This window comes from Eublepharis macularius, chromosome 19 (assembly GCF_028583425.1).
Source record: "Eublepharis macularius isolate TG4126 chromosome 19, MPM_Emac_v1.0, whole genome shotgun sequence".
NCBI classification, from domain to species: domain Eukaryota; kingdom Metazoa; phylum Chordata; class Lepidosauria; order Squamata; family Eublepharidae; genus Eublepharis; species Eublepharis macularius.
The window spans coordinates 13,701,120-13,844,962 of NC_072808.1; the positions used below are offsets into that span (position 1 = coordinate 13,701,120).

Here is a 143,843-nt window from a genome sequence, read left to right on the forward strand (position 1 = left end):
GGTAATGCAGCAAAATGGTCCCAAGATGCACCCCAGTAGGTCTACTTAGATGTAAGTCTCATGTTAGTCAATAGTGCTTACTTTCAGGGAAGTCTCTTTCAAATATAAGTGTATGATTGAAGTCTTCCCCTACTAAATGTTTCCAAAGCTGTTAGGTAGGGAAGCATTTCCCCTTGTGAGGACTTAACCAATTGGCAGGGAGATAATGCCATTGCCTGGGAAAAAAAGATGCACTCATGCACATTGCACTCATTCCCTCTTCCTGCAAACAGAATTAATTAATAACATAAGGGCTCTTTCCTTGTGCTCCGATTGGTGGATGTTGTTCTGGAAAACAAGATACTATCTTGCCAGCCCAGCTCCTAATTCTGCTGCTTCTGTGAGACGCAAACTGTAATGAAACACACAAACTTTTGGGTGAGAGTGTGCCATTATAACCTTTTTTAAAAAAAAAAATTGGTTCATCGTGAAACCACAATTCCTAGGTGTAATTCTGGCTTGTTTTTCTGTTTTGCACACCCCTATTGGCCAGTTTGTGCCTGAAAGCTCCTCCTCTTCTTCTTCCTCCTCCTCCTTTTAGAAAACTACATGCAACTCTGACCTGTCTGCCAGAAGTCCAGTTGTGAACCAGATAGTGCAGTATTTGTTCTTTCTGTGTGAGGAAGGAAGGGGAAAGTGTACCTTTACAGGAAAAAAAACATTATATTTATGAAGCACTATTAGTCCTTGGACTGAAGTGGGACAGACAGCTGAGACACAAGAGATCTGGGAACTTGTAGTAAGCCAAGGAAGTGGGTAGAAAGAGGTCTTCCCTTCGACCAAAGAAACAGGGTTATAGGTTTGGTATAACTATAACTCCTGTCTAGTATCTGAAAAGGATTTTGATTCAATGGAGTATCCTGAGATCTGCAGTATAAGGGAAGACATGCTGGGTGTGTGCAAAATTGAAGCACCTAACTTGTGAAGGAGTGTCAAACAAATTTAGAACTTTAAAGAATTTACGTCTGATAACATCAACCTCTATCATCCAAGTCAGGAACCTAAGAAGTCCCTACCACGTGTTTTGTGCCTCACACCAGTGAAGTAATCTGTGCAAAAACCTCTTAGTTACTTCCGTTTTTAAATACTTGCCTACATTCCTACCTATTCAACCTACCTGTTAATAAACTTGCTGTTTCCTTTAAAAACTTGTACATCTCGTGTGCCAGTTTCTTTTTAAAGGAAACACAACCCCTTGATCTTCCCTCTAATTAGACTTGGCTGGATAACATCACAACGTATACGTTCCTTAAGGGCGGGGCAATGAAGAAGTTGAAACTACAAACACAACCACGCTACTAAAGGTTCCCAGTCCTGTAAACAGGGAGGCTTACGGTTGGTTAAAAAGTTGTGGGTTTTGGTAATCATGAATAAAGCCTCATTTCTTATTCTCTATGTTTATTGTTTACAGTTATAGTTATTATGTCATGGTTTATAATGTATAGTTTAAATAAAAAAATTCTACCCCATTAAATAAAGGCTCATTTCCCCACACCTCCATGAAAAGAACAGTGTGTGCATGTGCAGCAGCCCACCGCTCGCCTTGACACCTTTCCCCAAGCATTCTTTGGGGCCCATAAATGCGGAACCCTTCAAACTTGGAGGGTGGATGGTTTGGAGGGAGAATTGAGTTCCCCATGTATTTTTGGTGCTGTTAAAAGTAACAACAGCTTCCTCAGAGCCCCCTTTCCCCAACCCCCTTGAAAAGAACATTGTGTGATTGGATTTGTGTCCAATGACACCTTAGAGAGGTGTAAGCTTTTGAGAGTCAGAGCTCCTATCTTCAGAACCTGCTCAGACAACACCTGCCTTGTGGAAGCACAATGGGCTAAAACTCATGAAAATGGAGAAAAAGCCCCAGATTAGATCTGAACTAGGACGGACTCAACCAGAACAAACCAAGAACAGAACAGAGTTTGTTTGCAGGCTCTGGATATGAAACTGAAACTTTCTCAGTGGACACATCTAAACAAGAATTCTCTTTGATTTCTCATTAAAAGATCTTCAGGTTTTTTTAAAACCATGTAATAGTGTAATTCCTGTTTATACCAGATTATGGTACACTATGCACCCTTTTGTAACATACACACTGGTTTTTGTGTCTGCCAAGAAAACGTCATGATGTGACATCCCCCCACGAGTCAGTAATGACTCGGTGCTACCTTTAACTTACCTAAAGGTAGTCCCCTGTGCAAGCATCGAGTCATTACTGACCCATGGGGGGACGTTGCATCACAGCATTTTCTTGGAAGACTTTTTGTTACAGGGTGGTTTGCCATTGCCTTCCCCAGTCATCTACACGTTACCCCCAGGAAACTGGGTACTCATTTTACCGACCTTGGAAGGATGGAAGGCATAGGGCCAAGCTACAAGTGACGAATGACACTTGAACAGCAAGTGTATTTCTCCCTGTTCACTTGCCCTCCACTCAATCCACTTGCTGTTCAAGTGCTGTTCGTCACTTGTAGTTTGGCCCTCAGTCAACCTTGAACTGGCTACTTGAACCCAGCTTCTGCCAGGATCAAACTCAGGTCATAAGCAGAGCTTGGGCTGCAGTATTGCAGCTTACCACTCTGCTCCACGGGGCTCTTCTCTGCCCAGGGGGCTCTTCTCATTTACCTTCTTATCATTTATCATTGTCATATTTTTGGAACCAATTTAGCAACCCTCCCACTCCAAACTCAAGATAGTTCAATCCTTCAAAGGCAGTCCAGGCAGATAAAGCTTCCTATACATGCATTCTTTGAGATCTAATCAAATCTTCCTCTTCACGAATTTATTCGAAACGGCCTCAAATTCCTAAAAAGAGAAATAGAATCAGATTCCTCAATTTCAGGGAGAAATTCGGCACAGAAGAATTGAGAGAATTCTGGTTAACAGCCCTATCCCTATCAAACGGAGAAATGTGGCAACTCAAATGTAAAAACCCAATGGGAAAACAGACAAGGGAAAAGATTTATCTGAGGGAATCTATCAGTCACATTTTAATTCTACCCATCCAGGGTGGTGTACAGGGTTATACCCAGGGGTCATTTTGTAGAATAAAAGCTGGAGGAACTCATTAGCATAACTTATTAGCATAACTCATTAGCATAAACCACACCCCTTGACATCACCAGAAGTGTGTCATTGCATATGCCACACCCCCTGACATCACCTATCCTGGCTGTTTTGGACCCAATCCTGACCATTCAGGGCTGAAATTGGACCCAAAATGATTAGGATTAGGCCACTGCTGAGTGGGAGAGTGATCCACCACCTGTCAGAGGCCCGATCTGTGCCATTTTGACTCCAATCCCAGCTGAAACAGGCCCCAAAATGGCTGAGAGTCAGGTGGGCAGGGCCACCTGACATGTGACCTCTTTGGAGAACTGCCAGAACTGTGTTCCTGTGCATTCCCCCTCAAAATGAGACCTGGTTATACCCTTCTCCATTTGACCCTTAAAACAACCTTGTGAGGAAGATGGTCTGACAAAGAGAGAGAGAGAGAAAGATTAGAAACTGTGGCTCCAAATTCTTAATCCAACTTTCAATCATCTTTATTTATTTTATTTACATCCAATAAACAATTTGGACTGTAGAGCTCTGAAACCAAACAGAAAACAGAACTGAAGCATTCAGTATGAAATACAAGAGTACGTGGTACGCTTCTAACATCTATTTCTTGTAAAAATCCTTTGATATAATCTCTTTGTCCTTGACCTCAATTGAAACAAAGCCACATACACATAAGTGTTTTGTTTTTAATCCATCCCTTGGGTATCTTTCTAATTTTCTTTTTTTTATAAAAGTTTTTATTGGTGACTACATAAAATATTATTCAATACACAAATTCCCCATCTTATCTAAATTATAACAGCCCCCACCCTTCCCCCCTCCTTATTGACTTCCAACAGCTTTCCAACCCCTAACCCATCTTATTACTCAAATTACTCTTAACTATAATTTTTCTAAATCTTATATATATTGTGTCACTTATTCTAAGCATATTCAAATTCTTCTATATCTCCAATTTTCTAAGATATCGATCTACATTTCACTGTTTAAACTATCTATTTTTAATACAATCTCCTTATTACTGCTATTAGCTTAGATTAATTAATAGCTAAGTTTCCCCATTAATGGTAAAGTTACTTCTCTCTCCCCTTTATAAAATCACATATTAATAATTCTCAAACTGCCACAGTCCTCCTTTCACATCTTTCTAATTTCCAGGATTAAAATTCAGATTTTGAACTCCTTGGGGCAGGGCTATGTAAAACACAGTGGTGCTATAAGTAGCATCATCAACAACATACAGTAAAATAGAAATTGCTTACAGACTCACAGAAACACAGCTGTACGTATGCTTGATGAGAGGATTGCTGTCAATATGGACATTGACTTTGGAAGAGGTTTACATCTCTCTTTTCCTCCCTATCAGCCGCCTTAAAGCTGCCTTCACATCCCTGTTTTTCAGGCTGTAGATCAAGGGGTTGAGCATTGGGGTAATGACCAGATAAACAACAGCCATTATTTTATCCTTGTCGGTGAAGGTTTTGGCTTGAGGTCTCAGGTATTCGGCCAAGGCAGTGCCATAAAAAATACCCACCACAGTCAAATGAGAGCCACAGGTTGATAAAGCTTTCCCTCGGGCTGAGCGGATGCGCAGGACAGCCAGACCAATGCGCCCATATGTCACGAGAATGAAGGCAAAGGGGAACAGAAGTGTGAACACACTTGTGATCAGCATGCTAAGCCCACTGTTGTGAGTGTCAGAGCAGGCCAATTTCAACACTGCTTGGAGCTCGCAAGAAAAATGATTCACCACATTGTGGCCACAGAAATGTGCTACTGGCATGCTAAAAAAGGGTACGATGGTCAAGAGGAAAGAGCTGACCCACAGGCTGACCACCAGTATGAGGCACACCTTTTGGCTCATGATTAAACTGTAGTGTAGAGGGCTGCATATTGCCACAAAGCGGTCGTAAGCCATGACGGCCAGTAAGAAGCACTCCGCCGTTCCCAAAAAAAGAGTAATACTCATTTGTGCAAAACAGTTGCCCCGAGATATAATGGGCTTCTCTTTGAAGTAGTGCACCAGCATCTGTGGGACAGTGATGGTGACAAAACACATGTCAATGAAGGAGAGGTTGCTGAGGAAGAAATACATGGGGATGTGGAGGTGAGAATCCACCGCAATCAGTACTACAATGAGACTGTTTCCAGCTACTGTGACTGCATACATGACCAAGAAGAGGACAAACAAGGCAGCCCGCACATAGGACTGTCTGGAGAAGCCCACGAGCATGAATTCGGTCACTGTGGTTGCATTATCCCAGTCTTCCATATTTCCTGTTCAAGGGAAATCGAGAATCAGAGCACTTCCATGATCTTTCATCCTACAATCATGTTTATTCATCCTTTTCTTAAACATTAAGATGGAGAATCTGGTGAAAAAAACATTTTTTGTTGGACTCAGGGCCAAGCTACAAGTGATGAATGACACTTGAACAGCAAGTGGATTGAGTGGAGCGCAAGTGAACAGAGAGAAAAACAGTTGCTGTTCAAGTGTCATTTGTCACTTGTAGCTTCGCCCTCAGAATGGAGAAAACGTGCATGCAAATGTGGCTGCTATAACCTTTCAGTCCAATCCATCCAATGCAAAACATAAAGCTTTATGAAGCTTTATCCATTAAAATCTGCATCTCTACGCTCCTATTAGGGAAGATACCAAATTATAACATAAAAGTCTTCTAGGGAAGGTATCAAATTATAATGAAAAAGAGATTTGGTATTGGAATCACTTGAGATAATTATAGTGCACTTTGGAGCAAGTGATCAAATCATTTACTTTTTGCAAAATCGGTACAAAATTTCTGTGTACGCCTTGTTGAGTCACTTGAGATAATTATACTGTGTGTTGAAGCAAGAGTAAGTAAGCAACTGACTGACTGACTTTTGCTTACTCACGGTAATTCTGTTTCAAGGGCAAGAGGGAGCAGAATAGTTGAATGTTGACTTAAACAGAGTTAATAAATGTTGACTCTAGGCCAAATTAGATGTTATATATACATTTTAAAAAGTCAGGCCTAGTAGCCCCAGGTGAAAATGGAGGATATAACTTTGCATTGGTTCTATTTCAGCAGGGGAAAATGTTATGTGTGTGTGTGCTAGGAAAAGCGGACAGCAGTAGGAAAAGAGGAAGACCTAAAACAAAATGGCTGGACTCAATCAAAGATAGCTTGACTCAGTAAAAGAAGCCACGCCCTCCAGTTTGCAGGTCTGTTAATGATAGGATGTTTTGGAGGTCTTTCATTCATAGGGTCACCATAGCTCGGAGGTGACTTGATGGCACTTAACACACACACGTGTGGGGGGCAGGAGCCCCTCTCCTCCCCCACACCACAGTTCTGAGCCAAACTGGCCTTGCCTTCATTTTTAAAGAGATATTCCTCACAGATGCTATGTGGGTGCAGTGAAAATGAATCAAGTCTGGGGATCTTGTTTCTTAAATGAAAATTTCTACAAAATCAAAAATAAAATATTCTCTCCCTGAGTACATTCAGGATGAGCTATGAATTCTGAATTGAAGCATATTATTTATTTGAAAAAACCTCTCCCATCTAATAAATACTGTGTCTCTATGTTCATGGTAAAAAAAAGAGTAAATTTTGTTATCAATTGTGTGAGTTTTCACACATTTGTTTTTCATGACAGTATTGTGAACTAATTAGTCCGCCCACCCCAAAAGAAAGACATAAATACCTCAGTAACATTGAACGAAGGCTTTATTGATTATTTTAATTCTAGCTAATGATTGAAAATTAATTATTATAGATAAACTTGAAGGGGCATCCAAAGATGCTATTGAATGGATTCAACAATATTTGTGCAATCCTACCTTGGCTCCAGCACTTAGCTGCTAACTTAGGACCAAGCTACACATGACGAATGACACTTGAACAGCAAGTGTATTTCTCCCTGTTCACTTGCCCTCCAATCAATCCACTTGCCGTTCAAGTGTCATTCGTCATGTGTAGCTTGGCCCTTAGTATCTCTTTGTTTGGCTTTGCCTGCACCTCAAAAAATGAACTAAGGGCCAAGCTACACATGACGGATGACACTTGAACGGCAAGTGTATTTCTCCCTGTTCACTTGCCCTCCACTCAATCCACTTGCCGTTCAAGTGTCATTCGTCATGTGTAGCTTGGCCCTGAGAGATGTTGTTAATCAAGGCCCCTGTCCAAGTCAGCATGAAGATTTAGGCGTTAACCAGCTTCACTGAGAAGTCTCCTTTCGAAGCAGTTGGATTAAACAGTCCAAAGTTTCCAGTTTGGCTACAACTTCTCATCCTCCGGGTGTTTGTGTGTTCGGGGTATTTCTTTCACTCTGGTATTTTACATCTTATTACTTTGCTGTTTGATTAATTTAAAAAAGCACAAACCTCATCTGTCGTTAAGACTTTAACAGAATCATTCTCCCTTCTCTTTACGATAGAGTTTCTCCACAACTTGATCCTTGTGGCCATTTGAAGCGAAGAGCGAGGTCAAAGAAGATTTTGTGCTATATGAGCACCAATTCGTGTGAATAGCTGTAAAAACAAAATCAAGTCACCTCAGTTGTAGAACTGAGACTGGCTCAGGGCCAAGCTACACATGACGAATGACACTTGAATGGCAAGTGGATTGACTGGAGGGCAAGTGAACAGGGAGAAATACACTTGCTGTTCAAGTGTCATTCGTCATGTGTAGCTTGGCCCTAAGACAGCAATGCGGGTACCCTCTTAGGACAAAGTAACATTAACTTCTCTGACAGGAATTCCAGTTATTCTGAAAGCAGCAAAAAAGGAGTATTTTTAACAGGGATATTGAACGATAGCTAGGATGGATCTATCAGTGGATTCTTGCTATTACAGGTAACTGAAAATTTGGACAACATCTTCAATTGATCTGCAAAGATAACCCAATGACGATCAATTGTTATCTTATCTTTACTCTCTCTGATGAAAAGATATTTTTCTTTTTCCTAGAGACATATTAGGGCCATTTGTTGATTCTGCCAATGCAAATGTGTTCTAGCCTCTTATTCATAAAAAGCTGGGTGTCACTGGATATCAGCATTAGTTCTTCAGCTAAACTCAACACAGATTACACCAGGATTTTTATATCAAGTACTAGCTTTTACCCCTTTTCCTTTTCCATTTTAGGGGGAGGGGTGTTTGACATCAAACTAGAAGATTTCTTGAGAACCTGAAATCTTGCATATTGTTATGTTTCATTTGGCTGGTCCCAATAAAACAGTCCATAACCAATGGCTGTGTTTCTAATGACCCAGTTCTAAGGGTGTGAAATAGCTACAACTGAAGTAACATTTTGATTTTTGGATGGCAAAGCCATCCAGCCATTCACGACTAATGTTCACATTACAGACCTCATTTCATTTAAGAAAACACAAAAAAGTCATCCTGTTAGAGAAAAAATTCATCCACAAAGAGAATACGCAAGTATCACAAGATTTTTTCATGCATTTGATTCCAGAATAAACACCACACTAGAAATTCAGAGGCGACCAAAATTTTGGGAATCAGGGTCTCCTCCAAATATACAAAAGCGGTAAAGTGCTTATTCTTTGCTGCACCCACAACTTTAGAACATAAGAACACAAAGCTGTGTGAGAATCTGTCAAGGTCAATGTTGTCTACTCAGATAAGCAGGAGCTCCCTGGATTCTTAGACTAAAGTCATTCATATAATGTGCTATCAGTGACTAATTAGATTAATTAATTAGAATTTCACCTGTAATTTCATCCATTTACCCCAAAAGAACTCTTACTGGCCAATGGCCCAGTTTTGGGGAGAATCGTTAGCAGATATGATATTAATTTCTTTTAGGGATCCAACTAATACGAATATGAATGAACTCAAAACCTGTGAAATATATTCTGCAAATATCATGTGAGCAGGCCTTATTTAAATTATTATAAAGATGATTCATTGTTCTTACTTAATCTTCATCTTCTATTTTGTTGCAGCCAAGTCCAGGATGGAGCTATTTTGTTCCAGCCAAGCCCAGGATGGGTTCACCAACGCAGCTATATTCTATCCATGACCATTTGAAAAGGTATCATTTAATTCTGAAGATCACAATTGCCTTTGGGAGCCCAGAGGGACCACATCCCATGGAGACAATTAGCCAAGAAGTCTAGAGCCTAAAAGCAAAAACATGAGATTGTATCGCTAGAGTACTAATTTCAGATTTAACCAGTTAGTCAAAGGGGACATTTCTGTAGTCATTCACAAGAAACATTCAAGGGTGGTTAATGACTGGACCCACTGGTAATTGCCACTGATGACAATTCTTTCTGCCAGTGGGGTGTGACTTTTTTGCTTCCCCATTCTGTAGATTCTCCAAACGTCTCTTTGAATGTTGTTTGCTGTGGACAGGGGACCTCCAGGAACAGCAGGGGAGGAATTGGAGGTCTGGATCAGGAGGGGGAATCAAAACGCCCCTTGCTATCAGCAATAATCCTTACTAGATCCATCCTTGGATAAGTCTATGAAAATCGTTATTGTGTGCGTCTGTGTTCGGGGGAAGATTGACGCATCACATATTTTGTTACTCCTCTTGAAAGAATTAGCCACCAAAATACCGGTCTTTTATTTCAGTGGGATCTTGTTCATCACATTTGTTAAAGAGATTTCTTTCATATATTACAATTCTGGGAGGTTCAACATACTAATAATTTGAAGGGCTCTTCCCTGATTGCTGCTGCCATGTCTAGTTGCTGCTGGAGTAAGTAATGTTCTCTTTCCATTGAATACAGTTTTATTGACTAAAACTGTTAACCTAGCATTAAATGATGTGTAGATAGCAGGGGCTGTTCACAGTCATGCAGATACACACAAGTCTTTCTAGACCAGTATTCCACGTGGAAGCACTGAACTGCTAAGGTTTGGCTGCCTTCATCCAGTTTTAGCTTAACTTCGTGTCCTTTATCCTTCAACTCTAGATTAATGGTTTTCATTGGAAAAGGGAGACTGGGGGCCAAGCTACACATGCCGAATGACACTTGAATGGCAAGTGGATTGAGTGGAGGGCAAGTGAACAGGGAGAAATACACTTGCCGTTCAAGTGTCATTCGTCATGTGTAGCTTGGCCCTGGGTGAAGAGCCCAGTCTCTCACCTTGCATAGAATCAGAGAATCAGAGAATCAGAGAATCTGAGAATCATAGCGTTTGAAGGGATTTCTAGGGTCATGTAGTCCAACCGCCTGCACAATCCAGGTAATTCACAACTACCTGCTCCTTTATTGGTTAAACAATACAGAAAAGAAAGAGGCCCACCTTGTCCTATTAACAAAACTAAACCACCCCACCAGCCCTGGCTCCCAATTTCACTGTGGAGGAATCACACATTTCTCTGCCAGTGCTCTATCACCTTTTGGCTATGGCGTGAAACAACATTATGGCCCCGTTATGTCAAGACAGATTAAGGGCCAAACCATGGCAATGTGATCTGCGTGGTCTACTCTGGTCAAAATATAGTAACTTTGGAAGAACAAGAGGCTGTCAGAGGCAGAGGGCATCAAGGTAAGTGCCAGACACAGTTCCAGCGGGTCTCATCACTGTAACAAGAAATCTGACACTGAGATGAAGGCGTTCATTGGGAATGCTTCGCTCTTAATTTTGAAGCTTGGGATGAGCTCTTTTTGGGCTTTTAGGTTCTGGAGTTCAAAGATCAGAGCTGAGGATGGAGTTCGGTCAGATCCATCTGCAACAGCTCTGGCAGGCATCTCCTCCTCCTGAGGAGGAGGAGGAGGAAACATTTGGCCCTCATCACAAGGCTATAAAGCATAGGGAAACATGGCATCAACAGGCAACAGCAGGAGGCAATATCACAAAGCAGGAGGTTTTTTAAAAAAAAATTGTTGTGCAGCACTGGTTGGCAATGAAGAGCTCTCCTGTTCAGGTTCTGGCGCACTGCCACAGTTTTGCCAGTTTCCTGCCACTATGCATTCTTGCTGACATTTGCTTTTTTGTTGTGTGTGTGTGTGTTGTGCTGGAGGGCTAACGGTTGGTTAAAAAAATGTGAGTTTTGGTTAAGCATGAATAAAGCCTCCTTTCTCCACCCCTTTGAAAAGAGCAGTGTGTGCATGCGCAGCTGCCCACCACTCACCTTGTTGGCACCTTTCCCCAAGCATTCTTTGGAGTCTCTAAACACTGAACCCCATTGTTGTGTGTGTGCTCAAACTTGGAAGCTGGATAATCATTTGCAGCAGCCCCATATCTCTCTAACATCATGCACCAAAAGTATAGATGGGCCTTTTCTAGAGCACGTTTCGATGCCTTCCCTTCTAATGTGTTGCAGGGAATGTTTCTTCACAGGCCTATCCATCAAAGATGTTGCATATGCCCAGAGAAGAAAGTTGAAACCGTTGCTCCTATTCTCTTACATTGTAAGTTGGATTCCATAGAGAGACAGCAGTTAATATGTCCATTACTCTCCAAGTTTTAATCTTTGGATAATTATTTGAAATTTGTAGATTCTGTGCTGCTGAAATATTTGTTGGAAGACACTAAGAAGACCGTATCTTCGACAGTAGCAAAATATTGCTTTTTTGGTCATAAACAAGCGGAAGTTTTTAACAAAAGGAGAGATTGAAGATAGTTTAATTTTTTAGGATTTATTACGTGCAGAGTATGATAACAGTTTTAACTATTTTTTCTCTCTCTTTTTATGTAGATAGGAACTGTCATTTGTATATGCGATCTTTCTCTTGCTGGCCATTTGACCGTAATAAATCGGAATTTGAATTTGAGGGTGGATAATTTGGAAGGAGGACTGAGTTCCGTGTGATTTTGGTGCTGTTAACTGCAACAACAGCTGCCCCAGAGCTCCCTTTCCCCAACCCCTTTGAAAAGAACATTGTGTGCCTGGATGCATTCTTTGAGATCTAATCAAATCTTCCTCTTCTCAAATTTATTCGAAATGCCCTCAAATTCCTAAAAAGAGAAATAGAATCAGATTCTTCAATTTCAGGGAGAAATTCGGCAAAGGAGAATCGAGAGAATTCTAATTAACAGCCCGATTCCATTTAACAGCCCTATCCCTACCAAATGGAGAAACATGGCAAATCAAATGCAAAAACCCAATGGGAAATCAGACAATTGAAAAGGTTTATCTGAGGGAATCCATCAGTCACCTTTTTATTCCACCCTTCCTCTACGGAGCTCAGGGTGGTGTACATGCTTATACCCTTTTCCATTTGGCCCTTAAAACAACCTTGTGAGGTTACTAGAATAGTTTGACAAAGAGAGAGAGAAATTGATCCAAATGACCTTTATGGCTGAATGGGAATTAGAATCTGTGACTCCAAATTCTGAATCCAACTTTCAATAATCTTTATTTATTTTATTTATTTACATTATTTATAGTCAGCTTTTCTCAATAGGGCTAGTGGTAGATTATACAAAATAAGTCAATACAATAAACAGGAAGGGTTATCCAATAAATAATGGAATAGGATTTGTATGGTAGAGATCTGGAACCAAACAGAAATCTGAAAAAAGACCTGAAGCAGAGCATAAGTATCAACATCAAGCATTCAATATGAAACTTATCAGAATGCAAGAGTACAGGGTACACTTCTAGAATCTATTTTTTCTAAGAATTCTTTGATGTAATTTCTTAGTCCTTGACCTCAGTTGAAATAAAGCCTATATACACACAAATACTTTGTTTTTAATTCATCCCTTAGTATCCTTGGATTTCCACGTGTTGTCATCCTCTTTTAACATTCCAGGGTCAAAATTCAGATTTTGAAGTCCTGGGGGCAGGGCTACAGGCTGATCTTACTATGTAAAGTACAGTGGGGCTATAAGTAGCATCATCAACAACATTGAGAAAAGATTGAACAACATTTTTATCATCAACAACATTGAGCAAAATAGAAATTGCTTACAGACTCATAGAAACACAGCTGTACGTATGCTTGGTGAGAGGATTGCTGTCAATATGGACATTGACTTTGGAAGAGGTTTACATCCCTCTTTTCCTCCTTATCAGCCGCCATAAAGCTGCCTTCACATCCCTGTTTTTCAGGCTGTAGATCAGGGGGTTGAGCATTGGGATAATGACCAGATAAACAACAGCCATTATTTTATCCTTGTCGGTGAAGGTTTTGGCTTGAGGTTTCAGGTATTCGGCCAAGGCAGTGCCATAAAAAATGCCCACCACAGCCAAATGAGAGCCACAGGTTGATAAAGCTTTCCCTCAGGCTGAGCGGATGCGCAGGACAGCCAGACCAATGCGCCCATATGTCACGAGAATGAAGGCAAAGGGGAACAGGAGAGAAAACACACTTGTTATCAGCATGTTAAGCCCAGTGTCACGCGTGTCAGAACAGGCCAATTTCAATGCTGCCTGGATATCACATGAGAAATGATTCACCACATTGTGGCCACACAAGCGTGCTGCTGGCATGCTAAAAAAGGGTACGATGGTCAAGAGGAAAGAGCTGACCCACAGGCTGACCACCAGTATGAGGCACACCTTTCGGCTCATGATTAAACTGTAGTGTAGAGGGCTGCATATTGCCACAAAGCGGTCGTAAGCCATGATTGCCAATAAGAAGCACTCCACTGTTCCCAAAAAAAGAGTAATACTCATTTGCGCAAAACAGTTGCCCCGAGATATAATGGCCTTCTCTTTGAAGCAGTGTGCCAACATCTGTGGGACAGTGATGGTGACAAAGCTCATGTCAATGAAGGAGAGGTTGCTGAGGAAGAAATACATGGGTGTGTGGAGGTGAGAATCCACTGCAAATAGGACCAAAATGAGACCATTCCCAGCTACAGTGACTGCATACATGACCAGGAAGAGGACAAACAAAGCGGCACGCACTTGGGGCTGTCTGGAAAGGCCCACAAGCACAAACTCAGTCACTGTGGTTGTGTTATCCCAGTCTTCCATAATTCCTGTTAAAGGCAAATCGAGAATCATGGAATTTCCATGAACTTTCAAGAATCATAGAACTTCCATGAACAATCATGATTATTCATTCTTTTGCTAAACATTAAGATTGATAAAATAGAATCCTTTTTTGGGTGTAAAATGTACAGTCAGATCAGAGAAGTCTATATAATGCCTATACTTGTAGTGTACCCAGGAAGACAAAGAGCACTTCTTTCGAAAAAGTTGTTGGAAAAGAAACAGGATGTAACATACAAGGTTGTTAAATTTGGATGGCTCACGGCTGAAGAAACAACCCGGAGAGGTAATCACAATAAATCACCAAAAGTGATATCCAAAGTATATAATCAATGTTCTATAAAATGTGACTTGTGCATTGCAATATATACAAATATATCAACTCCAATGTTACGTGCCATGGCGTTCAGACCGTTGGGCCATTACTAACATGGCAGAATGAGACACACTCTAGGACGAAATATGGGAATTTATTGCCTGTGAAGAAGTGACTCTCACGAAACGGGGTGGAACAATTTATGCTGGCAAATCCCGTAGGCATGGCTGACATGGCTTCAGACATTATTTTTCCATCTGCTACATCACAGCCTCATATCTGCAAATTGACGTTTAACTTTACTGTTGACATTGTTACCACCATCATTTTGATTTAACTCTGAAGAGCGCCTGTGAGCACCTAACATTGGAGTTGAGTGCCTCTGAGCACCTTTAGATTGGTTTGGTAATGCCTGCATACACTCCTGTTGGGTACTTTGATTGTATTTGAGTGCCTATTAGCACCTGTATATTGTCATATTATTGGGTGCCTGCATGCACTCTTTTTGAGTATCTTGTATATATATTATTTTTGGATGGAATTGTCACATACTGGGCTATATACCTTGTTGTGTGATGATGACACCGCAAAATTTTGCATGTAAGGTTTTGTATATATTGCAATGCACAAGTCACATTTTATAGAACATTGATTATATACTTTGGATATTACTTTTGGTGATTTATTGTGATTACCTCTCCGGGTTGTTTCTTCAGCCGTGAGTTTTGTCACTACCGGAGAAGGCCCCCCTCTTTTTTTTCTTTCACATTTGGATGGCTGGCAATGAAGAGCAGGAGACATTATATTACTAACTAAAGGGAGTTTTTTTTTTAGTTTTGTATTTATGCTGGATTAGGTTTTATGCTGTATTGGGTTTTAAAATAACTTTAAGGTGTTATTTTACTATACTGTTTTATTGACCTGCTGTTTTATTTACCCATAAGTTTTACTAGTCAAAGTCAAAGTCAAAAGAGTTTATTGTCTACAGCCATAGGCTGTCACAATTCACCATACATTGACTAATAAACAATTAAGTCCCTTATCACAGTTTATGTAGGTTACTAAAATTAATTTAAACAATACAGTATGCCAAACTATCCCAGGGGTCACGAAACAGCCTCATTCAGTACCACCTTAGATCTTATCTTTTTGGCTGCGAGTGCAAACTGAGGGCCAAGCTACAAGTGACGAATGACACTTGAACAGCAAGTGGATTGAGTGGAGGGCAAGTGAACAGGGAGAAATACACTTGCCGTTCAAGTGTCATTCGTCACTTGTAGCTTCACCCTGAGAGACTCTATCGGACACATGATTATCAGTGTCAGATAACAAAAACACAATCTTCTCAATTTCAGAGTATGTGTTTGTCACTGATAGGATTCTAGCCAAAAATTTAGCTCATAAGTTTTACTATGTATTGTATCTCATTTGCTGGTCTATGACCGTAAGATCAAATTAATATTTAAGATTGATAATCAGGTGAAAAAAATATTTTTTGTTGGACCCAGAACAGAGAGAATGCGCATACAAATGGAGTTGATACAACTTTTCAATCTCAACCACCCCAATCTATCCAATGCAAAATGTAAAGCTTTACGAAATGAATCTGATTTTATTCATTAAAATCTGCATCTCTAGAATAAGCACGCTAACATTAGGGAAGATATCAAATTAGGGCGAAGCTACAAGTGACGAATGACACTTGAACAGCAAGTGTATTTCTCCCTGTTCACTTGTGCTCCACTCAATCGACTTGCTGTTCAAGTGTGGTTCGTAACTTGTAGCTTGGCCCTCAGAGTGAGAAATACACTTGCTGTTCAAGTGTCATTTGTCACTTGTAGCTTGGCCCTGTGTTCCAAATAGGTCAAGGTAATTCTGTTTCAGGGGCACGCGAGAGCAGAATAGTTGAATGTTGACTTCAACAGACTCCAGGCCAAATTAGATGTTATATATATATATATATATATATATATATATATATATATATATATATATATATATATATATATATATATATATATATATATATATATATTAGAAACAAAGCCCGTTGCGGGGAAAAAATACAACGGGCTCTAGAAAGGTTAGGGCAGGTGAAACAGGCATTGCCCCCTCCCCAACACCGTGATGGGGGGAAGCGTGGGCCATGGCTGGTGCCTATGGCCATCAGCGGCCTGTTCTGGCCTGTTGGGGATGGATTGGCCCACCACAGGCAGGGAGCGCTAGAAAGGGTAGGGCAGGCGGGCCAGGCATTGCCCCCTCCCCAACACCACGATGAGGGGGGGGGTGCCATGGAAGACTCTTGCACCTGACAGAGGCCTGATCTGACCCCATTGGCATCCAATCAAGCCATTTCAGGGGTGAGGGGGACACTGTGGGATAGGCGGGATTATAAAAGCCATGTCTACCCAGCTGGCAGAACCATGGTAGGTAGACCTGGCCTCCATTGGTCCAGAGGCCAGGTCTACTGAACCAGTCAAGCAAGGGGAGGGAGATCTGGCCTCTGAGGGGAAAGAAGGCCAGATCTATCAGCTTGGCAAAGGGAGCAGGAGCGATGGCCTTCATATGCCTGCCACCACCCCAGTTCAGCCTAATCAGGCAGCTCGTGGGCAGGTAGAGCTGCCAGAAGTGGGGATGAGGGAGGGAAGAAGGCAGGGAGATTGCAGGGAAGGTGAGACAGGCAGGCAGAAGTCTTGCAGGAGTAGAGGGGCAGGTGCCTGTGGGGGGAGTGGGGGAGGGGAGATTGCAGGGAAGGTGAGACAGACAGGCGGAACTCTTGCAGGAGTAGAGGGGCAGGCTCCCATGCGGCGGGGGGGGGGGGGGGAGAGTGCAGAAGGGGAGATTACAGGGACAGCGAGACAGGCAGGCAAAAGTCTTGCAGGAGTAGAGGGGCAGACACCAGGGTGTACATAAATCTCAGGGTGTATGTGTGTTTTTCTCTTATACAGTATTTTTGTTTGATTAATTTTTTAAAAAATCACTGACCTTATCTGTTGTTCAAACACCGACAGAATCATTTTCCTGTCTCTTTATGATGGAGTTGCTCCACTGCTTGTTTTTTGCATCCATTTGAAGTGAAGAGCAATGTCAAAGAAGATTTTGTGCAATATGAGCATCAACTTGTGTGAATAGCTGTAAAAAAAAATCAAGACTCCTCACTTGTAGAACCAGAACTGCCCCAGTATTCTAAGATTTTTAACAGAGATATTGAAGAATGGGTAGGATTTGTCTATCAGTGGATGTTGGCTATGACAGGTGAATTAAACGTCCACATTCTGAAGCTCGACACCAGCCACAGAGTTGAAACAGCCTCAAGTACCATCTTAAACTGATCCTCAAGGCTGATGCAATGAATTTCCTGAAAAGGATATTTGTTTTTGCTGGAGTGAAGAGTGCCATCATGTCATAGCTGACAAATGGCGACCCCAGTTGGGTTTTCATGGCAAGAGACTTACAGAGGTGGTTTGCCATTGCCTGCCTCTGCAACCTTGGTCTTTGTTGGAGGTCTCCCATCCAATGACTAACCAAGGCCAACCCTGCTTAGCTTCTGAGATCTGATGAGATCAAGCTCACCTGGGCTATCCGGGTCAGGGCTAGTTCTTCCTAGGCAGGCCATTTTTTAGTTTGTCATTGGGTTGTCTGGATGCCAGCTCTGCAGCTAACATTTTAGCTCAACACATATTACACCCAGACTTTTACCTCATGTCTTTCCCACTTTATTTTCCTTTATTTTCAACTTCCAGCCTGAAGAAGGGTTCGTGAGCCCAAAGCTTGCACACCGAAGTGTCATTTGCCTGGTTCCAATAAAAGGATGACGTGGGACTGTACTCTGTCCCCCCCCCTTTTGGATAGTTTCCTGTATACTTTACCTGTAGTCTGCCTGAGGACATCAGATATCCACTGTGAGAAACATAATGCTGAAACAGTGGAAATTTGGTCGAGTTCTCTTTGATTAATAATTCCTTTTTGATTAATAATCTGTTTATAATTAATGGGTCTTTCTAAAGACCCAGTGTTGAGAGCCTGATGCAGCTACAACTGAAGATGCAATTGTTTTTTGGATGACTATGCCCTCCAACAATTCATGATGACTGTCGTTCTTATTACAGACCTCTTTTCATTTCAGAAAACACAAAGAAGCTGTGCTCTTTTCTCTGCAAAATGCTTTCTTTGCCACTTGACATTAAATCACTCACTATAAAAAAATTAAGAAATTGATTTCCTAACCACACTATAAGTTCCGCACTGAATAAATATAAGATACAGGCAGCTCGATCTCATGCATGCTTGTTTAAGTCCTGCTTGGTTCAATGGGGCTTTCTTTTATGCCTGGGTGGGATTTTATTTTGTAATCCTTATCTCACTTACTAGAAGCAAAGAAGACCTATGATTGGCATTTCAGAGTCCTCTATCCTATCAATCTTCTACAAGAATTTTGTTGAAACTGGATGAGGAAAGAGACTGAATTAAACACAAGAAACTTAAGTTTGCAAAAGTTTTGCCCAAAACTTTAGCTGGAAAAAAGCCAATATACTTCAAGTGTTGAGACATGAATTTCTAGTTATTTTTCGGATAAGAATTCGTAGTGCAAAAGCCTCAATGTGAACTTAGGATTCATTAAATTTCACATATAAATTAATAGATTTGTCTAAAGGAAGTCCTTGCCAACAGTACAATTGTTTTTGGAATCGTTAGCAGACATGATGTTAATATCTTTTTGGAAATTGACCGAATAGGAATGTGGATGAACTTAAAACGTACGAAATATATTTTGCAAATATCATGTAGGTGGCCTTATTTTCTAAAAGAAAAAAAAAAGATTGCTCTTACTTCATCTTCATCTTCTATTTTGTTGCAGTTGAGGGTTCAAACGAAATCCAGGATGGGCTCATCAAAACAGCTATATTCTATCCATGACCATTTTAAAACGTATCATTTCATTCTGAAGACTGCAGCTGTCTTCGAGGGCCTAGAGGGACCACATCCCATGGAGACAATTAGCCAAGAAAACTAGAGCAGGCGCTAAAATCAGCTACGGGATATTGAATCACTAGAGTATTTACTTCAGATTTAACCGGTTATTCAACAAGGGACATTTCTATAGATGCCTTAAAATATTTAAGGTGGTAAAGAAATTTACTCAGTCCCTTAGCTCTGGGACAAACACAAAGTTTTTTTTTTTTAGATTGTCATACTTATTTTCATCTCCCTTTCCATCCTGGAATTCAAATTCCCAATGAAATATTGGCTCCAGAGAAATTCAAAACTCAGACATTCCTCTACAAACAAAACATACAAGCAACACCAAGAAAAGTTCAAACAGTAATGGACTCGTTCCACTGGAAATTTCTACTGCTGGCTGGGATTGCTGCAATGTGGGGTGTGACTTTCTTCCCTCCTCATATTATGTCGAGTCTCCAAATGCTCCTTTGAATGTGATTCCTTGTGAACAGGGGTGGATGGGGGTAGGATAACCGGGTACCCTCATCCTCTGGGTGGGAGACTGGAGGCCTGGCACTCACTTTTATGGAGGTCTTCTCCCTGGGTCACATGATAACAACACTTCTTGAAGTGACATCATCATGCAGAGCCTCGTGTTGCCCCCATCAGTGCTCCTGCGCTCCACAACAGGCCATTTGGGGCCTAAATTGGCCTGCAGTGAAGTGCAGGGGCGCTCCAGGGCCCTCCCAGCAGTGCACCCGTGCTCTGCATCAGGCTGAATTTGGCCTGTTGGGGCTGAAATCATCCAGCTGTGGAGCTCGTGAGTGCTGCTGGGAGGGCCCTGGAGTGCCACTTCATGGTGGGCCAATTTAGGCCCTAAATGGGCCTGATTTGGCTCACGGTAGAGCACGAGACCACCGCTGAGAGAGCCCTGGAGTGCTCCTGCACTTCACAGCACACCAATTTCAGCCCATTTGGGCCCTAATTTGGCCCACCAAGAAGCACAGGGGCACTCCAGGGCCCTCCTGGCAGCGCTCCCATGCTTTACATCAGGCTAAATTGGGCCTCTTTGGGGCTGAAATCATCCAGCTGTGGAGCGCGGGAACGCTGCTGGGAGGGCCCTGGAGTGCCAGTTCATGGCAGGCCAATTTAGACCCCAAATGGGTCTGACTCGGCTCACTGCAGTGCAAGAGAGCACTGCCGAGAGGGCCCTAGAGCGCTCCTGCACTTCACAGCAGGCCAATTTCACAGTGGGCCAAATCAGTCCACAGCGGAGCATGGGTGTGCGCTGTGCCATGCAGGAGCATGCTCTGGGAGGTGTGTTCCCCCACCTTTTCCCTTGCTGGCCAGATAAGTGGGAGTGGGGGGTGGAGGGTGGGAGCAGAGAATCCCCTGCCCCCAGTAGGGGATTAGCAACCCTAAATATGGGAGGCATATACTGAAAAAAATTTTGTCTCAGTTTTGGATCTGAGGGTTCCAAACCAACTATGCACTATTACTGTTTTTTCCCCAGCGGAGGTGTTGCTGGCTCAGATCTAACCCATTTGTATATTTTTATCATCATAATTTTTTTCCAGCGGAGGTGTTGCTGTCTCAGATCTGGATGAATACTTGTCAGAGATGCTTTAGGCTGATCCTGCATTGGGCAGGGGGTTGGACTAGATGGTCTGTATGGCCCCTTCCAACTCTATAATTCTATGATTCTATGATTCTATCTAAACCATTTACATTTTTTTTTCATCATAAATTTAAGCCCATTCTTTGCAATATGGGCTTCCAGGATCTTTGGGGCAGCTGTTTTTGTACTGAATGGCATCAAAATCACATAGAACACAGTCCTCCCTCTAAGGGCCAAGCTACACATGACGAATGACACTTGAATGGCAAGTGTATTTCTCCCTGTTCACTTGCCCTCCACTCAATCCACTTGCCATTCAAGTGTCATTCGTCATGTGTAGCTTGGCCCTCAGTCATCAAACGACTGAGTTTTTCCTCATTTTCCTCAGGTGTCAGCAGGTGCATACTATGGTCAGAAAACGGGGCTGGCTAAGGGAAAGCAGGGCAGAGGCGGAGGCGGCAGTTAAAAACAATCCTGCTTTATTTTAACTTTTTCTTTTTCTATAGTGACAATAAATTATGTTTCCTTGTAAGTACTTCCAGGGAAGTGTCTTTAGAATCACAGCCTGTGATTGAAGAAACATGGCATCGAAATGTCAGCACATCAGGATGTAAAAACTGGTGGGAAAACAAGCAATGATTTCTCTGAGGGAATCCAACTGTCATACTTTTATTCCATTCTTCCTCTAGAGACTTAAGAGGATGTCTATGGTCAGGGCTTTTTTTCTGGGAAAAGAGGTGGTGGAACTCAGTGGGTTGCCCTCAGAGAAAATGGTCACATGGCTGGTGGCCCCGCCCCCGGATCTCCAGACAGAGGGGAGTTTAGATTGCCCTCTGCACCACAGCATGGAGGGCAACCTAAACTCCCCTCTGTCTGGAGATCAGGGGGCGGGGCCACCAGCCATGTGACCATTTTCAAGAGGTTCCAGAACTCCGTTCCACCACATTCCTGCTGAAAAAAAAGCCCTGTCTATAGTTATTCCTTCCTTCATTTGACCCGCACTACAAACTTGTGCAGATGTACTGGCTTACAGAGAGAGAGAGAGAGAGAGAGAGAATGTTCTAGTAAACATTATAGGATTAGAACCTGCAGCTCCAAATTCTTGACCCAACTTTCATTTCATTTCATTTTATTTTATTTACAATCCACCATTCTTACTAGGACTCAAGGCAGATTACACAGAATAAATCAATACAAGTGACAGGATTGGACATCCAAAACCCAAAGCAATAGGATTTGTTCTGTAGGGATCTGGGACCGATCAGAAATATGAAAAGAGAATGGAAACAGAACACAAATATCATCATCTTGTATTCAATATGAAACTTTTATGCAGCCTTTGAGGTAATCTCTTAGTCCATGTCCTGAAATGAAACAAAGGCTATATAGACCTGCTTTTCTTTTCATCCATCCCTTGGCGTGCATGGATTTCTTCCTCTTCTTAGTTGTCATCATTTTTCAACGTTCCAGGGTCAAAGTTTTGATTTTGAGCTTCTTGTGGAGGGGCTACAGACTTACCTTACTATGAAAACCACAGTGGTGCTAATGAGAACCAGTTTGTTGCGGGGTTTAAGAACGGTAGGACTCTAATCTAGAGAACCTGGTTTGATTCCTCACTTGTCAATTTGAAGCCAGCTGGGTGATCTTGGGTCAGTCACAGCTCTTCCAGAGCTCTCTCAGCCCCACCCACCTCCAGATATATTATTTTTATTTTGTTACAATAAATAACAAACAAAGATGCACATAAAACAACAACAAAAGAACAAATGAATGAATGAGAACATAGAGGGAGACATACCATTTTGGACATTTTACAGAATTTCTTTAAACTCATTACTTAATCAATAACTCTTCCATAATACCTATGTCTTTACTAAATATATAACTTAGACTTTACTGCGAAGATATTCACATTTTTCCCATATTTCAGCCTATTATTTGTTGCCTGCCTTACAATTCTAATTATCAAATCCACAAATCATTACCTCTGACTTCTCTTTTACATACAGAAAGTCCATGAAAGGTTTCCAGATCTTCACAAAGTTGGCTGTTGTTTTAAACCGCAGCAACTCCATTAGATTGGCCATTTCTACAATCTCCAACATCTTCACTAACCAGTGATCTACTGTTGGAAGTTTATTCGATTTCCAATATTGTGCATAAACTATTCTTGCAGCCGTTCTCATATATCTAATCAAAATTCCAAATTCATTTTCTATTGAAGCATCCATTAAGCTCAATAGGCACATCTCTGGTTTTAATTGTAGGTTACTCTTTAATATTTTTTGCATTGTTACGTATATTTGTTTCCAATATTTTTTAGCAACAGGGCAGGTCCACCACATATGGTAGAAGGAACCCCCATTTTATTGGCATTTCCAACACCCACCTCACAGGGTGTTTGTTTGCAGGGATAATAATGATGTTGAATTTGTAAACCACTCTGAGTGTGTCATTAAGTTGTCCTGAAGAGCAGTATATAAGCACAAGGTTGTTGTTGTTGTTATTATTATTAATTAGCATCAACAAAAACATTGAACAAAATAGAAATTACTAACAGACTCACAGAAACACAGTTATAGATATGCTTGGCGAGAGGATTTCTTTAAGTATGGACATTGACTTTGGAAGCAGTTTATTCCTCTACTTTCCTCCCCACCAGCCTCCATAAGGCTCCCTTCACATCCCTGTTTCTCAGGCTGTAGATCAGGGGGTTGAGCATGGGTGTGACAACCCCATAAAAAACCGACACTACTTTGTCCCTGTCTGTGAAAGTCTTGGCTTGAGGCTTCACGTATGCAGCCAAGGCAGTGCCATAAAAAGTGCCCACCACAGCCAAATGAGACCCACAGGTGGATAAAGCTTTCCCCCGGCCCTGGGCTGAGCTGATGCGCAGCACAGCCAGACCAATGCGCCCATACGTCACCAGGATGAAGGCAAAGGGGAACAGGAGAGAGAACACACTTGTTATCAGCATGTTAAGCCCACTGACGTGAGTGTCAGAGCAAACCAATTTCAGCACTGCCTGGATCTCACATGAAACATGATTTACCACATTGTGGCCACAGAAATGTGCTGCTGGCATGCTAAAAAAGGGTACGATGGTCAAGAGGAAAGAGATGATCCACAGGCCGACTGCCAGCATGAGGCACATCCTTCGATTCATGATTAAACTGTAGTGTAGAGGGCTGCATATTGCCACAAAGCGGTCGTAAGCCATGACGGCCAGTAAGAAGCACTCAGCCACTCCCAAAAAAAGACTAATGGTCATTTGTGCAAAACAGTTGCCCAGAGGTATAACAGCTTTGTCTTTCAAGAAGTGCGCCAGCATCTGTGGGACTGAAGTGGTGACGTAGCAGACATCAATGAAGGAGAGGTTGCTGAGGAAGAAATACATGGGTGTGTGGAGGTGAGAATCCACCGCAATTAGCACCAGAATGAGACCATTCCCAGCTATGGTGACTGCGTAGATGACTAAGAAGAGGAAAAACAAGGCAGCACGCACTTGGGGCTGTCTGGAGAGACCCACGAGCACGAACTCGGTCACTGTGGTGGCGTTATCCCAATATTCCATATTTCCTGAAAAAGGAGTATTGAGAATCATAGTGCCATCTGCCTGAAATTTCATCCTAAAGCATGCCTCTTCAAACTCCTGTTATATGTTAAAATCAAGACACAGATGAAAGTCTTTGGTATCAAGTTGAACCCAGAGTGAAGAGAACGTGCATGCAAATACGGTTTGTATACTTTCTCAATCTCAACTGCCCCAATTGCTCCAATGCAAAACTTACAATTACAGCTTTACTATAAGAATCTGATTTTATTGATTGAAATCTGCATCTCTTAAGAAAGCATGCTGATATTAGTAAAGATATCAAATTGTAGTACGAAAGAGATCTGTAACCATATGAAACTAGGTAATTGATTTCAAATACTTGTTGCTTTCCATCTTGATTGTTTCCCACTGATCTTAGTTTATACCATATTGGTACAAAATTTTTGTGTGCATCTTTTTGAGTCATTGGAGAAAAATATACTGTGCTTTGCTGTAAATGTGTGTAAACTACTCCAAATAGGTCAAGGTAATACTATTTCAAGGGGAAGAGGGAGCAGAATCGTTAAATGCTGACTTAATGAACGTTGACTCTGGGCCAACCTGGATGCTATGTTTTTGTAAAAAGTCAGTTCCAGGTAGCGTCAGCTAAAAAATGTGAGAAATAACTTCCCCTCGGTGCCATTTCAGCTGGGGAAATGTTGAGGATGGAGGAGGCAGGAGCCCTTCCTCTGCCACATCACAGTTTTGAGCCAAATTGGGCTTTCCCTCATTTTTAAAGGGACATTCTTCATAGCTCCTGCATAGGTACAGAGAAAGTGAGTCAGGTCTGGGGAACCTGTGTGGTGGACAGTGCCCTCAAGTCATAGCTGACTTACAGCAACCCCTGATGGGATTTTCATGGCAAGAGACTGAGAGCTGAACCACACGATACAAATTGCACGCGAATGACACGAACACTTACTTACACGTGTTCCAACATTGTTTTAAACTACACGTGCCAGGACTGCAGGACCTCCATCGAACCCGTGTTCGTGGTGGCACAGGTTTTCTCTGTGTACCTCCAAGATGCAGGAAGGATATCCCATCGTGCATCTCCACTTTGCGCAGATAGGAAGTGGAATATAAAGGAAATAAGGATGCTCTGCATTGCTGACTTACTGATGGTGACCACGTACATGCGCCATCGTGGCTACACTGGAGCAGAAAATTTTGAATGCATGCCTAGACGAGGACACGTGCTCATTGAGAGAATGCTGGACATGGGTATTTGGGGTAAGACAGCACGCCTGACACTTGCTCGGTCTCGTGTAATTAGTATCATGTGGTTCGGCACTCAGAGAGGTGGTTTGCCATTGTCTGTCTCTGTGACTCTGGTCTTCATCGGAGGTCTCCCATCCAGTTACTAACCATGTGCAACCCTGCTTAGCTTCTGAGATCGAACTACATCAGGCTCACCTGTGCTATCCAGGTCATGGTAGGGAACCTGTACTCATCTCTTTTAATATTCCACATCCAGTTTAGCCCTTAGAATTAACCATTGCTTCAGTGCAATAAACTCCAGTCTAAGCCCATTCAAATCTGTGAATTTAGACTGGAAGAACTCTCTTTAGGATTATACTGCTAGATGCTTAAACAATTTTCTGCCTTGAGTACTTATTAAGAAGACTTTGATTCCTGAGAGCTGTGGATACACTGTGTAAATACATTAATACTGAATAAAAGTCATTCTAACACAGAGTTGCTGTATATCAAAACCAAAGCTTGCTGTCAAACAAAGGTCTTTTATGTTAACTATTCATTACTTCATCCTTTTAAGCTGGATATGCTCTGGATTTACCCCTGGAACTGCTGCAAAAAAAGTAGATTCTCTATCACAGAACTATCTCCCCACCCTTCCCCATCGCCGAGAGGAAATGGGCATTCCACTTTATCTTTAAATAGAATTTATTCGCAATGAGCTATGAATTCTGAATTGGAGCATTTTCTTCATTGGAATAAGCCCATCCCATGTAATAAATACTGTGTTTCTCTGTTTTCATAGTGAAAAAAGAATAAATTATGTTTTTGCAATTGTGTACATTTGCACATATTTTTTTTCACCAACTAATTCATTCCCCAACTCAAAGGTAAGACATAAACACCTCAGTTACATTGAACGAAGTTTTTATTGATGATCTAATTTAATTCTTACTAATGATGGATAATTAATTAATATAGGTGAACTAGAAAGGGCACCCAAAGATGCTACCCAATGGATTCGCCATTGTTTGTGCAGTTCCACCCTGGCTTCAACACTTGCTGCTAATTTAGTGGCTCTTTGTTTGGCTTTGCCTGCACCTCAAAAATGTGAGAGAGGCTCTTGATAAAGGCCCCTGTCTGAGGGCCAAGCTACACATGACGAATGACACTTGAATGGCAAGTGTATTTCTCCCTGTTCACTTGCCCTCCACTCAATCCACTTGCCGTTCAAGTGTCATTCGTCATGTGTAGCTTGGCCCTGAGTCAGCATGAAGTTTTAGGCATCAACCAGCTGCACTAAGAAAGTTTCCTTCCCAGGCACTCGAACTAATCAGCCCAAAGTTTCCAGTTTAGATTCAACTTTCTATTCTAAAATACCTCCGGTATGTGTGTTTTGGGTGTCTCTTTCTCTTTGCATCTGATGAAGAGAGCTGTGGCTCTCAAAAGCTTGTGCTACAATAAAGTTGGTTAGTCTTGAAGGTGCTTCCGAACTCTTTACTATTTTGCAACTACAGACTAACACAGCTAAATCCTCTGGATCATTCTCTCTCATATTCTATTTCTAAATGATTTTCTGTTTGATTAATTAAAAAACACTGACCTCATCTGTTGTTGAGACTTTGACAGAATCATTCTCCTGTCTCTTTATGATGGAGATTCTCCACAACTTGTTCTCTCAAGCCATTTGAAGAGAAGAGCCGGGTCAAAGAAGATTTCGTGCAATATGAGCACCAACTCGTGTGAAGTGCTGTAAAAACAAAATCCAGTCACCTCACTTGTAGAACTACAGCTTGCCCAGTATTCTAAGACAGCAATGCGGGTACCCTCTTAGGATGGAATGGCATCAACTTCTCTGACAGGAAATATTCTGAAAGCAGGGAGAGAGGACTGTTTTTAACAGGGGTATTGCATGATAGGTGGAGGGAAGGTGATGTGGTATAGCGCTATCTTGTCAGATCTCAGAAGCTAAGCAGGGTCAGTAGTACATGGATGGGAGACCACCAAGAAAGACTGCAGAGGAAGGCAATGGCAAACCACCTCTGCTTCTCACTTGCCTTGAAGGCCCCTGCTGGAGTAACCATTAAAATGGAATAAAATAAGGGCCATTTGTTGATTCTGAAGCTACAACTGTGTAATAGCCTCTTGTGCCTAAAAAGCTGGGTGCAAAAATATTAAGTTTTTGTGCACTCTGTATTCTAATAATTCTTGTCGCGAAAAGTTGCAAAATATTCTTGACCTTATTAATTTTCCCTCCCCCCCCTTTTCTTTCTGTATCCCTTTTTTTTAACTTTGATAAAATAATTTTTTTTAAAAAGCTGGGTGCCACTGGGTACCAGTTTTAGTTCTTCAGATACATTCAGCACAGATTACATCAGGTTTTTCACACTGTGTTCCAACTTTCTTTTCTTTTTCTCTTTTTTGGGGGGGGAGGGGGACGTCCAACCTCAAGGTGGTTTCTGGAGATCCTGAAGTCTTGCAAATTGTTTTGTGATATTTGGCTGGTCCCCATAAAACTGTCCATAAACGAAATGAGTGTGTTTCTAATGACCCGGTTCCAAGGGTGTGATGTAGCTACAGCTGAAGCAATATTTTGGTTTTCGGATGGCAAAGCCATCCTGCCACTCATGATGACTGATGTTCACATTACAGAGCTTGTTGTTGTGGGTTTTCCGGGCTGTATTGCCGTGGTCTTGGCATTGTAGTTCCTGACGTTTCGCCAGCAGCTGTGACTGGCATCTTCAGAGGTGTAGCACCAAAAGACAGAGATCTCTCAGGGCCAAGCTATACATGACAAATGACACTTGAACGGCAAGTGTATTTCTCCCTGTTCACTTGCCCTCCACTCAATCCACTTGCCAGGCAAGTGTCTTTCGTCATGTGTAGCTTGGCCCTCAGTGTCACAGTGTGGAAAAGATGTTGGCAGGTAATTTATATCTACTCAGGACAGTGGGGTTGGGCTGAGTCATCCTTTTCCACACTGTGACACTGAGAGATCTCTGTCTTTTGGTGCTACACCTCTGAAGATGCCAGCCACAGCTGCTGGCGAAACGTCAGGAACTACAATGCCAAGACCAGAGCCATACAGCCCGGAAAACTCACAACAACCAGCATTCTCCGGCCGTGAAAGCCTTCGACAATACATTACAGAGCTTGTTTGATTTAAGAAAAACACACCAAAAATTTCTCTTTGCTTTGCAAGATCCTTTCTTTGTCACTAGATATTAAACTCTTCAATTCCTTGTTGCTATAATAAAATCATTAACAAAACAATTTACCGACCATCCTGTAAGTTCTGCATTGAATAAAGATATGCTGTTCAGTCTCAATGGATGCTTAACTTAAAGTCCCGCTGAGTTCAGTGGGGTTTTCTTTTAGCTGTGGATGGGATTTTATTTTGTGATCCTTGGCATAATTACTAGGAACAATGCAATCCCACGGTACTGAGGGCCAAGCTACAAGTGACAAATGACTCTTGAACGGCAAGTGGATTGAGTGGAGGGCAAGTGAACAGGGCGGAATACACTTGCCGTTCAAGTGTCATTCGTCACTTGTAGCTTGGCCCTGAGTGAGACATCCTTTCAAGAAAAAATGTATAGGGTTGGTCTGCTTTTCGGAGTCCTCTCTCCCATCAATCTTCTACAAAAACTTTATTAAAACTGGATGAGGAAAAAAAATATAAACCTCATAATCCACAAGTTTAGTTAACATTTTCCTACATGATTGAATTTAACACAAAACACTCCTCTCAAGCGCTCACCCAATGTTGAGAAAAGTTCATCCAGAAAGAGAATATGCAAGTTTCACAAGAATTTTACATTCATTTTGATACCAAAATAAGAATCACCCCAGAAATTCAGTAGCAACCCAAAATATAGGAATCAGGGTCTCCTCCGAATACATAAAACCTGTGAAGTACTTATTCTCTGTCACACCCATACCTTAAGAACATAAGAATGTGAAGCTGTCTGAGGGCCAAGCTACAAGTGAGGAATGACACTTGAACAGCAAGTGGATCGAGTGGAGAGCAAGTGGAGGGCAAGTGAACAGGGAGGAATACACTTGCCGTTCAAGTGTCAAACTGGAAATGCTAGAGACTGAACATGGAACTATAAGCAAGGAAGATGCCCTACCATGGAGCTGCAGTCCTTTCTCAAGGGGAAGACTTGGATGAACTATGGTCCATCACCAGGTATATGGTGATATACTATGGTCCATCACCAGATGAATTATGGTCCATCACCAGGTATAACATAAGAAATGCTCTAATGGTCCAGCATTCTGTTTCTTCCAGTGGCTAATCCAACATCAGAGAGGGCCAGCGTGCAAATATAAGGTTCGCATTGCCCTTACACCTACCCCAGGAAATCAAATCCATCCCCAACTTGTTTTACATGTACATTAAAGACTAGGCTTCCTCAATCCAAGTTTTTGCAAAATTTTCTGCCTAAACCCCAGCTGGAAAAAAAAATCAAGATACTTCAAGAAGTGGTGAGACATGAATTCCATGTTATTTATCTGACAGGATTTCAAAGTCTAAATGCCTTGACGTGAACATTGGATTCATTAAAGTTTCACATATAACTTTATAGATTTATCTAAAAGGGTCTCTTGATGGCCAATGGCGCTATCATCTTTGGAATCTTTAGCAGATTTGATATTAATACCTCCTAGGAAATCCCACCTAATATGTACGTGAATGAACTCAAAACCTATCAAATATATTCTATGAAATGTCATGAGAGTGCACCTTATTTTCTAAAAGAAAAAAAATTAAGATGCCTCATTCTTACTTCATCTTCATCTTCTATTTTCGTTGCAGCCAAGGGTTTCAAGCAAAATCCTGGATGGGTTCACCAACGCAGCTGTATTCTATCTGTGACTGTTTTAAAAGGTATCTTTTCTTTCTGAAGATCATAACTGTCTTTAGGAGGCCAGAGGGACTACATCTCATGGAGACAATTAACCAAGAAGCCTAGAGCCCAAGCTAAAAGTAACAATGTAAGATTGCATCATTAGCGTACTAATTTCAGATTTAACTGGTTAGTCAAAGGGGACATTTCTGTATTCATCGTTTTTAAAAAGGTGGTGAAGGAATTCACTCAGGGCCAAGCTACAAGTGATGAATGACACTTGAACAGCAAATGTGTTTTTCCCTGTTCACTTGCCCTCCACTCAATCCACTTGCCATTCAAGTGTCATTTGTCACTTGTAGCTTGGCCCTCAGACTCCAGTTTTTTCATATTGTCCTATCAAGACATTACCTTCCTTTTCCTCTCAGAATTCGAATTCCCAGTGAGATATTTGTTCAAGAGAAATTCTAAACTTAGAGATACTCCTGAAAATAAAACATTCACAAGAAACATTCAAGGGTTGTTAATGACTGGACCCACCGGTAATCACCACTGATGACGATTCTTTCTGTCAGTGGGGTGTGACTTTCTTGCTCCCTCCATTCTGTAGATTCTCCAAACATCCCTTTGAATGCTGTTTCTTGTGGAGAGGGGACCTCCAGGAACTGGTCTAGATCAGGGAAGGAACTGGAGGTCTAGATCAGGAGGGGGAAACAAAGGGCCCCCTGCGACCAGCAGAAATGCTCACTGTATCCATCCTTCCATAATTCTATCAAAATTGTTCTTGTGTGTTTGTGGAGGAGGGGGGCGAGATTTACCCATCCCAAATTTTCTTGCTCCTCTTGAAATAAAATGAAATGAAATCCTGCCCTCAAGTCATAGTTGACTTATGGCAACACCTGGTGGGGTTTTCATGGCAAAAGACTAACAGAGGTGGTTTGCAATTGCCTACCTCTGCAACCCTAGTCTTTTTTGGAGGTGTCCCATCCAATTGCTAACCAAGGTCGACCCTGCTTCTGAGATCTGGCTCTCTTGGGCTATCCAGGTTTAACCAGCAATATACTGGTCTGCAGTTTCATAGGTTGTTGTTCATCACATTTGTCCTTGCTGTCCAGGAAAAATATTGAGAAAGGACTGGACAAAAACTCAGCTAGTATCATAATGACCCTGTACAAATCAATGGTACGGCCTCATTTGGAATACTGTGCACAATTCTGGTCACCACACCTCAAAAAAGATATTGTAGCACTGGAAAACGTGCAGAAAAGGGCAACTAGAATGGTTAAAGGGATGGAACACTTCCCCTATGAAGAAAGGTTAAAGCGCTTGGGGCTCTTTAGCTTGGAAAAACGACGACTGACGGGTGACGTGATAGAGGTTTACAAGATTATGCACAGGATAGAGAAGGTAGAGAGAGAAGTATTTTTCTCCCTTTCTCATAATACAAGAACTCGTGGGCACTCAATGAAATTGCTGAGTAGTCGGGTTAGAACAGATAAAAGGAAGTACTTCTTCACCCAAAAAGACATGGAATTCACTGCCTCAGGAGGTGGTGGCAGCTTCAAACATCGACAGCTTCAAGAGGGGATTGGATAAACATCTGGAGCAGAGGTCCATCAGTGGCTATTAGCCACAAGGTATAGATGGAACTCTCTGTCTAGAGAAGTGCTGCTCTGTATTCTTGGTGTTGGGGGGGCAATCAGTGGGAGGGCTTCTAGTGTCCCTTCCCCACTGGCAGACCTCCTGAGGACACCTGGTTTTTGGCCACTGTGTGATACACAGTGTGGGACTGGATAGGCCATTGGCCTGATCCAACATGGCTTCTCTTATGTTCTTAAATGTCTGGTATTTTCTAATTAAGAATTCCAAGAAACATGCAGTTCCAGAAGGACTGGGGGCAGGGGTTCAAGAGTTAGAATGCAAATGAGAAAATAAAGGACCACCCCCCAAAGAATTCAAACCTTGGGGCTTCTAAAGGGTGGGTTGGTGGAAGACAAACTGTTGCTGGTTTTTGCGTTTCCATTCCCCCCTCTTCTCCTTCTCCTCAAGCAACAGAGCAGTTTCTTCCCTGCCCTGAAATGATTGTCCATGTGTAAGAAAGACTCATTTTCTGGCTCTCCTCTGTGTTGCAAACTTTTACTCCTTTGTGTTGTCTTTTCTCCATTGTCCCTTCTTACTTGGGGAGCTGCTTTTCCTGCCCTGCCTCACCCAGCCCTCCAAGCTGTCTGTCCCTTCTGTCTGTTATCTGGGAAAAAGTAAAACCGATATGGGGGAATCCCACCATAACTTATTAACTACTGAAATTCAAGACAAAATATGATGCAAAGTTGAGTGAAGGGAAATGAATATTCTTATGTACAATCAAAGATTCTAGGAAAAGTATCACCAGTGCACATCACAACTAACATTGACAACAATTTATAGAGTAATATAAGAAGTTTTGAATATCAATTATTGGTTACATGGACCATCAGTACTTCTAAAAAAGTGACAAAGTTCAAGCATAAATTAGTGTACTAACAAAGAATCTCAGAGGTAAGAATTAAATGCATTGAAACAAATCACACCAATGGGGATAAATGCTGGGTTGTATGATTCTCAGGTAAGTCTAATAAAGTTTCTAAGTGCTATGATCTCTCAGTGTTGTTGACTTCTGTTTTCTTTTTCTTTTTTTGCAGGTGAGAAGACACCCTAACGGCTCTGCTCGATGAGGAGCTGGCTTGCCACCTTGTTTCCAGGAATCTTCATCAAGAACATGCCATGTTTATACCTCACTTTCCAAAAATGCAACAACCAACAGCAAACCTCTTTGTACTCCCATTTCCCCAACACATAATAAATTAAATAAAGAATTAATTGTACAATAAACACATGCATATTATTGAATCCATAGTCAAAGGTATTGTATTCTTCCAAAAAAAGACCACCTTGGTAACTCATGTTGATTGCTTATTATTGCTCCATTTGGGCTCTTAAAATGATAAGACTTTATAGTAAATTTTTAAAGGTGGTAATTTGTTGAAATATGTACCTTTTATATATTTATTTTAGAATGGCATGTGTCTCGCTGATGTGCAATCATGTAATTTTGAATTGATTTCAAGAATGTGATGGCCTCTGGCTAATAAACTTTGTTGTTGTTGTTGTTGATAAGACTTTATTAAGGATATGTGGCCAATATCAATCTTACAAGAAACAGGTATAATTGATCTGAGCATTCAGTCCAAGAGGGTTAAGGGCATTAAGGGCATTAAGTCCAGAAGGCTTCTCTTTGTAAAAGCCCTTTCTGTACCATATTTGCTTTACTCAGTCTGGCTACATTAAATCAGAGGTCTCCATCATTTTGAGCCTGGGGGCTTCTCAAAGAGGTTATGAATTCTGACCACTGCACCACACTTTCTCTGATAGCTCAGGGGAGTTCTTAACCCACTCACCCCTGGTCAGGTAAAGGATGGGATATTTTCCACCCTCCTTCAGACTGTTTCATTCCTCTCCCCACCAGCAGTTTAAATCAATCTCTTCTCCTTCATTTTATTGTCACAACAGCCCCTCGGTGTCATAGATCCAGAGAAGTTAGTTGTGTTAGTCTGCAGTAGCAAAACAGTATCTGATGAAGAGAGCTGTGGCTCTCGAAAGCTTATGCTACAATAAAGTTGGTTAGTCTTAAAGTGCTACTGGACTCTGCTATTTTGCTCTTGATGTCAGTTAGGCTGAAAGTGTATGATTGGTCCAAGGTCACTTAGGAAGTTTCCACGGCACAGGTGAGAATCAACCCAGTTTGACATCCTAACCACTACCTCACACTGTCTCCTTTTTATCCTCTCTACAATCCTGTGAGATAAGTAAGCCTGAAAGGGCTGTACAAAAGAGTGCACAGAGCACTAACATATGGGCCATTTCCACACACGTTGAATAATGCACTTTCAATGCACTTTAGCAATCCTTTGGAAGTGGATTTTTTGTTCCACACATGGAAAAGCAGTTCCAAATGTTCACTAAAGAGTATTGAAAGTGGATTATCCAATGTGTGTGGAAGCAGCCATGGTGTAAACAGAAACCTCAAATACAATTTATCGCATGTCAACTCCTCCCACCAAAAGATTTCAAATATAAATTAATGAGAAATCAAATATAATTTCTCTTCAGAGGAAAAGAGAACAAGATGAACCAATTGCTATTACTAAAAAAGAAAATTTCTGAAAAAGAAATCCCACCCCCTGTTACAACACTACCATTAACAATAACAAATGTGTCAAGTGATCTCAAGTATAGACCCATTGACTGAGGATCTAAGAAGGATCTTGCAGGATGTGAACAATGTCTACCTAGTCTAGCATCCTTTGCAAAGAAGCTCACTAACCAGATGACGGTAAACCAGAAATTGGCCAATGATCCACTGGTGGACTAGTATAGAGTACCTTCTGCTCACCTCTGTCCTGTTTGTACACTAATCACAGAGATGTTTCTAACTTTTTGTTGAGAATGAAATCAGACTTCTAATTTGCAATTTTAAAATTTTATTTTAAAAAATCCTCAGTGTACAATGTCCATGTTATAACACACAATGTTCTTAATTAATGGTTGAAAAAGGCATGAACACAATGCTTTTGAATTTTGACTAGACAGAAGTCCTGGTAATTTGATTGACAGTAAACTGGACCTCACTTACAGCGTCAAATATTTAAGGCACCTTTGATTTAATTGCACAGACATGTTTTGTTAACATCAACAGAGTAACTCTGAAACAGTAATCTGATTCCCAGTATGACCATTTATTTTTTCCATTTCACTTTGCCTCAACCAGGACCAGGCCTTTCTCGGTCCCGGCAACTACCTGGTAGAATTCTGCATCTGTGGAGGCCCAGGGCCAAGCTACAAGTGACGAATGACACTTGAACAGCAAGTGGATTGAGTGGAGGGCAAGTGAACAGGGAGAAATCCACTTGCCGTTCAAGTGTCATTCGTCATGTGTAGCTTGGCCCCCAGTCTCAACAAGATCTGCTATCATTTCACCAGGCCAGTAAGACAGAGATGTTCCACCAGGTTTATGGGGGTTGAGGCAGGCTAATCATCCAACCGGCCCCTCCCAGTGTGTGTGTGTGTGGGGGGGGAGATGTGCCCAACCCTGTATTGACTAAATCTTAACCATCCTGCCCCATGGACCTTGAGGTACTGAGGGCCAAGCTACACATGACGAATGACACTTGAACGGCAAGTGTATTTCTCCCTGTTCACTTGCACTCCACTCAATCCACTTGCCGTTCAAGTGTCATTCGACATGTGTAGCTTGGGCCTGAGATGTAAGGTGCAACGTGAGCTGCCTTTTATGTTTGAATGCTGTATTCACTATTGCAGCCTAGGCTGATGGCGCGGAGGATGGCAAGCGCTGGCGACAAACTGAGACCACACACTGGCTGGGTGAAAATAGGCCACAACTTTATTGCGAACAGCAGGTAAGGAGCGAAGGCAGTCATATGGATCGGATCCCCAAGCATCGGCTGGCCCGCCTGCCAGCCGATGAACCCTCCCCCCTCAGGCCCCAGCTGAGGGGGGGCACCCAAGGAGCGGCATTAAGGGGGAGATCATCTGGGTGTACACCCCTGCATGATTCCCCTGTCGCCTGGTGGTGAGTCCGCCTGGCAGCCCCCGAGCTGGGCATGCACCTCCGTGACTCACCCCCAAGATTCCTTATGGGAATCCCCTTACAGGAACCAGGGCGGAGGCCCTGATTCCCCCAAAAGAGATCCGATCCAATGACCAACCGCCAAAAGTTGTGACAAAGAAGAAACCATACAAGCCATGAAAGAAAGGGAGCGGTGGGTGGGATTCGCCGCCCGAGCCGAGTGAACTGAGGCCGGGCCGGGCCCTAAATAAATACCCAGCCAGCGGACCAGAGGGAAGACTGCCTCCCCGAGGTCCGCCGGCTGGCCCGGCCCCGCCCCCCGGCCGGCTGATTGGCCGGCCAGAATTCAAATCGATTGGATGCTGGCTGCCCGGCTGAGACCGAGTCAGCCAGCATACCGGCCGCCGCGCCTGCCCTGCCCCCCGCGCCTCCCGGCAGCAAACCAGGCTCCCGGTAAGTCGGGCACCCGCGCTTGCAGCCTAGGCTGATGGCACGGAGGATGGCAAGCGCTGGCGACAAACTGAGACCACACACTGGCTGGGTGAAAATAGGCCACAACTTTATTGTGAACAGCAGGTAAGGAGCGAAGGCAGTCATATGGATCGGATCCCCAAGCATCGGCTGGCCCGCCTGCCAGCCGATGAACCCTCCCCCCTCAGGCCCCAGCTGAGGGGGGGCACCAAAGGAGCGGCATTAAGGGGGAGATCATCTGGGTGTACACCCCTGCATGATTCCCCTGTCGCCTGGTGGTGAGTCCGCCTGGCAGCCCCCGAGCTGGGCATGCACCTCCGTGACTCACCCCCAAGATTCCTTATGGGAATCCCCTTACAGGAACCAGGGCGGAGGCCCTGATTCCCCCAAAAGAGATCCGATCCAATGACCAACCGCCACCAGAGCCCCCCCGGGGGGGGCTCCCGCCAAAGCTCCTACCGCCGCAACCACTCCAGCAGACCATCCCTGAGGTCCTGCAGCCAAATGTCATGCCCCCAGCTGGACAGGTGCACCCCATCTGGGCGGAACAATGCCTCCATGCGGAATGATATATCTGAGTGCTGGATGAGCAGGCCCCCGGCAGCGGAGATGTAATGTCCCATGGCGCGGGCCACCCTTTGCCGGATTCCGTCCACCTTCTCGGGGTGGCGCGCAAAACGCCAGCAGCACCTCTGGAGCAAGTCCGACCACAGGAAGAAAGTCCGAGGGAACAACCCCCTTAGATAGTCCAGGTCACTGCACATCGCCCGTTTCAGCTCCGGAGCCTCCCGCCTGCCCAGGTCGTTTTCTCCCAGCTGGATAATCAAGGCGTCGGGTGGGCTCTCCCGGCGGGCCTGCCGCAACAAGGTGGGAACCAGCGCCTCCCACCGCATGCCCCGGGAGCCAATCCAGCGAATCTCGATGCGATCGTCCAACCCGAGGTGTCTTCCCCATCCTGAGGACGCCACGTACTTTCCGGCCCAATGCACGATACTGTGGCCACAAATCCAAACAATCCTCCAGCACCCTGAAACATGAAGCATAAACAGACTCAATGAGCCAGAGCCCTGGCAGGGCGGATGTAAGTGCGGAAGGCCCGGGACCGCCAGCGGCCGAGCCGCTGGATGGTAGACGCGGGGAGCCCGAGGCCTGCCGCCACTGTGGCTGCGCCAATGTGGAAGGAATGGGATGCGAAGCTCGCTGGCGGGAACCCAGCTGCCTGTAGGCATGCCCGCAGCAGGGCCGCGAACTGGTAGCGTGTAAACGGGGCGCCGCCCCTGTGCACCAGGAAGGGGCCGGGGAGGGGAGGCCGGACTGCTAGGTAAGACTGGACGGCCCTGACTGGACAGATGGCCTGCTCCCGAGAGGCCCGCAGGCTGACAGAGACCCCCCGGCCCCATTGGTCGGTTTTGGATTGCCGGACCAGGATGGTGACCCTGCGCCTGGAAAGAACCATGTCCCCTGCTCCCAGGGCCCTGCCAGAGGCATCCTGGCGGGACCCCGCCACCAGTTCGCTGACCCTGAAGGCCCCGAAAAAGGCCAGGGTGAAGGCCACGTGTACAAGCCGCTCCTCGTATGAAGACCAGCAGATGTCTGGGAGTGCCTGCAAGATCGCCCGCAGGATGGGCAAGGTGATGGGCCTGCGCTGGTCAGGTGCCCGCGGGGAGACCCTGCCCCACCCCTCTATAGCCCTGCGAGCCTGGAAACCGTCACATGGATCGGGGAATCCTTCTGCCTTGCAGACGAAAGAGATTCCCGACAACTCGCGCCGCATGGTTCCTGGAGCGAAGCCAGATCCTCGCAGGTGGGCCAGGTAACGCAGCACCGTGGTCTTGGATGGCGGCCAGGGGTCCCGGTCTCCTTCCTTTCCGATGAAGGTGAGGAAGCGCGCCACTGCCTTGGCATAAGCCCGCAGAGTAGAGGGAGCCACTGAGCTGAGAATTCCCTGTGTCACTGTGTCTCGCCAATCCGCCACAGGTTCACCGGGAATGGGTCGGGAGTGCGTGCCGCTTGAGGGGCCAGCGAGAAGAACTTCTCCATCTGGAAGCGAGACAGCGCATCTGCCATGCTGTTATCCAAACCTGCTACGTGCCGGGCTGAAAATGAGATGTTAGCGGAAAGACAGCATAGCACAAAGTGCCGGATGAGCCGCATGACCCGCTCAGAGCGAGAGGACTGCTTGTTAATCACCCGGACTGACGCCTGGTTGTCGCACCAGAAGAGGACCCGTTTGTCCCTGAACTCCTCCCGCCAGATTGTAACGGCGACCAAGATGGGAAACAGCTCCAGGAAGGTGAGGTCCCTGAGGATCCCGGAGCTGGCCCAGGATGAGGGCCATCGCTGAGCGCACCACCTCCCTTTGAAGAAGACCCCAAACCCCAGGCTGCCCGCTGCATCCGACTGCACCTGCAAGTCGGAGCCTGGAGAGAGGGCACGTTGCCACAGCGAAACCCCGTTGTAATTGGAGAGGAACTCTCCCCAGACCCTGAGATCCTCCTTCATCCCCTTAGTGAGCCGAATGTGATGGTGCGGTGCCGATGCCCCCCTGCACGCCCTGGCCAGGCGAGCGCAGAAGGCCCGGCCCGGGGAAACCACTCGGCAGGCAAAGTTGAGATGCCCAATGATGGACGGAGGTCCCTTAAGGTGCACTTCTCCCGAGGGAGAGTGGACTCAATGATGGCCCGCAGCCGAGCCAACTTGTCCTGTGGGAGGCGAGAAAGGCCTGCCTCGGAGTCGAGTTCAATCCCCAGGTAAGTGAGACGGGAGGTGGGGCCCTCCGTCTTTTCCGGGGCAAGTGGGACCCCCAGCTCATCAGCCAAGTCCTGGAAGATCCTAAGCCGAATGGCACAAGTGTGACCACCAGGGGGCGCCATGATCAGGAAATCATCGAGGTAATGAGTAATGTGGGGGGGGAACCCATGCGATCCTTGGCGGCCCACTCCAGGAAGGTGCTGAATGCCTCAAAGGCGGCACAGGCAACAGAGCACCCCATGGGCATGGCCCTGTCCACGTACCATTGATCCCTGAACTTGAAACCCAGGAGGCAAAAGTCCTGAGGGTGAACTGGAAGTAGCCTGAAGGCGGATTGAACATCACACTTGGCCAAGAGGGCCCCCCGCCCGCAGGACTGGACGAGGCGGACCGCCTGGTCAAAGGAGGCATATCTAACTGAGCACAGCTCCTGGGGGATGCAATCATTGACTGAAGAACCACGCGGGTATGACAGGTGGTGTATGAGTCTGAACTCTCCAGGGGCCTTCTTGGGGACGACCCCCAGAGGAGAAACCCTGAGGTTAGGCAACGGGGGGGGGAAGAGAAGGGGCCAGACACCCGGCCAGCCCCCACCTCCTTGGCAATTTTGGCAGCGACCACCTCGGGCAACTCCTTTGCAGACTTAAGGTTGCCCGAGGAAGTGGCCACCCGGAGGCCTGTGAAAGGAATTCGGAAGCCTTTGGAGAAGCCTTCCATCAGGAAGGCAGCCGCCAGCCTGTTAGGGTATTGTTCCAGGAGGGGGCGGAGGGCCTGCAGGCGGATAGGTGTGTGAGCCAACCCTAACTCAGCGCAGCCAGGGCTACTTGCTGCTGCTGCTGGGCTGGTGACCGGCGGTGGAACTCGACCCCCCATCCCTATGGGCACCACTATTGGAGGACCGGCCCCCCCGAAAGGGAGCCGTGGCCTGGGATCCTCGCGGGCATACCTGGCGGGAGTGCGGGGCACCACAAGACTCGCAACAGTGCTCGTAACGGCACTTGGACCGCTGGCACTTGCCCTGATTGAATTCCCAGCACAGGCCGCGAGGTCTGTCCCGCCGGCTGAACCAGCGCCCCCCCGGGCAGGCTCCGCCCGCCCTCTCATATGGGGGCCCACCAGCCAGAGCCAGAGCTTCTGGCTGATGAGGTCCCACCTGGCCCTGGGGTTCTGGGAAGCCCTCTTCCGGAAGGCCTCATCGTAGTCCATAGCTGCCGCCTCCCCGGCCAGGGCCCGGGCCCGCAGGACGTTGCCCAAATGGTTGGACAAGTGCCACCCTCGTTGCGGATACGCTATCTGCACCACCCCCATGTAGACAGTGAACCCTTCCATCCAGTTACTAAAGGTCCGTTCAGCTGTCTCCTTTTTTGGCGTCTTTTTATCCCGTTTGTTGGACGGGGGGCACCTCCCATCCTCTGCCTCCGGCCTGAGGAGGGAGAAAACGTCTACGTAGAACCCGTTCAGGATTCTCTCCCGGGCCTTGCGCGATAAATGAATCCCCGGGGGATCCTCGTCGTCCGTGAAGGACCTAGAGGAGAGGGGGGGTGTTTCGCTGTCCTCTGTTCCCCAAACCTCCCGGGAGTCCCCAACGCCAGCTGCCCCCCTGCGCCGTGAGGCCCAGCCTGGGAGGCCGGGGATGGCGGCCCCCGCTTCCCAGTAGCCCGCCCCGCCGCACTCATCTTCTGAAGAGGACTCACCTGTGGATCCCTCGCTGTCTGAATCCTCCTGGTGCCGGCGGCTTCGGCTTGTCTTCCTGGGGGCCTTCCTTCTTTTAGTGGAGGGGGGCCGCCTGCGGCTGGAGCTCCTGGAACTGGAGCTCGATGACCTTTCCCCTCGGCGCCCTCTGGCAGGGCTGCTTCTCCTTCTCTTGCTGCGCCCGCTAGAGGGGACCTCGACAGGCCCTGGGGGAGGTGCGACTCCCCCAGGCCTGGAGTTCCCCAGGCTCTCCACCCTGGCAGAGAGTAGCTCCAAGGTGCGGCTGATACTCTGGAGGGAGGTGGCTGTGCTATCCTCAGCAGCCCCCCCCTCCTTGCACTGAGCCCTTATTTGGGGGGGGAAGCCGGACGCGGGCCCCCTTCGCATGCCCCTTGGCCTTCCTGGAAACCGTGGTGTGAGGGCGCTCCCTGGAGGGTGCGGAGCCCTTTGGGGATGGCTGCTGCTGGCGCCTCCCAACTTGAGGCTTCTTCCCCTGACCCCCGGCAGGCTGCTTGGGCTTTCCACCTATGGGGCCCTTCTTGCTCCTGCTGCCGGCAGCCCCCTTGTTGGGACCCCCGGGGGGTGCTGGTGCTGCCTTGCCACCCCCCTGCGCCTTCTTCCCTGCCCCGCCAGCCCGCCTGGTCGGAGCCATGCCCTGGCCGGTGGTGCCTTCCGTTGGGGCGGGGTGGTGCCGCTGCTCCCCTGCCCTGGCTAACCGAGGGGCCGGGAGCAACCGGAGGCTGTGGAACGGCTGCCTGGGTTGCACCACGCGGTCCTCCCTGGATGACTTCACCGCGGAGGGGCCTGGGCTCAGCTCTGCCCTGGGTCCCCCACCGCAGCGCTCCCACCTGCCCTGAGCTAACAGGAGGGGCAGGGAGCCCGGTCCGCGTGGTCGCCCGACGAGCGGAGAGGCAGAGAGCCAAAGGGGGCCCAAAGCCGGGAGGCAGTGGAGCTGGGCGTGAACGGGGGAGGCTCAGCTAAACCTCCCCGGCCTCAGCCTCCGTGCTGCCGGTCCAACGCCGCTCGCCTCCTCTCTGCGTCTTCTCGTCACCGCTCGCCGCTCCTTCTCTCTCCGCAGCTCTTCTCTCCTTCGCCGCCCGAGCCGAGTGAACTGAGGCCGGGCCGGGCCCTAAATAAATACCCAGCCAGCGGACCAGAGGGAAGACTGCCTCCCCGAGGTCCGCCAGCTGGCCCGGCCCCACCCCCCAGCCGGCTGATTGGCCGGCCGGAATTCAAATCGATTGGATGCTGGCTGCCCGGCTGAGACCGAGTCAGCCAGCATACCGGCCGCCGCGCCTGCCCTGCCCCCCGCGCCTCCCGGCAGCAAACCAGGCTCCCGGTAAGTCGGGCGCCCACGCTTTCTACCAGTGTTTTAAAGTGTTTTTATATATGTATTTATGTTTTTAATCCACTCCGAGCCTGCTTGTGGGGAGAGTGAACTATAAATAAAATAAAATAAGTTTCTTACTTAAGTCTAAAATAGACACTTTCTTTCACAAAATGCTACAGGAGGCACACATGTTCACACGAGATTAAATCTGATGGGGGTATAAATAGACATGCCCAACAGAAGCCGAAGTGGGGATGACATGCACAGAGAAGAAGACAACCAAACAGGAGAAGTAGGGTTGCCACCCCCCAGTGGGGATGGAAGATCCCCTGCTTCCAGTCTCCATCCCATCCTACCACTCACCCGATAGGTGGGGGGAAAGACACAGAAACAGGTCTTCCAGGGCACACTCCTGGCATGGCATGACAGAGTCACTTCAAGGAGTGACGTTATCATGCAGGATCTGAGAATGCTCCTGGCCTTTGCGCCGGGCCATTTCTTAAAGGATCAGCCCATTGGGGGCCCAAAGCAGCCTGGCACAATGTCCAGGAGTAGTTCCAGAGCCTGCACAATGATGTCACTCCCAGAAATGATGTCACTGCATTGCACCAGAAGTGTGCACATGCTTTGCACACATGGAATGACATCCTAAAGGTAAGTGATAGGTTCCCCTCCTCCTCCTAGGAAGGTACATGGCAACCCTAAGAAGAAGTCCAAGAGGGCAAAGAGGGATAATGCTGCTCTAGCGCTCCCTAGGCACCACTGCCTCACAGATGATCCAGAGTAGAGATGGGCACAAACCAGAAAAAAATGAACTGTGAGGTTCATGGTTTGTCACATTTCACGAACCACAAACCACAAACTTTCATGAACCTGCCCCGGTTCACAAACTGGTTCATCTGGTTCATGAAAATGTCACATCCAGATCAGCAAAATATCACTTCCAGGTCAGAAGGTCACTTCCGGGCCAGCAGAAGACCACTTCCGGGTCAGCAGAAGGTCTGAAGGAAGTCCATCCTCTGCTGCCTAGGAAACTGATTGATCAGTGCCAGGCTGTCTGCAGTGACGAACCAAAAAATGAACCAAACAAACCAGCCTAAGGTTCATGGCGGTTCGTCAGAAATGGGCTCTGACAAACCGCTGGTTCACGAACCACGAACCAGCCTGGTTTGTGATGAATTTTGGTTCGTATTTCGGTTCATGCCCATCTCTAATCCAGAGTTCCTGTTTACAGGATCCTGGATCCTTCTCCTGTGAGCTTTTAGTTGTGTGAAGGCACCAGTCGCTGGTTCTGCCTTCATAATTGCCTGCCCACTTTCCTGAAGGACATGGTATGCTCTTGATCCATTGGTTGCTTCTGCTATAGTACCCTCAGAAGCCACAACAGAGAATCGTACATTTAAGGATCTGTGTCTGAAAGGAATCCTGTCATGAAGTGAAAAGATGGCCCGTCCCTGGCTGTTTTCACATGGCTAAACCCACCAGAAAAATGCACAAAACTCATGGTATGACAGTGTCTTCACAGCGCAATTTCCCGCTTACCGGTGTGATTTCTGACACCATCACGCCTTTAAATGGGAAATCGCGCTATGAAGATGCCATTGTGCTGCGAGTTTTGTGCGATTTCCCGGAGACATTAGCAGCCATGTGAAAATGGCCATTATCAAATGGAGTAACATGGCATTGAAGTGACAGCAAATCAGGATATAAAAATTGGTGGGCAAACAGAAAACAAAAATGGTTTATCTGAGGGAATCTATCAGTCTCATTTTTTAAATTCCATACTTGTTATAAGTTTAGAGTTGGGTACATGCAGGGCTTTTTTTCTGGGAAAAGAGGTGATGGAACTCAGTGGGTTGTCCTCGGAGAAAATAGTCACGTGGCTGGCAGTGCTGCACGGAGGGCAATCTCAACTCCCCTCTGTCTGGAGATCAGGGGGTGGGGCCACAGGCCATGTGACCATTTTCAAGAGGGTCTGGAACTCCGTTCCCCCTCGTTCCTGCTGAAAAAAAGCTCTGGGTACATGACTATTCCCTTCTCCATTTGACCCTCACAACTGCCTTGTGAGGGAGGATAGACTGAGAGAGAGAGAGAGAGAGAGAGAGAGAGAGAGAGAGAGAGAGAGAGATTGATCCAATGACCTTCACAGATGAATGCAGATTAAAATCTGCTGCTCCTAAATTTGAACCCAGTTTGCAAATTTGAAACTTGTCAAAATGCCAAGATACACTTCTAGCCTTTGAAGTAACCCCTGGGTAGGGGTGTGCAAGCCAAAAATTTTCGGCTATAGCCGAAAGTAGAAAGCCGAAAGAAGATTCTCTATCGTTAAAGCCGAAAGCCGAAACAAGAATCTCTTTCGGCTTTCGGCTTTCGGGATTCTTTCGGCATTATTTCGGCATTCTTTCGGCTTTTTTCTATGGGAAAATGCCTCCGTCTTCCAGGACGCCTGGAGGAGGCATTTTCCCACCGAATAAGCCCAAAATTGGTGGGGACCTTCCTCTAACCCTTCTCTAACAACCACCCAAGTTTCAGACAGATTGGACTTTGGGGGGCCATGTTATGGCCCCCCAAAGCAGGTCCCCCCATCCTCCCATAAGAAAGCGAAGGAGCAGCATATTGTTAGCATGCTGCTGCTGATCTTTCTTCATTATTTCCTATGGGGAAAAAATGAAGAGGCAGGCTTCCTTTGCCAGGGGTGGCATTTTGCATGCAAAATGCCCCCCAGCCCTCAGGGGCCCTTCTCCCACCCCTCCTCCCACCCCCCACCAAGGCTCAGCCTGCTCCCACTTGGGGGGGCCATTTCATGGCCTCCCCAAGTAGGTGCTCTAATCTCTACCACTGACAGCTGGGGGAGGCTTGTGTTGCCAGGGGTGGCATTTTGCATGCAAAATGCCCCCCAACCCTCTGGGGCCCTTCTCCCACCCCTCCTCCCACCCCCCACCAAGGCTCAGCCTGCTCCCACTTGGGGGGGCATTTCATGGCCTCCCCAAGTAGGTGCTCTGCTCTCATCTCTACCACTGACAGCTGGGGGAGGCTTGTGTTGCCAGGGGTGGCATTTTGCATGCAAAATGCCCCCCAGCCCTCTGGGGCCCTTCTCCCACCCTTCCTCCCACCCCCCACCAAGGCTCAGACTGCTCCCACTTGGGGGGGGCCATTTCATGGCATCCCCAAGTAGGTCCTCTCAGCCCCTAAAGTCCACCCCTTACAGCCCCACACAAACCCAATTCCCCCCCAGCTGCCACACACAGACCCAAATCCCCACATTATCCCCTCACAGACCCAAATCCACCCCCACCTGCCCTACACCCATAACCCCAGGAACAGGCTGGCAAAGGCCAGCCCTCTCCCTTTGTTCCCTATGCTGGGAACTTCTAAACTCTCTTTCCCTGGGCAATTCTGCACAGCCCAGGGGTGCCACAATGGTGGGCACACTTCTGAGTGCCAGCTGGTCCCTGTGAAAGAGCACCTGAACCACAGACACCCTCCCTCAAATTCCCCCACCACCTACAGAGATGGCTGGCCAGCCAGCCCCATTGTTCCCTATGATGGGAACCAACTGCACAACAAAGAATAAAACAAGAACAACACAAAATAAAGTTTTTAAAAAAATATATTCTCCCTTCCAAAGTACAAGTAGGCAAAGCATTATGACACATTACACCAGCAGTCCCCCACACAGAAAAATTAAAACAAAACTCACTTAACATCAGAGAATCACAAAGCATGATTCCTGTCAAAAACACTTTATTTCTTGAACAGCTTTAGGTTACACAGCAGGGGGGAACACCAAAGGGCATGGCAGCACTATCTTACACAAAAATAACACAACTCACTTCACATTAAAGAATCACCCCAAAAAATTGCTGTCAAAAGCACTTTATTTCTGTAACTGCTTTAGGTTACACAGTAGGAAGGCACCACAGAGCAGGAAAGCAGTGTTCTACACAAAAATAACACAACTCACTTCACATCAGAGAATCACACAAACACAATTGCTGTCAAAAACGGTGAAGTGGGTTGTATTATTTTTTGTAGTACATTGCTATCATGCCCTGTTGTGCCCTCCTACTGTGTAACCTAAAGCTGTTCAAGAAATAAAGTGTTTTTGCCAGGAATTGTGTTTTTGTGATTCTCTGATGTTAAGTGAGTTGTGTTATTTTTGTGTAAGATAGTGCTGCCATGCCCTTTGGTGTTCCCCCCTGCTGTGTAACCTAAAGCTGTTCAAGAAATAAAGTGTTTTTAACAGGAATTGTGCTTTGTGATTCTCTGATGTGAAGTGAGTTGTGTTATTTTTGTGTAAGATAGTGCTGCCATGCCCTTTGGTGTTCCCCCCTGCTGTGTAACCTAAAGCTGTTCAAGAAATAAAGTGTTTTTGACAGGAATCATGCTTTGTGATTCTCTGATGTTAAGTGAGTTTTGTTTTAATTTTTCTGTGTGGGGGACTGCTGGTGTAATGTGTCATAATGCTTTGCCTACTTGTACTTTGGAAGGGAGAATATAATTTTTTTAAAACTTTATTTTGTGTTGTTCTTGTTTTATTCTTTGTTGTGCAGTTGGTTCCCATCATAGGGAACAATGGGGCTGGCTGGCCAGCCATCTCTGTAGGTGGTGGGGGAATTTGAGGGAGGGTGTCTGTGGTTCAGGTGCTCTTTCACAGGGACCAGCTGGCACTCAGAAGTGTGCCCACCATTGTGGCACCCCTGGGCTGTGCAGAATTGCCCAGGGAAAGAGAGTTTAGAAGTTCCCAGCATAGGGAACAAAGGGAGAGGGCTGGCCTTTGCCAGCCTGTTCCTGGGGTTATGGGTGTGGGGCAGGTGGGGGTGGATTTGGGTCTGTGAGGGGCTAATGTGGGGATTTGGGTCTGTGTGTGGCAGCTGGGGGGGAATTGGGTTTGTGTGGGGCTGTAAGGGGTGGACTTTAGGGGCTGAGAGGACCTACTTGGGGAAGCCATGAAATGGCCCCCCCAAGTGGGAGCAGTCTGAGCCTTGGTGGGGGGTGGGAGGAAGGGTGGGAGAAGGGCCCCAGAGGGCTGGGGGGCATTTTGCATGCAAAATGCCACCCCTGGCAACACAAGCCTCCCCCAGCTGTCAGTGGTAGAGATGAGAGCAGAGCACCTACTTGGGGAGGCCATGAAATGCCCCCCCAAGTGGGAGCAGGCTGAGCCTTGGTGGGGGGTGGGAGGAGGGGTGGGAGAAGGGCCCCAGAGGGTTGGGGGGCATTTTGCATGCAAAATGCCACCCCTGGCAACACAAGCCTCCCCCAGCTGTCAGTGGTAGAGATTAGAGCACCTACTTGGGGAGGCCATGAAATGGCCCCCCCAAGTGGGAGCAGGCTGAGCCTTGGTGGGGGGTGGGAGGAGGGGTGGGAGAAGGGCCCCTGAGGGCTGGGGGGCATTTTGCATGCAAAATGCCACCCCTGGCAAAGGAAGCCTGCCTCTTCATTTTTTCCCCATAGGAAATAATGAAGAAAGATCAGCAGCAGCATGCTAACAATATGCTGCTCCTTCGCTTTCTTATGGGAGGATGGGGGGACCTGCTTTGGGGGGCCATAACATGGCCCCCCAAAGTCCAATCTGTCTGAAACTTGGGTGGTTGTTAGAGAAGGGTTAGAGGAAGGTCCCCACCAATTTTGGGCTTATTCGGTGGGAAAATGCCTCCTCCAGGCGTCCTGGAAGACGGAGGCATTTTCCCATAGAAAAGCCGAAAGAAAGCCGAAAGAATCCCGAAACGTTTCGGCTTTTTTCTTTCGGCTACCCGAAACGTTTCGGCATTCCCCGAAACGTTTCGGCATTCCCCGAAAGAAGCCGAAACACTTTTGTTTCGGCATTCTTTCGGCATTCTGAATGCCGAAACGCACATCCCTACCCCTGGGCTTTCCAACCTGCTCAACTTATTTCTGATTTTTTAAAATGTGTTCCAGATTCATTGTGTGCTAGATCATGTATGTTTAATTTATGTATTTTGTTGATGGGATGTTGTCTATGATATTTTCTTATCACAAAGGAAGGCCCCTGGACCAAAATGCATTTGGTTTTATTGGTTCCGTACATAGGGCAATAAGTTGTACTATTATACCTGTATATTCATGATTTTACTTTTATTTATATACAAGCATATAATATACATGTAGAAGCATACGATGTTTTTACTCTAGTTTATGTATTTCTAATTAAACTTTATATTGGTGTTTTTAATTCATATTTTTAGTTACTTTTTACCATTTTATTTTTTCCTACTGTTCCGGCCTCCTTAGTTTGCAAAGTTGTTGTTTTCCCCTTTTGGTTGTCCTTGCCTGGTTCATTCCCCTCAGTTAAAGCCTTTATCTTGCCAAAGTATCTTACCTTAAGTGAGTTTTTCTTGACCTCCCAAATCCTCAAAAGAACCCCTGCCTTTGACAGAATGGTCACCTTCTCTTCCTTAGTAATTGTCATTTTTCAACTTTCCCTGTGTCAAAATTGTTGGAATATAGACTGCAAGTTCTGACGTTTAGTCATTATGGGGTTAATGTTTTTACCCAGTGTGCTATTGTCTGCATTGACCTGGAAGGGAAAGCTGGCAGAGAGCCAATAGCCTAATCTAAGGGCCAAGCTACAAGTGACAAATGACACTTGAATGGCAAGTAGATTGAGTGGAGGGCAAGTGAAGAGGGAGAAATACACTTGCTGTTCAAGTGTCATTCGTCACTTGTAGCTTGGCCCTCAGATGTGTTTGTAAACTATTATTGGTCAATTGATCAGGTGATTTCCTTTTCTAGGGTCAAAAAGAAGATTGCCTTTTTAGGTGTAGCAGTTTATATTCTGCAGTGTGAAGATATAACTGATAGATTTGGTTTCTGTAGCAACCTTGTTCACCTTTCCTTTTAGGGCCAAGCTACAAGTGACAAATGACACTTGAACGGCAAGTGGATTGAGTGGAGGGCAAGTGAACAGGGAGAAATACACTTGCTGTTCAAGTAGCTTGGCCCTTTGATGTAAACGTTTCTTTAAAAGCAAACAAAGCGTCTGACTCTCTATTGATTCAAGATCCATTGCACCTCTGAATTTAAACTATTTTCACCCTTTTCCAATGAAAATTAGAGATTTTGAACTCCTAGCAACAGGTCTATAGGCTTGAGTTACTACGTAAAGCACAATGTTGCTATACAAAGAAACAACAGCAACATTGAGCAACGTAGAAACTGCTCCTGATTTTGCAAAAAATAAACTGCAAGACAGAAAATGAATGGAAACACAGCTATACATATGCTTGCTGAGAGGATCTCTGTCAATATGAAAGTTGACTTTGGAAGTAGCTTATACCTCTGCTTTCCTCCCCATCAGCCTCCATAAGGCTCCTTTCACATCCCTGTTTCTCAGGCTGTAGATCAGAGGGTTGAGCATGGGAGTAACAATACCATAAAAAACACCCACTACCTTTTCCCTGTCTGAGAACGTTTTGGACTGAGGTTTCAGATAAGTGGCCAAGGCGGTGCCATAAAAAATGCCCACCACAGCCAAATGAGAGCCACAGGTTGATAAAGCTTTCCCCCGGCCCTGGGCTGAGCGAATGCGTAGGACAGCCAGACCAATGCGCCCATAAGTCACCAGGATGAAGGCAAAGGGGAACAGAAGTGTGAACGTACTTGTTATTAGCATGCTGAGACCATTGGAATGAGTATCAGAGCAGGCCAATTTCAACACTGCCTGGACTTCACATGTAAAATGATTCACCACATTGTGGCCGCACAAGCGTGCTGCTGGCATGCCAAAAAAGGGTACGATGGTCAAGAGGAAAGAGATAATCCAAAGGCTGACTGCCAGTATCAGGCACACCTTTCGGCTCATGATTAAACTGTAGTGTAGAGGGCTGCATATTGCCACAAAGCGGTCATAAGCCATGACAGCTAGCAAGAGGCACTCCGCCACTCCCAAAAAAAGACCAATGCTCATTTGTGCAAAACAGCTGCCCAGTGGTATAATGGGCTTCTCTTTGAAGCAGTGCACCAGCATCTGTGGGACAGTGGTGGTGACATAGCAGACGTCAATGAAGGAGAGGTTGCTGAGGAAGAAATACATGGGTGTGTGGAGGTGAGAATCCACTGCAATTAGCACTACAATGAGACCATTCCCAGCAATGGCGACTGCATACATGACCAAGAAGAGGACAAACAAGGCAGTACGCACATGGGGCTGTCTGGAGAGGCCCACAAGCACAAACTCGGTCACTGTGGTGGCGTTATCCCAATATTCCATATTTCCTGTAAAAGCAGAATTGAGAATCTTAGTACCATGTGCCTGAAATTTCATCCTAAAATGTGCTTATTCAACCTTTTGGTAAATATTAAAATGTTGAGTTAGGTAAAAATCTTTTTTTGTCATCTAGTTGGGCCCAGAGTGTAGAAAACATGCATCCAAATGCAGCTGGTATCCCTTTTTAGCCTCAACCATACCAATCTCTCCGATGCAAAACTTACAATTAAAGCTTTACGAAATAAATCTGCTTTTATCTATTAAAATCTACATCTCTAGGAAAGATATCAGATTATAGTAGGAAAGAGATCTATTGTAACCAAATGAAACTGGATAATTCATTCCAAAATGTGTTCCTTTTCTTTCCACATTCATTTGTTCCCTCTCCTTTAACAGTTTAGTTTGTACAATGGTGGTATTGGACAGTGTTGTCCAGTCATGGTTGACTGTTGAAAAACCCAACAGCAAGTGCTGTTGGGTTTCTCAAAACAAGAGACTAGCAGAGGTAGTTTGCCATGGCTTGCCTCTATATAGCAACCCTGGTCTTCTTTGGAAGAAACTACTAAGAAGGCAGACCCTGTATGGCTTCTGAGGGCCAAGCTACACATGACGAATGGCACTTGAACGGCAAGTGTATTTCTCCCTGTTCACTTGCCCTCCACTCAATCCACTTGCCGTTCAAGTGTCATTCGTCATGTGTAGCTTGGCCCTGAGATCTGATGAGATTGGATTTTCCTGGGCTACCCTGGCAAGGACAGTTTGTACAACATTGATTCAAAAATTTTGTTCAATATTGGTACAAAAGTTTGTGTATACCTTGTTGCCTCAGGTAGAAAAGTACACCATGTTTTGCAGCGGATATTGGTAAACTTCTCATACTGAGTTTGAAGTCGGTTGAGGTAATTCTGCTTCAATGAATTAATGAATGTTGACTCAGGGCCGAATCAGAAATGATTGTTTTAAAAAGTCAGTTATGGGTACCCCCAGGTGAAAAATGGGGAAAATAAGTTCCCCTTGGTGCCATTTTAGCTTGGGAATGGGAGGCAGGAACACCGCCTCCCTCACAGCTCAGTTCTGAGCCAAATTCAGCTTTTCCTCATTTTTAAAAAGACATTCCTCACAATTGATGTGTGGGTGTGGAAGGATGAGTTACATCTGGGGAACCTGGACTCAACTCTGACAAATGTCAAATCCCATTTGGCCCTTAGACGTAATGACTGCTTCAAGACAATCCTATAGAGATATACTCCAGTCTAAGCCCATTCAAATGAAAGCATTTAGACTGGAAGAACTCAGTTTAGGATTACACTGCTAGATGCTTAAGCAATAGTCTGACCATGGGAACATATGATAAATGAAGTACTTTTTTTTTTTTGAGAGCCATGGATGCACTAGGGGAATCCATTAATACCAGACAATTGTTGCTCCAACACATAGAGCTGCTGTATAATTAAAATGTAGCTTTCTTTCAAGCAGAGGTCCTTCACATCACCTATTTATTCCTTTTAAAACTTAATATGCTCAGGACTGACCCCTGGACCTGCGGCAAGGGGTGTGTGATAAAGGCTGGCATCTTTTAAGGGGGGGAGGAAGCGATTTTTTTCTTGGTTTCAATTTTGAAGTTCTTAAATAGTTTTATAAGTGGCCCTGAGCTATGTGGAAACTTGGGGTATAAATGCTTAAATAAAATAAAATAAAATAAAATAAAATAAAATAAAATAAAATAAAATAAAATAAAATAAAATAAAATAAAATAATAAGCAGATCTCTACTGCTGAACCATCATCTTAACCCTCTCGAAGAGAAAATGGGCATTCTTCCGTTCCCTCAGGGTGATGAGAAGAATTCATTTACAATTGGCTCTCAGTCCTGAACTTGCCTCTTTTGTTTAACTTAACAATCCTGCACTGAGTAATAAATATTGAGGATCTGTGTGCTCCGATCTATATGGCAACAAAGGAAATGGGGAAAAACAATAATCAGCAATTTGGTACATTTACCCACATTTGTTCTTAGGACAGCATTGTGAACTAATTAGTCCCCCACCCCCAAAGAAACACATAAACACCACAATTACATTGAATGAAGGTATTAGGAATTATTTTATTAATAATAATGGGTTACTGACAATTAATTATAGGAAAAATAGAGCAGGCACCCTAACAAGCTACCAAATGGGTTTGCTGGGGTTTGTGAAATCTCTTTCTGGCTGCAGCATTTAGCTGATAATGTAGCAAATTTTTCTTGTCTCTGCCTGCACATCAAAAACTTTACTGAGAGTCGTTGTTGATCAAAGCTGCTCCTCTGTCTGAGGACCAAGCTACAAGTGACGAATGACACTTGAACGGCAAGTGTATTTCTCCCTGTTCACTTGCCCTCCACTCAATCCACTTGCTGTTCAAGTGTCATTCGTCATGTGTAGCTTGGCCCTGAGTCAGTGTGAAGTTTCAGGCATTGACTAACAGCAATGAGAAGGTCTTCCTTCTACGGCATTTAGACTGGACAGCCCAAAGTGTTTGGTTTCAATACATCACACTATGCTACGATACCTCCGTGTGGATGTGTGTTTTGAGTGTCTCTTTCTATCTGGTATTTTATTTCTAAATACTTTGTTATTTGATTAATTTTTTAAAAAAATCACTGACCTCCTGTATTGTTAAGACTCTGATGGAATCATTCTCCTGTCCCTTTAAGATGGGGTTTCTCTACAGGTTGATCCCTGAGGCCATTTGAAGTGAAGAACAAGGTCGAAGAAGATCTTGAGCAATATGAGCACCAACTTGTGTGAATAGCTGTACAAAAAAAAAGAGTCAAGTCTCCTCATCGGTAGAACTATAGCTGGCCCAATATTCTAAGACAAGAATGCTTGCACTCTCTTAAGACAAAGAGGCATCAACTTGTCTCACAGGAACTCCAACTATTCCAAGAGCAGGGGAAGAGGACTATTTTTAACAGGAGTATTGAATAATAGGTAGGATTGTTCTATCAGTGGATCTCAGCTGTGACAAGTAACTGAAACCTCCACATACTGAACCTGTGGACTAGAGTTGTGGAATTTCATTTTCTGAAATTTTCTGTTTTAGATATAGAAATGGGTTCCTCTTATTCTCTTTTCCTCTTGCAAAAGAGAATTTTGCTTGATTTCTCATTAATTGATCTTTGGATTTTTTTTTAACCATGTGATAGAGTAGATTTCATCACCTATGGATTTCTGCCTGTTGTTCTGCCACTGCAATATGATACAGAGAGTAACAAGCAGTCCATTTCAGCAAGTCTATGCTCAGCCAAGTCCCGGCTTGTGTTTAATTGTTTCTTTAATGGCACACCTGGTTCTTAATTTCTCAGCTATGCTCAAAGTACATAAATAAATACATTACTTTGTAGAGTTCTAAAGAGAATCTTCCTTTAGAAGGAGTCCACTAGTTAATATTGTTTAACAATGCTGCATTTAATATGAAACACTCAGTTATTCTTCTCAACTGCCTACCAAATTTTGGGGAAAGTTCATACGAAACGAAAATATGTGCAATTCACAAGACTTTATCATGGGCTTGATGCCAGAATAAGAATCATACTAGAAATCCAGTTGCAAGATCTGAAAATCATACGTAAAACCTGTGAAGGGCTTATTCCTTCCCACACCCACTACTTAAGAACATGAGAATGTCAAGTTGCCTGAGGGCCAAGCTACACATGACGAATGACACTTGAACGGCAAGTGGATTGAGTGGAGGGCAAGTGAACAGGGAGAAATACACTTGCTGTTCAAGTGTCATTCGTCATGTGTAGCTTGGCCCTGAGTGTTTATCAAAGTCAATGTTGTGTATTCTGACAAGCACCCTGTCTCTGGAGTCTTAGGCAAAAGTCTTTCATAACACCTACCAGATCATTTTAATTGGAAATGCTAGGGACTGAACATGGAACCATCAGCAAAGAAGATGCTCCACCATGGAGCTGCAGTCCTTTCTCGAGGGGATGACATTGAGTTATGATCCATCTCCTAGAAGAACATAAGAAAAGCCCCGCTGCCTCAAACCAATTGTCCATCTAGTCCTGCATCCATCTCAGCAGCCATTCAAATGTCAGAAAAGGCCCATATGCAAACCTGAGACTACCTGTACTTCCCCTGTTCAGGAAATTATATCTGGCCTCATCACTTTTTACATGGACATTGACAAGCTCACTTCCTCAGTCAGGTTTTTGCCACTTTCCCCCTAAACCTCAACTTAAAAAAATAAAAAACCCAAGTGGTGAGATGTGAATTCCAAGTTATGTCTCTAGAAAGATTTCAAAGTCTAAATGCCTCAAAATGAAATTTGGTTTCATTATCATTCACATATAACTTCTTAGATTTGTCCAAAAGGCTAATGTCACAATTATGTTTGAAATAATTAGTAGACGTAATATTAATACCTTCTAGGAAGTCCACCTAATACAATTCTGAATGAACTCAAAATCTAGGAAATATATTCTACAAATACAATGCGAAAGATTCTTATTTTCTAAATTTTTAAAAAATAAAGAGGCCTCATTTTTCTTACTTAATCTTCATCGTCTATTTTCTTGCAGCCCAGGGTTTCAAGCAAAATCCTGAATGGGTTTACCAAAGCAGTTTTATTCTATCCATGGCCATTAGTATCATTTTGTTCGGAAAATCACAGCGATCTTTGGGAGCTCCGAGGGACCACATCCCATGGAGATAATTAGCCAAGAATACTAGAGCGGAAGCTAAAATGTAGTTGCATCACTACAGTACACACTTCAGACTTAACCAGTCAATAGGGACATTTCTCTAGATGCCTCAAAATATATCCCTGAGCTCTGGTACCAGATCCCCCCTCCCGATTTTTGTATCAGGATATTATCTTCATCTTACTTTTCTTCCACGAATTAGAATTCCCAATGAAACTTTGGCTCAACAGAAATTCAAAACTTGGAAATTCCTCCACAAACAAAATACAGAAGGGACATCAAAGGAAGTTAAAATCATAATGGCCTGGTTCCTTTGGGAATTTCTTCTGCCCGATGGGATTTCTGTCAAATGGAGTTTGACTTTCTTGCATCCTCCGTTCCTCTGAGTCTCCCAATGCCCCCTCAAATGCTGGTCGTCGTGGACTGGGGACCTCAAGGAACAGCAGGGAAGGAACTGGATGTCTACAGTAGGAGAGGGAATCAAAATACCCTCTTCTATCAGTAAAAATCTTTACTGGATCCTCCCTTTCATAAGGTTATCAAAATATTTCTGCATAGCTAACAGGTTGTCTTAATAGCGATGTCCTACTGTAATATCCTGTAATGTATTCCTTTTAGGGTTGCCTTGCACAGCCTAATAACCAGCAAGAGTCCTGCGGGGGAGACATGGGAGAGCTGTCAGCAATGGTGTGGTGTCACTTCTCAGGAAGACGTGGAAGTGACGTCAGTCCTCTCTAGGAATTTCCAGAAACTCTAGTTTCTGCCTCTATATATGGAGGCTCCCTTCGGTCACCATTGGCTAGTAGTCATAGATGGACCATTGATGGACCAGTCCCCCATGAATCTGCGCAACCCTCTTTGAATGCTTTCTGTTCTCAGGGCAATCACTACCTCCCCTGGCAATGAATTTCACAGCTCAATTACTCATTGAATAAGGGTGAATTTCCTTTTTTTTCTATTATTATTTCAGTAGAACGTCTGTGGATGAGGAATTTGTGCTAAATTTACAAAGCAAGGGAGTGCTACCTATTACAATTGTAACTAACATGCATTAAGTGATCATGATGACTCTCTATGTACATATTGATTAAGAATCTAAGGAGTATCTTGCAGCGTCTGGCCAAGGTTCGCGTATTCCAGCATCCTTTGCAAAGAAGCCCAGTAGCCACAAGATAGTACACCAGGAATTGGCCAATAAACTACTGGTGGACTTGAACTTCTCACTCACCCCTGCCCTGTTAGTGTACCCTTAGTGGAGGGTGCCCTCAAGTCATAACTGTCATACGGCAAGAGACAAACAGAGGTGGTTTTCTATTGCTTTCCTCTGCAACTCTGGTCTTTGTTGGAGGTCTCCCATCCAAGTACTAACCAAGGCTGACCTTGATTAGTTTCTGAGATCGGATGAGATCAGGCTCCCCTGGACTGTCCAAGTCAGGGCCTTATCACAGTGAAATTTCTAAACTCATTTGGAGGAATGAAATCAAGATCCTAATGTCATCGGCCTATCCCTTTACCCACCCAAGCACATTCCTAGAAGAGAATACTGGCAGGGTGGTGAACACATCACATAGCCATCGCCCTTCCCCCCTAAATGGAAAATAATGTCAAGAGTTTGCCATTTTAAAACATTGTTTTAAAAATATTACTTTAAAATATTAGTTTAAAAATTCCTTGTTGTAGAATGCCATTAATTAAGAACATATGACGTTCTTAATTAATGGCTGAAAAAAGCACAAACACAATGCTTCTAAATTTAGACTGGATAGTACTTCACCTGGTAATTTGATTGACAATAAGCTGGACCTTACTTAGAGAAGAAAGTATTTAATGCACTTTTGATTTAATTGCACACAGTGTTTTGTTAATATCAACAGAGTACCGCTGAAAGGGTTCTGATTCCAGTATGACCTTTTAATTTTTCTTTCTCTTTCTCAGGGCCAAGCTACACATGACGAATGACACTTGAACAGCAAGTGTATTTCTCCCTGTTCACTTGCCCTCCACTAAATCCACTTGCCATTCAAGTGTCATTCGTCATGTGTAGCTTGGCCCTTAGTCTTAAAAGGATGTTACCATTCATCATGTTGAAAGCCATTCTATGAACTCTTAATGTCTGCTGAACTCCAAACCATTAAAGAAATGAATGAATGAATGAATGAATGAATGAAAGTTCTGCTCAGTCCCATTTTTATTTCACCCTTCCTCTAAGGAGTTCAGAGTTGTGTGTGTAGTTATTCCTTCCTCCATTTGACCCACACAAAAACATTGTAAGGGATGAGGATCGGAGAGCCAAGCTACAAGTGATGCCTGACACATGTTGGACACTTGTCAGCTTCCCTCAAGTCTTGATGGGAAATGTAGGCATCCTGGTCTTGCAGCTGTAATGGAGAGCCAAGCTGCAAGACCAGGACGTTTACATTTCCCATCAAAACTTGAGGGAAGCTGACAAGTGTCCAACCTGTGTAAGGCGTCACTTGTAGTTTGGCTCTAAGAGAAAGAAAGAGAGACAGTAATTGGTGCAATGAGCTTTATGGCTGAGTGAGGATTAAAAACTGCAGCTCCCGAATCTTAACTTTCAATATGAAACTTGTCAGAATGCAAGAGTACATGAACTGCTAATATCAATTTCTTCTATGAAGCCTTTCATGTAACCTCTCAGTTCTTGCCCTCAGCTGGAACAAAGACTACATACACACAACTGCTTTTGTTTTCATCCTCGGTATGCTTGAATGTCTTCCCTTTGCCATCCTTTTCCAACTTTCCAGGGTCAAAACTCAGATTTTGAACTCCTTGGGGCAGAGTCACAAGATTTTGCTACAATGTAAAGCACAGTGGTGCTATAATTAGCATCAACAACATTGAGCAAAATAGAAATTACTTGTAGGATCACAGAAACACCACTATATATATGCTTGCTGAGAGAATGCCTTTCAGTATAGACTTTGACAAGGGAAGCAGTTTATTCCTCTAGTTTCCTGCCCATCAGCCTCCATAAGGCTCCCTTCACATCCCTGTTTCTCAGGCTGTAGATCAAGGGATTGAGCATTGGAGTGACAACTCCATAAAAAGCACCCACTACCTTTTCTCTGTTTGAGAACATTTTGTTCTGAGGCCTCAGGTAAATGGCCAAGGTAGTGCCATAAAAAACGCCCACCACAGCCAAATGAGAGCCACAGGTTGATAAAGCCTTCCCCTGGCCTTGGGCTGAGCGGATGCTCAGGACAGCCAGACCAATGCGCCCATACGTCACCAGGATGAAGGCAAAGGGGAACACAAGAGTTAACGTACTTGTTATCATTATGATAAGACCAGTGGTGTAAGTGTCAGAGCAGGCCAATTTCAACACTGCCTGGAGCTCACATACAAAATGATTCACCACATTGTGGCCACAGAAATGCAGTGTTGGCATGCTAAAAAAGGGTACAATGGTCAAGAAGAAAGCGCTGACCCACAGGCTGACTGTCACTATCAGGCACACCTTTTGGCTCATAAGTAAACTGTAGTGTAGAGGGCTGCAAATTGCCACAAAGCGGTCGTAAGCCATGACTGCCAGTAAGAGGCACTCAGCTGTTGCCAAAAAAAGAGCGATGTTGATTTGTGCAAAGCACCTGCCAAAGGAAACAGTGCGCCTGTCTGTGAAGCAGAGTGCCAGCATCTGTGGGACGGAGTTAGAGATAAAGCAGACGTCGATGAAGGACAGGTTGCTGAGGAAGAAATACATGGGTGTGTGGAGGTGAGAATCCACCGCAATCAGCACCAGAATGAGACCATTCCCAGCAATGGCGACTGCGTACATGACCAAGAAGAGGACGAACAAGGCAGCACGCACTTGGGGCTGTCTGGGGAAGCCCCCGAGCACAAACTCAGTCACTGTGGTGGCGTTATCCCGATCTTCCATATTTCCTGTGAGAGGAAAATCAAAGATCGTAGTAGCATCTCCATGACATTTCATCCTAAAACATGCTTGTTCATCCTTTTGTTAAATACTATAATGGAGAATTAGGTAAAAATCTTTTTTAGGCATCAAGTTGTACCCAGAGTGTAGAAAACATGCATACAAATGCAGCTGGTATCCCTTTTCTGCCTCAACCACACCAATCTCTCCAATGCAAATCTGACAATTAAAGCTTAATGAAATGAATCTGCTTTTATCTATTAAAATCTGCATCTCTAGCAAAAGCATACTGATGTTAGGAAAGATATCAGCTTATGGTGGGAAAGAGATCTATTGTAACCAAATGAAACTGGATAATTCATTCCAAAATGTGTTCCTTTTCTTTCCACATTCATTCGTTCCCTCTCCTCTAACAGTTTAGTTTGTACAACAGTGGTGGTGGAAGGTGCTGTCAAGTCATGGCTGACTTATGGCTAGAGATGGGCACGATCCCAAAAATATTAACGATCCAAGCTGATTGTGGATCGGCACCAGCGACGATCCCCAATACACGATCCACACCGGTCATCTCCCGTTGCCAATCCGTGGATCCTGGATGCAAAAGCGGACAGGCACCCTGCTGTTCCCAGCGATACAGGAACGGTGGGTGATGCCGGCGGCATCTGTGTTTGTGTTTGGCCATCTGTGTTTGGCCATCAGAACTGCCTATCAGGGTTTGTAGGGATGAGATTGGAGTGCCCGTGGCTACAGAACACCCCCTTCCCGCTCCCTCCCCTGGGTGTCTTCTCCCAACTGGTGACTGCTTTGCTGCTCCATGGTTGGAAGGAAGCCCTGCTGATCAAGGAAAGCTGGACTTCCATTCGGGTTTCCAGGGCGACAGAAGGAGGGCAAACAGAGCTCAGGCATTCCCCTGGCTCCATTGCCAGGGGAATAGATTGGTGGTGCCTGAATGTCTGGCTTCCCGATCCGAGCATGATCCAGCCCCGATCCAGCCCACCTCCCGATCACTGGATCATTGGCTGTGGCCGATAACAATCCGCTGATCCATGATCACGCGATCGCCATTATCGTGGGTTTTTTGGGATCATAATGTGGATCGTGCCCATCTCTACTTATGGCAACCTCTTCCTGGGTTTCTTACGGCAAGAGGCTAGCAGAGGTGGTTTGCCATGGCCTGCCTCTGCATAGCAACCCTGGTCTTCTTTGAAGGGCTCCCAACCAAAGAAGACTCTGCATGGCTACCGACATCAAATGAGATCAGACTTGGCTGGGCTTTCCAGGCAAGGATAGTTTGTACAATATTGGTACAAAAATTTTATACAGTACTGGTACAAAATTTTGTGTACACCTTTTTGTAAGTTATACACTATTGGTACAAAAGTCTGTGTGCACCTTGTTGTCTCAGGTAGAAAAGAACACCACGTTTTGCAGAGAATATGGGTAAGTTTCTCATACTGTGTTTGAAGTTGGTTGGAGGTGTCAGTCCCTGGCCGGTAGATCCCTCAGCCCTTCTGCAGTGAATACATATTGGTTCCAGTAGAAAAGCTTTATTCAGGATTCTTACAGTTCAGGTCTGAACTCCATCATGGAGCTTGGCAGAAGTGATAAATCAAAACATAGAGGCTATGATATACTTGAAATTTCCGGTGCCCCAGCAACTGTGGGCCAAGCTACACATGACGAATGACACTTGAACGGCAATACACTTGCTGTTCAAGTGTCATTTGTCATGTGTAGCTTGGCCCTGTTTTGGTGCTCAAGATTACATGAGTTCTGTGGGAACCCTTTATAGTTATGGCTAGACAATCAATATACAATAACATCTTCCCAGCATCAGGGCAAAATAGCTAGAGCTGGCATCTGGATGCTCCAAAGTTGCTTCTAACTAGAAGATGCATGTTAATGAGATAGTATGAGAGGCCCTGTGTGGGTCTGAAAAAGCAATAATTATAATATGGAGAGAGCATGGTTAATCTGGCTAAAGGAAAGAATACAACAGGTTAGCATTAACGCATTGTAACTTCAGCATACTGTGGTATCGGTGACATAAACAAACAAACATGGCAGGGCTGTACACAGACATGACAGGGGGAAATAACTTCCCCTCGGTGCCATTTTAGCTTGAGAATATCGGGAGGCAGGAGGACCTCTTCCCGCACAGCTCAGGGCCAAGCTACACATGACCAATGACACTTGAACAGCAAGTGTATTTCTCCCTGTTCACTTGCCCTCCACTCAATCCACTTGCCGTTCAAGTGTCATTCGTCATGTGTAGCTTGGCCCTCAGTTCTGACCCAAACTGGGGCTGTTTCCACACTACTCACCTTCATCCAGAACGGGGTGCAACGCCGTGAAAAAACCACAGAAGATAGCTTCTTCTTGCTCGAGTTTTGCATGACATCACGCAAAACTCGCACGAGAAGATGCTACCTTCTGCGGTTTTTTCATAACATTGCACCCCGTTCCGGAAATGGGGAAATGGCCTAGGCTTTCTCTAATTTTTAAAGAGACATTCCTCACAGCGGTTGCATGGGTACAGAAGGGAAAGTTACACCTGGGGAGCTAGGAATAAACTCTTAAACAACTGTGACATCCAGGTTGGCCCTAAGGGCCAAGCTACACATGACGAATGACACTTGAACGGCAAGTGGATTGAGGGCCAAGCTACACATGACGAATGACACTTGAACAGCAAGTGTATTTCTCCCTGTTCACTTGCCCTCCACTCAATCCACTTGCCGTTCAAGTGTCATTCGTCATGTGTAGCTTGGCCCAGAGTGGAAGGCAAGTGAACAGGGAGAAATACACTTGCCGTTCAAGTGTCATTCGTCATGTGTAGCTTGGCCCTAAGACTTAATGATTGCTTCAGCAGAGTCCTATAAAGATGTATTCCAAATTCATTCAAATTAAAGGATTTAGACTGAAGAACTCAGTTTAGGATTACGCTGCTAGATGCTTAAGCAATAGTCTGATATATGATAATAAATAAAGTACTTTTTTCACGAGAGCCATGGATGCTCTGGTGGAATCCATTAATACCAGACAAATGTTCCAACACATAAGGATGCTGTATACTTAAACTCCTGCTTTCTTTCGAGCAGACATCTTTCAAACTGCGTGACTGTTCCTGGAGCCTTTTAAAACTCAATATGCTCTGGAATAATTAATTAATATAGAAAAACGAGAGTGGGCACCCAGCAAGCTATCAAGTGAGTTTGCCAGTGTTTGTAAAATCTCTCCCTGGCTCCAGCACTTAGCTGTCAATTTAGCACATTTTTGCTTGTCTCTGCCTGTGCATCAAAAACTTTACTGAGAGATGCTGTTGATCAAAGGGAGCCCAAAGTGTCTGGATTCGATGCATTACCCTATCCTAAGATACCTCAGTGTGTGTGTGTGTGTGTTTTGGGTGTCTCTATCTGGTATTTTATTTCTACTAGTTGTGTGTTTATTGTCTTAGCCATAGGGCATAACAACTCAAACAAGAAAACAGTAAAACAAAAAGCATGACAATATATAACAATTAAGTAAACATGGACAGTAAAAATCAATGGCTTACAGTGAGTCCCAAGCTCAGTCTAATTTTCCTTGCTGCTAACACAAATAAAGCCACTCTCTTGGAGATGTAGGGATCAATGTCTGAAAGTAAAATTATACAGTTTGGAGATACTGTGACACCACAGAATGATAGGGATAATGAACCTTTGTCTGGGGACTTCATGCCATGGGCACCTCAGAATGTAATGTACCACATCATCCACTTCCCCCATGTTAGGCAAGTTATTTTATTTCTAAATACTTTGCTGTTCGATTAATTTTTTTAAAAAAACACTGACCTCCTGTGTTGTTAAGACTTTGATGGAATCATTCGCCTGTTCCTTTATGACAGGGTTTCTCCACAGGTTGATCTCTGCAGCCATTTGAAGTGAAGAAAAAGGTCCAAGAAGATCTTGAGCAATATGAGCATGAAATTGTGTGAACAGCTGTAAAAAAAAAAAGTCTCCTCATTGTTGGACTAGTGGGAAATGTAGGCGTACTGGTCATGCAGCTTGGCTCTCCGACTGCTGTCCAACAGACTTTTCAACTGTCACTTGTCCAACATTCCACCAAGCTGCCTACATTTCCCATCAAAACTTGAGGGAAGCTGACAAGTGTCCAACCTGTGTCAGGCGTCACTTGTAGTTTGGCCCTCAGACAGGAATGGTGGCACCCTCTTAAGACAAAGTGACATCAACTTGTCTTACAATAACTCTGACTATTCCAAGAGCAGAGGAAGAGGACTATTTTTAACAGGAGTATTGAATAATAGGTGGGATTGGTCTATCGGTGGATGCTAGCTGTGACAGGTAACGGAAACCTCCACATTCTGAACCTCTGGACTAGCGTTGTTACTGGGAGTGGAATTTCTTTTTCTGAAATTTCCTATTTTAGATACAGCAATTGGTTCCTCTTATCTTTTTTTACCTCTTGCAAAAGATGATCTGCTTTGATTTCTCATTCATTTATCTTTGGGGATTTTTAACCATGTGAAAGTGCAGATTTCTGTCTGTTGTTCTGCCACTGTAATATGATACATGCAGTCCATTTCAGCAAGTCTATGCTCAGACAAGTCCTGGGTTGTGTTTAGTTGTTTCTTTAATAGCACACCTGGTTCTTAATTTTTCAACTGTGCTCAAAATATATAAATAAATATGTTACTTCTTAGAGATCTAAATAGAAACTTTGTCTTCATGAGGAAGGAGTAATTGATTCAAAACTGACTCAAATTCCTAAAAAGAGGAACAGAAACGAATTCCTGAATTTCAGGGAGAAATTTCAGCAGAGGAATTAAGAGATTCCACTTAACAACCCTACTTGGGGCACCCGCCATGGAGTACAAAGAACCTGATGTAACATCTTAAATTGATCTCCAAAGCTGATGCAATGACTGTCAAGTATTATCTTTGCTCTCTCTTCTGAAAAGGGATGTTAGATTTTGTGATGCAGAGGGGTTTAAGGACCTATTCTTGCTTTGTGTCTGTACAGAATCATTTTACATTAAATCCTACCAAATTTCCTTTCTTATTTTTAATTTTTTTTTTTGGCAACATGAAAAAGTGTTCTGGAGAACACAAAAGCTTGCACTTTGTTAAGTGCCATATGGGTGATCTCAATAAAAGGTTCTATGAAGATTGTGTTCTGGGTTACTGTATAGTTATTGTTATGGCTTTCTTGTAGTCTGCCTGGGGGCATCAAGTACTGGAAAGGGAATGCTAAAATAGGTGGAAATTAAGTCTGGTTCAGCAGAACTCTTAATATTAGCCCATTTTTTCTCACGATTAACATCCTTTCTATAAGCAATGGTGTTCCTAATGACTCAGGGCCAAGCTACACATGACGAATGACACTTGAACGGCAAGTGAATTGAGTGGAGGGCAAGTGAACAGGGAGAAATACACTTGCCATTCAAGTGTCGTTCGTCATGTGTAGCTTGGCCCTCAGTGCCAAGGCACAGATCTAAGCACAATTGAAGTAGCATCTAGTTTTTGGGCAAAGCCATCTAAGCTGTTTATGATGGACATTCACATTACAGATCTTGTTACATCTAAGAAAATACAAGAAGTCATGCTCTTTTCTCTGCAAAATGCTTTCTTTACCACTTAACATTAAATTTTTCATCCAAATCTAAGGCAGCTCCTTGGTATAAACTAATCAAATTTGACCATTTAAGATCTCCCTACCTAGCCAGTATTTCTCATTACAACCTCAGAACTTCACTGCTCTGAACTTTTAGATGATGCAGGCAGCTCTTTTGGCAGGGCGTTATTCTCGCACCCCTATGGAACATCGCACCTGCATTTGTGGATTACCTACAGTGGAGAACCTTTCCCGCTACCTACTTCATTGTCCATTATATAGTGTACCCAGAGCTAAATTCTTGGCCAGAATCCTATCAGTCACAAACACGTATTCTGAAATTGAGAAGATTGTGTTTTTGTTATCTGACGTTGATAATCATGTGTTCTATAGAGTCTCTCAGTTTGCACTCACAGCCAAAAAGATAAGATCTAAGGTGGTACTGAATGAGGCTGTTTCGTGACTCCTGGGATAGTTTGGCATACTGTATTGTTTTATAAATGCAGAGGAGTTAGCCGTGTTAGTCTGTAGTAGCAAAATCAAAAAGAGTCCAGTAGCACCTTTAAGACTAACCAATTTTATTGTAGCATAAGCTTTCAAGAATCACAGTTCTCTTCGTCAGATGCATGGGACCTATGCATCTGACAAAGAGAACTGTGATTCTCGAAAGCTTATGCTACAATAAGCTTGGTTAGTCTTAAAGGTGCTACTGGACTCCTTTTGTATTGTTTTAATTAATTTTAGTAACCTATATAAACTCTGATAAATGATTTAATTGTTTATTAGTCCATGTTTGGTGAATTGTGACGGCCTATGGCTATAGACAATAAACTCTTTTGACTTTGATATTAAATTTGTCCATTCCTTGTCACTATAACACAATCATCAACAAAACGATTTCCCACCATGCTATGTATTCTGCATCGAATGGATATATACTCTATATATACTGCTTATTTAAGTTCTGCTGAATTCAAAGAGGCTTCCTTTAAGATATGGATGAGATTTTATGATATGATCCCCATCATACTTACAAGGAACAAAGAAGACCCATGGTATTTAGTGAGACTTCCTTCCAAGAAAATGTGTATAGGATTTGTACAGGAAATGTATAGGTCTACATCTTGGAGTCTTCTCTCCCACCCTCCTCCTACAAGAATTTTGTTAAAACTGGATATGGAAAAAGCATAACTCTCAGAGTCTACTAGTTAATATTTTCCAACAAGACTGCATTTAACATAACAACAACAACAACAACAACAACAACAACATTTGATTTATATACCACCCTTCAGCTGAATGCCCACTCAGAGTGGTTTACAAAGTATGCCATTATTATTATTATGGGTAGGGCTGAGAGAGCTCGAGAGAGCTGTGACTAGCCCAAGGTCACCCAGCTGGCTTCCAGTGGCAGAGTCGGGAATCAAACCCAGCACTCCAGATTAGAGTCCCATGCTCTTAACCACTACACCAAACTGGCTCAGTTCCTCTTCCTCAAACTCTCAGTTCCCCTTCTCTCTCTCCCTCTCCCTCTCCCTCTCCCTCTCCCTCTCCCTCTCCCTCTCCCTCTCTCTCTCTCTCTCTCTCTCTCTCTCTCTCTCTCTCTCTCTCTCTCTCTTTTTTAAATAAAATTTTATTGGATGAGTTCACATATATTCAACCCCCCCTTCCTCCCCCCCTTTTCTGTGTTGACTCCCAACGGTAGTCAGATCCCTGCTCTCTAGTAACTAATTCTAGTTACTAGAGAGTTTCCCCCATGTTGCTTGAGGTAAAGTTTAAATTTACATTTTTTTACATTTAATTATCAAGAGACCATAATAAGCCTTTCACGTCCCATTTCTTTTCTAAATATTTCTTAAATTCACTCCAGTCTTCGATAAATTCCTTTGGATTTCTTTCTCTTAAGTTCCTTGTTAATTTGTCCATTTCTGCCATGTGCAGCACTTTCTGACTCCAATATTGAGTTTCTGGTATCTCCTCCTGTCTCCACATTTGAGCATACCATGTTCTTGCTGCCACTGTCATATAGTAAACTAACACTCTATCTCTAACGTTAACATTTTGCAAATTTAACCCCATTAATAAAATTTCAGGACTTTTTTCTATATTACTTTTCAAAATTATTGACATTTCAGCAAAAATCTTATACCAAAATAATTTCGCTTTCTCACAAGTCCACCACATGTGATACATTGAACCCTCTGCTTTTTACATTTCCAACATTTATTTGACATTTGATTATTAGCCTTCACTAATTTTTTTGGTCTTAGATACCATCAGTTCCCCTTCTCAAGTGCCTATCAAATTTTGGGCAACGTTCATACAAAACTTTGGTAATAATAGGAAGTCCACTTAATACAATTGTGAATTAACTCAAAACCTATGAAATCTATTGTACAAATGCCATGTGAATAGGCCTCATTGTTCTTACTTAATCTTCATCGTCTGTTTTCTGGCAGCCAAGGGGTTTCAAGCAAAATCCTGCACAGGTTTACCAAAGCAGTTATATTCTATCCATGGCCATTTTAAAAGGAATAATTTTGTTCGAAATGTCACCGTGATCTTTTGGAGCTCAGAGGGACCACATCCCATGGAGATAATTAGCCAAGAAGATGAGAGTAGAAGCTAAAATCAGCAATGTGCTGTTGCATCACTACAGTTCTCAGCTCAGACTCAACCAGTTAATGGGGACATTTCTCTAGGTGCCTTAAAATATGTCCCTAAGCTCTGGTGCAAACTTCAGATCTCCCCCTCTCAATGTTCGTATCAGGATATTATCTTCATCTTCCCCAAGTTAGAATTCCCAATGAAATTTTGGCTCGCCAGAAATTCAAAACATGGAGATTCCTCCACAAACAAAATACAGAAGGGACATCAAAGGAAGTTAAAAGTATAATGGCCTGGTTCCTCTGGAAATTTCTGTGGGTGGCTGGGATTTCTGACAAATTGAGTGTGACCTTCTTGCTTCAAGTTACTCTGATTTCATCTCCCACCCCTTGCTGCAAGAACTCCAAGGTCTCTTGAGTCAAAAGGGTCTTTATTGAAAGGTTATATTCAAAGTACAGGTGTCCGTAATAAATCCAAAGGCAAGAAAGCTTCTGGCTGAACACAAAGCTTTGTCGAGAATGATGTGCTAGATACATGTTGCAATATATCAAACCCTCCTTTCTAATCCCCCCCCCAATAGTCTAGAGAAAGCAGAGGTTTGGGAATGTGAAAGGAAGGGCCAAGCTACACATGCCGAATGACACTTGAACGGCAAGTGGATTGAGTGGAGGGCAAGTGAACAGGGAGAAATACACTTGCTGTTCAAGTGTCATTTGTCATGTGTAGCTTGGCCCTAAGAAGGATCTTGCAGCATTTAGGGCCAAGCTACACATGATGAATGACACTTGAATGGCAAGTGTATTTCTCCCTGTTCACTTGCCCTCCACTCAATCCACTTGCCGTTCAAGTGTCATTCATCATGTGTAGCTTGGCCCTTAGCTAAGGTCCTCTTAGTCCAGCATCCTTTGCAAAGAAGCCCAGTAGCCACAAAACGGTACACCAGGAATTGGCCAATGAACCACTGGTGGGCTGTAATGAACCTCCCATTCACCTCTGCCCTGTTAGTGTACCCTTGGTGGAGAGTACCTTCAAGTCATAGCTGTCTTATGGTGACCCCTAGTGGGGTTTCCATGGGAAGAGACTAACAGAGGTGGTGTGCTATTGCCTGCCCCTGCAGCTCTGGTCTTCATTGGAGCTCTCCCATCCAATTACAAACCAGGTTGACCCTGCTTAGCTTCTGAGATCTGATGAGAGGAGGCTCTCTAGGGCTATCCAAGCCAGGGCCTTATCACAGGGAAATTTCTAAGCTCATTTTGAGGAATAAAACCATGATCCTAATGTCATCAACCTGTCCCTTTACCCACCAAAGCACATTTCTAGAAGGGAATACAGGCAGGTGGTGAACACATAACACAGCTCTTGCCCTTCCTCACCAAGTGGAAAATAATTTCAAGAGTTGCAATTTTAAAATTTTATTTTGAAGATTCTTCATTGCAGAATGTACATGTTGCAGCTTGCTTGGAAAAGGCACAAACACAGTGCTTCTGAATTTGGACTGGATAGAACTTCACCTGGTAATCTGATTGACAATAAACTGGAACCTACGGGCCAAGCTACACATGATGAATGACACTTGAACGGCAAGTGGATTGAGTGGAGGGCAAGTGAACAGGGAGAAATACACTTGCTGTTCAAGTGTCATTCATCACTTGTAGCTTGGCCCTACATAAAGTACAAGGTATTTAATTTATTTCATTTTTATTTCAGAAACTGAAACAAAGCCTACATACACTCAACTGCTTTTGTTTTCATCCATCCCCTGGTATCCTTGGATTTCTTCCTGTTGCCATCTACTTTCATTTTTCAACTTTCCGGGGTCAAAATTTTAAACTCCTTGCGGCAAAGCTACAAGCTTATGTTACTAGGTAAAGCACAACGGTCCTATGTTTAGCATCAACAACACTGAGAGCCAGTTTGGTGTAGCGGTTAAGAACAGCAGGACTCTAATCCGGGGTTTGATTACCCATTCCTCTGCTTGAAGCCAGCTGGGTGACCTTGGGTCAGTCATAGCTCTCTCAGCCCTATCCACCTCACAAGGTGATTGTTGTGGAGATAATAACATACTTTGTAAACTGCTCTGAGTGGGCATAAAGTTGTCCTGAATGGTGGTATACAAATCAAATGTTGTAGTTGTTCTTATTAAATAGAAACTCACAAAAACAAAGCCAAATGTATACTAACTGCGAGGATTTCTCTCAGTATGGACATTGACATGGCAAGCAATTTATTCCTCTACTTTCTTCCCCATCAGCCTCCGTAAGGCTCCCTTCACATCCCTGTTTCTCAGGCTGTAGATCACAGGGTTCATCATGGGAGTGACAACTCCATAAAAAACAGCCACTACTTTTTCCCGATCTGTGAACGTTTTGGTCTGAGGCCTTAGGTACATGGCCAAGGCAGTGCCATAGAAAATTCCCACCACAACCAAATGAGAGCCACAGGTTGAAAAAGCTTTCCCTCGGCCTTGGCCTGCGCGGATGCGCAGAATAGCCAAACCAATGCGCCCGTATGTTACCAGGATGAAGGCAAAGGGGAACAGAAGTGTGAACACAGTTGTTATCAGCATGCTAACCCCACTAGCATGAGTGTCAGAGCAGGCCAATTTCAACACTGCCTGGAGTTCACACTTAAAATGATTCACCACATTGCGCCCACACAAACGTGCCTGCATACTGAAAAAGGGAACTATGGTCAAGAGGAAAGCGCTGAACCACAGGCTGGCTGCCAATCCAATGCACACCTTTCGGCTCATGATTAAGCTATAGCGGAGAGGGCTGCAGATTGCCACAAAGCGGTCGTAAGCCATGACAGCTAGTAAGAGGCACTCTGCTACTGCCAAGAAAAGAGCAATGCTCATTTGTGCAAAGCACCTGCCAAAGGGAATAGTGGGCCTGTCTGTGAAGCAGTGCGCCAGCATCTGTGGGACAGAGGTGGTGACATAGCAGACGTCGATGAAGGAGAGGTTGCTGAGGAAGAAATACATGGGTGTGTGGAGGTGAGCATCCACCACAATTAGCACCACAATGAGACCATTCCCTGCTACTGTGACTGCATACATGACCAAGAAGAGGACAAACAAGACAGCGCGCACAGGGGGATGTGTGGAGAGGCCCACAAGCACAAACTCGGTCACTGTGGTTGCATTCTTCCAGTCTTCCATATTTCCTGTAAGAGGGAAATCGGAAATCATAGTATTATCTGCCTGAAATTCCATCTTGCAAACATGCTTATTCATTCTTTGTAAAATGTAGGAATAGAGAACCATATCAAAAACTTTTTTTATCATCAAGTTGGAGCCAGAATGGAGAGATCATGCCTGTGAATGCATACCTTTTCAACCTCGACCTCACAAATTGCTGCAGTTCACAGTTTACAATTAAAGCTAGACTAGATGAATCTGATTGTATCTATTGAAACTTGAATCTCTAGAAAAAACATGTGGCTCGTAGGCTCCGATCAGCTGATAACAAACTGCTGGTGGTCCCTGGCGGAACTCTCTGTCTGCTGAAACCCAGGCCCAACAGGATTTATTATCCTTTTGCTGGACTTGTAAGATAGAGATGTCCCACCAGGAATATGGTTGAGGCTGGGCTATGAGTAAGCCTTCCTACCTGGGCGGGGAGGGGGCAGCGTAATCTCCACTCTGAATTCCTCCCTACCCCGGCTTAACCATTGCTGCTCCTCCGTCTCCTATGCCATAGAAAATATGGTTGGGGTTGGAAATATGGTCTCCCATCTAGAACAGTTTTATCACTGAATTGTGTTATTCATTATTTGTGGTTTTAATGTTAAATTTAATGTAAATTTTAACATGGATGCCATCCACTCCGAGCCCATTCATGGAGAGAGCAGCTTATAAATCCAATAAATCAAATCAAATAGTGGGCAAGATATCTGTTACTAGATGAAGTTTTGATAATTCATTTCAAATACCGCTTCTTTTCCATCTTGATTATTTTCCTCTGGTCTAATTGTTTGCTTTGTACCATATTGGTTCAACATTTTATGTGCATCCCGTTGAGTCATTGTGGAGAATTACACTCTGCTCTGCAGTAGGTCTAGAAGTAAACCAGTGAATTTTGAATGGAAAGTTGGATAACGCAGCTTTTTAATGAGGAAGTGTCACAGAGGAAAGGGAAAAGCTGGAGGAAGATTGTAGGAGGAAAGAAAAGGGGTAAAGAAGAACTCCACCACTAAGCCCAAAAGACCTTCATCTGAATTGACTTATCCTCTTTCTCTTTTCTTTAAAACTAATGTGTAATAGAACTTGATGATCCCTCAGTTATATGGGGGCAAGTGAAAAAGAATCCAACTACTTTTCAAACTTGCATACAATCGTTTTTCCTGAGAACACTGTAAATCCATTCCCTATCGGAGACGCTGAGGAGGGGGTTCCCATGTATGCAAATTTTGATTTTCTCTTCAATTTAGCATTTTATTTCTAAATAAACATTATTTTAAAAATCCTAACAAGTTACCACTAACCTCATTTGTTGTTAAGACTTTGTCAGAATCATTCTTCTGCCTCTTTTTGATGGAGTTTCACCATAGCACGATCCCTGCAGACATCTGAAGAAAAGCACCAGGTCACAGACTAGTTTGTGCAATATCACCAATAGTTGTGCAATATCACCGAAACTACCGAGACAGTAGACAGGCTTGAAGAATCAAAGCTTCTTCACCTATAGAACCACAATGGGCCCAGTCTTCTAAAGACAGCAGTGCTGGGGCAAATGACATCTGCTTTTTCAGATTGGAAAGCCAGATGTTCCAAAAGCAGGGAAAGAGGATTGTTTCAATGAGAAGGATCGAATAATCCATTTCCAGCTCCAATTCGTTTAAATATTTTTAGCTTGCTTTTCTTTTAAAAAATTTGGGACACAAACTAATTTTTTTAAAGACTCTAGATGTATGTGCACATTTTATATCTAACCATTTTGTTAAGAAATTTGTTAAGAAGCACGTAAGCAATTCAACTGATTAATTACACCAGACTTGTGCAATAGAACAAAGATGTCATTTCAGTTTCCTGACAGATCCCTTATTTTTGCAGTCTTAGGCAGGAAGCAAAAACTGGACACAAACTGAAGCTGATTCTGCACACGTTAGATAATGCACTTTCAATGCACTTTAGCAATCGTTTGGAAGTGGATTTTTTGTTTCACACATGAAAAATTCAGTTCCAAATGATCTCTAAAGAGGATTGGAAGTGCATTATCCAATGTGTGTGGAATCAGTATGGGTCCTTGGTAGTGTGTCAAATGTAGGCATCTTGGTCTTGCAGCTTGGCTCTCCATTTAATTGAAGTTTACAGAGCAGCAGCCTATGGGAGGGAGAACATGTGATCAGGAGGGGAGTGCAGGCATCGGGCTCTCACCGGGCGCCCCCCTTCCCCTCCGCTGGGTGTGTGTGGAGGGGTTTCTGTAAACTTCAATTAAATGGAGAGCCAAGCTGTAAGACCAGGACGCCTACATTTCCCATCAAAACTTGAGGTAAGCTGACAAGTGTCCAACCTGGGTCAGACGTCACTAGTAGCCTGGCTCTTAGTCTGACTTCCTAGGAGTAAAATCCCATCGTATTTAGCAAAATGTCCTTCCAAGTAAAAATGTGAGGAATTGGTCCCCATGTCTGAGTCCACTCTTGAATTATCCTTATATAAGAACTTTGTTAAAGCTATATGAGGAAAAAGCGTAATCCTCATATTTCACAAGTGCCATTTGAATCAGTGTTTTCCAGAAAAATGGCACTTCATAAAAAACATTTGGTTATTATTCAAAAGTGTGTGTTGAATTCTGAAAAAGAACAAAACAACAATAACAAAAGAATGTGTGAGTTTCACATGAATCCAGTATTTGATGCTAGAAAGAGAATCACAGGAGAACCATAGCAACTCAAGATCTAGTAATCAGGGTCTATGCCAAAAGTATAAAAACTGTGAAACCCTTATTCTTTCCCCACCCACAGCTTATGAACATAAAGTCACCTTTATCATGAGTCTACCAAGGTGTGTATTGTCTTCTGCACTGGCAACAACTTTCTAGGTCTAAGGTACAACTGAGAGATTTTATCAATATATGCTGGGGATTGAACCTGGAAACTTTTGGATGCAACACAAATGTTCAGTTAAAAGACACTGAGCCACAGCCACTCATAAAAGGGAAGAGCCCTGCCCTGCTACCTCAGATCAATGGTCCATTTGGACTAGAATCCTATTTCTACACTAGACGTTCTAGTATCACAGAATGCTCACAAGCAAACTTAGTTTTATCTGTTGTTACTCCCAGAAAATCACACCCTTACCCACCATTGTTCAGATACTCATTGGAGACATGGCTTCCTAGATCCAGAGCTTTACCATACTTTCAGAGGAGTTAGTCGTATTAGTCTGTAGTAGCAAAATAGTACTACTGGACTCGGACTCTTTACTATTTTAGCAAACTTTAGCAAACTATATCTCAGCTGAAAAGAAGTCAAATCTGGACTTGGAAGGAAATTTGGGGTCTAACACCTAAGCAGTGTTACAATCTTCTGGATTAGGATAGCACTACAAGTTGTGACAAATTCAATAAATCTGAACGTCTCGAAGTGATCTTTGGATTTATTGTAGTTTTGCTTGTAGCTTTTGTACATCTGAGCAGAAAGAACTCTTGAAAGAAAACAACATTGTTTTTGAATTACTCAAATACATATTGTTCTTACCTTTTCAGGTCATCCACATAATGAGATAGTGAATATACTCAGAACCTCGGGAAAAGACACTGCAAATATCCACTGTACAAATAAGCATTATTTTCTGAAATCAAACAAAAAGAAAGATGAATGATTGTTCTTACTTGGACTTCATCTGGGAAAGATGAAATGCCACTGTGTTGCTGCGAGTAGATGGTTCCAAGCAAAATCCAGGAAGGTTTCATCAAAGCACTTATATCCTACCCATGACCGTTTTTAAAGGTCTGTTCTCATTCTGAAAACCAGAACTCCTCAGCTGTCTTTGAGAATCCAGAGGGACCATCTCCCATGGAGACAATTATCTAAGAAAACTAGAGCAGAAGATGAAAGCAGGAGCTTGAGGTTGCACCATCAGATTGCTCACAGCAGATTTAATGTGGACATTTCTGTAGATAACTTTAAAGTACAAAATGCTGTGAAGGAATTCTCTCTGGTCTTTGATGTCCGGTGAAACTCCAGCTTTTTCATGTTGACATATCAGGATCTTGATCCTCCTTCTTCTCCCAGAATTAAAATTCCCAATGAAATTCTAGGTCAATGAAACTTCAGAGCTCATTTGGAGGTTCTTCCTCATGCCAAACACTTGACGAATTTCAGGAGAAGTCAAAATCAGTTTGGATAATGAAAAAAAAATCAATTGAATACAGTTTGGTCATTATGTTTCTAAAATCTGTCCTTATATGAATGATGTACTTCTAATCTTAGCAAGACCACAATTCTCACTTACAGAAATGGTCAACCTGAGTGATAGTAAGTTAAAAATAATATGTCAATGTTAGCAAAGAACAGCATAATTAAAATCTGGTCTAAGCCATGGAGCAATCAACCAATTAGATATTTAGAAATTCGGATGTTATGAGATCTTGATCTTTTAATAGAATATAATCATAATAAATTATTCAGAGGAGTGGGAAAAGAGATCATCTATAAGGACATGCAGGTTAACTCGTTTATGAATGGTGTTTTAATGGATGGTCTTCATCAATTAAACAGCCCTGAATTAGGGCAAGTTGATGCTAACACAGCTTATTGCAGCTACAAAGATTTGGAGCAAGGCCACCTGGTTGATTCGAAACAAGAAGTCATTGCAAAGCTTTTAGCAGATACAGACCCAAGCGTAACTCTTACTGTGGCAAAATTTTTATCTGTGGTTTTTAACAGTGCTTTTTTTCTAAAAAAATGTTTAGGGGTACTTTCATTTGGAGTTGGTTTAGCGGGAATTCCAACATTTTAAAATTTTTACTTTCTCCCATTAGATTCACAAAATGTTTAGGGGTATGTGTACCCCTGTGTCCCACCAGAAAAAAAGCGCTGGTTTTTAACGATTTTCTCTCTTAGCGACATATTTTATATTTTGTAATTAATACTTGGCTATTGGATAAACCATTTTATTGAATTGTATCATTCTGTACTTTAAATTATTGAACCTGTTTTGCTTATGATGTGAGCATGAAATAAAGAAAAGGAAAAGGAACAAGGCCACCTGGTTAAACTACCCAGCAATATTGCTAGCTTATTTATCCTTAGCTCAGTATGCTGATGCAGAACAAACAGCTTGGCTAATGCAGATCAGCCAAGGAGGGCATTCTCTCCCAAGCCACGAGACCATTCAAGCCAATGATGGGATAGCTTGGGAACAGTCCGTAGTATCTTTAGATGGTTCATGGTGCTTACCAGGAGTCCCTGCAGGAGCTAGTACTATCCCTGCCAGAATTATGGCCTAACCAGTCAAAAGATGTGACCTAATCAGAGAATACCACCATCCCCCAGGGCACTGTGAGGTAGGAGAATAAATGGCCCCCTTCCTGGCCCATTTGAAGAAGGCTGTCAAAATTCCTGCTCAGCTCCTCAGATGAGCAGCTACCCCCATGTTATTCACAAGAAGGGTGGACCAACTTGCAGCCTAGCCTGCTGCTAGGATTGCTAGCCAATGGCTGGCACCTAGCAGGAATCAGGAAGAGGGACAGGGCCGGGGCTCTGTCAGCACAATGGCATGACATCATTATTGGGAGAGAACTGGAAGAGACATCACGCCTCTCTAGGAATCTATGGAAACCCTGTGGTAAAACCCTAGAGTTTCTGGCAATTTCTAGAGTAATGTGATGCCACTTCTGGGTTTCCCCTGAAAGTAACACCATGCCATTACTCCAAAAGTGATTTTATTCAATTATTTTTTCTTCCACTGGCTGGAAGATTGGCAGCAAGAAGAAGGCGTTGCCAGTGGGTGGTCTCTCACTATAGTAGGAGTACTGCTGGAATCAGATTTTATTCTGTGATCCTCATCCCGTTTACTAGGAACAAAGAGACCTATGGTATTTAGATCCAGAGGAGTTAGCCGTGTTAGTCTGTAGTAACAAAATCAAAAAGAGTCCAGTAGCACCTTTAAGACTAACCAATTTTATTGTAGCATAAGCTTTTGAGAATCACAGTTCTCTTCGTCAGATGCATGGACTCTTTTTGACTATGGTATTTAGTGAGACTATGGGCCAAGCTACATATGACGAATGACACTTGAACGGCAAGTGGATTGAGAGGAGGGCAAGTGAACAGGGAGAAATACACTTGCCATTCAAGTGTCATTCGTCATGTGTAGCTTGGCCCTTCCTTCCAAGAAAATGTGTATAGGTTGTGTACATTTGCTCCCCCCCCCTCCCCAAGTTGGAATATAGAGGCAGACAGAAGACTTGTGTTCTAATGAGCCATTTTTATTTGACAACAACATTAACTCAAGCATTAACTGCAAACATTAACTGCAAACATGGCAATGGCCTAAATAGTGTTACAGGTCAAGCCCTGGGTTCATCCATGGACCTCCGCCTTGACCTGTCTGGGCAAATCCCACTGCCCTGGGTGCTTGCCATCCATATGCATGGCTGGAATCCAGCTGGCCAGGCAAATGGTTTCCCCCTTAAACCACCACAAGCCATGCCTGAGGGAAGGACTTGCATAGGGGACCCCACCAGACAGTCTGCCGTCACAACTGGCAGCTGTCAAACATACCAGCCAATCCTGACAGACGGAAATTTCCCAACAATGGGCATGTGCCAAGGGTGCTGATTGGCCCGTTCACTTTCCCCCAACTCTATCCTGCCATCGCTAAGGCTAAGCCTCTACTTAGGCCTTTGTGCCCCACAGGTGGCCTAAAGCCAACCAAAGCCCTTGCCCACCAATCATAGAGAAAACTGGTTTTTTTCCATCACCTCTGTAGAGATCAGCAAATTTGGCCCTCATTTTAGGCTGGGGCAAATCATACCTAGTCCACCCCCCAAAAACCATCTATAGCATTCTATTGGTCTAGCACCCAGCCTTTAAACATCCAATGCAGAGAAATGCTATCAGCTATCAGCTATAAACATTCCAAGGTAGTAGTTGTGGATTTTCCGGGCTGTATAGCCATGGTCTTGGCATTGTAGTTCCTGACGTTTCGCCAGCAGCTGTGGCTGGCATGTTCAGAGGTGTAGCACCAAAAGACAAAGATCTCTCAATGTCACAGTGTGGAAAAGATGTTGGCAGGTAATTTATATCTACTCAGGAAGGTGGGGTTGGGCTGAGTCATCCTTTTCCACACTTTGACACTGAGTGATCTCTGTCTTTTGGTGCTACACCTCTGAAGATGCCAGTCACAGCTGCTGGCGAAACATCAGGAACTACAATGCCAAGACTACGGCTATACAGCCTGGAAAATCCACAAGAACCATCATTCTCCAGCCGTGAAAGCCTTCGACAATATATTCCAAGGTAGGATTTCTGCCTAGCATCCACCTGTGACAAGGGGGTATGTATACATTCTCAAATGAATGGACCCCCCCAATGCCCAGTTTATTTCATCAGTTTGGATAACAGAAGGAAACAGAAATGATAATGAATGAATGAATGAATGAATGAATGAATGAATGAATGAATGAATGAATACAGACTGTTCATCCAGTTTATTCCTTTCCTTCCCCACCTTCTTCTTCCCTTCAGTGTTGCCAACAGCAGTAAATCCAAGCTGGTGAAAGCTTGCCAACCAAGAGCACAGGAGGTATGTCTTGCCTCCCCCATCTGCCTCTCCCAGAATGTGCTCCAGAAGAGCGCAAGAGCACCCACATGGAAAGAGCTGCCTCTGTCACAGAATGATGCTGGGATTGTAACCTCTCAACATTTTGTGGAAACTACCAACATTTTGTGATTGAATCTGGACCTGTCGACAGGCATGTTGTTGTGGCACTTACTACTCATTCTCAAAATTCCAAAACTGCCCACAAATTCAGCAAAATTGGGAACCCCAGCTGTAGAACCAGGAGTCCTAGGCAAGGTTTCTTTCTCTTTTCTATTTCACCACCTCAGTCTTTCTCTTGCTTTTCGCTACGGATCACCTTCCTCCAGTTGGGGGTGGAGGATCCCCTGTCTTCACCCTCCGCCCCCACCATCACTCACCTGGCCAGTGGGAGGGAAAGGTACAGGAATGGGCCTCCTGGGGGTGCTTCGAGGGCAGCATGACGTCCTGCGAGTGATGTCATTGCACCGCCCCAAGAGCATGCCTGTATTTCATTGTGGGCTGATTTTGAACCCAAATGGGCTCATTTTGGCCCATGTGAGACCAATATCAGCCTGAGGCAAAGCTTGTGGGTACCCCTGCACCTGCACAATGGCATCACTTCCCGGAAGTGACATCATCACACAGGCGTGGGGGTGCCCCCGTGCTTCATGCGCGTATGAGGAGGACCACGGGAAGGCCGGAAAGTAAGCACCGGGTAACCCTACTTTTCACCCTCATAGCTGCTTGGGAGTAGAAAGTGAGGCAAGTGCAGGAAGACACGGCAATTGGACAGGGTCGGTAAGTTAAAGCCTTGAAATTATATTCAGTCATAAAACAAAGGCCCATAAGCAGTTTGGGAAAGTTGGTAGCCTTTCTACCAAAAGTGAATTCAAGGCAAACTTGGAGGCAAGCTATCCAAGGAATTTCACAGGAAGACGAAGCTAATTCTGATTAAAATGGCAACATTTCTCAGGGGTGCGCATCCATAGAATGCCACTGTATTTTGCCTAAGATTAAATTCAGGGAGTGCTTCTCATGCAAGACATCTGAGAAATGTTGAAGGGATCTTTTTTTTTTAAGACTAGTGACATTCAACAGGACAAGTGGACACCTGGCTTGGTGCCTGGTTGCGTATCTTCAATTACTAAACTGCCTTTACCCAAATCCTTACCAAAAAAAGAAGTCACACTGTGATTATTTTTGGTTGCCAAAACAGAAAGACCATTTTTCACATTAATTTTCTTCATTAATTGATCTCCATGGGACTTCTCAAAGACAATGCAGTCTTCAAGAATGAGATCGTGAACTTTGACATGCAGATACAATATAAACGCTTGGGCAAAGTCAAGGCTTTGTTTGCTGAAGTCCTTAGCTATCTGCAAGTGAAATGGTTCTTTCATCTCTCACAAATGAAGATTCACTAAGCATTGCCAAGGCATCTATATACTTTACTTTCAACTCCTGACAGGTAATTCACAAATTTCAGATCGGACTTTTTACTGCATTGTCTATGGCAACTTTTGAAATGTTTTTGGTTATATGACACCATATTGACCTAAGCAATGTGTTGATTTAGTTTTTATTATTAGTTTAACAAAGTTGTGTGTGTCACAAAACATGCTCAGTTGGGATAGAATACTTTGACTAAAATATATTGCCAGTCCAGTGTGTTCACTAGAAGAGAAAAAGACAGGATATTAAGGTTAGGAATGACCTGTGTCGGCAGTCTCATATACAAGGAACTGAGGGCCAAGCTACACATGACGAATGACACTTGAACGGCAAATGGATTGAGTGGAGGGCAAGTGAACAGGGAGAAATACACTTGCTGTTCAAGTGTCATTCGTCATGTGTAGCTTGGCCCTGAGTTTCTGCCAGTTTTCTAGTTACTGAGAAGTGTACCATGTTCAAAACAACAGCAGGCACTTGGTTTCTGGATATATATTTTGGTTCGATTGAAGTGGTCTATCTAAATTCAGAACAGTAACTTTATTTTCCCACCATCTCTGGATTTCTGAACTAAAGATAGCTTTGTCACAAACTTTGGGTCTGTTTTCGCATCATCTTTCAGAAACTATCTATAATCCCCAGCAGTCAGAGGGCCTAAATATTAAATGAATATTCTAGAAACCTTTGATACTTCTCCACAGCATAGTAGAAATCTTTAAATGTGCATATTTCTATATGCTGGACACTAAAACCCATATATTTGGCTTCATCACACTTAACAATGTAATCCTGTATTCTCAGGAAAACATCCAATGAAGACATCTTTACAATTTTGGGGGCTAGATTAATAAACAGCATTGACTTACATTAAGCAACAGTGACATTTCAACCTGTAGTTAATAGTTGCAGATGTAGTTCAAGGTCTTGTCTAACAAGAAGATTATATAGTTACCAACTTAATTGTGTGACATTCCCAGACAGAATCAATTAAGAGTTTTGAAACATTTTAAAAAATGTCACTATATGTCTATATATCTAAACTCCATAGTCCTGATTTTTTTTCATTCCTAAATGGGTTTGATATATCGATTTATATATCTGATGCATAGATTTCTATTTTTAAAGAAACTGAACATTAATATAACTTTTTTTTAAAAAAAGCGTGACATTATAACCAAAAATACAAGGACCTGGTTTCCCTTAGAAACAATCATTACAGAGAAATGTGTCCTAAGATATAAAAGGCAAACCATGTTGCTAATGACTCATTTTTTATCTTGGTTGCATGTTAACACAGCCTGCAGTGAGTCTGCTAGCTTCCTTTAAGAACAGTACTGAATTTGGATTCCATCTGCATATGCTTCATGTTTATCGATTTACCAGGATGGTCCCTGTTTTCTGGCACTTATCCTGGTAGAAGCACACTGGCCCTGTTTTGTCTCTATATTCTTTTTTGGGGTTACCTTCTTAAAATTTTGTCGGTGGGGAATGCTAGACTTATATATATTTAGATGGGTTACTGTGTTGATCTGTCTGTAGCAGTAGAAATGAGCAAGAGTCCAGTATCACCTATCAGACTAACAAAATTTGTGGCAGGGTATGAGCTTTTGTGAGTCACAGCGCACAGAAATGTATCTGAAGAAGTGAGCTGTAACTCACAAAAGCTCTTATCCTACCACAAATTTTGTTAGTCTTAGAAGTGCTCTTGGAATTCTTGCTCTTTTCTACTGTTACATAGATTTGCCATTCTTCCAGATTTTAGCTCCCTTTCTGAGATCTCTAGAAGTAAAATAATGGAGTGGATATATCTTATATCCAGTGTGGAATGGATATATCTTATATCCAGTGTGCATAGGTATAAAAACATGTACATGAGCACTAAAGTTACTGTGGATCCTCCTGACTCTGATTTCACACACTGCAGCTGCTGAGGTATATCTTTAATTGTGGATAATATGATAGGACAATCAGTCTTTAAGTCAGATATCATGATCTATGATATTATTGCAGCTCAGCTACGGTGTTTTACAAGAGTTATTAGGAAAAATGTCTTTTGAGTCAATAACATTTTTGCAGTTAAGAGCATGATGAATGTGCACAGTTTCACTGCATGTTCAAATAAGCTGTTGCAGGGGCTGCCTGCCCACAAAGCAGCCCTTGCTATTCCCCAGGGTGCCAGAGAGTGGGACCACCAGGCTCTGCTCCATTCACCCCAGCCACCTGGCTGGTCATTTCAGCAGCTCAGGGTGTGGCCATGACAGCTGGTCAGCTGGCTAGCCAACCCCCTTGGAGCTCACTTACCCTCCAATTTGGTGGGAGAAAGTTTTTCTTCATCTTAGAATCTGAAATTGACAAATAATTATCTAGGATTTCCAAAATATCTATGATCTTTTCTGTAGAGTTTTTGGGGATTCAGAGAGTGTCGCCCGTAAGTGGCATCACTTCTGGGTTTGGATGCTATTCCCCACCTCACTTTCTCCTCCACTGCATCAACAGGCAAGTTAGCCCCATGCTTCACAGCCACTCAGTGACTCAGGACACACACATGCTGGCCAGAAGAGGGGCATTTGGGCCAGCTTGCCTAGGGAGTGGAAAGTGGAAAGCCCTTGACCTGTTGTAGCTAAGTAACTTTATTTAGCACCCAAGGGCTAAAATGTTCTCAATGACGGTGACAATCAAAGGAGGGTTTTTCCATGCACTTAAGTGCAAGAAGATTCACAGAAACTATAATATATTGGCTGTGGATCACAGAAGGGGGAATAAGTCAAAGAAGAACAAATAATTAACGGGAGCCTTGTCTTTTCTCTTTGAAGGAACGCTGGAGTAAATAGACACGTGCAATCTCACCAATGTGATTGGGATCTTTGGTGAAATATTTTTTTAAAGAAGGCATCCCAGAATAAAGAGGATAGAGATCAGACCACCTCTGAAATGATCAAAGGAAGGGCAAGAAGAGAAGGCAATGAGGCAAAAAGAATGGGATAAATACGAAGATTCTTAAATGTGTTTCACCATGATTGTTAGCTAACAGAGATGGGCACAAATCAGGAAAAAAAGAAAACCATGTGGTTCATGGTTCGTCATGTTTCACCAACCACAAGCCACAAACTTTCACGAACTTTCCCCAGTTTGCAAACTGGTTCCTTTAGTTCATGAAAACATCAATTCTGAGTCAGCAGGATGTCTGCAGAAAGCCCATTCTCCCATTTGCCTAGGAAACTGATTGATCATTGCCAGGCTGTCTGCAGGGATGAACCGAAAAACAAACCAAACGAACCAGCCCAAAGTTCATGGTGGTTCATCAGAAATGGGCTCTGATAAACCACCAGTCTGTGAACTATGAACTGGCTCGGTTCGTGCTGAACTTTGGTTCGAATTTCGGTCCGTGCCCATCTCTATTAGCTAACTTAAGCACACATATAAACAACATTTGTGATTATTTGGATTTAATAAATAGTGCTTCAGTGTATGGGGGTGTATCTACACTGCATAATTAAGCTCATGAGATTCCAGTTTAATCAGTAGAGGTTCACTGCAACCCCACCCCCTTTTTTTACAACATCAGGCCACATCACATGGCTTGTGAGCCATCAGGTCATAATATTAATCATTATACAAACTTTCTCATTTTTTCCAGGCAACATGGAAGACATGGAAAATGGAACTGAAGTGACAGAAGTTGTGCTTCTCGGTCTGTCTAGCCATCCCCAAGTACGGGTAGCATTGTTCTTTATCTTCCTGGCTATGTATTTGGTCACTGTAGGTGGAAACGGCCTCATTGTAACACTGATCATGATCGATGCTCACCTCCACACACCCATGTATTTCTTCCTCAGCAATCTTTCCTTCATTGACGTCTGCTACGTCACCACTTCCGTGCCGCAAATGCTGGCGCACTGCTTCACAGACAGGCCCACTGTCCCGCGAGGCCGATGTTTAGCCCAGATGAGCATTGCTCTCTTCCTGGCAGTAGCAGAATGTCTTTTGCTCGCTATTATGGCATACGATCGCTATGTGGCCATATGCAGCCCCCTGCGCTACAGTCTAATCATGAGCCGGAAGGTGTGCCTCCTGATGGCAGCTGGCTTGTGGGTGTGCTCCTTCCTCTTGACCATCGTCCCCGCCTTCGGCATGCAAGGCCATTCATGTGGACGCAACGTGGTGAACCATTTCAAGTGCGAAGTCCAGGCAGTGTTGAAACTGGCTTGCTCGGACACCCGTGCCAGTGGATTGGTGATGGTATTGAATAGTGTCTTCACCTTGCTTGTGCCCTTTGCTTTCATCCTGGTGACATATGGGCGCATTGGTGTGGCTGTGCTGCACATTCGTTCAGACCATGGCTGGAGCAAGGCCTTGTCTACTTGCGGGTCCCACTTGGTTGTGGTGGGGATCTTCTATGGCACAGCCATGGCCATGTACTTACGACCTCAGACAAAGACTTTCACCAACAGAGAGAAAGTAATATCGGTATTCTATGGAGTTGTCATTCCTATGCTTAACCCCCTAATTTATAGCCTGAGGAACAGAGATGTAAAAGGAGCTCTATGGAGAGCACTTGGCAGGAAAGTAGAAGAATAATATTGCTAGCAACTTGAGAGCCAGTTTGGGGTAGAGGTTAAGAGCAGCAGGATTGTAATCTGGAGAGCTGGGTTTGATTCCCCGCTCCTCCACTTGAAGCCAACTGGGTGACCTTTGGCTAGTTACGGCTCTCTGGCACTCTCTCAGCTCCACCCACCTCACAGGGTGTTTTGTTGTGGGGATAATAATAACATACTTTGTAAACTGCTCTGAGTGGGCATTAAGTTGTCCTGAGGGCAGTATATAAATCAGATGTTGTTGTTGTTGTTATTATTAAAGTTTTGTTGCTAATGGATCTGAGTTTTGCCTTATGAAGAAAGTCTAACCGTTTCCCTTTTGACTTTATAATCAGTGACAATTAGGCCTGCCAACCACCAGGTTGTGGCTGGAGATCTCTCTAAAGGACAACTGATCTTCTGGCCATAAAGATTTGTTCCCCTGGAGAAAATGGCTGCTTTGGAGGGGGGACTCTCTTGCATTATACCCTAATGAGGTCCCTCCCCTCCCCAAACCCTGCCATCTCCAAACTCCACTCCCTCAAATCTCCAGGAATGTTCCAACCAGGAGTTGGCATCCCTAATGGAATGATTGCTCAAGTTCACTAATTTTTGTTAAGTTTAGACACCTCTCCATTAAGATAAAAAGAGAAATGGGAAGAAGATTTATGAACTGATTTTAAATTTAGAGAAATGGGAATCGGTGTGGGAAAAACATCACGGTAAAACTAATCTCAATGGATTTGACAGAAATGTTCTGTAAACTACTTTTGCAGTGGTATCTTACACCTCACAAACTAGTCATTAAATATAGAAATTTAACAGATTGTGTTGGAGATATGATTGGTATGTGTAAATCTGATAGTTGTGCTTTGAGCATGTCCAAACACAACCTATTTTGGCAAAAACAATTTACAGTGAAATCCTAAACAGAGTTACTCCAGTTTAAGTCCATTGATTCCAATGGGCTTAGACTGGAGGAACTTTGCTTAGGGTTTCACTGTACGTTTATTAATGATTTGTTTTGCAATTATATACTGTCAGAACCTAAGAGAATCCTATGAAGATATTTAAAATAATTGGTAGTTTCACCAGAGGTCCTGTTAGTCTCTCCACTACTCTGTTTACAGCTGTTATGATTATTATTGTGGCATATTGGGGGGAAACAGAATCTTTCTCCATAAAAGTTTGCTTTAATGTAAACTGGAATGTAGCTTTCTTAACTAAATTATAATGTTACCGAAGGATGCAAACAAATAATTTACAATGTACAGAGAAGTTCTGTGAATGCTGGGCAATGTTATTATGTACTGATATGAAAGATGACAATAAAACACAGCCTTTTGCTTTTTGTGAATTGTTGTAAACCTCCTCCTCCTCTCCTTTCCCTCTTTTGGATTAAACCATTGTGTAAGGTAAAATGTTGCGTGTTATGTGCCGCCAAGGCACCTCCGACCTATGGCGATCTGATAAAGGAAAGACCTCCAAAATGTCCTATCATTAACAGACTTGCTCAAATCCTGCAAACTGGAGGATGTGGCTTCTTTTATTGAGTCAAGCCATCTTATTTTAGGCCTTCCACTTTTCCTAGCATTATTGACTTTTGCAGAATATCATGTCTTCTCATGATGTGACCAAAGTATGATAGCCTCAATTTTGTCATTTTAGCTTCTAGGGAGAATTCAGACTTGATGTGATCTAGAACCCACTTATTTGTCTTTTTGGCTGTCCATAGTATCCCCCAAACTCCAGCACCACATTTCAAATGAATCAGTTTTCTTTCTGTCAGCTTCCTTCACCATCCAACTTTCGCATTCATACATAGTACTTGGAAATACCATTGTCTGGATTATCTTGATCTTGGTCCCCAGAGAGACATCTTTATCTTTAAGGATCTTCTCTATCTCCCTCACGGCTGCTCAAAGGAATAGAAAATCTTGAATAATTTCAATTTCAATATATACATTAGCAGTATTTTTTTAAAAAATCTTTCAAACAATAAAAAATCAGGTTTGATGTCAAAATATTTCTTGGGGAATTTTTACATACCAATTTTTATGTTCCTCTTGAAATAATTAACCTTCTTTATTAGCTGCTATATCCTACTGAACTCAATTTGCTGACCCATATATGGGGTCACATTTTATAGTAGAATCTGTATCTACCCTGCCGCTTTTAGGGTTTGATCACTAATAGGTTATTTCTGCTAATACCAATGTTTTAAATTGGTGGACAGGATGAAAGCCACTCACCCACTTGCATTTCTTTCCTGGACATCTTTTAAAGTTTCCAGACTTCTTTTAAAGTTTCCATAGTCTACTTTTTTCATTGAAACTTGAGGTGGATTACACAATGTAAATTAATGCAATCAATAGGATGTAAGGTTGTCAGGCATAGGTTGGCAACCAGCAGGAGGCCAGGGGAGTGAAGACATAAGGATGTCAGTCCTCTCTAGGAATTGCCAGAAAAACTATAGTTTTACCATAGAGGTGATGATTCCTAGAGAGGTGTGATTCCTAGAGAGGTACGTCAACTTCCCTAGAAATGATATGCTATTGGCCCAATGGACATATATATTTTTAAAAATCCAGAGGCTGCCAAACCTGCTAGGTTATGCAATTTGATAGGACTACAATTGCAGAAATTTGAAACAAAGCTGAAAAAAGTGTAAGTCTTAAACATGTTAAATAATGGAGAACCTGCCATTACATAAATAGAAGCACAATGCATTTCCTAAACCAATCTGTTATGATGTCGTCCTATTTCTTTTATAAAAATTCCTTCCTGAGAAATTTTGTTTTACATAGTTTGTAACATGAGGATTGCCAACCTCCAGGTGGGAGCTGGAATTCTGGAATTACAACTGGCTTCCAGATTATAGAGGCTAGTTCCTTTGTAGGAAACGGCAACTTTGAAAGGTTGAGTCTAGGAGAAATGGAAGTTCTAGAGTGAAGTTATGTCCACACTGAGCTCCTTCCTGTCACCCAACTCTGGTCCCCAACTGCCAACACCCACCACCCTGAATCTCCAGGAATTTCCAAAGCCAGAGTTGGCAGTCCTGCCCCCAACATTTTGTACAGCTGATTTCTTGTCATATTATGAGCTCCTTTGTATATTTTCACATAGAGGCTTTCCTCCATTTCACTGGTATAGGAGGTACCCAAGAAGGCCCAAAGCGGTATCACCATTGCGTTTGCAGGGAACATCACTTAGGAAGCCGTAACCATCATAGCAGGATATTTGACTTAGAACTTCCTAACATTTTTCTGGAGCCTCTTGACACAGTGTGATTGGACTCAGCCCCAAAGGCAGCCATTTTGCTATGGAGATCACTCTGTTTTATCTCTCTTTACCTCGCTACCATTTCTTAACTTACTAGTTTTAAGCAGACTGCTAAAATATAAAAATTAGACAACATTTAAGCAATTGCAAAAATAAATCACAAGCGCATAAAATTTCACAGCTGAAAGAGTGATGGTGCCACTTATTTTTAATATAGAGACCTTAAAATGTTGAGTATAAAATATGAAATAGACTGATTAAAGACTATTGATATGAAATTTTAGAGGAGAGGAAGAGGAGAAACATTCGGTAAGTTAATTGTGTTGCCACATATTTTTAATATACTTCTCTTTTGTAGTTTAAATTTAGTATTTTGTATATGTTTTTATGCACTTTCTATTGCTAATTGTATTTTTCTTTTCGAATAAAGTGTTAAAAAATCTTTTTAAAAAGGAATACACAATTAAGCTTGGTAATACCAAATTTTACCAAATCAGATAAAATTCGGTAATTTTTACTGAATACCAAACCCAAATGGATGAAGTCCAAAGCAATAATAAACAATAGTGGTGATACTAGGCACCTCTGTCAGTTTCCTTTTGTTATTTCCATTTTATCCATGAAATAACCATTAACTAAGATTCTAGCTTGCTGGCTGGTATAGAGACTTTACATCCAATTTAAAAACTCAAACCCACAGTTTATTCTTTGAAGTGCTTTCACTAAGCTTTCCCTTCACCAGACACTGGTTCTTATGGCATATGATAGTTTAATGGGTATAGGCAGCCCTTTCTTCTCGTCTGAAGAAGGAAATTCAGATTCTCAAAAGCTTATACTCTGGAAATCTTGTTGGTCTCTAAAGTAACACTGGACCCAAATCTTGATGTTCAGTGGCCCACACTGTATACATTTTTGAGCAGAGATATAAATATTTCCAGAGTCCAAAAAAAGTGCTTTTGTTAGGATAATACCAGACTGAGGGCTAAGCCATAAGTGACACTTGAACGGCAAGTGTATTTCTCCCTGTTCACTTGCGCTCCACTCAATCCACTTGCCGTTCAAGTATCATTCGTCACTTGTAGCTTGGCCCTGAGAAACATTCAATCATCAAAAAATATATAGAACTCATAGAAAGCTTAATGAGCAATATGATAATAATTTATTCAGGTGATTTTAATAACATGAATTTAATAGCTTTGTCAATTCAAGTGGCAATCTTCAATGATAAGTTAAATTAAATCACTCACATTTTTAATCTAATTAAAATATTTTATTTATTCTTGTTGGGAGGTGTGCAAACAGGTTCAATATAGAGAGTACTATTATCAAAGTAAACAGCTGGGGGAATTAACATGCTCATGAATGTCAAATGCTTTTTGCATTAGAGATAAGATCAGATTTAAGCAATACTGAGAAACTTGTGGTTATAAAATAAATAGAGAATTCTCTAATTGTGCTTTGAAGTTATTTATCAATGATTAGTATTATCTTGAGCCTTTTAAAATCAGAACAGTAAAGAGAAGAATACTAAAACCCTTAGGAATGTGTCCCCTACATGCAATTAAATCTTAACCAATTGGGAAATGGGATAATATTAGAACTAGTAAGCTAAGTAAGCACATTATCAAAGTTATGCTGCTATCTTCTGAAGTGAAGGAGTCCAGTTTACAAACTGTTAAACGGAATAGTTCAGTCAGGGTTACTTTCCACCTTTGGGTTGGAAAAGAATCCACAGTGATTTCTCATGTTATTTGTCTAATTATCAGCAATGTCTCAATACATCGGAGATTTCCAAACTTTCTGGTTTAGTACATCCTTTCTACATTGACTTGTCTGTTAAGGGACCTTCTGCTATGGAACCGCTCAGTATTCCTCTGGGGATCCTGCAGGAACAAAATTTGTACCATTAAAATACATACAAACCTCTTCTGGGGTCATTCATTGAAATGAATGGCAATATAGGGCCAAGCTACACATGATGAATGACACGTGAACGGCAAGTGTATTTCTCCCTGTTCACTTGCCCTCCACTCAATCCACTTGCCATTCAAGTGTCATTTGTCACTTGTAGCTTGGCCCTGAGATAGGCAAAAGTTGTAAATGGGGGTTGATGACCTTGCAGTTGCCTGGTGAGGAAAGCCATTAAACTTCTAAGAACTCCTGGAAGACCTCTTTTGTTTTACTTAAGTGCTTCTTCAGGGTGGGGAGTGGCAGTTAATCAGCCAGACACAACCTCTGGTAATTTTCCAACTCCAGCCAGGGTTGTCATCTCTCCTGCCCAGCCAGGCTGTGCCATGTGATTAAGGCACATGAGGAAGGGTCTTACGATATTTCATATTCATGACGCTGCCCTTTCAATAAGGAGAAGGGATAGGGCTGCTAACAACATCATGAGAAGACAAGAAGACTCCCTGGAAAAGACAATAATGTCAGGAAAAGTGGAAGTCAGGAAAAGTAGAAGACAATGGCCGTTTCCACACATGTTGAATAACACACTTTCAATGCACTTTAGCAATCCTTTTGAAGTGGATTTTTTGTTCCACACATGGGCCCTTTCCACACACATTGAATAATGCACTTTCAATGCACTTTCGCAATCCTTTTGAAGTGGATTTTTTGTTCCACACATGGAAAATCAGTTTCAAATGTTCACTAAAGAGTATTGACAGTGGATTATCCAATGTGTGTGGAAGTAGCCATGGAAAAACAGTTCCAAATGTTCACTAAAGAGTATTGAAAGTGGATTATCCAACATGTGTGGAAGCAGCCAATAATGTCAAGAAAAGTGGAAGTCAGGAAAAGTGGAAGACAATAATGTCAGGAAAAGTGGAAGGAAAAGAGGAAGACCTAAAACGAGATGGCTTGACTCCATCCAGGAGGCCACGTCCTCCAGTTTGCAGCATCTGAGGAGAGCTGTTAATGATCAAACATGTTGGCAGTCTTTCATTTATAGGGTCACCATAAGTTGGAAGCAATAACACACACACACAATCCAAAGAAAGCAACAGAAAAATTTACGTTTTCAAATTCTTTTTATTTGCAGATTAACAGGAGTGGATAATAATCTCAGCAATTAGCAAGCGAAAGAATAAAACATGTTTCTAGCTCCTTATGCTCTTTTTCATTGTGATCTCTTAGCCCGATGTAATACATTCCCATCTGCAGTACTTGAAGGCCGTTATAAGAAGGTCCCGATGGCTGAGCGAGTTTGTCCATGCAAGGCTGGGAAAGTAGAAACAATTGAGCACATCATGCGTGCTTGTAAATTCTACCATGAAATACGTATAAAACATATCCAACCTGCATTGAAGAAGCTTTCGAGCCTCCCTGACACTGAGCAAACTAATAAACTCCTGTTAGGTGCTGACCCCCAGATCACGTTGGCTAGTGCCAGATTTTTAGCCACGGCTTGTAGAATCCGCAGGGAATGTGCAAAGTAACATCTGTTTTTATTTCTAACCCTGAAAGCCCACACTTTTGTACGTATATTGCCAAGTTTTTATATAATTATATATTTATATAATTATTTTTATAAAGTGGTGTGTTTTGTGTATGATACTCACTTATGTTTTTTACAAGTCCGTACTGGTTTTTAACTGTAAATAAATCTGACTGACTGACATTGTGATCTCATCTTTGATTCAATAAACTACAAGATCCTTCAGCCGAATTTATGGCTCCATCTTTCAATCCAAAAACCAACCCACATTCCAAAGCTTTGACAGCTTCTCACTCAGAGACAGTTGTGGTGTCTTGTGGGAGGCCAGTCTCCATATTTCACTAGTTTAGATGCAAATTGTGTTCCAAAACTGAGATACAACCCAGTCTTCTAGGAGCCCCTGTTCACTTGACATTGTTTATGACCTGAGAATTCTAGTTAGAATAACAAATTGAAAATCCAATTTCAGCCCATTTCCTTTCAAGGCCAATATTAGTTAAAGATGACTTGTGTTTACACTAATATTTTTGTCCCAAGAACCTGATTTCTTGCCTGCTTTGTCCAATATACTTCAAACCAGATTAATTTCCATTCTGGAAGCCACTTATGTGCAGAAATTAGATGTTAACAAGTTATAAAAATTTGTACGCCCGCAAGAAATCAGAGCTTGGAAGGGATTTCGACGGCACGTTGCAAAATAGGGACATGTTGATCATCAAATTTCATGAACATTCTGTGTAGAAATGGTATTTATGTGTGGGAAAGTTACCATAAGAAGAAGTGGAGTGTATTCTGGTAATCTTTATTCTGACATTTTCCTTCCAAACACTCTCCAGAAAGCCCCCTTCACATCCCTGTTTCTCAAGCTGTAGATCAAAGGATTGAGCATGGGAGTTAAAACTCCGTACATTAAAGAGATGATCTTATCTTGATCGGAAGTAGATTTTGGTTGGGGTTTCACATACATGATCATAATAGTACCATAAAAGACACTGACCACAGTAAGGTGAGAACTACAGGTGGAGAAGGCTTTCTTGCGACCCTCTTTTGAGCGCATGAGTATTACAGCCCAGCCTATGCGCCCATATGTCACAACAATGAAGCCAAAGGGGGGTATTAGGAGAAAGAGGCTAGAAACATGCATGAAGAGCTCGCTGGTGTGTGTGTCAGAGCAGGCCAGTTTGAGGAATGATTGTAGCTCACATGCAAAATGGTTAATGACGTTTCGTCCACAGAAGTCAGTTGGCTGCAACAATACATTGATTAAGGTTGTCAGTGAGGAGAGGCCTAAAGATGCAACCACTAAACTGATGCAAAATTTCCAGCTCATGATCTGCATATAATGGAGTGGTTGGCAGATAGATGCAAAGCGGTCATACGCCATGATGGCCAGAAGGACACATTCCGTTGCAACAAGTAATAGACCAACATACATCTGAACCAAGCATCTGTAGAACGAGATGGTGGGCCTGTAAAAGAAACAGTTGACCTGGATCTCAGGAAGTGCATTGTTGGCGAGGATGAGGTCTACAGAGGAGAGGACGCAAAGAAAGAAATACATGGGTGTATGAAGATGGGAATCTGCAATAATCAATATGACAATGAGGCCGTTCCCAAAAAGGCTGATGAGATAGGCCATCAAGAGAAAGAAAAAGAACACAGCCTGTGCTCTGGGGTGCTCGGATAGCCCAATCAAGATGAATTCAGTCACCCTTGTCTCATTTGGAGATCCCATGACGTTCCTTGCCCTAGCTGGGAAAAGAAGAATGAGATGGGTTAGAAGTGGCACCACCAGACTTTTGCTTATCCATAAAATGTTGAAGTGTTACCAGAACTGCTATTTTAAGGGGAAATTAGCAAGCAGTTTGGCTTAAGTTAGTGCAGATCTTTACCAATGTATACCAGAGTCCGAACTTCCGGATTGCTCACGCAATAAACAGGCGGCAACTAATCAATACAAAACGTGTTTACTAGTATGTTGCATAAGCCTACAATAACACAAACATACAAGAGACATACAAGGGCTAAGAAAGAAACATTAGAAAAATAGAGTCGTTTGCATTTGCAGGTACCCACTTGAGATCGATGGAACGGGGTGATACTTCACCTGATCACGGCGAGAAGCAGGGATGGTAGCAACGAAGAGGGGCAATATCTAATGCCTGCACTAGATACGCAGAGTGACGGTTGGGGTCGGTAGAGGAATGGCGCACACCTCATGGCAGGCAGAGCCTGCTTAAGTACCCAAAAATGTACCCTGAGGTGGGGGCCTTTGGGGTGGTTCTTAGGAGGGGAAACAAAACCTTGATGGCTCTATAACTACAGCTAATGGGCCACTTTAGGGTCTGAATGTATGATTGTGACACCTTAGGAAGAGGGGACAAAGGAAGGGAGGGGAGTGCTGGGCGGGTTGATCAGATCTGTCAGGAAGCTGGAGTAGTCTTGATGGAATCTGCCTGGAATGCGATGGCTGTATTGATATGCGTCCATTAGGCATTCTGGACAGTTGGCACATAGTTCCCGTCTCAGGGTGGCTTCCAGCGATATGCATATCAGGGCGAGGCTGGACTCCGTGAATGGGACAGGAGCCTGGCCTTGGAATGGCAGCCTCAGAACAAACTGTCCATGGTGACTCTCTGCTGCCTGGGAACATGGCTTCTCCCCTGGTCTGCATCGTGAGCTGGCTAGCAGGCTGCCCAGTGGCGGGGGCAGACTCAGTGGCTGTCCTGCAAGGAGCTCCCCGTTGGAACTGACCAGGGGGTGCCTGGCCAGGCTCGCGGGGGGTCCCTCCGGCTGGCACTGTGCTGTTAGTGGCATGGTTCTGGGCCCAGGTGGGGTTTGTGCCCAAGGAGGCAGGAAACAGGCATTGGCAACACAGTCCATAACAGCGGAGAGGCAGGGGGGCAAGCATAGGCAACGCTGCCCTTAACAGAGTTCTTGGCAGAGTCTTAGAACAGCAAAGTAGGAAGCCGATATAGTCCATAGCAGACTCCATAACTGGGGGGCGGGGTCACTGGCAACAGAAGTATTTTCATGAGTTCTAGTCTTTGGGAATCTATATGCTTCCTACATTGCGTTGTTACCCCTACCAAAGTCCCTGAGGTTTAAGTACAACTGAAGTTAAGGTTATCAGCTAAATGCATGCAAACCAGACTCTCAACTGGGGCTATGACAAAAGATATTAATGACTTTTTATCCTGGTCCTATATTCAGATTCAGGCTTGAGCTCATTTCCCACAGGCTTATTTGGGTGTAAAGCTGAATCAAAATGGCTCACACATTGGGAATTGGCCTTGATACAGCATTCAATAAGACTGTATTCAATATTGAGATTCCCTTACTTGTTTGATCTGTCTTTAAACAGATGATGAACAAACAGTGAGTTCCACATTGATATCAATGCTACTGTGCTGCTGCTGTTATGTGAAATTTTAACTGGTTAATCGTGCTATACTGTTATTGTAGACGGTCCCAGGGAGAAAATGAGGGGAAAAGGACTAGGTGCGTTGGTCCAGAATCCAGGAACAAAGACACAATGACAATATTTTGTGGCTTTATTCATTAACTCAATTGGGGCTATATTTGTATAGTGATTTGCACAATCAAAACATTAAGCCCTTTCCCTTTTCACTGCAGATAGTTCGTAGGCAAGCCACTAGGCTGCCAGAATAGTTAGAAACTCACCCCTGTTCAAAGCTCGGCAGCATAGCAATGCTGTAGCTCAGAGAAAATCTGCGCCAAGAGATGGCAAGCCTCCTTATCCTTCCCATAGGATAAGCACATACCTGTCCCTCACCAAAACCCTGAATCTGTTCAACCACCATAACCCTGTTTCATTATCAGCTGTCCCAGGTGCTTGGCAAGACATCCTTAGACTTCGGGCAGCCAGCCCAGACTGTTCTTGCCATCCTTAGTTACACAACCTCTCCGATCCTTCAATGGATCAGTCCCAAAGTTAAACATCTCCCCCCTCAAGCAATATGAATGACAAGAAAAAGGCTCCTATGCCAGGCCAATTTGAGAAAGATGGAATGGGGATGGGAAAGAAGAGTATGGCAAGTGGGAAGGTTGTTTGCTCCAAGAACGTACAGCACTTATCCACACATTATTTCTGTTGGTAATGGTGTTTTGCTTACCTAGTGGTGTCCAAAGAGAAGACACGGTTCTTCAATGTGTATTTTTCATTCCAAAGTACAGCAACTAGGCTGCAAGAGAACTATTAGTACTAGCAGCCTAGCCTTCCTCTTCAAGGCCAGAGAAGTCATTTAAATCCAGCCCTCTTCTATGAGTATCTTACTAGTTCAAGGTGATCCTCAGAAAATACATTGGGTGTGTATGTTGTTAAAGTAACTGTTTCTGCCTAGAAACATCTCCGCTCTGCTCTGCCTATTCCTGGGAACTGTAGTCACTGGGCCAAGCTACACATGACGAAAGACACTTGCCTGGCAAGTAGATTGAGTGGAGGGCAAGTGAACAGGGAGAAATACACTTGCTGTTCAAGTGTCATTCGTCATGTGTAGCTTGGCCCACAGACTGTAGTCAGTAATTTTGCAGCTATCTGGCCCTTCAACCAACTGCAATGCTAGAGGTCCTCCTGGAATATGACACAGAATTTGTAAAGAGAACTCCTGGGAAATCACTTCAAATAAGTAGTGTAGACTCAAAGTTTAATGACTATTTCCTCTGATTTAAACTTTAAGAACTCTATGGGGAATGAGGGAGTAAGGAACAGTTTGGTAAATATTTCAGTTCTTACTGTGATCTGTTTAAGTGGCCTCAGTCATTATCAATATGAGAATTAAGCCTATATCTAAGAGCCCCGTGGTGTAGTAAGAGCCCCATGGTGCAGAGTGTAAGCTGCAGTACTGCAGCCCAAGCTCTGCTGGCGGAAGCTGGGTTCAGGTAGCTGGGTTCAAGGTTGACTGAGGGCCAAGCTACACATGACGAATGACACTTGAATGGCAATTGTATTCCTCCCTGTTCACTTGCCCTCCACTCAATCCACTTGCCGTTCAAGTGTCATTCGTCATGTGTAGCTTGGCCCAATGAGGGAGCATTTGACCTGCTCATTGGCTGTTTTAAATGTTGGTCATTTGCATATTCCTGAACATTCTTTTCTGTTTGAAAACAGCAGTTGTCTCGCTGCCCATCAACTGAGGGCCAAGCTACACATGGCGAATGACACTTGAACGGCAATTGTATTCCTCCCTGTTCACTTGCCCTCCACTCAATCCACTTGCCGTTCAAGTGTCATTCGTCATGTGTAGCTTGGCCCTCAGCCTTCCATCCTTCCGAGGTTGGTAAAATGAGTCCCCAGTTTCCTGGGGGTAAAGTGTAGATGACTGGGGAAGGCAATGGTAAACCACCCCGTAACAAAAAGTCTTCCAAGAAAACTTTGTGATGCAACATCCCTCCATGGGTCAGTAATGACTTGTTGCTTGCACAGGGGACTACCTTTACCTTTTACCAGTCATCATCAATACGAGAATTAGACCTACATATGTGGCCAATCCTGTGATACTTAATTTGAACACTGGAGCCATGGACAGACAAGACAGCTCTTTCTGGAAATGTGATAAAAGCCAAAGTTTTAAAATATACCTGAAAAACACCTTATCAATATTTTCTGAGTATGTCAGTACATGACATCTGATTGCGTTGATGTAGAACCTGTACTGTGGACAAGAGGCTATTGTCAGGACAGAATATAGGGAAACAAAATGGTTTCCATTTGGCAAACTTGTCAAAAGACGTATATTTTCTCCATATCTGTTCAACCTATATGCAGAACATATAGGGAAAGCTGGATTAGATTTAGAAGATGCTGGAGTGAAAATTCATGGAAGGAACATTTGAGGTATGCAGATGACACCATGTTACTGGCAGAAAATAATGAAGGTTTGAAATAACTATTGATGAAGATTAAAGGAGAAAGTGCCAAAGCAGGGTTACAGCTGAGCATCAAGAAGACAAAAGTAACAACTACTGAAGGCTGATAATGAAGAAACAAAGTGTTAAAATTTTTCTATTCCTTGGGGATAGAGAATTGGAAGAGCAGTCATGAGAGAACTTGAAAAGATCCTTAAAGATAAGCATGTCTTTTTGGGGACCAAGATCAAGAAAATCCACACTAGGCTATTCACCATTACTATGTACAGGTGCGAGAATTAGACACAGAAGAAAGATGACAGGAAGAAAATTAATTCATTTGAAATGTGGTGCTGGAGGAGAGTTTTGCAAATACCATGGACAACCAAAAAGTCAAATAAGTGGGTTCTAGATCAAATCAAGCCTGAATTCTCCCTAGAAGCTAAAATGACATGACAGAGGCTTACTTACTATTTGAAATGTGGTGCTGGAGGAGAGTTTTGCAGTTACCGTGGATGGCCGAAAAGACAAATAAGATCAAACATCAAATCTAGCCTGAATTCTCCCTAGATGATGAGACACAAGCTATCTTACTTTGGCCACATTGTTACCCTAAAAGGGGGGGCTTCTTGTGAATTGGGGGTATTAATATACAAGGAGAAGCAGTGAAAGGGGGCAACCGGGAAGTCTCCACAAATGTATACCAGGGTCATTTCCTCAGAGAACTCTCTGAAAGAACCAGGCAGAAATTCAAAAGGAATGGTTTTTATTAAAGGAGCAGTAAAGGCAAATGTACAGGAACTCACACACAGCATACATACAGCGCTAATAGAAAACAGGGAGGAAAGGGAAAGAGGAATTGGGATGGAGTGATATTTACCAGTTCTGAAGGGAGGGATGGTCAGGATGGTAGCCAGGGTGGCCAGTGTCTCACAGAAGGGGAAGAGAGGGCTCAGACATAATCTGAAGGTATGTGGATGGGTCCAGAACAGACACACAGTTTAGGGCTTGTAGCAGCCCAATCATAAAGCAAAATGTGTCCTGAAGCAAAACTGACATCTCTGCCTTAGAGACAAAGGCTTGATGGCTTGTCCAAAGGTATGGACAAGAAGTTAGGAGAGGCTTAATGGCTCTACCTGAGAGAAGCAAAAGGTGTAAATGGGGATTAATGACCTTGCAATTGCCCGACGGGAAAAGCCATCAAACTTCCTGAATAGCTCAGATTAGGAAAGGAGGGTAGGGGGAGGTACAGAAGAGTGTTGATGAGATATGCAGGAATTCCTGGAAGACCTCTTTAGTTTTACTTAAGTGATTCTGCAGGGTGGGGAGGGGCAGTTAGTCAGCCAGACACACCTCTGGAAATTTTCCAACTCCAGCCAGGCAGTGGAGGAAGGGGCTTGTGATATTTCATATTCATAACCTGCCCTTTCAATAAGGAGAAGGGATAGGGCTGCTAACGACATCATGAGAAAGCAAGACTCCCTGGAAAAGACTATAATGTCAGGAAAAGAGGAAGGCAGAAGGAAAAGTGGAAGATCCAAAATGAGATGGCTTGACTCAATACTGGAGGCCACGTCCTCTGGTTTGCAATGTCTGAACAGGGCTGTTAATAATAGTAATAGTAATAGTAATAGTAATAGTAATAGTAATAGTAATAGTAATAGTAATAGTAATAGTAATAGTAATAGTAACATCCAATTTATATCCCATCCTTCAGGACAACTTAAAACTCACATAGGGCCAAGCTACACATGACGAATAACACTTGAATGGCAAGTGGATTGAGTGGAGGGCAAGTGAACAGGGAGAAATACACTTGCTGTTCAAGTGTCATTCGTCACTTGTAGCTTGGCCCTCGGAGTGGTTTACAAAGTATGCTATTATTATCCCCACAACAATCACCCTGTGAGGTGGGTGGGGATGAGAGAGCTCTGAAAGAGCTGTGACTTGCCCAAGGTCACCCAGCTGGCTTCAAGTGGATAAGTGGGGAATCAAACCTGGCTCTTCAGATTAGAGTCCTGTCACTTTTAACCACTACACCAAACATGTTGGCAGTCTCTCATTTACAGGGTCACCATACATTGGAAGCAACTTGACGGCTCATAACACACACACAGTCAATCCGAAGAAAGCAAGAGAAAAAACTACATTTCCAAATTCTCTTTATTTGTTGATTAACAGGAAAGGATAATAATCTCAGGGCCAAGCTACACATGACGAATGACATTTGAACAGCAAATGTATTTCTCCCTGTTCACTTGCCCTCCACTCAATCCACTTGCTGTTCAAGTGTCATTCGTCATGTGTAGCTTGGCCCTCAGTGATTTGCAAGTGAAAGAATAAAATATAATTCTCGCTCCTTACACTCTTTTTAGTTGTGATGTGATCTCATCTTTAATTCAATAAACTGCAAGGTCCTTCAGCCGAAGTCATGGCTCCATCTTCCAATCCAAGAACTAATTTATATTCCAAAGCTTTGTGTGCTTCCTAGAGACAGATGCAGCATCTTGTGGCAGGCCAGTCTCCATATTTCATTAGTTTAGATGCAAACTGTGTTCCAACATGGAAATTAGGAGTGTCCACCCAAAAAGATTCAGGATTCAGGTATTTAAGCCACTTCAGAAAGCTTCAGTAGAGCAGCAGCAGCTGCAGCACTTTTCTTGCTGTTTGCAAAGAAAAGCGCTCCTTTCAAGCTTCCTGGCACTTTTTTTTACTCAATGGGAGGGGGTAGGAGGGAGTTGTAGTGAGTCACTCACTACAACCCCCTCATCCCCTCTCCCATTGGGTAAAAAAAGGTGGTGGAAAGCTTGAAAGAAGCACTTTTCTTGCTGCTTGATCTGAAGCTTTCGGAAAGCTTTGCTTCGGTATTTCCAAATCTGCTCAGCAACAAATCAATGAAATACCGAATCATTCCTATTCGGTCCTGAATCAGGAACCCAAAGCGCACACCCCTAATTGAAAAGAAACCCAGTGTTCTGGGATCCCCAGTTCACTTGACATTGTTTATGATGTGAGAATTCTGGTCAGAACAACAGATTGAAAAGTCAATTTCAACCCTATTTTGTTTCAAGGCTAATATTAGTTGAAGATGACTTGTTTTTACACTAACATTTTTGTCCCAGGAACCTGATTTCTTGCCTGTTTCATCCAGTATACTTCAAACCAAATTAATTTCCATTATAGAAGCCATTATGTGAAGAAATTAGCTGTTATCTCAACAAGTTATAAAAATTTGTCCATGTTTATACACAGCAAGAAATCAGAGCTTGGAAGGGATTTTGACGGCACATTGCAAAATAGGGACATGTTGATCATCACATTTAATGAACATTCTATATAGAAATGGTATTTATGGGTGGAAAAGTTACCATAAGAAGAAGTGGAGTGTATTCTGGTAATCTTTATTCTGACGTTTTCCTTCCAAATACTCTCCAGAAAGCCCCCTTCACATCCCTGTTTCTCAAGCTGTAGATCAAAGGATTGAGCATGGGAGTTAAAACTCCGTACATTAAAGAGATGATCTTATCTTGATCGGAAGTAGATTTTGGTTGGGGTTTCACGTACATGATCATGATTGTACCATAAAAGACACCGACCACAACAAGGTGAGAACTACAGGTGGAGAAGGCTTTCTTGCGACCCTCTTTTGAGCGCATGAGTATTACAGCCCAGCCTATGCGCCCGTATGTCACGACAATGAAGCTAAAGGGGGGTATTAGGAGAAAGAAGCTGGCAACATGCATGAAGAGCTCACTGGTGTGTGTGTCAGAGCAGGCCAGTTTGAGGAACGATTGTACCTCGCATGCAAAATGGTTAATGACATTTCGTCCACAGAAGTCAGTTGGCTGCAACAGTATGTAGATCAGAGTTGTCAGTGAGGAAAGGCCTAAAGCTGCAGCCACTAAACTGATGCAAAATCTCCAGCTCATGATCTGCATATAATGGAGTGGCTGGCAAATAGCTGCAAAGCGGTCATACGCCATGATGGCCAGAAGGACACATTCCGTTGAGACAAGTAATAGACCAACATACATCTGAACCAAGCATCTGTAGAAGGAGATGGTGGGCCTGTAAAAGAAACAGTTGACCTGGATCTCAGGAAGTGCATTGTTGGAGAGGATGAGGTCTACAGAGGAGAGGACGCAAAGAAAGAAATACATGGGTGTATGAAGATGGGAATCTGCAATAATCAATATGACGATGAGGCCATTCCCCAAAAGGCTGATGAGATAGGCCATCAAGAGAAAGAAAAAGAACACAGCCTGTGCTCTGGGGTGTTCGGATAGCCCAATCAAGATGAATTCAGTCACCCTTGTCTCATTTGGAGATCCCATGACGTTCCTTGCCCTAGCTGGGAAAAGAAGAATGAGATGGGTTAGAAGTGGCACTGCCAGACTTTTGCTTATCCATAAAATGTTGATGAGGGATATCTCATCCTAGTCTCTGAGAATTATATGTCTCCTACTATCCAGTGTATTGTAAGCCCCACTGAAGTCACTGAGGCTTACATGCATCTAATGTTAAGGTTATCAACATTGGTAGGGCCTTATTTTCAGATTATTTTCCCATTCCACAGAAAAGTGCTACATTTAAAGAATTAATAAACATCTGAAATAACTCTCTCTCTATTGACATCTCACACACCTTCCTAAGGAAGTGAAATAATTTTAACATCTGTCTTGTACGCCTTTCAAGACATTCATTCTACCTTTAAAAAGATCCAAGTGGGTGGATGAGTTTGTCTGAAGCAATAGAAAAGAGCAAGAGTCCAGTAGCACTTATAAGACTAACAAAATGTGTGGTAGGTAGAGCTTTTGTGAGCCACTGCTCACTTCTTCACTTCTTTAGGTATCTGAAAAAGTGAATTGTGGCTCATGAAAGCTCTACCCTACCACACATTTTGTTAGTTTTATAGGTGCTACCGGACTCTTCCTGTTTTCTACTGCCTTAAAAAGTACAGTACTTGGCTGATATGAAACATTTGCAAAGATTGAGATTCCCTTACTATTTGATTTGTCTTTAAACAGATGATGAATAAAAGTTCCACATGCTACTCTGCTTGCAGCTAAGTGTTATGTGAAATTTTGACTGGTTAGTTGTGCTATACTGTTATTGTAGACGGTCCCAGGGAGAGAAGAGGGGGAAAGGACTAGGTGCATTGGTCCAGAATCCAGGAACAAAGACCCAATGAGAATATTTTGTGGCTTTATTTAATAACGCAATGGTGCCTATATTTATATAGTGATTTGCACAATCAAAACATTAAGCCCTTTTATTTTCACTGTAGATAGTCTGTAGGCAAGCTGTGATGCTACCAGCATAGTTGGAAATTCACCCCAGTTCAAAGCATGGCAGCATAGCTATGCTGTAGCTCAGAGAAAATCTGCACCATGATTTGATGAAGAGAACTGTGGTTCTCGAAAGCTTATGCTACAGTAAAGTTGGTTAGTCTTAAAGGACTCTTTTCTATTTTGCACCAAGAGGTGCCAAGCCTCCTTATCCTTTGCTCTGGGTAAGAACTTATCACTCCCTCACCAGCACCCTAAATCTGTTCAGTCATAACTCCTTTTCATGATCAGCTGTCCTGGGTGCTTGGCAAGACATCTTTAGACTTTGGGCAGCAAGCCTGGACTGTTCCTGCCATTGTTAGTTGCAATAACCTCTCTGATCCTTCAATGGCTGAGGGCCAAGCTACACATGACGAATGACACTTGAATGGCAAGTGTATTTCTCCCTGTTCACTTGCCCTCCACTCAATCCACTTGCCGTTCAAATGTCATTCGTCATGTGTAGCTTGGCCCTATGTGTCCAAGTGGAAATCAGGATCAGACCTCAACGCACCAAAGAAAATAATAACAGCATTCGATTTATATACCGCCCTTCTGGATGACTTAACATCTACTCAAAACGGTTTACAACATGTTATTATTATCCCCACAACAACAAACACCCTCTGAGGTGAGTGGGGTTGAGAGAGCTCCGAAAAGCTATGACTGACCAAAGGTCACCCAGCTGGCTTCAAGCGGAGGAGTGGGGAATCAAACCCGGTTCTCCAGATTAGAGTCCCGTGCTCTTAACCACTACACCAAAGTGGCTCTCAAAATACCAATGTACAGCATTTATCTATACATTGCTTCTGGGTTTTGCTTACCTAATGATGTCCAAAGAGAAGGCTGAAAACTTCTTCAATATGTATTCTTCTTTCCAAAGTGCTAAAAACAGGCTGTAAGAAATGCCTTGTTACTAGCAGCCTCGCCTTCCCTTTCAAGGCCAAGGAATTCGATCAAATCTTCTTTTCTATGAGTATCTCATGGTGCTTTTCACAAAATAACATTTGGGTTTTTTCCCCTCTAAATTAAATGTTCACAAATCCACATAGGCCTCCTAAATGAGACCAAGGAACAGACTAAAGAGAATGCTGAGAAGCTGAAGTTTCTTTTCAAGGTAGCTCTGGGAAAAGTTGCTGCTAATATGGAACATATGAGCAGATTTGCTCTTCTTCACCCTTGCGAGAAGAAAAGCTTTCCCTGTTCCTGGAGGCTGAAGATAATGATTTTGCAGGTACTTGGCCGTTGATCTACAAACTTCGATACTAGAAGTCCTCCTGGAATATGACTCAGAGGTCTTAATCTTAAACAGAACTCCTGGGGAATCACTTCAAATGAGTATTTTACATTCAAAGGTTATTATTTCACCACATTTAGATTTTAAGAACTCTATGGGGAATGAGGGAGTAAGGAATAGTTTGGTAAACATTGCCATTCCCACTGTGATCCATTTAGGGGGGCCCAGTCATCACCAACAGATCTCCTTGTTGCCAAATTTGTGGATACTGAAATCTGGACAGTGAAGCCAGGAGTATAATCTGTACATTTAAGAAATGGATACCCATGGGAATATCAGTGGCCATTGAGAAGGTTGCTAGGCAACCACGACATTATTGCCAGCCTTAAAACCTTGGCTTCTGTCAGTAAAAGGGAAGGGGAAGAGTCATTTCAAAGGCTATTTGGGTTCCCAGTCCAAGTCTGCACCCCTGCTTGTTGCCCTGGAGAAAGGCCTCATCAAAGCCAAGCAGCCTGTAGCTTAGATGAGCAGTGGTCAAGCCAAATTAAGCAAGAGCAAAAGTTACCTTACCATATCCCTTTAATTAGGTGATCAGCAGGAAACCATAGTCAATCTTAGCCATTAGCAGATGAAAGAATAAAACATATTTCCAGCTCCTTATGCCCTGTTTAGTTGTGATCTTATCTTTGATACAACAGACAGCAATGTTTTTCAGCAGAAGACGTGGCTCTGTCCTCTAATTCTAGGACCAATTTGTGTTCCCAAGCTTTGCTTATTTCTCACTTAGAGACTGTATATTCACATATTTCATTCGTGAAGATGCAAATTGGGTTCCAACCCCGAAATATAACCCAGAGTTCTGGGATCCACTGGTCACATGACTTTGTTTAAAATATGAGAATTCTAGTTAGAATCCAGAAATATAAAAAATCCCATTTCTGCACTATTTCCTTTCTAGGCCAATATTAGTTGTGTTTGCACTTATATTTTTCCCCAAGAACCTGACTATAATTTGATGGTATAATTTCCCACCCATTTTCTCCAATATAATTGAAAACAAATTAATTTCCATTATGGAAGCAAATTATCACTGCAATCCTATGCAGAATTACTCCAGTCTAAGCCCATTGATTTCAATGGGCTTAGAATGGAGTAACTCTGCATAGGAATGCAGTTAGAGATGGGCACGAACCAAAATAAGAACCAAAATTCATGACAAACCAGGCCGGTTCATGGTGCGCGAACCAGCGTTTCGTCAGATCCCATTTCTGACAAACCACTATGAACTTTAGGCTGGTTCGTTTGGTTCAGGGTTTTTTGGTTCGTCACTGCAGACAGCCTGATGCTGATCATTCAGTTTCCTGGGCAACAGGGGATGGACTTCCTGCAGACCTTCTGCTGACCCGAAAGTGACCCTCTGCTGGCCCGGAAGTGACCTTCTGCTGGCCCAGAAGTGACCTTCTGCTGACCTGGAAGTGATGCTTTTCTGACCTGGATGTGACATTTTCATGAACGAAATGAACCGGTTCACGAAGCAGGGGGGGCAGGTTCGCAAAAGTTCGAGGTTCGTGGAATTTGAAAAACCACGAACTACATGGTTCAGTTTTTTTCCAGTTCATGCCCATCTCTAATTGCAGTATATGAGAAGGCAATCAATGAGATCTCAATAAATTATAAAGATCTGTCCATGTTTGTAAGCAGCAAGAAATCACTGCTGGTAGGGGCTTTCCACTACACATTGTAAAATACAGATATGCTGATGATCACATTTGTGAAATTATTAGGCTTGCTAACCTCCAGGTAGGACCTGGAGATCTCCTGGACTTACAACTGATATTCAAACTACAAATATCAGCTCCCCTGGAGGAAATGGGAGTTTCAGAGGGGATCCCTGCTGGGCTCCCTCTCCAGGCTGTGCCGCCACATCTGCAGGAATTTTCCAACCAAGAGTTGGCAAATGTAGGAATTGCACATGATAGCAGAGAAATTGTTTTTATGTATGAAAAAATATTACTATACGAAAAAGCCAAGTGTTCCATGCTAATCTTTATTCTGATCTTTTCCTTCCAAACACTCTCCAGAAAGCCCCCTTCACGTCCCTGTTTCTCAAGCTGTAAATCAGGGGGTTGAGCATGGGAGTTAAAACCCCGTACATTAAAGAGATGACCTTATCTTGATCAGAAGAAGATTTTCGCTGGGGTTTCATGTACATGATCATGATTGTACCATAAAAGACACCGACCACAGCAAGGTGAGAGCTACAGGTGGAGAAGGCTTTCTTGCGACCCTCTTTTGAGCGCATGAGTATTACAGCCCAGCCTATGCGCCCGTATGTCACAACAATGAAGCCAAAGGGGGGTATTAGGAGAAAGAGGCTGACAACATGCATGAAGAGCTCACTGGTGTGTGTGTCAGAGCACGCCAGTTTGAGGAACGATTGTAGCTCACATGCAAAATGGTTAATGACATTTCGTCCACAGAATTCAGTTGGCTGCAACAGTATGTTGATCAGAGTTGTCAGTGCGGAAAAGCCTAAAGCTGCAGCCACTAAACTGATGCAAAATCTCCAACTCATGGTCTGCATATAATGAAGTGGCTGGCAGATAGCTGCAAAGCGGTCGTAGGCCATGATGGCCAGAAGGACACATTCCGTTGAGACAAGTAATAGACCAACATACATCTGAACCAAGCATCTGTAGAAGGAGATGGTGGGCCTGTAAAAGAAACAGTTGACCTGGATCTCAGGAAGTGCATTGTTGGAGAGGATGAGGTCTACAGAGGAGAGGATGCAAAGAAAGAAATACATGGGTGTATGAAGATGGGCATCTGCAATAATCAAAATGACGATGAGGCCATTCCCCAAAAGGCTGATGAGATAGGCCATCAAGAGAAAGAAAAAGAACACAGCCTGTGCTCTGGGGTGTTCGGATAGCCCAATCAAGATGAATTCAGTCACCCTTGTCTCATTTGGAGATCCCATGACGTTCCTTGCCCTAGCTGGGAAAAGAAGAATGAGATGGGTTAGAAGTGGCACTGCCAGACTTTTGCTTATCCATAAAATGTTGATGAGGGATATCTCATCCTAGTCTCTGAGAATTATATGTCTCCTACTATCCAGTGCATTGTAAGCCCCACTGAAGTCACTGAGGCTTACATGCATCTAATGTTAAGGTTATCAACATTGGTAGGGCCAAGCTACGGCCGTTTACACACACGTTAAATAATCCACTTTCAATATGCTTTAGTGCATATTTGTAACTGATTTTCCATGTGTGGAACAAAAAACCCACTTCTAAAGGATAACTAAAGTGCATTGAAAGTGCATTATTCAATGTGTGTGGAAACGGCCTTAAAGTGACGAATAACACTTGAACAGCAAGTGTATTTCTCCCTGTTCACTTGCCCTCCACTCAATCCACTTGCTGTTCGAGTGTCATTTGTCACTTGTAGCTTGGCCCTCAGTGACATGCAAACCAGACTATCAATTGGGCCATGATAATTACTTATCCATAAAATGTTTTTTTTTAATTTTTTTATTAAGAAAATGGGGATACAGAATAAGAAGGGATGGGGAGAGGGGAAAAAATTCAAATTAAATCATTCTAGTACATTGCACTGTTCAATCTAATATATTTCTTGTCACCTTAATATGTTTTGCAGATCAGCAATTTGTTTACAAATTTTTCCATTCATTTTAAATAACTTCCATAAAAGTCTTCATTTTTAGTAGATGCTAAATTTCTTCAGTCTTCTTTTGTATCCAACTGTAAAATGGGTCCCAAATGTACATTGTATTGTCCACGTCTCTCATCTTAGGGCCAAGCTATAAGCGACAAATGACACTTGAACGGCAAGTGTATTTCTCCCTGTTCACTTGCGCTCCACTCAATCCACTTGCCATTCAAGTGTCATTCGTCACTTGTAGCTTGGACCCTAGTCTCTGAGATTTATATGTCTCCTACTCTCCAGTGTATTGTAAGCCCCACTGAAGTCAATGAGGCTTAAGTGCATCTAATGTTAAGGTTATCAACATTGGTGGACTAAGTGACATGCAAACCAGACTATCAATTGGGGCCATGATAATAGATTTTAGTATTTAATACATATCATGTCATTTATCTTGGTCCTATATTTAGATTCAGGCTTGAACTCATTCCCCACAGGCTTATTTTGGTGTAAAGCTGTATCAAAATGTCTCACACATTGGGAATTGGCCTTGATACTGCATTCAATAAGACATAATAGCAGCAATGCCAAGAAATGATTGGGGGCCTTATTTTCAGATTATTTTCCCATTCCACAGAAAAGTGCTACATTTAAAGAATTAATAAACATCTGAAATAACCCTGTCTCTATTGACATCTCACACACCTTCCTAAGGAAGTGAAATAATTTTAATATCTGTCTTGTACGCCTTTCAAGACATTCAGTCTACCTTTAAAAAGATCCAAGTGGGTGGATGAGTTTGTCTGTAGCAATAGAAAAGAGCAAAAGTCCAGAAGCACTTATAAGACTAACAAAATGTGTGGTAGGTAGAGCTTTTGTGAGCCACTGCTCACTTCTTCACTTCTTTAGGTATCTGAAAAAGTGAATTGTGGCTCATGAAAGCTCTACCCTACCATACATTTTGTTAGTTTTATAGGTGCTACCGGACTCTTGCTGTTTTCTACTGCCTTAAAAAATACAGTGCTTGGCTGATATGAAACATTTGCAAATGTTGAGATTCCCTTACTATTTAATTTGTCTTTAAGCAGATGATGAACAAAAAGTGAGTTCCACGTTGATTCCCATGCTACTCTGCTGCAGCTACATGTTATGTGAAATTTTGACTGGTTAGTTGTGCTATACTGGTATTGTCGACGGTCCCAGGGAGACAGGGGGAAAGGACAAGGTGCATTGGTCCAGAATCCAGGAACAAACACCCAATGTGAATATTTTGTGGCTTTATTTATTAACTCAATGGTGCCTATATTTATATAGTGATTTGCACAATCAAAACATTAAGCCCTTTTCACTGTAGATAGTTTGTAGGCAAGCGGTGATGCTACCAGCATAGTTGGAAATTCACCCCTGTTCAAAGCTTGGCAGCATAGCAATGCTGTAGCTCAGAGAAAATCTGCACCAAGATCTGACGAAGGGAACTGTGGTTCTCAGAAGCTTATGCTACAGTAAAGTTGGTTAGTCTTAAAGGTACTACTGGACTTTTTCTATTTTGCACCAAGAGGTGCCAAGCCTCCTTATCCTTCACTCTGGATAAGAACTTATCACTCCCTCACCAGCACCCTAAATCTGTTCAGTCATAACTCCTTTTCATGATCAGCTGTCCTGGGTGCTTGGCAAGACATCTTTAGACTTTGGGCAGCAAGCCTGGACTGTTCCTGCCATCGTTAGTTACAACAATCTCTCCAATCTTTCAATGGATGAGTCTCCAAGTTAAAGATCTATGGCATCTAGCAATGTGAAGGAGGAGAAAAAGGCACCTAGGTCAGGCCAATTTGAAAAGGATGAAATGGGCCTGAGAAGGAAGAGGATGCTAGCCGGGTGGCTAGTTTGCTGCAAGTGAATAAAGAAGAACCAGACATGTCTGGCCAAAGAAATATCCTCTAAGTGTCCACTGGAAATCGGGATCAGACCTCAAAGCACCAAAGAAAATAACAACAGCATTCGATTTATATACCGCCCTTCAGGATGACTAAACATCTACTCAGAACCGTTTACAACGCATGTTATTATTATCCCCACAACAACAAACACCCTCTGAGGTGGGTGCAGTTGAGAGAGCTTGGAAAAGCTGTGACTGACCCAAGGTCACCCAGCTGGCTTCAAGTGGAGGAGTGGGGAATCAAACCCGGTTCTCCAGATTAGAGTCCCATGCTCTTATCCACTATACCAAAGTGGATCTCAGAATACCTCTTTGGATGTACAGCATTTATCCATCCATTGCTTCTGGGTTTTGCTTACCTAATGATGTCCAAAGAGAAGGCTGAAAACTTCTTCAATATGTATTCTTCTTTCAAAAGTGCTAAAATCAGGCTGTAAGAAATGCCTTGTTACTAGCAGCCTCGCCTTCCCTTTCAAGGCCAAGGAATTCGATCAAATCTTCTTTTCTATGCGTATCTCATGGTGCTCTTCACAAAATACCATTTGGGTTTTTTTCCTTCCTAAATTAAATGTTCACAAATCCACATAGCCTCCTAAATGAGACCAAGGAACAGACTAAAGAGAATGCTGAGAAGCTGATGTTTCTTTTCAAAGTAGCTCTGGGAAAAATTGCCAGTAGAGAACATATTAGCAGATTTGCTCTTCTTCACTCTTGCAAGAAGAAAAGCTTTCCCTGTTCCTGGAGGCTGAAGATAATGATTTTGCAGGTACTTGGCCGTTGATCTACAAACTTCGATACTAGAAGTCCTCCTGGAATATGACTCAGAGGTCTTAATCTTAAACAGAACTCCTGGGGAATCACTTCAAATGAGTCTTTTACATTCAAAGATTATCATTTCATCAGATTTAGATTTTAAGAACTCTATGGGGAATGAGAGAGTAAGGAATAGTTTGGTAAACATTGCCATTCCCACTGTGATCCATTTAGGGGGGCCCTGTCATCACCAATACATCTCCTTGTTGCCAAATTTGTGGATACTGAAATCTGGACATTGAAGCCAGCAGTATAATCTGTACATTTAAGAAATGGATACCCATGGGAATATCAGTGGCCATTGAGAAGGTTGCTAGGCAACCACAACATTATTGCCAGCCTTAAAACCTTGGCTTCTGTCAGTAAAAGGGAAGGGGAAGAGTCATTTCAAAGGCTATTTTGGTTCCCAGTCCACCTCTGCTCCCCTGCTTGCTGCCCTGGAGAAAGGCCTCATCAAAGCCAAGCAGCCTGTAGCTTAGATGAGCAGTGGTCAAGCCAAATTAAGCAAGAGCAAAAGTTACCTTACCATATCCCCTTTATTAGGTGATCAGCAGGAAACCATAGTGAATCTTAGCCATTAGCAGATGAAAGAATAAAACATATTTCCAGCTCCTTATGCCCTGTTTAGTTGTGATATCTTTGATACAATAGACAGCAATGTTTTTCAGCAGAAGACATGGCTCTGTCCTCTAATTCTAGAACCAATTTGTGTTCCAAAGTGTTGCTTATTTCTCACTGTATATTCACATATTTCATTCGTGAAGATGCAAATTAGGTTCCAACCCCGAAATATAACCCAGAGTTCTGGGATACACTGGTCACATGACTTTGTTTAAAATATGAGAATTCTAGTTAGAATCCAGAAATAGAAAAAATCCCATTTCTGCACTATTTCCTTTCTAGGCCAATATTAAAGTTGACTTGTGTTTGCACTTATATTTTTTTCCCAAGAGCCTTACTATAATTTAATGGTATAATTTCCCACCTATTTTCTCCAATATAATTGAAAACAAATTAATTTCCATTATGGAAGCAAATTATCACTGCAATCCTATGCAGAATTACTCCAGTCTAAGCCCATTGATTTCAATGGGCTTAGAATGGAGTAACTCTGCATAGGAATGCAGTTAGAGATGGGCACGAACCAAAATAAGAACCAAAATTCATGACAAACCAGGCCGGTTCATGGTTCGCGAACCAGCGGTTCATCAGATCCCATTTCTGACAAACCGCTATGAACTTTAGGCTGGTTTGTTTGGTTTGGGGTTTTTTGGTTCATCACTGCAGACAGCCTGATGCTGATCAATCAGTTTCCTAGGCAACAGGGGATGGACTTCCTGCAGACCTTCTGTTGGCCTGGAAGTGATTTTATGCTGGCCTGGAAGTGACCTTCCGCTGACCTGGAAGTGATGCTTTTCTGACCTGGATGTGACATTTTTATGAACCAAATGAACCGGTTCGTGAAGCAGGGGGGTCAGGTTTGCAAAAGTTCGTGGTTCATGGATTTTGACAAACCACGAACTACATGGTTCTTTTTTTCCCCAGTTCGTGCCCATCTCTAGTTGCAGTGTACGAGAAGGCAATCAATGGGATCTCAATAAATTATAAAGTTCTGTCCATGTTTGTAAGAAGCAAAAAATCACTGCTGGTAGGGGCTTTCCACTACACATTGTAAAATAAAGATATGTTGATTATCACATTGGTGAAACTATTAGGCTGCACTGTACAGTGATGCACTGTGACTTTAAACTGAAACAGATAAAGTGTGTAATTGGCTTGTGGTTCCCTTATGACATTGTTCTGTGAATAGCTTGATGGAGTCATGAGTGTTTAAATGAACTATGGTGACCATCCGGATAGACATTATTGCCTGATGAAGTAATACCTTACGAAACGGGTACTGAAAATTGCTGGCTAAAACCTGTAGCTGAAGGCTGCAGAATCTTTTGGGCTCCAGCACACACTTCGTCTTCTGGACTTGGAGGCCACCTTTGGGCCATTGTGCAATATACTTGGATATTAATTCTCATAGACTCATCTATCTTTGTGCTTGAGGACTTGGCTACAGTTGTTCATTAAATGTTATAGGAATTATTTGTATAGCACTGAGCACTGTTGCACCTTGAATTAATATAAATACAAAAAAAATATTTAAAATCATTTATTGAAAATTGTGACCATGTACTTCCTATATACCAGTGTTTTTGGTTGTGTCCACAACCTCCAAGTAGGACCTGGAGATCTCCTGGACTTACAACTGATATTCAAACTACACATATCAGTTCCCCTGGAGGAAATGGGAGTTTCAGAGGGGATCCCTGCTGGGCTCCCTCTCCAGGATGTGCCGCCACATCTGCAGGAATTTTCCAACCAAGAGTTGGCAAATGTAGGAATTGCACATGATAGCAGAGAAATTGTTTTTATGTATGAAAAAATATTACTATACGAAAAAGCCAAGTGTTCCATGCTAATCTTTATTCTGATCTTTTCCTTCCAAACACTCTCCAGAAAGCCCCCTTCACGTCCCTGTTTCTCAAGCTGTAAATCAGGGGGTTGAGCATGGGAGTTAAAACCCCGTACATTAAAGAGATGACCTTATCTTGATCAGAAGAAGATTTTCGCTGGGGTTTCATGTACATGATCATGATTGTACCATAAAAGACACCGACCACAGCAAGGTGAGAGCTACAGGTGGAGAAGGCTTTCTTGCGACCCTCTTTTGAGCGCATGAGTATTACAGCCCAGCCTATGCGCCCGTATGTCACAACAATGAAGCCAAAGGGGGGTATTAGGAGAAAGAGGCTGACAACATGCATGAAGAGCTCACTGGTGTGTGTGTCAGAGCACGCCAGTTTGAGGAACGATTGTAGCTCACATGCAAAATGGTTAATGACATTTCGTCCACAGAAGTCAGTTGGCTGCAACAGTATGTTGATCAGAGTTGTCAGTGCGGAAAAGCCTAAAGCTGCAGCCACTAAACTGATGCAAAATCTCCAGCTCATGGTCTGCATATAATGAAGTGGCTGGCAAATAGCTGCAAAGCGGTCATACGCCATGAAGGCCAGAAGGACACATTCCGTTGAGACAAGAAACAGGCCAATGTACATCTGGATGAGACATTTATAGAAGGAGATGGCGGGCCTATAAAGGAAGCAGTTGACCAAGATCTCAGGAAGTATATTGTTGGTGAGTAGGGGTGTGCAAGCCAAAAATTTTCGGCTATAGCCGAAAGTAGAAAGCCGAAAGAAGATTCTCTATCGTTAAAGCCGAAAGCCGAAACAAGAATCTCTTTCGGCTTTCGACTTTCGGGATTCTTTCGGCATTATTTCGGCATTCTTTCGGCTTTTTTCTATGGGAAAATGCCTCCGTCTTCCAGGACGCCTGGAGGAGGCATTTTCCCACCGAATAAGCCCAAAATTGGTGGGGACCTTCCTCTAACCCTTCTCTAACAACCACCCAAGTTTCAGACAGATTGGACTTTGGGGGGCCATGTTATGGCCCCCCAAAGCAGGTCCCCCCATCCTCCCATAAGAAAGCGAAGGAGCAGCATATTGTTAGCATGCTGCTGCTGATCTTTCTTCATTATTTCCTATGGGGAAAAAATGAAGAGGCAGGCTTCCTTTGCCAGGGGTGGCATTTTGCATGCAAAATGCCCCCCAGCCCTCAGGGGCCCTTCTCCCACCCCTCCTCCCACCCCCCACCAAGGCTCAGCCCGCTCCCACTTGGGGGGGCCATTTCATGGCCTCCCCAAGTAGGTGCTCTAATCTCTACCACTGACAGCTGGGGGAGGCTTGTGTTGCCAGGGGTGGCATTTTGCATGCAAAATGCCCCCCAACCCTCTGGGGCCCTTCTCCCACCCCTCCTCCCACCCCCCACCAAGGCTCAGCCTGCTCCCACTTGGGGGGGCATTTCATGGCCTCCCCAAGTAGGTGCTCTGCTCTCATCTCTACCACTGACAGCTGGGGGAGGCTTGTGTTGCCAGGGGTGGCATTTTGCATGCAAAATGCCCCCCAACCCTCTGGGGCCCTTCTCCCACCCCTCCTCCCACCCCCCACCAAGGCTCAGCCTGCTCCCACTTGGGGGGCCATTTCATGGCCTCCCCAAGTAGGTGCTCTGCTCTCATCTCTACCACTGACAGCTGGGGGAGGCTTGTGTTGCCAGGGGTGGCATTTTGCATGCAAAATGCCCCCCAGCCCTCTGGGGCCCTTCTCCCACCCTTCCTCCCACCCCCCACCAAGGCTCAGACTGCTCCCACTTGGGGGGGCCATTTCATGGCTTCCCCAAGTAGGTCCTCTCAGCCCCTAAAGTCCACCCCTTACAGCCCCACACAAACCCAATTCCCCCCCAGCTGCCACACACAGACCCAAATCCCCACATTAGCCCCTCACAGACCCAAATCCACCCCCACCTGCCCTACACCCATAACCCCAGGAACAGGCTGGCAAAGGCCAGCCCTCTCCCTTTGTTCCCTATGCTGGGAACTTCTAAACTCTCTTTCCCTGGGCAATTCTGCACAGCCCAGGGGTGCCACAATGGTGGGCACACTTCTGAGTGCCAGCTGGTCCCTGTGAAAGAGCACCTGAACCACAGACACCCTCCCTCAAATTCCCCCACCATCTACAGAGATGGCTGGCCAGCCAGCCCCATTGTTCCCTATGATGGGAACCAACTGCACAACAAAGAATAAAACAAGAACAACACAAAATAAAGTTTTAAAAAAATTATTTTCTCCCTTCCAAAGTACAAGTAGGCAAAGCATTATGACACATTACACCAGCAGTCCCCCACACAGAAAAATTAAAACAAAACTCACTTAACATCAGAGAATCACAAAGCATGATTCCTGTCAAAAACACTTTATTTCTTGAACAGCTTTAGGTTACACAGCAGGGGGGAACACCAAAGGGCATGGCAGCACTATCTTACACAAAAATAACACAACTCACTTAACATCAGAGAATCACAAAGCATGATTCCTGTCAAAAACACTTTATTTCTTGAACAGCTTTAGGTTACACAGCAGGGGGGAACACCAAAGGGCATGGCAGCACTATCTTACACAAAAATAACACAACTCACTTAACATCAGAGAATCACAAAACACAATTCCTGTCAAAAACACTTTATTTCTTGAACAGCTTTAGGTTACACAGCAGGGGGGAACACCAAAGGGCATGGCAGCACTATCTTACACAAAAATAACACAACTCACTTAACATCAGAGAATCACAAAAACACAATTCCTGGCAAAAACACTTTATTTCTTGAACAGCTTTAGGTTACACAGTAGGAGGGCACAACAGGGCATGATAGCAATGTACTACAAAAAATAATACAACCCACTTCACCGTTTTTGACAGCAATTGTGTTTGTGTGATTCTCTGATGTGAAGTGAGTTGTGTTATTTTTGCATAGTACACTGCTTTCCTGCTCTGCGGTGCCTTCCTACTGTGTAACCTAAAGCAGTTACAGAAATAAAGTGCTTTTGACAGCTATTTTTTGGGGTGATTCTTTAATGTGAAGTGAGTTGTGTTATTTTTGTGTAAGATACTGCTTCCATGCCCTTTGGTGTCCCCCCCCCTGCTGTGTAGCCTAAAGCTGTTCAAGAAATAAAGTGTTTTTGACAGGAATTGTGCTTTTGTGATTCTCTGATGTTAAGTGAGTTGTGTTATTTTTGTGTAAGATAGTGCTGCCATGCCCTTTGGTGTTCCCCCCTGCTGTGTAACCTAAAGCTGTTCAAGAAATAAAGTGTTTTTGACAGGAATTGTGTTTTTGTGATTCTCTGATGTTAAGTGAGTTGTATTATTTTTGTGTAAGATAGTGCTGCCATGCCCTTTGGTGTTCCCCCCTGCTGTGTAACCTAAAGCTGTTCAAGAAATAAAGTGTTTTTGACAGGTATCATGCTTTGTGATTCTCTGATGTTAAGTGAGTTGTGTTATTTTTCTGTGTGGGGGACTGCTGGTGTAATGTGTCATAATGCTTTGCCTACTTGTACTTTGGAAGGGAGAAAAAAAAATTAAAACTTTATTTTGTGTTGTTCTTGTTTTATTCTTTGTTGTGCAGTTGGTTCCCATCATAGGGAACAATGGGGCTGGCTGGCCAGCCATCTCTGTAGGTGGTGGGGGAATTTGAGGGAGGGTGTCTGTGGTTCAGGTGCTCTTTCACAGGGACCAGCTGGCACTCAGAAGTGTGCCCACCATTGTGGCACCCCTGGGCTGTGCAGAATTGCCTAGGGAAAGAGAGTTTAGAAGTTCCCAGCATAGGGAACAAAGGGAGAGGGCTGGCCTTTGCCAGCCTGTTCCTGGGGTTATGGGTGTGGGGCAGGTGGGGGTGGATTTGGGTCTGTGAGGGGCTAATGTGGGGATTTGGGTCTGTGTGTGGCAGCTGGGGGGGAATTGGGTTTGTGTGGGGCTGTAAGGGGTGGACTTTAGGGGCTGAGAGGACCTACTTGGGGATGCCATGAAATGGCCCCCCCAAGTGGGAGCAGTCTGAGCCTTGGTGGGGGGTGGGAGGAAGGGTGGGAGAAGGGCCCCAGAGGGCTGGGGGGCATTTTGCATGCAAAATGCCACCCCTGGCAACACAAGCCTCCCCCAGCTGTCAGTGGTAGAGATGAGAGCAGAGCACCTACTTGGGGAGGCCATGAAATGCCCCCCCAAGTGGGAGCAGGCTGAGCCTTGGTGGGGGGTGGGAGGAGGGGTGGGAGAAGGGCCCCTGAGGGCTGGGGGGCATTTTGCATGCAAAATGCCACCCCTGGCAAAGGAAGCCTGCCTCTTCATTTTTTCCCCATAGGAAATAATGAAGAAAGATCAGCAGCAGCATGCTAACAATATGCTGCTCCTTCGCTTTCTTATGGGAGGATGGGGGGACCTGCTTTGGGGGGCCATAACATGGCCCCCCAAAGTCCAATCTGTCTGAAACTTGGGTGGTTGTTAGAGAAGGGTTAGAGGAAGGTCCCCACCAATTTTGGGCTTATTCGGTGGGAAAATGCCTCCTCCAGGCGTCCTGGAAGACGGAGGCATTTTCCCATAGAAAAGCCGAAAGAAAGCCGAAAGAATCCCGAAACGTTTCGGCTTTTTTCTTTCGGCTACCCGAAACGTTTCGGCATTCCCCGAAACGTTTCGGCATTCCCCGAAAGAAGCCGAAACTCTTTTGTTTCGGCATTCTTTCGGCATTCTGAATGCCGAAACGCACATCCCTATTGGTGAGGATGAAGTCAATGGATGAGAGGATGCAGAGAAAGAAATACATTGGGGTATGGAGCCGGGGGTCAGCTATACTCAAAATGATAATAAGACCATTGCCAAGAAAGCTTATGAGGTAAGCAACTAAGACAAGCCCAAAGAACACAGTCTTTGTTCTGACGTCTTCAGATAGACCAATCAAGATGAATTCAGTCACTGTTGTTTTGTTTGCAGTTTCCATGACACTGTCTTCTCTGCAGGAAAAAAAAGGATAAGTTGACAGAATTTTGCTTATCATAAAATAAAGAAATGATCTTGGGGTATTATGTCTTTTCTCCATCTAGTGTACTGTAATGAATTTTTTGAGTTTTTAGCAAATCTATATTTGTGCTTTATTGAGGTCATCAGAACAAAAAGGCTCAATGATACCAAAACCATGAACTGGATTGGGGCCAATGACCAAAGAGATTGTTATTTAGTACGTAGAAAACTTTTTAAAAATCAATTTTATGTTTAGATTCAGATTTTTAATTGATTCTCCATGTGAATATTTTGCTGAAAATGGATATTGAAATAATTTGGAAACTTGGAAAAGACACTAGAAATGTCTCCATGGAAAGCCAGTTTTGTGTAGTGGTGAAGAGCCCAGGACTCTAATCTGGAGAACCGGGTTTGATTCCAATCCCCACTCCTCCACTTGAAGCCAGTTGGGTGACCTTGGGGCAGTCACAGCTTCTAGGAGCTCTCTCAGCCCCACCCACCTCACAGGGTGTTTGTTGTTGTGGGGATAACAATAACATACTTTGTAAACCACTCTGAGTGGGTGTTAAGTCATCATGAATGGCAGTATATAAATTGAACATTGTTTTTATTGTTATTGTTGTTCTTATTGTTGTTCTTGTCTCCCTAACTCATAAAGTAAGCAAAGCCTAAGAATGCCTGGAGACCTTTATTTTCTAGTATTTTAATCAAATTCTTTTAAGTTGCTGAAAAGTGCCAGCATTCACACTGAATGTCTAAAAATACCTGTAACTATATTTATTTCCTACATACAACTTCCAAATGTGAAACAATTTTAAATCTCTCTCTCACACCTTTCAAAAGGCTAATTTCTCTTTAAATTAAATGCAGTCCTAGTTTTTCAATAAAATATTTAGAAACATTAGGATGATGAAATGTAGTCGAGTTATTCTGATACAGCCATTAAACGTAACGTGAACAAAAATGGAATTCCATGAATGCGGTGTCTTTCTATACCAACATCTCCCATAAAGATGGACTAAGAGCTATCAGGAACTTTAAGACAGATACTACCACAGCAAACCTGGCTACTGAACTTTGTTTGTTTCTCCTCACCCACAACCACTTTGAACTTATCTTCAAACTAATGGTACAACCCTGGGCATCAAAAACCCACTGCTCTTCAAGCGTTCCTGCCTGCTTTCAGCTACCACACAGAACATTTTTTTTTAAATCCACTATCAAGAATCAAGCACTATGTTGACCAATGGCAGATACTCCTATCCTTCAGACATGGACTCTCTCTTGGAGGATTTACAAAAAGCATTTTTGGGATTACAGTACCTTCCCAGTATAGTAAAGGAACAGATAGATAAAGCCAGAATGGCACCCAACCTATCCTACTACAAGACAGACCCAAGGAAGGCAACAATGAAATAGCATGGGTAGTCACCTACAGCTAACAACCTAAACCAATCCAAATGCATCATCAACAGCCTACAGCCTCTCCTAGATAAGGATATTCCTCTTTCACAGGCTTTGGGTAGCAGACCTTGCCTCGCTTGCAAACAGCCCTCCAACTTAAAACACCTTCTTAACACCAACGATGGACCATCCTACAGAGAGACAAACTCAGGAACCAAATCATGCAACAGACCTTGATGTCAACTCTGTTCCCACATTCACTCAGGAATAATAATTACCATTACTACTACTATTATGGGACCTATTAACCTCAGCTATACTGTTACCTAAGGATCACACTATATATGACTACCCGGCCACGTGTTCAGTGTGTGTGTGTGTGTGTGTGTGTGTGTGTGTGTGTGTGTGTGTGTGTGTGTGTTTTGGACCTTCCATACACCCTCAGATGGCATGTCTGAGCCCTTCTCCCTTTTGCCATGGTCACTGAAGCTGCTCTCTCTCAGGCACCCTCAATTTTCTGGACCTGATAACTATAAATCCAACTCTGCAACTCTCTCCAGCTTTCCTCCCTGTTTTTTTCTAGTTAGTTCTCTGTGTACATGCTGTGTGCTTTGTGTGCAATTGATCTGTAATGTTTTAAATAAAAAACCCTTTTTGATTGAACATCTGCCTGCTTATTGAAAGGGTTCTCTAGAGGAAGGGATACTCGTGGACACTGGTGCAAAAGATCCCATAGTTACCGCCTCTCGTGTAGCCGTCTTCCTGACTGCTAATTCCCTCCCCCCCATTCTCTTTTATTGCAAGGAGACCAATTCAGGTAATAGATGTACAGGCAAACAAAACTCTGGCTCAAAGCTTAGCACCACAACTATGCTGTTCCTTACAAAATAATCTGCTCCAAGGGGGGCCAAGCCTCATTGTCATTTTCCATGGGGCAGCAGATAGGGCTCCCTCACCAACTTGTAATCCAACATGATGACCATAATTCATTCTTGCATGCAACGGGTATATACCAATACATCCTTAGGCTTTGAGCAGTACAACTGGTACAACCAGTCCCTGAATGGAACAGTCTTACCCCTTCCAGCAATGTGAAGCTGGTGAAAAAGATTCCTGTTACAGATCAATTGGAAAAGGAAGGGATGGTGTGGAGAAAGGGATTCGATGGAATGGGGGTATTTGTTGCAGGTGAAATAAGTGTCAAACAGAAAACAATCCGGAGGATGGCACAACCCTGGTCAAACCACTCTCCTCATATTGCCAGCTAAATACCAGGATCGGAATTCAGAGCTCCTAATTACTGACAAAGATACATGCTTCTAAGGATCTACAAATGTTTACCCATACATTTTTACTGTCAGTAACATTCCACTTACCTAGTCTTAGCTTTCCCCAAGATGTCTACACGAAACACCAAGATCTTCTTCAGTATGTACTCATCATTTCAAAATGCTTTCAAAGAGAAAAATCAAGCGGTAAGAAAAGCCCTAGCTCTAGCAGCCAAAGCTTCTGCTTGAAGATTAGGGAATCCAATTAAATGCAGTCCTTCCTGATTTCCGCGGTACCTCCTGGTGGTCTTCACAAATTGCCTTTCTGGGTTTTTTATTAAGGTAAACATTTAGACTAATTTTTCTTCCTTGGAGAAGATGATGCTCATCTGTGGTGAATTCAGGCAGTTGGAAGGGGGGGGGAGCTGTAAGACCAGCCACAATCAAGGAGTACCTGGAAGAAGCCTTCTAATTATTTCATTGATGACAGAAGTTGGAAGAAGTCAGATTCTCAACTGGAGTAGGGTGCAGGTACAATTGAAAAATGTTTGGTTGTTTTTGCTCTGATAGTCCTATCAATAGAACTGGAAATTAGGTTAACCAAAATAATTATAATTTCAGACCGTGTTGGTCTGCAGTAGCAGAGTTTGAGTCCAGTAGCACCTTAAAGATCAACAGGAGTTTCCAGGGTATAAACTTTTAGGAGTCAAGCTTGCTTTATCCAATAGGAGTAGTAATTGAGATAGAAATCTTTTTATCCCAGTTAGAGAGTAGAAGGGCCATTGCAAAGAAGATAGGACAGGGGAGATACAGTGTGAAATGTATTTAGCTTGAATAGAGCAGAGGAGGAAATGCAAGAAATTAGCATTTGCAGTGAGAGAAGAATCCTTTGTTCTTATTCAGCCCTGGGGGATCCATTGTTCTAACTATGTGAATGCATTGCTGAGTTCGTTCACAAATCCCTTCCTTTGGGATAAGGAGAAAAGAACCAGTTTTACTCAGTGGACTTAGACTAGATTCTGCATTAGTATTGTACTGCGAGAGGTGTGGGGGCTGAGTGCTGATTGCTCTTTGGAGGCCCACCCTCTTTCCTGCATTTAATATTAATATAATTTTTTTCAGGGAGGGGGCATTTCTTCTTCTAAATAGGGTTAGGGAGCAAATTAGTTCCATCTCCCAAGAGAAAAGGGGACACAAAATGTTAAGGAGTAGAGGAGTTAGGCTCGTGCTACCAAATCTTTCTGACTTTTCCCAAGGGGGAGCACTAAGCTAATTGTATTCATTTTTTCCGTTTGGCTTCTGTCTAAAAAACCACATCGATGTCAACATAAAAAGAGAAGACTTTAAGGTGACGGACACCAACTAACAACAGAAGTACGTCCGACATGATGAATAGTCTGAAATTGTTCATGTAATGCCCCTGACAAAGCATGTGGGTGTGAAACAAACCACGCTAGCAGTTTGTCGGGCAAGTTTGAAACCATCACCTCCCCATGAAAACTGTTGTGCTGGAAGAGTGAATTTTGGCGTCTTGAGTTACAACTAGAGATGGGCACGAACCAAAATACGAACCAAAATTAAGCATGAACCAGGCCGGTTCATGGTTCGTGAACCACGATTCATCAGATCCCATTTCTGACAAACCACCATGAACTTTTAGGCTGATTCATTTGGTTTGTTTTTTGGTTCGTCACTGCAGACAGCCTGGTGCCAATCAATCAGTTTCCTAGGCAACAGGGAATGGACTCCCTGCAGACCTTCCACAGGCCCAGAAGTGAACTTCTGCTGACCCGGAAGTGACCTTCTGCTGACCCGGAAGTGGTGGTTTTCTGACCAGGATGTGACGTTTTCATGAACCAAATGAACCGGTTCACGAACCAGGGGCAGATTCGTGAAAGTTCATGGTTCATGGTTCGTGAAATTTGATGAACCACGAACCACATGGTGCAATTCATACCAAGTGCAATTCATAGTTATTGACAGACTGTACAATATATGGACTTTTGGACCTTCCTTGATTGTATACATTATGAATACTGTTGACATTTAAATGCAATATTGTTGAGATACTGATATGGAAAATTATTGATATCGTGGTATTGCTGAAACTGTTGTAGAACTTTTTGTATATATTTCTAAATCATAGCACTGAGCACTTTAAAACATTTCTTGTTTTGGAGATTGCGCTATTTGCTGCATTTCTGTTTCCTACCACAACCACACCACAACAATATCAGTTTGACGCATCCTCACATGCTAAATTGGAAAGATAGCTTCCTTATGGAAGGCTTAGATAGAAGATTTTCCGGACGATAGTGCTTATGATGATCAAGCATAATTATTAGTGTGTACAAATTATTGGGATCCTTCCCCTCAATTGGAGTATCCATCTTGGGCTCTTTTGGAGGCCTCTTTTTTGGAACCACTTTTTAAGTGGAATGTACTAGGGTCTACCTATGTTCAAACAGGTTTTGTTCCTCCAACGAGTTCTTCATCTAGAGAAGTATGGCACAGAACACCACAATATCAGTTTGACGCATCCTCACATGCTAAATTGGGAAGATAGCTTCCTTATGGAAGGCTTGGATAGATAAGGAAGTTTTTACTTTAAAGCAATTGATAGGTAATGACGATGAGTTCTTGTCATTTTTTGCCAACTTCTGACAAATGGCAATATTTACAATTGCAACATTTGTTTGTGTCCATATATGGTCCGGCAGCTTTGGGTGCTTCAGAGATTCTTATTGAATCAATAACGGTAAAGGACCAAGTCATTACTGACCCATGGGGGGACGTCACATCATGACGTTTTCTTGGCAGACTTTTTACGGGGTGGTTTGCCATTGCCTTCCCCAGTCATCTACATTTTACCCTCAGGAAACTGGGTACTCATTTTACCGACCTCGTACAGAAAGTAAAATCTACAGTATTTGTATATAAATATTTGAGGTTGGTTAATAAATAGGATACACAGAATCTTAGGGCCAGGCTACAAGTGACGAATGACACTTGAACAGCAAGTGGATTGAGTGGAGGGCAAGTGAACAGGGAGAAATACACTTGCTGTTCAAGTGTCATTCGTCACTTGTAGCTTGGCCCTTAGAGATGAATGGAATAATGAACTGGAAGATCCAATTTTGCTAAAGCAATGAGAAAAGGCTTTAACTCTCCAATCTTATGCACTGAAAATCTTCCTGGTCTCTGAGGGCCAAGCTACACATGACGAATGACACTTGAACGGCAAGTGGATTGAGTGGAGGGCAAGTGAACAGGGAGAAATTTAGGGCCAAGCTACACATGACGAAAGACACTTGCCTGGCAAGTGGATTGAGTGGAGGGCAAGTGAACAGGGAGAAATACACTTGCCATTCAAGTGTCATTTGTCACTTGTAGCTTGGCCCACACTTGCTGTTCAAGTGTCATTCGTCATGTGTAGCTTGGCCCTAAGGAGCCGCTGGACTCAAAAGCTGCTGTGGAATTTTTAAAAATCACCTACATTTGAAATTCTGTGGATTGATTACAATTATTTCTTTATTTATGTTATTTATTGCCCGCCTTTCTCACTGACACTCCAGGCAGATTACGCAGTGTAAGTTAATATGATCAACAGCTGGGACATTCAATACAAACAGTACATTGCAACAAGTGGAAAAGAATCATAAATTGGAATATAGGAATCCTTCAGGGCAATGACTGCTCTGTAGTTAGGTCATTAGTGGCACCAATCTAAGGTTGCCAGCCTCCAGGAACGGCCTGGAGTTCTCCTGGAATTGCAACTGATAACAACAAAAACAACAACATTTGATTTATATTCGGGACAACAAAGCCCATTCAGAGCGGTTTACAAAGTGTTATCCCAACAACAATAATCACCTTGTGAGGTGGGTGGGGCTGGAGAGCTCTGGAAGAGCTGTAACTGACCCAAGGTGGCTTCAAGCGGAGGAGTGGGGAATCAAACCCAGCTCTCCAGATTAGAGTCCTGCGCTCTTATCCACTACATCAAACTGGCTGTGATCTCTGCATTTCAGAGGTCAGTTCCCATGGAGCAAATGGCAGCTTCATGCATTAAGCTCTCTCCCCTCCTCAAATTCTACCCCCCTGAGATACCACCCACAAATCTCCAGGAATTTCCAAAGCTGGGAACAGAGGTGAGGTAGCAGCTAGTCCTCTGAGACTGAAATGCTTCCCGTGTCCCCCACCTGCAGGAGAGGGAATCACTTCCTCTTGGCATCATACTGTCGGCATATCTGCACATTCTCTCTTCAGTGCTGCGCATGCTTTCAGCCACTACAGTAGTGGGAATCAGGACTCTGAGGCCAAAGCACAGAATTGGTGCACAGAGGCAAGGAGTTGTAGTTGCAGGAGACTGCAGTACATGCCACGTGTATGTTATGTGCTACCTATTAAATCCTCTGACACTATGGAGACTTCTGAGTACCAGTCAATGCCTGTTATTTGGGAGTTCAGCATGTTATCTCCACTCTGAAGTTAAACGTTTTCATTTTTGTAGCAAGCGTCCTTGGAGCTAGCTGCAGCTAGTCTGAATTGTATCTTCTCTGGGAACGGGGATGATTTCATGCTCAATCTATTATTGTAGTCTAAGGGCCAAGCTACAAGTGACGAATGACACTTGAACCGCAAGTGGATTGAGTGGAGGGCAAGTGAACTGGGAGAAACATACTTGCTGTTCAAGTGTCATTCGTCACTTGTAGCTTGGCCCTAAAATGTGGTACTTTTGTCTCTGCCTTTCACGCCAGAATTCTAATGGGCCTCTAACCTGAGGGTGGGACATTACCAGGGCTCATTTCGAGGGGGAACGTGCAGGAAAGCAGTTCCAGTAGTTTACCATAGAAGTCACATGTCAGGTGGCCCTGCCCACCTGACTCTCAGCCATTTTGGGCCCGTTTTGTCCTGGATTGGGGCGGAAACGGCCCGGATCAGGCCTCTGACAGGTGGTGGATCACTCTCCTGTTCAGCAGCAGCCCGATCCTGACCATTTTGGGCCCCGTTTCGGCTATTTTCAGCCCCTTTTTGCCATTTGGGACCAATTTCGGCCCTGAATGGCCAGGATTTTCTCCAAAGCAGCCAGGATAGGTTATGTCAGGGGGCAGACATATGCAAATCAGTTATACTAATGACACATTTCTGGTGATGAGTTATGCTAATGAGTTCCTCCAACTCTTTTTCTATGAAATGACCCCTGGACACAGACATAGGAATGAAAGGAATATTTATTATAAAACTTCCCATCAATTATTATGATTTACTTAAAACAGAAGACAAAGACACATGGAATCAAAGGGAATTCGCTTTTATTATTAATATTAAATGATAATATTGGTTTTTGGATGGAAACCAATGTGGAAGTCTAAAATAAAATTCGATTTTAAATTTCCACCTTCTTTTCCATTCAAGAGGACACAGCAGCCCTTTGGAATCCGGCTGCTGCAGTCCAAGGAAATAATTCTGTAATATCTTCTTTGCAATTGCAAAAGCCCTGAGTCTAGAACAAAATTGCTCCGAGGAAGGCAAAAAAACCCCAGTGGGACAAGAGCCAATCAGCCCTCCAGGGCAAAAAATTCCTTCCTGGTCCCGTCAACCAGCGACCAGCATTTGCCCAGAGCAGTTGTTCGTGATTCCCTATTCTAACCTGAAAAAGAAAACCTACTAAGTATGGAAAGATTACTTGTTAGTGGACAAGCTCCCTTTTGGTGGGGACGGGGGGGGGGAGAGAAACTACTTGCCACCAGAAGAGCTTGCATTGGAGAGAGAAACCAAGCAGCCATGGTGTGATCTCCCTTTTGGTGGGAGAGAAGAAAATGAGCTGCCACCTGGCATGCTCCCTTTGGGGTGGGGGGGAGAAACTTACCTGCTGCCAGGTGAGCTCTCTTTCTTGGGGACAAAGAAACCGAACAGCCAATGGGCGAGCTTCTTTTCAGTGGGAAGAGAGAGAAATCTGCCTGTCACTGGAAGAGTTTCATTTAGAGGGAAGAAAGGCAAGGGAAATTGAACTGCCGTTGGGCAGCTCCCTTTTGGGGGTGGGGGGAATGGAGAAGAAACCTACCTGTTGTTCATGATTCCCCATTCTAGCCTGAAAAAGAAAAACTACGACGTGTGGAAAGCCTACCTGCCACCAAACAAGTTTCCTTTTTGGAGGTGCTGGGGGGGGGGAGGGATACCTACTTGCTCCCTTTTGGAAGCAGAGAGGGAAACTGAGCAACCACCATGCAAGCTCCCTTTTGGTGGGGGAAGAGAGAAAACTACCTGCAACCAGGTGAGCTCACTTTTGAGCGGGGGGGAGAGAAGAAAATGAGTTGACATCCGGTGAGCTCCCTTTGAGGGAGGGGAGAGAAACATACAGCCACCATGGGAGCTCCTTTTCATGGGGACAAAGAAACTGAACTGCCACCAGGTGAGCTTGTTTTCGGTGGATGGAGAGAAAAATTTACCTGCCACCAGGTGAGCTCCCTTTTGGGGGCAGAGAGAGAAACGGGGTTGCCACTAGGCAAGCACCTATATGATGAGGGGAGAGAGAAACTGAGCTTCCCCCCTATTTAGGGGGAAGAAGAGAGAGGGAAATGAAGCTGCCATGAGGCAACTCCCTTTTGTTGGGGGGGGGGGGGAGAAAAACTTACCTGCTTCCAGGTGAGTTTCCTTTTGCAGCAAAAAGATAAACTGAGCTGCCTCCAGGCATGCTCTCATTTGGGGTGGAGACAGAAGAGAGAAAAAACTACCTGGCCCCAGGTGAGCTCCTTTTGGGGTGCAGACAGAGAAACTGAGCTGCCTCCAGGCTAACTCCATTTTGGTGGAGAAACCTAACTGCCACTGGACAAGCTCTCTTTCTGGTGGGAAGGTAGAGAAAAAGAGCAGCCACAGGGCAAGTTCCCTTTGGGTGTGGGGGAGAGAGAAAGAAACTTACCTGCCACCAGGTGACCTTCCGTTCATGAGGACAAAGAAACCAAACTGATACCTGATAAGCTTCCTGTCAGTGGGCAAAGAGAGAAACTTGCCTGCCACGACATGCGCTCCCATTTTTGGAGCAAAGAGGGAAACCCTTTAGCCACTGGGCAAGCTCCCTTTGGGTGGGGGGGGGAAGAGATAGACACCTACCTGGCACCAGGTAAGCTCCGTTGTGTGAATACAAAGAAACCAAAATGCCACCAGGTAAACTTCCTGTCAGGGGGCAAAGAGAGAAACCTCCCTTCCACGAGGGGAGCTCCATCTTGGGAGCAAAGAGGGAAATTCTGCTGCCACAGGGCAAGCTTCCTTTGGGTGTGGGGGAAAGAGATAGAAACATACCTGCCACTAGGTGAGCTTCCTTTTGTGAGGACAAAGAAACCAAAATGCCACCTGGTAAACTTCCTGTCAGGGGGCAAAGAGAGAAACCTCCCTTCCACGAGGGGAGCTCCATCTTGGGAGCAAAGAGGGAAATTCAGCAGCCACAGGGCAAGCTTCCTTTGGGTGTGGGGGAAAGAGATAGAAACTTACCTGCCCCAGGTGAGCTCCCTTTTGTGACGACAAAGAAACCAAAATGCCACCAGGTAAGCTTCCTGTCAGGGGGCAAAGAGAGAAGCCTCCGTTCCACGAGGGGAGCTCCATCTTGGGAGCAAAGAGGGAAATTCAGCTGCCACAGGGCAAGCTTCCTTTGGGTGTGGGGGAAAGAGATAGAAACTTACCTGACACCAGCTGAGCTCCCTTTTGTGACGACAAAGAAACCAAAATGCCACCAGGTAAGCTTCCTGTCAGGGGGCAAAGAGAGAAGCCTCCGTTCCACGAGGGGAGCTCCATCTTGGGAGCAAAGAGGGAAATTCAGCTGCCACAGGGCAAGCTTCCTTTGGGTGTGGGGGAAAGAGATAGAAACATACCTGCCACTAGGTGAGCTTCCTTTGGTGAGGACAAAGAAACCAAAATGCCACCTGGTAAGCTTCCTGTCAGGGGGCCAAGAGAGAAACCTCCCTTCCACGAGGGGAGCTCCATCTTGGGAGCAAAGAGGGAAATTCAGCTGCCACAGGGCAAGCTTCCTTTGGGTGTGGGGGAAAGAGATAGAAACATACTTGCCACTAGGTGAGCTTCCTTTTGTGAGGACAAAGAAACCAAAATGCCACCAGGTATGCTTCCTGTAAGGCGGCAAAAAGAGAAACCTCCCTTCCATGAGGGGAGCTCCATCTTGGGAGCAAAGAGGGAAATTCTGCTGCCACAGGGCAAGCTTCCTTTGGGTGTGGGGGAAAGAGATAGAAACATACCTGCCACTAGGTGAGCATCCTTTTGTGAGGACAAAGAAACCAAAATGCCACCAGGTAAGCTTCCTGTCAGGGGGCAAAGAGAGAAACCTCCCTTCCACGAGGGGAGCTCCATCTTGGGAGCAAAGAGGGAAATTCAGCTGCCACAGGGCAAGCTCCCTTTGGGTGTGGGGGAAAGAGATAGAAACTTACCTGCCACTAGGTGAGCTTCTTTTTGTGAGGACAAAGAAACCAAAATGCCACCAGGTAAGCTTCCTGTCAGGGGGCAAAGAGAGAAACCTCCCTTCCACGAGGGGAGCTCCATCTTGGGAGCAAAGAGGGAAATTCTGCTGCCACAGGGCAAGCTCCCTTTGGGTGTGGGGGAAAGAGATAGAAACGTACCTGCCACTAGGTGAGCTTCCTTTTGTGAGGACAAAGAAACCAAAATGCCACTTGGTAAGCTTCCTGTCAGGGGGCAAAGAGAGAAACCTCCCTTCCACGAGGGGAGCTCCATCTTGGGAGCAAAGAGGGAAATTCTGCTGCCACAGGGCAAGCTTCCTTTGGGTGTGGGGGAAAGAGATAGAAACGTACCTGCCACTAGGTGAGCTTCCTTTTGTGAGGACAAAGAAACCAAAATGCCACCAGGTAAGCTTCCTGTCAGGGGGCAAAGAGAGAAACCTCCCTTCCACGAGGGGAGCTCCATCTTGGGAGCAAAGAGGGAAGTTCTGCTGCCACAGGGCAAGCTCCCTTTGGGGGGTGGGGGAAAGAGATAGAAACGTACCTGCCACTAGGTGAGCTTCCTTTTGTGAGGACAAAGAAACCAAAATGCCACTTGGTAAGCTTCCTGTCAGGGGGCAAAGAGAGAAACCTCCCTTCCACGCGGGGAGCTCCATCTTGGGAGCAAAGAGGGAAATTCTGCTGCCACAGGGCAAGCTTCCTTTGGGTGTGGGGGAAAGAGATAGAAACGTACCTGCCACTAGGTGAGCTTCCTTTTGTGAGGACAAAGAAACCAAAATGCCACCAGGTAAGCTTCCTGTCAGGGGGCAAAGAGAGAAACCTCCCTTCCACGAGGGGAGCTCCATCTTGGGAGCAAAGAGGGAAATTCTGCTGCCACAGGGCAAGCTCCCTTTGGGTGTGGGGGAAAGAGATAGAAACGTACCTGCCACTAGGTGAGCTTCCTTTTGTGAGGACAAAGAAACCAAAATGCCACTTGGTAAGCTTCCTGTCAGGGGGCAAAGAGAGAAACCTCCCTTCCACGAGGGGAGCTCCATCTTGGGAGCAAAGAGGGAAATTCTGCTGCCACAGGGCAAGCTCCCTTTGGGGGGTGGGGGAAAGAGATAGAAACTTACCTGCCACTAGGTGAGCATCCTTTTGTGAGGACAAAGAAACCAAAATGCCACCAGGCAAGCTTCCTGTCAGGGGGCAAAGAGAGAAACCTCCCTTCCACGAGGGGAGCTCCATCTTGGGAGCAAAGAGGGAAATTCTGCTGCCACAGGGCAAGCTCCCTTTGGGGTGTGGGGGAAAGAGATAGAAACGTACCTGCCACTAGGTGAGCTTCCTTTTGTGAGGACAAAGAAATCAAAATGCCACCAGGTAAGCTTCCTGTCAGGGGGCAAAGAGAGAAACCTCCCTTCCACGAGGGGAGCTCCATCTTGGGAGCAAAGAGGGAAATTCTGCTGCCACAGGGCAAGCTCCCTTTGGGTGTGGGGGAAAGAGATAGAAACATACCTGCCACTAGGTGAGCTTCCTTTTGTGAGGACAAAGAAACCAAAATGCCACTTGGTAAGCTTCCTGTCAGGGGGCAAAGAGAGAAACCTCCCTTCCACGAGGGGAGCTCCATCTTGGGAGCAAAGAGGGAAATTCTGCTGCCACAGGGCTAGCTCCCTTTGGGTGTGGGGGAAAGAGATAGAAACATACCTGCCACTAGGTGAGCTCCCTTTTGTGAGGACAAAGAAACCAAAATGCCACCAGGCAAGCTTCCTGTCAGGGGGCAAATTTAATTTAATTTTAATTTATTACATTTATATTCCGTCCTCCCCGCATCAGCGGTCTCAGGGCAGAGAACAACAATTCAACATATTAAATATCACTAAAAACTTTAAAAACTTTACATCTAATCATTAAATTACAACTATGCAAATATACAAATTTCATACAAAATTCAAATGGAGGTGAGCTCCATCTTGGGAGCAAAGAGGGAAATTCTGCTGCCACAGGCCAAGCTCTCTTTGGGTGTGGGGGAAAGAGATACCTGCCTGCTACCATTTAAGCTTCCTTCTGTGAGGGGGGAGAAGACCTGCCTGCCCCTGGGCAAGCTCCCTTTGGCACAAGAGAGAGAGAAACTGATCTGCCACCAGGCCAACTCCCTTTCCTTTTTCTCTTTCTTGCCATCTCTACGAATCTGTCATCTCCACCCCCTTCTTTCTTCTCTGCCTTTTGAAATTCCACATCTGGACTTCTTTTATTGGTTTCCAGTGAGCTGTCCCATTTTCTGAGGCCATTTCTTTTTTAATAGGCGATTCTCAAAGGGAATGAGAAGAAATGATTTGAAAGGAGGGGGCAAGCAGAATTTAAAACCCATCTATCTATTCAGGCTGATCAGCAGAGTAGCAAAGAGGGCAAGGGCTCCCTGACGCTTTATCTGTCAGGCTGATGCCAACATGAGCAGGTTAAGGAGTCTCCTTCTCTCGTTTCAGATCCCCCAATCCACAAAATAATGAAAACTAACAGGCTAACCGTCTGGGATTCACGGTCTCATCAGCACAAGCCCCAGAGCCTGTCTGGCTGAGCCCAACTGTCAAACAGGTCTCAAGGTTCCGCATTGTGATGCGTGGGAATGACGGAGACCTTGATGACTTGCCAATGGAGATGCCTCGCTATTTTCTGCCTGCCTTATTGAGTCCATCTCTGATCTCAGATGGGTCAAACTGTGGCCAACCGCTTGCTGTAGCCCCAGAGGAGCTGCCAGTGTCGTGTCTGGGTCAACCAGAAGTGATTTGAGCCAGCTTGGAAGTTAATAATCCTAGATAGGAAGGGGTATAATTTTCCAGTCCCTGACAGCTGTGTCAAAGCAGCCTTGCCCTCAGATCCCTTAAAGGGACAGAGCAAAAGGTCACAAATGGCCAGCGATGATGTAAGCAGGCCCTGTGCCTTGGGTGCGGGTGGCGCTTGGTTGCGCAGCAGGCCGACAGCCCAGCTCTGGTACTGCACCCTCTCTGGCCATCTAGTGCCCTGGCAAGGATGAAGCGTTTTGTTGAGGACAGTTAGCAAGGTTTCATCAGTTTGAATAAATTAAGGCGATCAAACCATTGTTGGGGGAGGAGTCAAATTGACCAGATCAAGGTAACAACAACAACATTTTATTTATATACCACCCTTCAGGATGACTTATCACCCACTCACCCAAGGTAACTTGGGTGGCTAGCTAGATGACCCTACTCACAAGTAGCTGTGTGTTAGCAGAAGAGACTTAGGTATGCTGGTGAACACCATGACACATCTAAGGGATTACCAAAATGAGTGATGCCTACTGAGGTGCTACTGGGTGCAATGGTGTCCTTTGGTGACCATTGGCCTTCCCCCCCACCAAAAAACAACTCTTTGGAGGTTTCTGACAACCCCAGAAGGGGCTGACACATTTCCACTTCTTTAACAAATATGGCACAAGTACAACCACTTGTTTAACAAATACACAGGAACAAACTCCACAAGGCAATATTGTTTAGCAGTCTGGCCTGTGGGCTTTCTCTCTCCAGGGTCTCAAGCAGAGGAAGGACTTTCTCATCACCTGCTGGAGATGTTGAGGGGTGAGCCTGGAAACTTCTGTGTATAGAATATTTTTCAAAGACAGTGAATTGGGGGCGGGGGGGGGGGCGGAATCCTTCTGGCTGAATTCAAAACTTTTCCATCCTGACCCCCTTCTTTGCTTCATCCCTCCCAGGAACCCCTCTCAGGAATCAACACTCCTCCCTGTATCTGAAAAAGGGGGCTTTAACTCTCCAATCTTATACACTAAAAATGTTCCTGGCCTCTAAGGGACTGGGGGACTGAAACGCTGCTGTGGGATTTTTCAAAATTCACCTAAATGGTGTTGATTGGTTGCTCTTTATTTATTTATGTTATTTTTAGACCACCTTTTTCAGTTAGACTGAAGTCCGATTACACAGTCTCAGGGTCAAGCTACAAGTGACGAATGACACTTGAACGGCAAGTGTATTCTGCCCTGTTCACTTGCCCTCCACTCAATCCACTTGCCGTTTAAGTGTCATTCGTCACTTGTAGCTTGGCCCTAAGTCAATATGATCAGCACCTGAGTCATTCAGTACAAACATTGCAACAATTGGCAAAGAATCATATATAGGAATACTTCAGGGCAATAACTGCACTGTAGTGAGAGCATTAGTGGCACTGATCTAGGGTTGCCAGCCTCCAGGCAAGGCCTGGAGTTCTCCTGGAATTGCAACTGATCTCTGGAGTACAGGGGTCAGTTCCCCTGAAGCAAACAGCAGCTTCAGACATCAGATCTCCACTATGCTTCTGTCCATCCACAAACTCCTCCCTCCTGAGACACCACCCACAAATCTCTAGGAATTCCCAAAGCTGGATTTGACAAACCTCCAGGGAACAGAGGTGGGGTGGCAGCTAGTCCTCTGAGACGCAAATGCTTCCCGTGTCCCCCACCTGCAGGAGAGGGAATCACTTCCTCTTGGCATCATGCTGCCGGCATATCTGCACATCCTCTCTTCAGTGCTGCGCATGCTTTCAGCCACCGCAGTGGTGGGAATCAGGACTCTGAGGCCAAAGCACAGAATTGATGCACGGATGCAAGGAATTGCATTTGCAGGTGCCTGAGTTCAAGGCCAAGACTCTTTCTCCCTTGCTTACCTGTGTCAGGTGCATTGCCCTTGCTCCTTGCATTAGGGAAGATGGTACCATATCATGTGTTCTATCATCTGAGCCATCGGCTTCTTGGCCAAGGTTAATATAGTTCTGGTAAGGGGTTCTGTTATTGGCCATTAGGGAAAGTCTCCCCAGTCTCCCTCTTTGCCCACTGGCCCACTAAAGAATAGCAGGCAGGAAAGGTTTTTAAAAGTGTCATCGTAGCAATGGCACAACGCCACTTCCAGTGAATAATGAGAAGTGAAACTGTGTTGCTGGCATGATGCTCCAGGATTCAGGCAAAACTCTATGGTTTTACCATAGAGTTTTGTCTGAATTCTTGAGCATTGCATCAACATCCGGCAATGTGTTATCACTTCCAGGTATGCTCTAGAACGGATGTTATGGCATTGGCACAATGACATCTCCCTGTCCCCACACATCCATCTCCGATTGGTTTACCAGCCAATGGCTGGCGTCATTGCTAGCAACCCTATTGGCCGCTATGATATTGATGCGACTTAGCATCTATAGAAGTGTTGGTATTTGGACATGATGAGAGAACTGTAGGGGGCAGTGTTTTTTCTCCCTTGTGTGGGCCTGTATGTTTTGGTAGTGTAAGGTTATACTGGCACGAGGAGCAGCCAACCAAGTCAAGTTCCACCTATAGCCCACCCCTGCCATCTACCAATTCTACTCAGGTACAGCAATTACACTGGAGCATAAATCTGTGATAACGTCAGCATAGGACTTAATCCTTTCATATCGGGGCTTTAAATGGCACTTGATATCCCAACCTATCATTTCCTGTATTTTTTCCATATTATATAGAAGAAACATGTCGATTTCACATGTGGATTTCTTTTAGGGGTGAGTCCTATGTCAAACAGTAACAGGAATTTAAACACCAGAATTACAGTGCACGTTCTTTGCAGCCCATTTTATTCCAATATATTTCCCCCCAGTATTTGACAAAGAAAGCGGCAGACTCACCTGCAAGCTAGGTTGGCACCTGGGGCCGGACGAAGAGAGGCGGGACCAGAGCGGAGGCGGAGCGCCCATCCTTTGAGGGTCCAGCCGCATGGTCAGCGCCATTGCTGTTCGAGCATCCGCCGGAGCAACAAGCACCCTCCCACCCTCCGCAGATTTAGAGCTATTGAGGGGGCTCTGTCACAACTTTATGGGTTGGCGGTTTTTGAGGCATTGGGCTGGATCCCATCAGGGTGAGCTGGCCTGCGGGACTGCTCACCCCGACGGAGCTGGAAGCAAGGGTCGCCAGGCGGAGCCGGCGACGGAGCAGAATGAGCCGACGGGCCAGCGGGAGGCTGGCGGGGGATGCATCGGTCAGCAAGAAGGCCTACGATGCCAACGGGGATCCAGCCCAGATGCCAGGCCAATGCTCCATATAGCTGTAATCAATAAAGTTGTGGCCATTTTCTAACCCACGCAAGTGTCTGGTGTGATCATTTAGCCGTAACGCAGACCGACATAGCCCCTAGGTGACAACCCCATAGGAAATCAGGCACTGTGAGCAACGCTCTAAGGTTTGTGTTGACAAGAGAGATTCACAAGGCCTGTTCTGTGCTGGGTTGCACAACTCATAGGATTGTTTCACACTTTGCAATTCAAAACAGACAGCATTTCGTGCGGTTTTTAACCAGCTCATTGTCATCATTTGGCATGGTAGCTGGCTGAGTATCTGCTGCAGATATGTATGATGAACTGGCTTACTTGCAAGACGTATCACCCGGGATTTTGATGGGCAAGCCACACACTAACGACTACATAGATTGTATGGGCCTGTGCGGTCAAGCAGCAATACTCAGGGGACAGCAGCAGTCACAGTGCTGGCAGATACTCAGCTGAGACTGGATTGAACCAGGTTACCATGAAATAACAGGTGAATGCATTTGACCTTTATTAAGGCGTGCTCTTTTCTTCATATGGGACAGCTTGAGTCTATGCATGCAAAGGAGCGTTTGAAAGCAATAGGATAAAAATGAAGAGGAGGCTGTGCTGGATTAAAAAAAGGTTCAACTTTATTGATTATAGAGCTGGATCAGAGTGTAGAGATTAGAGTCCATCGGAAAATGCAATGCAAGTCATAAAACGGTTGCCTGTATAGGCAGAAAAAGGACTCCATTGGAAGGAGCCAACAGACACTTGCTATGATGGAAAAAAATTGTCACTGACCTTCCTGAAGATTTCTAACATGTATGCAATATTTGTTTTATTTTACAAATAGAGAAGCAAAGCAAAGTTGGAGGCCTAGAGGAGCATCTAATGGGAAACAGACCTCACCCCACATGAGTTCTCTAGACAAAGAGATCCTGCACCGCCTAGAAACTTCACCCCACGCCTGCAGTGGCTGTCTTCTTCTGTCTCTGTCTCCAGCCAACATCTAAATGTTGTGCTTCCTCTTTAACCAGACCCTCCCCCTCCAAACCTCCTCTGTCAGCCCTGAAGAAGTATTCAGCAAAACCATTTCCCAACAATTAAGGACACTTGAGGAGTATCTACCACTGTTGAGAAGCAGTCCAGTTGCTTTGCATGGTGGGGTAGACTAAGACAACATGATACGAGTCCAAGCATTTCTTCTCTGCTGACCAGCCCTAGGATGCTTGCTAGCACTACCAGTGACACACCAGCATGGCCTGTCCCCCACTGTTGGTTGCTCAAGACGTGATCAGAGTCCAAGCATCTAAGACCCAACTCTTTACCTTGACATTTTCCCTCCAACCACTTTCCAGAAAGCTGCCTTCACATCTCTGTTTCTCAAGCTATATATTACCGGGTTGAGCATGGAAGTCATAGCCCCATACATTACAGATACAATTTTTTCCCCTTCAGAAAGAGATTTTTGTTGAGGCTTTAAGTACATGATCATGAGAGCACCATAGAAGATACTGACCACAGTGAGGTGAGAACTACAGGTGGAGAAGGCTTTCTTGCGACCTTGGGCAGAGCGGATGTGCAGGACAGCCCAGCCTATGCGCCCATATGTCACAACAATGAAACTGAAGGGGGGTACTAGCAGGAAGAGGCTGGAAATATGTACAAAGATCTCACCAGTATGTGTATCCGAGCAAGTCAGTTTGAGAAAAGTCTGTATCTCACACGCAAAATGATTGATGACATAGTGGCCACAGAAGTCAGTTGGCTGCAACAGCACCGTGATAAAAGTTATCAGGAAGGACAGAGCTATGGTTGACGCCACCAGATTGATGCAGAATCTCCAGCTTATGATCTGCATGTAGTGGAGGGGCTGGCATATGGCAGCGAAGCGATCGTACGCCATGATGGCCAGCAAGATCGTTTCAGTTGAGAAAAGGATCATTCCAACGTACATCTGGATCAAACATCTGTAGTAGGAGATGGTGGGCATGTAAAAGAAACAATTGGCCAAGACCTCAGGGACTGTGTTGTTGGTGATGAGAAGATCAATCAAAGAGAGGACACAGAGAAAGAAATACATGGGATTATGGAGCTGCGGATCAGCAATAATCAATATGATGATGAGGCCGTTGCCAAGATTGCTGACGAGGTACGCCATCAACAAGAAACAGAAGAGCACAGCCTGTGCTCTGGGATATTCCGATAATCCAGTCAAGATGAATTCAGTCAGCATTGTCTCATTGGGAGCTCCCATGGCATCCTCTGCCTTTTCTCTTCTCCATGAAAGAAACAGCAAGTTATTTAGAAGTGACAGTGTTTTGTTTATCCATAACATATAGGAATGTTGAAGAATATTGAAATGGTTAATCAAAATCATTATCACTCTTTACATCCTATTTGTAAAGCTCATGGAAAAGTACTATGATTAAAAAAAATCACTGGATTTTCAAAAAGACAACACAACACAACACAACACAACACAACACAACACAACACAACACAACACAGGTTTCATTGCCTGCAAAAAAAAAACATACCAAGAAATTGAAGTCCAATTCTATTTGCTGTATGGAGTTCCCAAGATCTGTTCACACACAAGCAATTGTATTTAAATTACCACCCTTCTTCTTTGGATGGCTCAGGGCCAAGCTACAAGTGACGAATGACACTTGAACAGCAAGTGTATTTCTCCCCGTTCACTTGCCCTCCACTCAATCCACTTGCCGTTCAAGTGTCATTCATCACTTGTAGCTTGGCCCTCAGGTACTCACCAATACATCCTTAGCCTTTGAGCAGCAAACCTGGACAGTTCCTGCAATCTCTAGAGCCTCACCAACCCCTCAATAAATCAGGCCTGAAGTTAAACCGTGATGCCACACAACTGGGAAAAGCACCTGTTCCAGTCCAGTTCATGAAGGAAGATATGGTGCTGTGTGCGAGTGAACAATTTCAGGTGTGTGTCTCTGATGATGGAGAGGCATCACCAACACCTGTAAACAGAATATGAAAGGGAGAACCAGATAGGATATTAATCAGCCTCTTAACATGCACGCAAGGGCATTCAGAGATGTTCCCATTGCTTTCGCTGCCTCAGAGCCAAGCTACAAGTGACGCCTGACACAGGTTGGACACTTGTCAGCTTCCCTCAAGTTTTGATGGGAAATGTAGGCGTCCTGGTTTTACAGCTTGGCTCTCCATGACAGCTGCAAGACCAGGATGCCTACATTTCCCATCAAAACTTGAGGGAAGTTGACAAGCGTCCAGCCTGTGTCGGGCGTCACTTGTAGCTTGGCTCTCGTTCCACTATCTTTTTGAAATAAGAAGCTACAAAATTGAATAGGTTTTCAGGTATGAATGTTTTCCCAAAATCTTGATCAGCAAGGTCTACTTTTTAATCAAATGAAAATTAGAGATACCTTTCCATTTTTAATCAGATGAAAGTTAGGGCCAAACTACAAGTGACGAATGACACTTGAACGGCAAGTGTATTCCTCCCTGTTCACTTGCCCTCCACTTGCTCTCCACTCGATCCACTTGCCGTTCAAGTGTCATTTGTCACTTGTAGCTTGGTTCTTAGAGAAATATTTCAATTGTAGAACAACTTCTTAGCCTTAGAGGAGTGCACTCACTGTGTTTCTGTGTGAATCACTAAATGATTAGAAGGAAGTAGGTCTAGGACATGGACTCATGCCCCGCCAACACAGGACAGGCTCAAAGTTGTTGTTTTTTTCTTTAAAAATAAGCTTTATTTGAATTCAAACTTAACAATGCAAAATAAAGCAAAAATAACATAGAAGTTATATGTATATCCAGTAAAAAGATAAATGAGGCCAAGCCCTGTCTTGACAGTTACCATTATTAAACAAAATAAGCAAAGACCACTTCTCTAGAAACCAGTTCATTTCAGTAGTAAACATTGTTTGGGGTCTTGCACAATAAGTTAGCTTTATCACCAAAGCAGTTTTCCAACATCTTTAGAACCACTCTGGAACAAAAATGTTTTTGATTTTTCCAATTAACAGTTATAGCTTTGCTGATTTCTAGCAGTGCGGTTCTAAGAATTTTTCCGGAGAGTAAGCCCCTTTCAATAGACCTCAGTAGAATTCTGAGGGCCAAGCTACACATGACGAATGACACTTGCATGGCAAGTGTATTTCTCCTTGTTCACTTGCCCTCCACTCAATCCACTTGCCGTTCAAGTGTCATTCGTCATGTGTAGCTTGGCCCTGAGATGACTTGCTTATGGTTGCTCTAACAGTACAATTCTAATACATTCCTAAGAATAAGCTCTTTTAATAGACCTGAGTAAGATTCAGAGTACATAACTGCTCTGCTCTCTAAATCACTTTCTGCTATCAGTTTCTGAAAAATGTGCAGAAAATCAGTTTTACTCATTTAGCATGTCCAACAAAGATCTAGAGAAATAACACGAATCTGAGGGCCAAGCTACAAGTGACAAATGACACTTAAACGGCAAGTGTATTTCTCCCTGTTCACTTGCCCTCCACTCAATCCACTTGCCGTTCAAGTGTCATTTGTCACTTGTAGCTTGGCCCTTAGTTAAATTGCTAGGTACCAAAGATATTGTATATTTTAAAAGGTTTATCTTAGGTCCATGGAAATTGTTAGAAGATACCTTAGTTCACATTCAGTCTTATTCCTTTTCAGAGATAGGTTGGTTCCAACTTTCCTGCCATCTGAAGTAGAATATTATTCTTCTCAGCCCCATGCCCTCAATAAGCTTAGAAGAACGTTGAGGATTGCAACACAAGACAAAAAAGAAATCTCTTTCTTAAGTGTACCCACTTCTATTATTCTTTTAAATTTTGGTTTTTTTCTTTTCTTTCAATTTTCTTTCTTAATACCAGATTATACCCTATTAACATATTCACTCTGTGTTGTGCCTAAATATTTTGGTAAATTGGACATCTTTCCCCATCCTTTATCTTCTTCAAGGGAGGAAAAATGACGGTCTCGTATACAAATCCTCTAAATTAATCAAACTTGCCTCTCTCCAAATTGAGATTTCACTTAGCATAAAAACAGCCATCATCTTTTTCTTATAAAAAACATACATTAATGATAAACTTCTTGGATTTAGTACTGAGTTTTTTTCCAACACAGAGATGTTTTAATTGAGACCAGTTTATAAGTTTTAAATCTCTCCTAAAACATAAAAAATTTCTTAATGAAAGTTACCAGTACGATTCACATAGTTATCTCCTGCTTTATAATATAACCCAGATTTTAGGGAATCTTTTGACAATCCTTTACACAAAGGTTTACTTGAAATCTATGGTAGATTACTAAACTATATAAAATTTTAATTAATTTCTGCCATGTAACTATAACCACCAGTAGTATGGAAAAGAGCAAGAGTCCAGTAGCACCTGTGAGACTAACAAAATTAGTGGTACAGTATGAGCTTTCATGAGCCCCAGCTCACTTCTTCAGATACCGTCTGAAGAAGTGAAGAAGTGGTATCTGAAGAAGTGAGCTATGGCTCATGAGAGCTCACACCCTACCACTAATTTTGTTAGTCTCGTAGGTGCTACTGGACTCTTGCTCTTTTCCACTGCTACAGACAGACTAACACAGCCACACATCTTAATCTATAGCAGTAGTATGTTCATTAATAAAACAAGTATTCTAGGTAGTACATTATTTTTTTAACTCAAATATCTTATCTGGCCATGGGTTTATTTCAGAAGTTTGACTTCAAAATGTTGAGTTTTGTCTATCCTTGATGACTGAATAACTGCAATCTCCTCTCCCCACCACACACTTAATAGTTCAAGAGTAGGTTGTCTCTGGATATGGACTTAAGCAAGATTTTCTGATAGAAGACCTCATCTTTCTCGGGGGGGGGCAGGGGGGGCGGTCATTACCAATGCTCCTGTTTGCCAATTTTTGCCACATGAAAACCATATAAAACTTACGAGGAGAGAGCAAGAAGGGGTTTTTTTAAATGAAATTGATGGTTTCTTAATAGCTGTGCACAGAGGTTGAAAAAGCTTTTACTTACCCCAAACTCTTTCCACCTCCATTTCCCTTCCAAGAACCTTTCTGGATAGTTCCTGGCTGCCTTTCCCAATCTCAGTGGTCTGCTCAGAAGTTTTCAGTGGTAAATGCATCTAGCATGAAATTAATATGGAAACTTCCAGGAAGAAAATTCAGCAAATTCAATGAACAAGAATGTATTATAGGCCCATTTCTTTGCATACCTCTGTAACTTATATTACCAACAGTTATAGGGGGACAGGGAGGAGAATTGTATTGGCATAACCTGAAGGCTCAAAATTAGAGAATATTATATATAAATTGGGGGAAACACATTTTTGAGTGGCTCTTGGCTTTCACTTTCATCTCCATAGAGAGCACAGTGAGAGAATGGAATATTCAAGAAAACATTGAAAATTGATTTCCCCCCATGAACACAGAAGGGTCCTTTAAAATTGGCCATGCAGGCAGATCCCCCAATGGCAGGCAAAAGGAAGTAGAAACAATGAACCAAAGGACAGCCTTCTTTGCTCAGGCAGTATCCTTGCGGCTATGATGCCCAAAGCAACTGCTTATGTGGTATAGGCAGAGAATCTAACTGATCCATTGAGTGTTTAATTTAATTGAATTTCTAGATCGAGAATAACTGGATGAGACCAGTCAAAGCTAATGCAAATATTATTGCTCTCCACAGAAGAGTTTAATTAGAATAATACAACCCCACAGCAGTGGATTACAGAGAGGAACAACAACTCTATGGAGGGCAGATTTGAGATAACAAGAATTATTTTATTGATTTGTTTTGAATGAGTTAAAATAAAATTTTCTCAGTTTTATGCTTCAGGAGTCTGGCTTCATTTTTTTTCAGTGGACTCTATGCATGCTGATTTATTTCCATACCCTAAAGAAAGAGAGTCAAGTAAGGTTAAAATTGACTAGTTGACTTAGCAGGGACATGAATAGAGAAAAAAGCATACAGAAGGAGCATTTATGCCCACATTAAATTTGTTGTTAAAGAGCTTTTACTTACCAAGTGATGCCAAGAAAGGAGACTGAGGGCCAAGCTATACATGACGAATGACACTTGAACGGCAAGTGGATTGAGTGGAAGGCAAGTGAACAGGGAGAAATACACTTGCCGTTCAAGTGTCATTCGTCATGTGTAGCTTGGCCCTGAGATTTTAATAATTATGTATTCTTCATTTCAAAGTACTTTGAAAGACAACAATTAAGCTTCAAGAAGAAAAAAAACATCATTAGCAACTTAATTTTCCTCAGGAATTCCATTAAATCCAATCCAACTAAATCATTAGTCCAAGGAGATCTTTGTGAAATATCCTTTCCCCCCTCAAGCCTGCTCAGTAAATGCTTACATTGATAGTTTCTGGCTGTGAATGACAGCTACAAAGAGAATGCTCCAGAAGGTTTTTTGTCTGGTGGCCAGCCACTTACCTCAACTAATCCTTGCCAGTAACGCTGATTCATCTTCAAAATTCCATGTAGTTTCTTACAGCCATTGAAAGAATGGATTGGCAAGAATGAGGGGAAGTTCAATGGGGGGAAGTTCCCTGTTTTAAAAATTCTGGAGAAAGTTGCTTGTGAAAGTCATGTTAGAAGATTTGTTCTTCATTTTTGCAAGAAGATAATACCTCTGCCCATACCTGCAGCCAGAAGATAATGATTTTGTGGACATTGGCTCCTTAGTTTTTTACATCTAGAGGTCCTTCTGGAATATGACCCAGATGTCTTTAATAATACTACCAAGGAATAACTTCACATTAGTGTTTTAGACTCAAAGATTAGTTATTATTTCATCTGATTAAAACTTTAAGAACATGGGGGGGGGGGTGTCAGTAAACAAAAGAACTCCCAGAGCAACTTGTTGGGTGGTCTCAGTAAAATCTACTAAGTTAAGTGTGATACTATAAGCTCTCTCTCTCTCTCTCTCTCTCTCTCTCTCTCTCTCTCTCTCTCTCTCTCTCTCTCTCTCTCTCTCTCTCTCTCTAGGTTACAATGAGGTTATTCTTAAGATCACAAAGTTTACATACTCAAGTTTACATACTAATAAATTTTCCAATGGTACCAGACAGCTGTTACCACCAAAGAAGGGAGGCATATTAGCTTGCAGCCCTAATCGTGACAAAAGGATTTGTCTGTACATATATATATATGCACGGGTGTCTCTCTTGGCATATATTATTTGCAATAAAGAAATGACCCACATATCTTGATGGCCAGTTAAGCGCTCTTTTGGAGCCAGCCTATCACTTGTGTGAATTATAAAAACAATATGGGTATGAACACATCTGGATATATGCAAAGTGTCCCAAAAGTTCTAAAGGAATAACGGGAAAACACCAAGGGTAAAAAATAAAGATGGGAAAGCAGCAGAGGTGTGTCAAAGGTTTTAGAAAGTAAAAACTAAATATGCTAGTATCTAGTACATGAGGTTGAATCTTAAAAGTATCTAAAAAGAAAGCTTATAGGTTCTTAGGTGTTAATAAGAGTTTTCGGGTCACTAAAGTCCCCTGCTGGGAGGGTAGAGGTGAGGGCCCTGTTACTTACGCTCAGTATTCACTTTGCACACATGCAAAGTGTGTATGCACTCCTAGCCTTGGCATGACATCACTTCCTGAAGTTATGTCATCATTATGGTGATGGAAGTGATGTCATAATTATGGTGACGGGAGTACTTCTGCTCTTCACATGGGACTGATTCTTTTAGAATCAGCATGTTTGGAGCAAAAATCGACCAGGCCATATTTTTGTTATACTTTTGGGAAGAAGCTCATCCGAGGTACAATCTTAATCCTAATAACCAAAACAAGAGGATGTTATACTTTGCTCATTGATCTTTCTCACCTACCTCTCGACCAATCTGACCATTTGGAACCACATAGAGTGCACATGAAGCAGTGAAAATGGAGAAATAAATCCTTCCTAGCAGTGTTTCCAAACAAAATCAGCTTGGAGGGAGGTAGGAGCCCCCCCCTTGTGGTTGCATTCTGACTTTATTTGGGCTCCCTTTTTAGAAATAATGAAGACAATTGCCACAGCTGCTGAGTAGCTGCAGGGTAAACAAGTTGGCTCCATGGTCAACTCGTGATAAAAGTAACGTCTAGTTTGGTTCTTGGTTGCTCAGCTTAAAGGGGATACTTTCATGTACTGTGTTGAAAGACATACTAAGAAATTGAAATGTAGCCTGTTGAACTCCATACAAATTACAAAATAAATCCATATTTTGCCCAGATATTCCACAGCAATACAAGCAGTGCAACAAAATTAGCATCAGCTAAGATGTACCACGGGTAGCACATTAGACACTGCATCCTAATGTGGGTACATATTTGAAGATCATTACTGAGCATAGAAATGGATATCCTAGGGCAGCTTTGATAGTAACATATACCCCCAGAGAGATTCTCATGGAATCAGGTTCACTAAATGAACCTTGGTTGGCAGGAAT

General features: G+C 43.6%; 12 protein-coding genes across 12 annotated transcripts; 1 reads left to right on the forward strand and 11 right to left on the reverse strand.

The window, feature by feature from the left end:
- Positions 1 to 4,435: 4,435 nt before the first annotated feature.
- Positions 4,436 to 5,368, reverse strand: LOC129346459 (olfactory receptor 13H1-like). Its single transcript, XM_055003811.1, has one exon. The coding sequence runs from the start codon at positions 5,366 to 5,368 to the stop codon at positions 4,436 to 4,438; it is 933 nt and encodes a 310-aa protein (XP_054859786.1).
- A 7,924-nt stretch (positions 5,369 to 13,292) lies between these two features.
- On the reverse strand, positions 13,293 to 13,991 carry LOC129346460 (olfactory receptor 13H1-like). The gene has a single exon (XM_055003812.1). It carries the CDS (start codon positions 13,989 to 13,991, stop codon positions 13,293 to 13,295), a length of 699 nt encoding a protein of 232 aa, XP_054859787.1.
- Positions 13,992 to 23,519: 9,528 nt separating this feature from the next.
- LOC129346462 (olfactory receptor 13H1-like) lies at positions 23,520 to 24,488 on the reverse strand. Its single transcript, XM_055003814.1, has one exon. The coding sequence runs from the start codon at positions 24,486 to 24,488 to the stop codon at positions 23,520 to 23,522; it is 969 nt and encodes a 322-aa protein (XP_054859789.1).
- A 25,199-nt stretch (positions 24,489 to 49,687) lies between these two features.
- Positions 49,688 to 50,626, reverse strand: LOC129346463 (olfactory receptor 13H1-like). Its single transcript, XM_055003815.1, has one exon. It carries the CDS (start codon positions 50,624 to 50,626, stop codon positions 49,688 to 49,690), a length of 939 nt encoding a protein of 312 aa, XP_054859790.1.
- A 7,648-nt stretch (positions 50,627 to 58,274) lies between these two features.
- Positions 58,275 to 59,213, reverse strand: LOC129346465 (olfactory receptor 13H1-like). Its single transcript, XM_055003816.1, has one exon. It carries the CDS (start codon positions 59,211 to 59,213, stop codon positions 58,275 to 58,277), a length of 939 nt encoding a protein of 312 aa, XP_054859791.1.
- A 10,441-nt stretch (positions 59,214 to 69,654) lies between these two features.
- LOC129346467 (olfactory receptor 13H1-like) lies at positions 69,655 to 70,644 on the reverse strand. Its single transcript, XM_055003818.1, has one exon. The coding sequence runs from the start codon at positions 70,642 to 70,644 to the stop codon at positions 69,655 to 69,657; it is 990 nt and encodes a 329-aa protein (XP_054859793.1).
- Positions 70,645 to 83,271: 12,627 nt separating this feature from the next.
- Positions 83,272 to 84,207, forward strand: LOC129346468 (olfactory receptor 13H1-like). The gene has a single exon (XM_055003819.1). The coding sequence runs from the start codon at positions 83,272 to 83,274 to the stop codon at positions 84,205 to 84,207; it is 936 nt and encodes a 311-aa protein (XP_054859794.1).
- A 7,519-nt stretch (positions 84,208 to 91,726) lies between these two features.
- LOC129346469 (olfactory receptor 13H1-like) lies at positions 91,727 to 92,659 on the reverse strand. Its single transcript, XM_055003820.1, has one exon. It carries the CDS (start codon positions 92,657 to 92,659, stop codon positions 91,727 to 91,729), a length of 933 nt encoding a protein of 310 aa, XP_054859795.1.
- A 7,534-nt stretch (positions 92,660 to 100,193) lies between these two features.
- Positions 100,194 to 101,126, reverse strand: LOC129346470 (olfactory receptor 13H1-like). Its single transcript, XM_055003821.1, has one exon. The coding sequence runs from the start codon at positions 101,124 to 101,126 to the stop codon at positions 100,194 to 100,196; it is 933 nt and encodes a 310-aa protein (XP_054859796.1).
- Positions 101,127 to 105,403: 4,277 nt separating this feature from the next.
- Positions 105,404 to 106,336, reverse strand: LOC129346471 (olfactory receptor 13H1-like). Its single transcript, XM_055003822.1, has one exon. The coding sequence runs from the start codon at positions 106,334 to 106,336 to the stop codon at positions 105,404 to 105,406; it is 933 nt and encodes a 310-aa protein (XP_054859797.1).
- Positions 106,337 to 112,245: 5,909 nt separating this feature from the next.
- LOC129346473 (olfactory receptor 13H1-like) lies at positions 112,246 to 112,947 on the reverse strand (the record flags this gene model as incomplete). Its single annotated transcript, XM_055003823.1, has 1 exon — positions 112,246 to 112,947. A coding segment is annotated over one exon (702 nt), but the record flags the coding sequence as incomplete, so codon positions are not given.
- A 22,751-nt stretch (positions 112,948 to 135,698) lies between these two features.
- Positions 135,699 to 136,631, reverse strand: LOC129346474 (olfactory receptor 13H1-like). The gene has a single exon (XM_055003824.1). The coding sequence runs from the start codon at positions 136,629 to 136,631 to the stop codon at positions 135,699 to 135,701; it is 933 nt and encodes a 310-aa protein (XP_054859799.1).
- Positions 136,632 to 143,843: the final 7,212 nt, after the last annotated feature.

Excerpts from the sequence above, each read along its gene's own strand:
- LOC129346465 (XM_055003816.1), bottom strand. The coding sequence starts at position 59,213 with ATGGAAGATCGGGATAACGCCACCACAGTGACTGAGTTTGTGCTCGGG.
- LOC129346459 (XM_055003811.1), bottom strand. The coding sequence starts at position 5,368 with ATGGAAGACTGGGATAATGCAACCACAGTGACCGAATTCATGCTCGTG.
- LOC129346460 (XM_055003812.1), bottom strand. The coding sequence starts at position 13,991 with ATGGAAGACTGGGATAACACAACCACAGTGACTGAGTTTGTGCTTGTG.
- LOC129346467 (XM_055003818.1), bottom strand. The coding sequence starts at position 70,644 with ATGGAATTTCAGGCAGATAATACTATGATTTCCGATTTCCCTCTTACA.
- LOC129346462 (XM_055003814.1), bottom strand. The coding sequence starts at position 24,488 with ATGATTCTCAATACTCCTTTTTCAGGAAATATGGAATATTGGGATAAC.
- LOC129346468 (XM_055003819.1), top strand. The coding sequence starts at position 83,272 with ATGGAAGACATGGAAAATGGAACTGAAGTGACAGAAGTTGTGCTTCTC.
- LOC129346471 (XM_055003822.1), bottom strand. The coding sequence starts at position 106,336 with ATGGGATCTCCAAATGAGACAAGGGTGACTGAATTCATCTTGATTGGG.
- LOC129346474 (XM_055003824.1), bottom strand. The coding sequence starts at position 136,631 with ATGGGAGCTCCCAATGAGACAATGCTGACTGAATTCATCTTGACTGGA.
- LOC129346470 (XM_055003821.1), bottom strand. The coding sequence starts at position 101,126 with ATGGGATCTCCAAATGAGACAAGGGTGACTGAATTCATCTTGATTGGG.
- LOC129346463 (XM_055003815.1), bottom strand. The coding sequence starts at position 50,626 with ATGGAATATTGGGATAACGCCACCACAGTGACCGAGTTTGTGCTTGTG.
- LOC129346469 (XM_055003820.1), bottom strand. The coding sequence starts at position 92,659 with ATGGGATCTCCAAATGAGACAAGGGTGACTGAATTCATCTTGATTGGG.